Source organism: Typopeltis vanoorti, chromosome 21 (assembly GCF_054136105.1).
Source record: "Typopeltis vanoorti isolate ZY-2024b chromosome 21, IOZ_Tvanoo_1.0, whole genome shotgun sequence".
NCBI classification, from domain to species: Eukaryota; Metazoa; Arthropoda; class Arachnida; order Uropygi; family Thelyphonidae; genus Typopeltis; species Typopeltis vanoorti.
In genome coordinates, this window is record NC_143569.1 from 54,103,614 (window position 1) to 54,245,404 (window position 141,791).

Consider the following 141,791-nt stretch of genomic DNA (forward strand, 5'->3'; position numbering starts at 1 on the left):
GGCATGCATATTGCGTATAGCATCTCTCGAACGCTCATCCCAACAATGAAGCCAACGAGTGAACAGTTTTGAATAGGCATACTACAATGTTTCAACGTTGAATATACATACACTAATTTACCGTGATGTTTACAATTATTTCTTCCATGTTTTACTGGTTATTTCTTTTTAATGTGCACCTGAAGAAGGCTGAAGAAAGCTGAAACTATTCGTGCTATTAAATTTTGTTTTCATTTTTCTCGGTTTCTGTTCATTCAATATTTTTAAAAAATGTATATCAACAGAGTAAATCACCCGTTGGTTGTACCACCTTACCCCAGTCAGAGTAGATAGAATTATCTAGCGAATTCTGAACTGCATATTTAATTTTAAACAAGAATTAAACTCTTAATTAGTTAAGAGTTTAACTAATTAACTCCGGGAAACATAAATATTATTAATGATAAAAATCTCAAGATCTTGAACTTCTTTTCATTTCTTTGTCATTGGCAGGCTGGATGTGTTCTGCTGTAACCGAGGTTGCGAAGTCCATCTACAAAAGGGAACCATTTCTTAATTTCGTGTACTTCTATTCCACTAAATTAGGTAAATATTTGCATTGTAAACAGATAAGGCAGTGATTACGATAATGTAATGTGAATGGTATCTGTCATTTTTCAATTTCAAATGTTATTAATATTTATGGAAAAGAGAATACATACATTTCTGAGTAGGTTGGATTTACTCACAAACGTTTACATTTTCAGACGACGACATCGCACTATGCGTTGTAGAAAACCTTCATAAAGAAGGCATTTCCCTCTTCGTGTGGGACGATTCTAGAAATTATGTATTTCAATTGGCAGATCCGTTTAAGGAAAAGAAGTTACATCAAGTGGAGAGATTTGTTGGTTTTTATGTTGTAGATCGTACAGAGAAAGCTCTAGAAGTCCTTCAAAAGGTAGGTCTGTATAGATTTGAAAATTATTATTATTATTATTATTATCATTATTATTATTATTATGTGACACCTCCTAGGAGTCCAAGGACTCATCGCAGGAGGACATTCTACTCCGTTACATGCATCTCATTGTCTCCTCCTACTACTATTACGTAATTCTCCAAATAGACACAAGGGCCAACGCCATCTACCGCTCATCCCCACCACCAACAGTATTTTTGACTATAAATTGCGTGTGTTCTCATGAATGATTTGCCTGTACATAAAAAGGAAAAATCCGACTTTCCGTGAGGAAAAACCCTTTTATCCCTATTGTGATGGGCTAAGTGACCTTCAGTTGAAAAAGTCCATATAAAGATTCTTTTCGCCACGATAAGAATCGAACGCAAATCATTTCCAATCAAAGCTCGCAATAGTCCGTTGTTCTTTCAATTACACCACGGAGACGCTAAAAAATCAATTCCAATCATTATTGTTTTAAGTGAATTATGAAAGTTTAAATACTCAATTATGAAGAAATTTTTAAAATGAAATATTTAAATCATAATTTACTTTTTAATCAAATTATTTTAAACATATTATTTTATAATTGAAATAATACATTAATAATAATAATACTTTTTAGCAGCTCCCATTTGAACATCATTAAAGCATCATCGATGTCAATCAAACCCAAAACTGTTTCCATTATTAAATTTATGAAAACAACTACCGCGTTATGGTTCAACTTCAGTATTGTGTTGTGTTGTGATGTCAACTTGGAAGTTGGAACTTCTTTCGGTGATTGATTGAGTCCTTGACTCTTCATTCCTTTATCTGAGTTCTTGATTGTAGGTGATAAGTTTAGTGTGGGTATTTTACCCGCTCTTTGTGAGCATTTTATAAAACTGCATCAAATGTTTTTCTTGCGGTGAAGGATTTCGGTTTTCTAAGTTTTAAACGACCTGAGGGTTTGTAGTCAGCTGCCTGTCGAATTAGCTGATTTGTGTGATTATCTGACTGTGAAGAATTTTTCTGCAATGATTATCATGTGGGTCAATTCATGTAGGGTCAATCAACTCTACATTTATATAATATCTATATAGGAATAATAAATTGGTCAATATTTAAGTTATTAAATAATCTATTTTAAAGAAAAAAGAATTTCACCGAATAACAAAGTATATTATATTTTACAAAAAACTATATTCATTATTAAACATTCTACCCAAACATAAGCAAATCAAGTTTCCGATTAGTTCACGTGAGAAGGATATAATTTTTTGGCAAGTATAATATACTTTATAACCCATCTGCAAAACTTTCTATTGAGAAACGTTATCGTGATTTTGATAAAAACAGAAAACTAAGAAGGTAATTACTTATCGGCGATATAATTTTCAAGAAATTAAGAATTTATCTTCCTTAACTTACTAAAACAACGTAGCATTAATTAGAATTCAAATCATTTAGAAATAAAATTAATGATGCGCACTTTTATTTTTTGCAGATAAATAATATATATATACACACACAAAAAGTTTATAAAGAATAAAAACCGAAATGAATATATTTTTATTTTCAGGCATTACCAAGATACAAATTTCAGAACCGATGGTATATATTTTCTGCCCATCAAGTTAATGACAATTATGTAAACAGTGTTTTTACTTCATCCTTGTCTGGCATTTACACAACTGCAATAATTAGCCCGAATAATAAAAATACTCATCCTAACACAGTAAGTAAAGTTTGATTTCATTTTACAAATATTCTGTACGGAAAAATGGAACTGTTAACATAATGACAATAGAGAGATGTTTTTACTGTAAGCCAGGACGGCATAAGATGCATCTTGATGTTTGCTATGTTCGGAGTAACGTCATAAAATACTGTAAAAGTGTAAATTGAGTGTGCATCGATATACTGCTAGCCTGGCGTCCACACTGTCGTGAATTTCTTGTGATACTTTTCTTTCCCTAAGCTTAATTCCCCTAATGATTTCAGTCTGATTTGAAATAAAAGCTTAACAATATGCAAATCGTATTAACAAGATTCAAAGCAGGCTTTCCGTATTATTTTCTAAAACCAAACTGACTGCTACATCAGATAGGTCCATCGATTGATATCTTACATTATAAAAAAAAAATAAATAAATCGCAGTCAACTAAGAATATGAGAATAGTGTCATTCTGGGAGCCTATTCTGAAATTTCAGCAGAAGAAAAAATACTCCGATAGGCACATATCTTTCCAGCTGCATTATGAAAGGAATGTATTGGAAGCACATGTGATGTGTTATCATTAATAAGATAATTTATCATGTTGAAATTAGAACACCCTTGCATCCAAAAAAAAAAAATTACAGAAACGTATATTTCGGTATTTTCAACTCGCAATAGTCAGCCGATGAACAAAAGATACTAAATAATATAACAGCCTTAACTTAGGTTCGTAGCTCCTTGCGTAAATCTTTTAATGCCTTGTATCTCCACTGAAAACAGGTAATGCTGTTTTATCCCTGATTTGTTTTGGAAATCGGGGCAATCGGGTCAGCTTTTCATCATTGCCGTAGATGAGTGCATTACCACGGAATGCTAGGCGAAGTTGTTGTCAAAAAAAATTTAAGAAACTGGCATATTTATTTGTACGTAGTTCTTATATGGCAGCGATTTGTGATCAAATTCAACTTATTTTCTTTAAAAAAAAAAAAAAAAAAAAAAAAAAAAAAAAAACCTTCTCATATTCTCACCCCACATACTCCAAATATTATTTTGTATGCCTAAAACGATTATTAGGAGTATGATATAATAATAATATTTAAATTATTACACATAATATTCTTAAGAAACAATATTTACATGTGTGTATTATTCAAATCCATTTAGTAACCATCAGTACAACAGGAAATTGCAATTTCTCTTACAGAATATTTATTATCTTAAGTCTGAAATTCTTTCTTTAATATTTGTTGCTATAAATTAATATAATTTTTGTTAAAAATACCGAGCTATTTAAACCTGTTATTTTTATCCCATATCCCACGTAAGCAAATTTGACTTTTTTGTCTTTTTGCTTACTTGGGAAATGGAGTAAAAAAACCGGTTTAAAATAGCTCGGTATCTTTAACATATATTATACAAAGGTAAAAAACTTTCTACAAAAATATAATATTTGTTTTTCTTCTATTTCAGACAAACGCAAAATTTTCAGTGAGAACTTATAGCAGAGCCTTGTTTCCAACATCATCTAAAGCAATAAAGGGAATGTTGTTTCACACAAGCACGTTTCACAATCTCCCGTTATGGGAAATTCCTGCTTGTCGGAATCTAAATGGGAGTACACTGACAGGATCGGCAATATCAGTAATGCATTCGTAATCTGTAGAAATAGATTTCTTTATGTCTCTTCCCTAACATAAAGTGTTACATACCATGGGTGGGCTAAAGATATTTTTCTATTTTTATCAATTGTGTACTTTTTTGTGTTTATTTTTTAAATTTATTTTTACATAGAAAACTTTGCTCTAAAGACCAAACAAGGAACATTTTCAAGTCTCTTGAGAACTCCAATAAGAAAGATGATGGTATCACATCGGGAAATGAAATTCATGTCCTACCTAAGATTTCATCTCAAACCTAAACTATAAATACAGATTTAGGTGAAAGACGATTCTGTATAGTACAGATTTTGATCTGATTGGTTATCGTGATTATACAGATTGAAATCCGTATTATATTAGTAGGTTCCTAATTACTTCCTATGTTCGACGATTGTGTGTATATATATATATATATATATATATTAGGATAACCAAGTTATTTTATAAACTTGGTTATTTTAACTCCTAATCCCAAGTATGCAAACAATTAAGTTTGCACCTGAAACAGAGTTCAAGTCTAAAGATGGTACAACACCAGAGCAACTAATTGTAAAGTGGTATGATGCTGCTGTCATTATTCGAAACAACGAGACCACAGCTCTGTTTAGATATGTAGGATGAGTATAACGCGATTATTATTATCTCAATCCATTGTTCCAATGATGTATTTTGAAGATAGTAGCATCATAAGGATATCAGATTTTTTGCTCGTTATACAGATTATGTACACTTGATTGTAGTGCATCAAATCGTGAATGTGCTTGCTGGTTGTACTCTGAGGTTCTAGATAACTGCGATTGTGATGTTCTAACTCTTGCGGAACTTATTTCCAAACAATCCAGTTCAAAACAATTAATTTTTAAACAACGTATGCTTGGAAAAGTATTACATCGGAACCTTACACACAATCAATCGCTAAATGCGCTGGTGTAGAACTCTGAAATGCAATGGAGTTTTATGTAAATAGGATGTATGTACCACCAGTTTGTGCCGTAAATAAGTTGAAATTCTTCAACGTATACTAAAGCAATTATAACTGCCAAAGGCAAAGTAATACTCATTTTAATTCATTAAAAAAAAGATTTTTTGTTAACATCTGCGCATCTAGTATAGTATGTATAACACTTGTACCATAAATAGGAAACAATAACACCAAACTGTTAATCCATGCAGAATTCGTAATAAAAAAATAGAAAACAAATAACAGTTCAACACTACAATATTCATAGAATTAAAAGTAAACAATGTAGATAAATACACAAAGAAATATCCTGAAGAAATTGTATGGACACATACATATCATCAGTTTCATCGCAGTTCCTGGTAGCTGAGGTAATGTGGATGGAAAATAATTAAAATTAAATCTCTATTAAATAAATAAATATATATATATATATGTTAAAAATACCAAGCAATTTTAAACCTGGTTTTACTCCATTTCCCAAGTAAGCAAACCGACAAACAAGTCAAGTTTGCGCCTGCAAGTGATGCAAGTCTAGCTGATCCTACAGGTAGTGCAAGACCAAGGCCAAGACCAAGACCGTGGTAAAGGTGGCATAAGCTCTGATAACTAATCTTAATATTTACCCTTAATGCCAAAACACATCTCTAAGAAGGGGATGTATGATGTTTTGTATACTGGGTAATGCCCCTTGCCTTTAATACAAAACATCATACATCCCCTTCTTGGAGATGTGTTTTGGCATTAAGGGTAAATATTAAGATTAGTGATCAGAGCTTATGCCACCTTTACCACGAGTTGCTTTGGGCTTGCACTACCTGTAGGATCAGCTACACTTGCGTCACTTGCAGGCGCAAACTTGACTTGTTTGTCTGTTTGCTTACTTGGGAAATGGAGTAAAACCAGGTTTTAAATTGCTTGTATTTTTAACATTTATTATACCCAAGGTAAAATAAAGAGCAAGGCATTCCCCCATTCCCCCATAAAAAACAAGGGTATTCCCCCCACACAAGCACTCATCTGCCCTGTAGCGTGAAGCGTGATACGTCGCTCATTGACAAAACCTTCCAAGCCTCACATCTACCTGTACACGTTCTTTGCACCACCGAAGATCACGGTACATATGGGTTCGAGTCGCATGTGACTTGAATATTGCGGTCCTACCAAAGAAATCCATGTTGTGAACTTCAGTATCGAATGTGTTTGTTGAGATTCTATTTCCAATCGATGCCTGGAATTTGGCATTCAGCTTGTCTCCGTCTAATTGCGGGTTTTACCGTGTAATTCTTCGTTTCAGTCTACAGTCACGTTGGCGAGTGTGGTGGTTTCTTCGCTGCAGGTAGTTCTTGCAGTTGACTCGCTGCGCTTCCATCTCGCTGTGCTATCATTGATTGTTGAGCTGGTATGGTGCAATTTGTGAACAATTTGCCAAACAGATAGCCCAGCAAAATGACATCCTATCAAAACGCCTATTTCAAACTCCGTCAGTTTCCTACTCGCTGTCATTTCGCTCTGACTTGGAAGCATCATATTCCTACAATTTATACCGGCTACAAACACGTTTCTTGTTACATGACATGATGTACTTTGCCCATGGGGAAGTCGATAACTTCTTTCCAAGCAGTGTATATCGACATTTCTTGTAAAAATACAAATAAAAAAAAATTGTCCATTCCTGAGCAAAATTACACAGCTAGCAACCCTGCTATGGTGGAATTAGTTTGGGCATGTTTTCTTGGATCTTCTCAGGTTTTCTTGACAACAGTTAACGCACACTGGTACCTCTAATAAATTGTTCACTTATTATTTACTGCATGTGTGCGTGTGTGTTACTTTAACTTCTTACAATTTTTAATTTTCGCTCTACAAAGGGGCCCTTTCTCAGACTGAGGAACAGCACCGGTGATTGGGAAATAGTTGGAGGAATGCAAGGGATGTTCTACAGAACCATCTCAGAAAAACTGAATTTTAAGTAAGTTTGAGCTTGAAATATAGTTTAATTTGAATACACTTAATTTGAAAATTAGTATCTGTTTTTAATTAGCATATGCACTGATACACCATTTTAATTTTAGGTTACGGAAACAAATAATTTTACTTATTCAAGCCAGGTAAAAGTTAAAAAATAGTTACAGAGCTTTTATTATATAACATCGTAGGTGATGAAAAGAATTATTTTCTTTATTTATTTTTTAATTATAATGAATAATATCTGCATAATTGACTCCTGTTCTGAATGCATTTTAACTGAAGACGTAATACACCAAGTACTGATGGAATAGTTGCCAAAGTGATCAAATAGCTGTATACAGAAGCACATATATTGATGAATTTATTATAGGAAAATGTCCAGATGCCTTCAGAATTGAAAGAATCGCGTACCATAGTAATGTATAATTATAAAAGAAAATTCGTAGTGTTCGCAGAAATAAATTTTTATCTAATATGATACTAACCAGAAGACTGCCGTATGCTGAAGACAATACAGATGAATATCAAACAAGATTAATAATTTTATTCAAAATATTTTAAATAAAGAGCCAATAGGCTTCATTTCGGCGATGTAAACATTATTTAAATTAATGGGATATTAAATCTCACATTGTTTTAAAACCGAATAAGAAACTCAAAGAGTTTCATGCCGAATATAGTATAGTATAGTAACTATAAAAGTATCGGCGACTACTATTTGTACTACGTACTTGGACTACGTGCTTTAGCTTACGCTAGTAGTCGCCGATACTTTTATAGTTACTATACTATACTATATTCGGCATGAAACTCTTTGAGTTTCTTATTCGGTTTTAAAACAATGTGGGATTTAATATCTCCTTAATTTAAATAAGGATCAATAATGTCTGTAATAGTAAACATTTAATTAATTTTATTCTTTATAAACTATCTATTAATATTCGTCATTAAAATAATTTAGTTTTTTTTATTTACATTTTATTTACTTCATTGACAACTTAAAAATTAACAATGGGCGTATTTGTTTCAATTTGTCTAAATCAAAACTAAGTGTACGATAATAGGACGTCACCAAAAGAAATGCAAAATGAAAGATGGTTCAATCGTTCAAACCAATAAACAGAACATAAAAACTTCGGTTTCTTATAGAAAAGATAATATTCTTCATGCAAGCTATTGAAACTGCAAAATAGATTATGTTGTATTATTTACGTTTTTTTTTCCTTTTCAGGTCTTTTTCTGAAGGTCTCAAATAGTGTTGAGTAGTTACGTACTCAAATTCAGAGAGTTAATGTAGCGTATACTCTACGACATGCTACTTAGACCAATGGTTCTGTGTAAGTAACTACACAGATGAACAATGATCTAAGTAGCTTTGTATAGGGCAGCTGTCGGCAACCTTTTTTGGAGTGAAGAGCCATTTTTAAAATTATATCTGTTAAAACCAAAAAAAAATAGGGAGCCGCACTGAGCGATGAGCAACCAATGGTCCGTGGGCCATTGGTTGTTCATAAATGTTTTGTACGGGATTAAGCATGTACGAATATGGTGAAAGTAATTTTAATTGGCCTGAATAATTAAAACAAATATTTGACAAATCAGTGAGTTTATGAATTCTTGAATTATCCATGATAATCCAAGACGAATGTAAAGAAGGATTATCGCGTATGATTTCAAAGAGTTCAAACATGAAAGTATTAAATTTTTTAGTATCGCATGTACTATTTGCAATTGTGAAATATCCTTGAGTTAATCTAAAATGTCCTACTTTATTGCAAATGCTATATTTAGGGTTTTTAGTTTCTAACTTAATAAATTACATTCATTTTGCTTTATTCAAAAATAGATTGTTTAATAACGAAAAGAGCTGCAATTATTCATTCAAAGAGTATGCGGCTCGTGAGCCGCAGGTTGCTGACCGCTGTTGTAGGGCAACGTTTCCCAAATTTTTCCTACGACAGAAAATTCCACAAATCCTGAAATTTTAACGGAACACCTTGGTTAGAGTCGAGTAATATCGGTATCGTATTCAATATAAAGCTATGCGCACATTCTCGCCGAAGCAGGCTGTATCGCATCGCAAAAATACGACAGCGCACACTACAGGCGTGCCGGGCCACATTGCTTCGCATTGACCTTTCTTGTGACCGCACGTTTCCTAGAATAGATACCTCCGTACGTCACTCGCTCTCGGAGGTGTCGACAACTGCCGGTGGATGAGTGAAGGCCGCTGGCCTTAATAGCACAATCCACAAGCAAAATGAGGACCGTCTGATTTTCAAATATGTTTGAACTTGTCGCAGCATTTAAAACCATTCCAGGCTGATATTCATTTTGAAAATTTTTGCAGAACACTTATTCACTTTCCGTGGAACACAGTTTGGGAAACCCTGGTGTATGGTATATTACTGACGTGATATATATGAACATTTACAACCAGCATTCTAAATTATTTCCTTGCTTTCATGTTTTCATTCAAAGGTCATCATTATCATCATCATCATCAACAACAACCATTGATCCAATGCCCATAGGTGTCTGCTGCCATCTTGATATGATTCTTCCAATGCATTCTATTTTGTGCAAGATGACTCAGTTTGTGTATAGAGTTTCCGCACCATTTGACGATGTCATCGCCTCATTCTCTGTTTGGTCTTCCTCTTTTGTTCTTTCCATCAATTATTCCAAACAGCAATGTTTTTAGTTTTCTCTCATCATTCATTCAACATATATGGTCAAATAAATGTAGTTTCCTTTTGATTATTTTCTGGATCAGGTTTTCTTTTGGTTGTATTCGTCTATAGATTTCCTCATTGTTCACTTTCTATATCCAGCTTATTCTCAAGATCTTTCTATAGCACTTCCTCTCAAATGCCAATATCCCCCTTTCAGATTCTCTTAGTAGCACCCAGGCCTCACATCCATAGTGCATGCTGCTGAAGATGCAGGTTTCTAAAATGCGCAGTTTAGTTTGCATCTTTATAGCTCGGCTCATCCATATTATGTCCATGGCTTTTAAAATAGTTGTTGCCCTGGTTATTCTAATTTTTATTTCTTTTTTGGGGTCCAAATCATGCGTCATGTGGCATCCAAGATATGTGAAGTGTTCCACATTTTCCAGTTGAAATCTGCCTATCATAACTCTGTTCAGTAACTCCTGTTGTGCGAATATCTATTTTAGTTTAACAACATTCGGTTGTTTTAGTTTTTTCAAAGTTGACATTTAGTCCATATTTTTTTCCTTCTGGTATAGTGTTTGCAATATCTGTTCCAGCCTTGCTGCGTCTTCTTCAATCAGGACGATGTCATCTGAAAAGCGGAGGTAGTTTATTCTCTTGCCATTTATTGAAATGCCTCCACCTTCTTCTTTAATCTTATCTTTCTTCCAAGATGTGTAATAGAGATGATTGGGGACACTGGGCCCCTTGTCGTGTGCCTTGACTAGTGGGAAACCAATCTCCAGTCTCACCTGCTATTCTGATTTTTGCTTGTGCTTAGCTGTTTATATCTTTCAGCAGGCCGATCAATTTATTGTCCACACCATAGGATTCCAATACAGCCCATGTTATATTTTGGTCAATATTATCAAATGCTTTTTGTAAGTCCAGGAAACAGCAATATATCGTTTTGTTCTTTCTTCTAGATTTCTCTGATATTAGTCTTAGTACGAGTATTTTACTCTACTTCGATCTTTTCGAAATTCGGCTTGATCATCAGAAAGATGTGCCTCCATATGCTCCTTCAGGCGATCTGTTAGTATTTTCATCAGCACTTTGCCAAGATGACTAATTAACGCAATAGTTCTGTAATTGGTGCATTCTAAAGCACTGCCTTTCTTATGAAGAACAACCAAGACCGATTTTTTCCACTCTTCGGGGGCATATCCTGATCCCCATATTTCATTACATAGCTGATGTATTTCTTTTATAACTGATTCTCCTCCATATTTTAGCATCTTGCCTATTATGTTGTCATTTCCAGGACTCTTGTTGTTCTTGATATGTTTTATAACCTTATTCACCTCCTCTTCCAAGAGTTCATTTTTAAAGATCTCTGCTGGTTGAGAGATTGCTTATAGTTCTTTGATTACTTCTGTTACAGTATTATTTAGTTGATTTTTATATAGTTCGCTGCAATATCTTGTCCATCTATGTATTAAAGTATTGATGGACAAGACTTTACCATTTTCATCTTTGATTGATACTGATCTTGTTTGCCACTTCCTATTGACATTTCTGTAGATCTGTAGTCTGTAGTCTGTAGTCTGTAAGTCTGTAGATCTCTCTACTTTTGTGTTCTCCATAGTACTGTTCCATGTCTTTGCACTGGTCCTCCAACCATTTAGTTTCATCATATCTGGCAGCTTTCCGTACTTATTGCATTTTTGATGGTATAACTCACCTGCTGCCTCTGATTTATCTATTTTAAGTTTCAGTTCTCTTTTCTTTTGTACCAATTTTAGGGTTTCTTGAGTTATCCATTTCTTGTTGATATTTTTTCTTTCAGAAATTACTTCCACTACTGCTTTTTTAGCACTGTAGTCAGTCGTTCTGCTCTTGTATTTATATTTTGTTTTTCACTTGCGGTCTTAAGCTTAGTTTCCAATATGTTCTGATATGCTGTTCTTAGCCTGTCTTCAATTAGTTTTGAGATATTTCTAGCTTTTTGGAACTTTCCTTTGAACTTATGTTTCGGTTTTAGTCTTATATTCGCAATCACTAAACAGTGATCCGAATCAAGATCATCTCCTTGGAATGATCTGCACTGTTGAACTGAGGTTCTCCATTTCTGGACTATTAATATTAGGTCGATCATATTCCTGTCTTTGCCATCGAAGGAGCACCACGTCCATTTACGACAATTATTTTATTGGAATTTGGTATTGCAAATCGTCAGGTTCTTATTCATGGCAAATTCCAGAAGCATCTCTCCGCGTTCATTTCTTTCTCCATATCCAAATTTTCCCATAACCTTTTCCCATCTTGTGTTATTTTTGTCAATCTTTGCATTCCAGTCTCCTCCAATGATGAGTATATCCTGCTTCGGCACCTCATCAATTACTAGTTGTAGATCCCTTTAAATTTTTCTCAATGTTTTCTTCTGCACTCTCTGCAGTGGGTGCATATATTTGAATGGTTGTGATATTAAATGGTTGGGTACTGAATCTTGCAACCATTATTTTTTCACTAATTGGTTTGTATCCTATCATAGGTACAAGATCAAAATACCAAAGGACGGAAGTGTGAAGGAAATTGCACAGATGGTAGATACACAGGTATTTAATCTAATATATATATATATATATATATATATATATATGCTCTCTATATATAAAGATAAGCCGAAATTTCAAACATTTTATGTCAAGATTTTTGTCCGGCTTACCAACCCGGAACTCGGTGGGTGCTCTGCCCCCCTGGCACCGTAGGCGCCAGGGGGGGTAGAGCACCCTACTATATATATATATATTTGGAAGGACCGAGTGGGGGGGATGATGTCACTTCTATGTTGTAAAGTGCACTATGATGCAGTCGCCCACTCAGCTAGGAGATGATTCCGAGGATTCTAGTCTTGGTGAAAAAGATCTAAAGTGTTGTTATGCTTGTGGTGGTGATGCTCATGTTGGTTCCACATTTATTTGAAGAATATAAGGAGATGGTCAGCGGGCTCTCTTTGAAAACTCTTGTACTTTCAAGACAGATGCTGTATATTGCCGCTTTCGCAGTGATGAAGATGTAGTTACAGATCGAATACTTATTTGACTCTGCATGGACGAGACTGAAATACTCCTCTTCTGTATGAAAATGACCACAGGAAACGACAAGGCCTGTCGTTTCCCGAGACAAACATATTAACTGTGTGTTGACTGTGCGTTCTAAGTAGACATGACGGACTGTTCCTGATCTGTAGAAGAACAGACATCTATCTGAAACATCCAGTTTAAATTTTCGTAAGATAGCTGTAGTGGGTCACATTGTCACATTGTGTCACATTCTGCACTGAATATCTGCGTGAGGTTTAGGGGGCGCTTGCTATAGTAGCTCCAAATGAAATAGTGTTTGGTGGTATAATACATAATTTTCCAGTGAAGCGCTTTGGTTCGTCTGTTGTACTACAGTGCTGTAGATTTTGTTTATATTGCAGGTTGTAAGTTTCTCCCATGCACTGTTGATTATTATCAAAAAGATAGGCATCGGATCTACTGCGTCACAGGCATGAAAATTCATGCTGAGTCGAAAAAGTCATTCTGCATGAAAATTCATGCAGCATTTCATGCTGCGTCGCAGCATGAAAAGCAGATTTCACAGTGTGTATCTGCTCAGCCTGATTCCCGTATTCCAAGTTTGTGAGTTTTGGAGGTGAGGATCGGAGAAAAAATGTCACCGACAACCCTCACGTGTCGCCAGTTCCATAGAGGAAAAAATCTCTTTCTGAGTAATGGGATTCCTTACCATTGTGTTTTGGAAAATGAGTTCCATGAGGATTTCAGAAAGAGATGCTGTCTTCTCTGTGTGCTGCAGGTTTAACTTTTTCCATCTTCGAAAGGCATCTTTGTAGAAATTTGTTATATTCACTGGCATGTGCATTGTTGCCATTCTTAAATTTGTGAAGAAAGAGAGACCTCTAGTGGCAGAAGTGAAACTATAATCTGTAGGATATTGAGGAGAAAGGATAACAACGTTCCGCGAGTTTGGAACGTTGTTATACTGTTGTCAATGGAGGACAAGTTTTGTCCTCCTTCTTTGAGAAAAGTACATAGCTTGGAGTAGGAAAGCCAGTTTGTTTTGTTCCATATGGTAGATAGATGGTTGATTGTATTTGTTTGATAGATTGCACTGGTGGCGGAGAATCTCTGGTGTTTACCAAAGAACACTAGTGGCTACTTGGATAACATCGATTGCTCTCCCTCTTGTGGTCACAGAGGCTCGTATTGCTGTTCACTTTTCTAGTACTTGCTTGAAACATTTAAATAGTGTTTCCCGGTTCCTATCCAGGTACGCGGGCCTGTTTCATAGGAAAATCCCCCAGGTATTTGTTTCCCTCTGTGGACCCGGGACTAGACATTGGGGGAATCGGTTCAGTTTTGCCATTTGTCACACCACATTCCTTTGGTTTTATGTGCATTCTGTTTGGCTCCTGAGGCTGCGTGGTATTGTTAGTATGCTGTCTGCATGTTATAGAAATCCTCTTCTTTGGGGGATACTCGTATTCTGTAGAGGATAGGACCAAGCCGTTCCCAGAAGGACTGGTAATATTCAGTGGTAAGTCCGTCTTACCAGGAGATTTACTTTTAGGTAAGGAGATGCAGGAAGTTGTCAAATCGTGTATCAGGATGGGGAGTTCTGTCTTATACCGCATTATACCGCTAGTGAGAGACTTTTCACATCAGAATAATATCAGTGACATCCATTGATGTCGAGTTAGCTTGGTGTAATTTTTTGCACAATATTTTTGCAAGGTATGTGAAAGGATTTCTCATGATTTTCTATGATGTGTTCCACTGTGACTACGAGCTGACTGATATCTTCGGGCACCTTTCTCCACATGAAAAGTTCTCCTGGAAGGCCAAAGGTGCTACCAGAACCGTATACTAGGCACGACTCGATAGGTACTATGCATCCATGCACACAATACCTTTCGTAAGGAGGGTTACATACCATCCATCTCATGCATTAAATCATGATTCCAACCTTCTGAGCATTTGCATTCCTGGACACACCTGGACACAAAGGAGGAGTGTATTGGATAACAACCTACTACAGGACACAAACTATCTCAAAACTTCCAAAAACTATATCGCAACTGTCATCAGAGACATGTCTACTTCCCAATCAATTTCCTAGTTGTGGTCACTCTTTAAGGCCAATGTCAGGGTATTTATCTGAAAGTATAGCCATCAGAAGAATTTGAATATACAATCAGTCCTAAAAAATCTGCAACAACAGCAATTTCATCATCCGGAATCTGAGGAATACCAGTTCCTAGAAGTCACCACAAGCAAACAATTGGAGCACTTTGTTACAGGAGCACTAATAAGAGCACGACGCAGACACATTAACTACGCAGATGCACCTAAGAAATATTTCTTTTCACTGGTAAAACGCCAACAGGAGTGCACCACCACCATTTTTCGAATGATGACATAACTATTGGTTATTGAAATGTAGCAGGAAGTGGAAGGGATACAGTTTAAAAATTCCTTTATCTCATTGTTCCTAAATGCTCACGATGGTAAAAATTTACGATACCACAAGTAATCGTATGTGTATGTTAGGTCTGGTCTTTTAAGTATGTAAATTAATGTTTAAACTATTTAATATTCATAAAATGTTGGCATTCTTTTATTATTCTTCTATGAAATATTCTTCCAGAAAGCTGACATGACAATAAGGTTTATGGCTCACGCAATCGGAAGGGCCCGATTTGCAGATCCTCTCCATCAAATCGATAATGTCAAAGTAGCGTTTGTCACAAAAGCACCAGATTACGACATAAATCCTTTCATTATTTTTTCTACGTTTACTGTTCAGGTAAGAATATATTTCGTTCTTCTTCTCATCCTGCAGTTTATTTTAAAGCGACTTTGACACCCTTTAAAGTTAAAGTGTATTAACTTTGATGTGAAATAAGTAGTTCATTTTTAATCTTAATAAGGGGTCAGATATAAAAAAATCTACAAAGAAAAATAATGAAATATTTAAAAATTAAATACTTTTCACAAAAGAAATAAATGGCATGACTGTACTGTAAAATATAGACAGAGTTACAATTTGTAAAACAAGATTTTGTTTTGGGGAACAAATTATTTTACATAATAAGAAAAATTGAATTGTACAAAACAAGAAAAAAAATATTTTAATTTTACTATCTCCAATAAATCCATTCCATTATTTATATATTCACATTTTATTTCTTCTTTATTAAGATTACTTAGTTATATCAAAGTCAAACTTTAATCTTGTATCTATTCTTCATCTCAGATTCCTAAAATTTCTAATACAAATTTTGCACCCTTTTTATTCAAATATCTTTAGCGATAAGCTTCATTTTAATCTCTGCTAAGATCTAAATCATATTTCTTGTAACGAATAAATCTATCCCAAGAAATTTTGAGTTCATTTGCTCCTTTCCCATATTTCTGCGATGCTTATTTTAGTTCTGTAATCCTTGACGGATTGTGGTGTTTGTTTCTGCAAGTGTTTGTAAGAATTGTTTAATCTTCTTATAGCTTCTGCTATTTCATCATTCCAACTTTTCAATCCTTTATTTGTTTTTGTTTATTTTCCTTGACCTTCTTAGGAGAATCCCCGCTATTGTTTATTGTTATTATTTGCTGTGAAATGAGTTGTTTATTTACCAAAATTAAGAGTCAAAAGGCTTTAGTTCGGCGATGCAAAATTATAAAAATCAAGTGAATATTAAATCCAGCATAATTTCAAAGCCGAATGTAGAAACTAGGAAATTTTCGTAGGAAATTTGTCCAGAGAACTTACGGGAATACACTCGCTGGCGCGGACCATTTGGAAAACATGATTGCTTGCCCAAGTGTCCACATATTCGCCTTTTATTGGTCCATTACGATAAGGGTTCACAGACCTTACAGCTGTTTCGAACTGGTTGGTTCGCGAATGTGTGTTTGTGTGTAAGGAGAAAATAATGTAAATTAAACCTATATCACAACAATTGGACAGAAAATTAAAATTAAAATTAAAATTAAACTGAGAGTGTGTGTTATCTTTCTCTTAGAAATTTTCCAGACGATTATTAATATAATTAGATTCAGAGGTATTCGGAAATCATTTACAGTTCTAGACATCACGTAACATTAATCCTTGGTTCATACTGGAAGAGTGAACAAATGACTTTGGTAAATCTTTGATACGTGTCAGTGGCTTACCCAGAGGTTGGTGGCAAAGGGCCCTACCACCCCCCAAAGAAAAAGGGAAAATTTTCCCAAAATCTCTTCCTAATTAAAATTATTTATTTCTTTTTATTTACGTTGTGTCGTGTCTTGAATTTCTATACTACTTATGAATTAGAGGTCACATAAGGTGGGAATATTCTATTACCACTCAGAAATCACTAAGCGAACGAAGTAGTGCTCGGGCGGACCGAGCTCTACTTCGTTTTCCCGAGCACAGCCAGTGGAGATCACCGGTATTATGTATTGGCGATCATTGCAGATGTTCAGCCATAAGTCGTATGCGATGCGTAGTGTGTATTCTCAATCGTCTATTGAACTCGCTTCTCCCAAAAAAAAAATAAATCCTGAGTGCACCTGTGATACGAGTACATTGGGGGACATATTTTACTTCTAATTTGGCATCATGGTTGTATCCTATTTCATATTATATTACTTGGAAATTGGACCTGATTTTTGTTTCTTATAAATAACATTGCCAAGACCAACTCTAATATTTTTGGAAAGGGTTGCAGTCATTTGGAATATATATAAAAAGCCCTCAAATGTTCTTGATAGTTTCGCAGACGACTCTGATGTTGTGTTCCTTTAGTAAGGCTGCAATCACAGTAGATATTTTGCTAATCTGTCGAACAAAACACGTTTTTGCGTTGAATGTTATTTAGAATTAGTTTTTTATTTTATTTTATTTTTTTTTGTGAATAGTACTTAGGAATAACTGAAATTCTTCTATAATTTTATTATCTTCTTTTAAGAGAGTGATCTTAAGGGAGTGAATAATATGGAACCGTAGTGAAGGGATCTTGATCAGATTAGAAAAATTAACATTAATATTTTTAATTAATATTCTAATATTAATTAGAAAAAATATGTCTTCCTCTTATAATTCGTGCCTTACTTCATCCCATAATTATTCATTATATTGTTCTCGATGCCTTTCGGATTATTAACATCCTGTCTTGTTTATATGTATGTCCCTGCCCTGAAGAAACTAGCAGCGTTCAGTAAATGAAACCAATTGCTTAGATTATTATCAAGAAGGTTCAATGAATATTACAAAAAGTTCCCTGTTTCTAGATATATATTCTCTTTCCATTTTTAATGCCACAATATATTAAATCAAACTTTTAAATGAATATATCAAAACCCTTAATCAAAGCTTCATTTATTTACAGCTATGGGCGTCCATCGGTATCACCGTAATAATTGTAATAATATGTTTGTTTTGGATTCATTATGCATGCCAAAAAATGAGGCGGCAACACACAATCCACTGGTCTATAATGACATGGACGGTATTTGGAAATTTGCTAGGAAAAGGTAAGCAGTGATCTCTGGTTCTTGATATATGTTTTTCTCTTTCTCTCTCTCTCTCTCTCTCTCTCTCTCTCTTTTTATTTTGGATGAATATTACTTCAAGTCAACGAGAACTTGAACCATGACCGTTATAATCTACTGCAGATAGTTCAAGGATTAGTTAACCCTAAAACCTTGATTTAAAACCAATATGAAAAATTTTCAGAGCCACTTTGCACCTCCAAAGCATGAGATCTCACACTAAGCGATGAAATACCTTTTCCACCTAAAAAAAAAAAAACATATTTTAACGATCATCTATTTCTCTATTTCTCTCTGGAATTCGAATCAGAGACTCTTTGTTGGAGCTATTCACATTTATGTTTGAATAATAAGAATCAAAAATTAGTTATTAGTAGCAAAAAAATATAAATATAATTTATATGACATATGGCATGTCATATATCGTGAAAGATGTTTGGGACTCCCTCGACGAGTCTTTGCCTCCATTGCGATCTCTTATAATAATAAGAGACATACCAACTCCACCTCGTGGAGTTGGTATGTCCGATTGCGAAATAAAAGTTGTCGTACTATTTTGACTGACGTGTGTGCGGAAATAAAGTTAAAAAACAAACAAATAAGAATATAGATCGTACTGCATGATTTCAATTCCTATCTCTCCTTAATGCCCTTGCCAACCTGATTTTACGGTTTTATTATTATAATGGCACTGCAATTTTCATATTAACTTGAAACGTGAAACTGCTGGCAAATTTTCCAGATCGCGTCTCACCATTTGATCGCAAAATTTTTTTCTGAGAGTTGGATGGCCGCTCCATACACACATTCTTCTTATTATTATTTATACTGAAATATTTTCATAAAAATAGTATTATATTTATTACGTTCCTTTTTATAATATCTAACACAATATTTTTAAAATATATTTTCTGTATAGATGCAAATTCGAAGTTACTTTGTCATTCACCCTTTCGAGTAGCTTATGCTGTCTGGAATATTTGTGCATTCATAATAGCTGCTTCTTACTGTGGTAATCTACTCTCGTTTTTGACAGTAGTGGGAAAGGAAGGTCAAATTGATACCATCAAAAAATTAGCTACGGCTTTGAAAACCAACAAAATAGCTTGCGGCACCTATCCAAACAAACCTTTAATGGATTTTCTAAGGGTAAGATTTTATTGTGATTTATTTTTTAATGATTATTTCATTCATGAAAGGTTGCTCAATAGTAGATTGTTACTGCAGATTGGAACAAAGGCGAGGATAGAAAATAGGCGTTCGTTGAGAGAATATTGGAAGATTTGAAGATTGAAGACTCTTTAGAGAAGTACATAAGAGGGAAAACTTCCAAATGGCAGTGGTTAAAAATGAAAGAAAAAAATGTTTTGAGAGTTTTCAGATGAACTGTAATGGGGGGATGTTCATAAGTTTCTATCTAAGTTATAAAATATTTAAAATAGAGCGAAGAATTTTCCATGCGAATTAATAGTAGTTATGGAGATGTTTTAAGAAAATGCAAGTAGGAGAACCTGAACATCTATGAAAAAGAAAAGTGGGTGAATTGGAGAGATTATTCAATGATAAACGTAACTGCTCTCTTCCCACGTACTTACTAAATGATTTTAGGAAACTATTAGAGGCGCATTTTTAAATGTGAGGACAGTTTTCACAGGATGGATGTATTTATTGTCTGTATAGAATGAGTAGCTGAATGAGTAAATGAGTACATTTCCTCTGTTAACACAAAGAGAAATTCGAAGCAGGAATACACCAAACAAGAAAAATCTCATATTGTCTAGAGTCTTCAATGTTTTAGAAAGTAGGACTGGAAGAAAGGGTTCTGTTCGGGAGAAACATAAAACGATATTATATTATCATTCAAATGAGCAACGCTTACAGAACCCCATTAAAAAATAGTTGGGGGGGTCAGCATTTAAAATAGTTGAATTTCTAGAACGTTTGTTGGTATATAAGGTGAAAGGTTGCAAATACGAAAGCGGATCGTTGACTCAAGTGGCGGCGTACATTCTCGTGGACGTCTAATAGTTGAGAGAATTAAAGTTAGTGTAAAAAGCAAGTGTTATTAGTTATCTGAATTCAAGGTTAGTTAGATGAGAAAGTTATATCGCTGTTGTTTGTAGCGGGTTGAATACGGTCTAATTTCCAGATTGTAGGACAGATGCCACTGTAATAGGAGAGAATGCAAACTACACCAAGGAATCCATTCTAGTTCAAAAAAGAATAATATTCTTTGAAGAATATTATTCTGATCTCTTTGTCTGGAGAGAATTCAAAAGAGAAATTAATGTCTCTTCAATATTTTTGAAGAACCAGATAAAAGTGAAGTCAAAGGATGATGTTTTCATTCTTTACCCCAATGCGAAAGAGTTGGCGGAGACGTGGAGAGGTTGAAGCCAATACCATTATTATGAGACCAGAAATCAATCATCACTTTCATCACTGAATCAGAAATCATCACTGGAAATGTGCATCATTTGGATATGATGCAGATTTCCTTACTTTGCTAATATCAACTTTTTTTTTTCAATATCAGTTTTAGATGCTCTTATATTTTACTTTCAGTCACTATCTGAAAGCAAAACGTCTTGTTCAGAAAAAGTCACTATCAGACTTTTTGATAACAAAAACTCAGATAGTGACTCCAATGAAAACATATTCTCATCCTGTTTCTTCCGTTGTATATCCTAAGATAGAATTTAAACTGTAATGGGTAATAAATATCTCCATACCAATATGAATTGCTTGAGTAATAATTTCAATGTAATTTTTGGATCATAAGAAAGAAAAAAAATTGTTTCTAAAAGTAAAAGATTATCATTCATCTTAATCTTAAAAAACAATACGTGGAAGAGATTAACTATTTACTGAGAATGTCAATGCTCGAAAGGGGTCTGAATTCTTTAGAGCAGCTTTCTCCAATTGTGGGCCTGGTGGGCAAGGAACGTTGTGGTTTTGTTCGTGGAAAATTTTATTAAAATTTAATTAGTAAATAAATATTTCGTTTTAGTTTGTAAATTCTTAGCCTGTAAATTAATACGATATATTAAAACCTTATTAATTGAAAATTTTATTCATATAATTCTTACTTCGCATTAAAATACTTTACAAGTATCTCCCATTTTACAATAATTCACAATATATCCTATTGTGAATTATCCTAACCTAATTTTCCACGAAACAACTAAGGTTGTGTATTAACGTTGTGACAACTATTCCGAGATTTTGCCTCAGGGTTTTTCCAATTTTATTAATAAGTCAGTTCAGGCTTCCAGTAAGCAGGGTGGTGAAGGAAAATTTTCTACGTTGTTGTCCCGGCTTTACTTTTCGTGGTGTCCATAGTTTTCATTGCTATATGAAGATATTCCAGAGCACATAAAATATAGCATATCATATTAATACGACATACAAGAGAATATATCAGCAATAATTCTAATCTAATCTAAAAGTATTGATAGTTATTTACAAGCTGGAGAACTTATCAAAAATGAAGGAGATCTGGTGTTATAATTTACTCTTAAAAAACCACCAATTAGCATCTTGAAATGAACATGGTCGTCAGATATCTGTTCATTTTTCGGATTTGTTCAGTGGCATACGAGAACCATAGCTCAGTCCGTATAGACGAAGCCCTTTGGTCGGAAAGACCTGGGTTCGATTCCCGTCGATGACGTGAGGAATCTTTGTCTGGTCACTTTCGACTAAAGGTGAGTTAGCCGGTCTCATATGGTGGAAGAGGGTTTTTTCACCCGGCTTTACCTTAGAACAGGAAAAGCGGCCCCGTGAGCACACGCGGATTACAGTCATGAATACTTACGACAATATGTGGAAAAGATAGGGTCCTCACCACATGTAGTTACATCCGTAGTTAACCATTAGTCACATTATGGTAGTCAACCACCATGATGAAGCAACAATGGAAGTAAAATAACCTTCGATGGGCAGTCGATAGTGTGTGTGTGTGGTTGTGTGTGTGTGTGTGTGTGTGTGTGTGTGTCACCAACAATTCATAAAGTTCACGGCAGAAAGTAGCTGAATGCCCGTATGTGTACTGATATTCATGATGGATTAACACTTAAATTATGGAGTTTTTCGTGTGCTTTGTTAAAAGGATTGGTTCGTTACACAGTTCCTTCTGCCTATTCTTATTAAAATAACTGATAGGTTAGAGTAATAATTAATTATTAATTAATTATATTGATATTCAAGTTTTAACACTGCTTTCTTTCAGAATTCAGCGGATGAATCCCAATACGCCATTGGACATTACATGGAATCTCATAGTTCGCAAATGGTAAAAGATTTGGACGAAGGCATAAAGAGGGTTCAATCTGAGAAATATGCGCTTATTCACGCTAAAGAACTGATTCATTTCAAAACGCTGGAGAATGGCAAAGAAAAATTTGTGATCAGCAAAGATTATTTTTTTCCCATATTTATCAGCTTCTTTATTCATCATTCTCATCCCTGTATAGAAGAATTCAATCATATGTAAGTTGATACAGACAGAAATGTAGAGACGATAATTAATTTAATCTGAAAAAAATGTGATATCTTTTACACTAATAATGCATATGTAAATGTTTTTTTATCCTGTAGGATTTTGAAAATACATGAAACTGGACTGTATATTAAGTGGGGACACGAAGAGGACTTCAAGGCAGAACAGACTGCAGCTACGAAAACAACGTATGCCAAGTCAACAAAAGTACTTAAAGTGAAACACCTTCGAGCTCCCTTAATTCTACTAATGTTGGGATATTTGTCTTCAATTCTGTGTTTCGTTGGGGAAATTGCGAATAACAAACTGCGCAAAAGTTTAAAAAGACATAGAAGATTAAATTTTGATCCATACTTGAAATAAACGTAATAGTTGCCAATCATTATTGATTGTGGAGTGTTCCACATCGACTACTTTTGAGTATGCCTGATATGTCGTTTCCAAATTGCATGCCATGCACAGTTTTACAATCATAAGATAATTTTACAGCTTAAAACGCCATGGTTTAAGATGTCACAAAACTAAAAATATAAATAAAATAAATAAGTAAAATAAATGCATTCTGAGTTTCGAAGTTAGTTTTATATATCATTTATCAACAAAACTCACGAAAAAAATATCAAAATCATTTAATTTTACATTCTATTTAAACCCATTGCTAAATAATTTCAACAGTTTCAAATATTAATTGGTTCATGTTTTGTTCAACTGTTGCAAAAGTATGTGCAACAATGGAAATTTAAGTTCATTTTATACTGTATAAGGAGAATAAACATTTATAAATAAAATAAATGCAATAAAAGTATAAAAATATAAGTGGAGATTAATAGATGTACAAAAAAAAAAAAGAACGAGGGAATAAAGTTAATCCACAATAAACAAAATAAATAGAAAATTAAGAGGGTATAGACATGAGAATGACATTCAAATTCTTGCTTCCCATCCCGAGCCCGTCCACTAATCAATAACTTTCCCGACTTAGTTGCTGGGTGTAGTCTCAATGTAGGCCTTCATTGTTCGCTTGATTCTGGCCATTCCTCTCTTACTTCCAATGCAAAACCACATGGAATTCTTTACAATGAAATGAATAATGAGCAAAGTAGAAAATGTTTTATGTGATGTTTATTTAAAAAATTGGCAAGTTTGATTTTTTCCTGTTCGCTTAAGAACTATTCTTTGCATTAGACCACGAAATATTACAATTATTTGAAGAAACAATTCTTAATTATATGGTAAATTCTTTTTTCCTTCGTTGAGAGATTATATTTTTTTAGATTCAGATAATGAAATGCTTTGGATTAAATGCACTTCGATATCCTCACTAATTTTAGTGAAGCAAGAATGCTTTTCATATTCCCCGTTATCTGTAAAGAAAATGTATGGATAGCGTAATATAGGGCCATAAGCTCTGATCATGGAGGAGGTTAACAGCAATAGCCCAGCCTCAGTTAAAACTTCATTGGCTACAGCACTGCCATCCATTGCCCTCCCTGGGTATGCATTTTAGTCGCTTCGTACGACATGCATGGGCTACAGTGAGGCTATTCTTATCCTGGCCATATACTGGTAATATCTCCATATATCTGGCATCGAACATTTATACATACCTTTTAATTAAAAATATTTGGTTAATTTATGAAATATTTAAAATAATTAAATCCTTAATTTAAAGAAATTATTTTATTTTATTTTTAATTATTTATTGTATATTTTTGTAAAGTAAATATACGTGATAATGCTTCTTTTAATTGACAGTAAATATTTGTGTATAAGTCTGTCTCGGAATACAGTTGTTGTCATACAATCAAACAACACAGGGACAACAAGAATTCTTCAATAATTATTTTCTTCAATATAAAGCAAAGATTGACCAGTTGTCATTACATGATATTATAAAAGCATTAATAAATTCAAGAACTTTTAAAAATAACAGCATGTAAATTAAAGTTTAAAGAATTCCTGTTATTAATTGCACAAAAAAATTACTCATATATTTGCATTTTATTTCTTTACCAAAGCATTTCATGGTAATTTTTTTTCTCTCTCAATAAAGAATTATAATATATAAAATTAATTCATTCAATCAAATGCATAACCTTAATTTTTAGGCATGATAACGCATGCTATTATATTAATTAAATAACTTTAATTAATACTTCCATTTCGGTTATGTTACATTACCATCTTCAGGGAACATAAAAATTAATGAAATGTGCACGCAGGCAGTAACACCGAACAGATATGGCCGAAGACAACAACTGAAGTCAGTCCTAGAGTCCTAAAGGGTGCCACCTAGTGGGCCAAATTGGGACTAGGACTTCAGTTGTTGTCTTCAGCCATATCTGTTCAGTGTTACTGCCTGCGTGCACATTTCATTAATTTTTATGTTCCCTGAAGATGGTTTCTTGAGCTGAGGAAACAGCCAGAAATCGCACGGTGCAAGATCAGGACTGTATTGAGGGTGTGGTAGGATATGTGTTGTTCTTCTGGAAAACGTCCACTACACAAATAGCAATATGTGGCCTTGCATTATCGTGGTGCATTAAGTAGCCATTCTTCAACAATGGACGCTTCCTTTTGACGTGCTTGATGATAATCGCTGCTGTGTTGATCATTGTCTCTGTGATGGACGTTGAAGGTCTTCCCTCAAGTTCAAGATCTTCCACATTTTGCCTTCCTTCTTTAAAAGTTTCATGCCAGAGAAAAACACTTGCCCTCGGCATTGCTTCATCGTGGAAAGCTTCGCGTATCATGTTAAAAGTGTCTGATGCCGATTTTTGCAAACGCACACAAAATTTCATCGCATAACGCTGTTCCCAGGACGCTTCCATTTCGAAGACTGGTCGCACCTCGTAGGCGCGCCGATGAGCAGTTGCATTTAGTCACGTGACACTCTGGCACATCAGCCCGTATACGCCATCTATCAACCTCTTTTGTTAATACAGACAGCAACGTTTCTTTATTCCACAGAAATTAATATTCTGAAGAGTGGTTTTGCCACAGTAAAATTAGTCTTATTACTTATTGAACAGCCCACGTATATATATACATTTTTTTTCAATGCGAGAATTAAGAACATTATGAAAAATTTCAGAAAAAACATGTTTTTCACTTTTTAGGATCAAGGAAAGGTAAAGAGATAAACGCATCAATGGATGAAATGAGAATACACAAATGAAATTTAAAGATTTACAGTTTAATTTTTACACTTCCTGAACATATTTTTCTCTGCTGGTTTTTGAATCGAAATCTCTGTTGTTCCCAAGTAATTTTGATATTACGGTTTTAAAATTGATATATTCTTATTTTTTTCCGGTTTGATCACCGCTGCATCTACCGTTCGCTTCAGTCAAATGGTCATTCGTAGAGAAAAGGTACATATTCGTGTTTAATTTCTCTTACAAGAGATATAGAGAACTCTTGTCTCTTGTAAGCGACTCATCGCATGTTAACTGTTGTTGTTCTTGATATTTCTTTTTATCGGGAAGAATATTTGTCATGTCTTATAAATGAACAGCCTGAGGAACTGACTTCGATGACAAATACTATAATTTTGTTGCAAACACCGTTTAAAGTTCATCTAGCTGAGCTAAGCCAACAGACACCATGGTGTGAAGAACAAACAGCATGGCTCGTTATATGGCACGATGAACCTATCCCATGGAGGTGTCCGTTAACTTCTTTCCAAGCAATGTATATAAATGAGTGCAGATATATTGGCTACATTGTCACCTGGTAGTTGCAAATCGTTTTAGTCAACGGCAAAATAGAGAAAATGCCAGTCGAGTACCTGAAAATTCATGTGAGGTTTAGCGAGATCTAATCTTGTGAAATGAGATCAATGCATATTCTAAATTAAACAAGCAAACCGCCATAATGATGAAATTTCGTGCAGGTCTTAGGCGTTCAAAATAGACACACGCGCGCGCGCAGGAACACACACACACACACGCACAAAAATAAATAAATAAAAATTAATAATGTGTGGTCTTTCTGATGAAAATCAATAAATTTAATCTTCTTTTAGCCAATACAGTTAATTCAGTAGCATTTACCTTTCGCAGTTACTGAATTTCTAAACGTGCAAACCATTACCCGATGCATTTATGCAATTTCACGTTACCAGAAGCAGCTTGCAGCGTTCGTTTTACTGTGTTTTACGGTATGCAACACGCCTGTAACAGTAAGCCTGTACAGGTTTACTGATATTGTGGATCGCATGGACCACACATTGTGGCACTTCAACAATATCAGGTAAGAAAACACTACTTCACTTACTTTTTATTTATTTTGTAGCTTTTAAATGTTCATTTATTTGAAACTTCAGCAAAGCAAACGTGTTCATATGTAAACTTATTGGTGAAATGATTGATGGAAACATTTTGAAAGTTTTCGACACAAAACTGATTTAGAAATTTTGTTTGTGGAAATATCCTCCAGCTTAATATTAACGAAACACGAAGCACTTAGTGAGTATTCGGTCTGCCATATAAGCGGTACTCGTTTTACTTCTAATAGAAACTTCAAGAGAAAGGGATGTTAAAATAGTGTTGTTATTTATTTGAGACTGAAGCAAAACAGTTGGAAGTTTATACAACTAGAGCGACGAGGATTTTAGTATGCGTGTTATTTGCAAATATTCCTCTAGTCTGGATTTCTATTTTCCATTCAGAAAAATCCATTCCGTCAAAACAGATTTATTTTTAGCAAATTGACAGACAAATTGAATCTCATATGTGCTATAAATTTGACTAAATACACCTCAAAAAGTCCTTAGTGTTCTCATCTAGAGCGCATATTTTTCATGTTCTTTATTCAGAAAGGCCTGAGTTCAAATCTGTTTAGGACCTAAAGAACCTCTTAAGGGTTTCATTACATCTGAAAGTGGGTCAGCCAGTTCTCATACGGAAGTGGAAAGTTTTGCCTTCCCGGGAACTTAACTCAGTTTTTCATCTCGCAGCACAGACAAGCTTACCAAAGCAGCACTTAAGATTAATAGACGTAATACACGGCCTTATTGTCTTCGTTGCTTCGACTGTAATTAAAAACGCATAGACCTCATTCTTAGTCTTTCTCCTTCAGTCATTAGAAATGGGGACAGTGGTTTACGGCATTTACGACTAGGGACTTCATATCTGATGCATATATTATTCGTAGGCGTTAGTCGTTTTATGTTCTTGATCATTGTTTTCTATATTTTTGTTGTTGACAAAACGTAGGAATAGCAGCAAGAAATGGTATAATCGAATCAGTACTGTGTATTCTACTGTGAAATGTAAAATAATTTCTGGTATTTGATTTTGTTCACTCTCAAAATCAGAGCAACAGAAAGTGGTAGTGCTTTTGCAATCTGGGATGAAAGTGGAGACTTTCACTTTTGAAATTCTTCTTGCAATTTTACTGTTCACAACTTCATCCATTTGACAACTGGTGTACTTTATAGTTAATCATTCTGCACACCTTGAAGAATTTCCTTTATGGCATTCTATTACATTAGAAGATATTAAATATTTTGTTATTGAGGCCTCTTGTTGAGTTAAGAAAAAGAAAAGCGAAATGCTAAGTGGATTAATGATAGTTAAGTATAGTAAGTTTCTCTCTGATGAGATAAATGTATTTAGCCAAAAAACTTCCAACAGAGTTTGAGTCCACTTCTTCAAATTCTCTGATATAAACATTCTGAGTCAGAAGAAATTCGTTTGTCAATAATTTACAGATGATTAACCGTGCCATTAAGTAAAATGAACCAACTTCATTTCTAAGAGACAATTTAACAAAATAAATAATATTCTTCAAACACAGAGGAAATAGCGCGCATTACTATCCCTTATGTACAAGGCATCAGTGAACGTATAGCAAAAGTTTTAAAACCACTGAATATTTTTGTTGCCTTTCGACCGTTTAGAAAAATCTCCACCTTTCTCACTTCTCCTAAGGACAAGCTTCCACATCTTAATCATCCAGGTGTCTACTAGATTCCGTGCTCTTGTGGATTATCTTATTTCGGACAAACGGGAAGATCTGCTTCTATTCGGCTAGAAGAACACCAATCTTATATTGAATACTTTAAACCTGAAAAGTCTGGACTTTCTGAACATGCCATCTTCACTAGACACAGAGTTCATTGGAGAAAGACAAGAGTTCTTCACAAAAGTCAGTTTCACATTGAACGCCTTTATAAAGAAACATGGAAACTCTACTTCATTCTCGTAACTTAAACAGATCCGACGGCTTAGGTCTATCCCCTTTATGGGAGATAGAACTTTACAAATCAGCTAATATTTTCTAACTTTTTATTGTATTAATTTTTTTTTCTTTTTTTTTTTTTAGGAAAGTTATTGACCTTTTTAGTTATCTTACACCAGCTACTTAGGTAGCGCTTTTTGGAATTGCCAGTTAGTGTTTAATTTTGAGCTTAATGTACTGAAGATGCCTGAGACACACACAGGCGAAAATTATACTATTAAATAATCTTTCTACGTGAGTTTTTTCCGTTATTTATTTTGTATCGATATGTCTACTCACGGTATACCTCTTTTAAAACTTAAGAGGCAATTTATAGTCCAATATTTCCGCAGTTGGTTAAAATCTATCAAAACAATCACAAAAATGAAGTGCATTTAAAATAAACGTGAAAAGTGTTTTGTTTCATCATTAGCTATTGTTCAGAAAGGTGATAGTGCTGTTCATTTCAACATTACTTACATGATTAAAGTGTCCTCTTTCCATGTTGTATTTGCAATAATGATGATGTATTTCTGAAAATCTCAAGAAGGTTCTCAAAAATGCAGTTATATTTTCTTTGTGATCAATATTTCAACAGTTGTTTACGCTTTCGGACAAAAAAAAATCCTACTACGTGTGACGAAAAACTACGTAATTTATTAAAAGGTTTCGTATCAATGGTTACAAGAAGAATTTTCAACATCGAATTGATGCTGAAAATACTTCTATTTAAATAGTCAACTATTTAAATATTTATACTATTTAAATATTTCCTGTTCTAATCTATACTTCTCCCGTTAATCATCGTGAGAATTAAACACATTTTTATTTTATTTAAATTTGAAATTTTAAATATATTTTCATTTTTAATTCTGTAAATGATGAATTCTACTTCATCTTTAAACGTGTACCTTTTACTATCCATTTTAGAATGCAGGAATTTGGAAATGCATCAGTTGATCAAAAGAATTTACCGAGAAAATCCTAATCGGAACGAAAATTTTTTCCTAATGTACTCTAAGAAAACAGGTAAATTACTTTTACTTCATATTAAAGAAATTTAAAATTATAATTATACTTTTCCATTGCATAATATTAGACATTTATTCGTAGAGTACTGCAAATGTATTTTATGCATTGGATAGTAAGTCCTCCTAATCTGTTTGGTAACAGTTTGGATTCCAATATTTCATTGAGACGTGCATGAGTTGACTTTAACTTTATTTCGCAAATTTATTTAAACATAACCATCTCTACAGTGGTACATTTGCCGAATCATCCGTTTGTTGAAGAACCTCATATTCGTCTGTCGTGGTTTCATCATCGTACAACGGAGGGATGTATCCTGGTTACTTCACTATCATGAAGATACAGAAGCAATCGATGCTATGTTTTGACTCAATGGTGGATAGCCTAAGAAGGGAAAACCAAGACAGTTCATTTGTGAAGTATTTTCTGCTTACCTGCAGAAAAATGTGTTTCACATCACCAAGAACTCTTTGAATCCGCGAATCCAAGTACTATAGACAGACTGAAAATTAATGCTAAAGCTTGGGATCTGTTCAAGTACCACAAAGTATGACTTTGTCAGAAGACGGCGAGTTTAATTCATCTTAAGATCGGTAGAAGGTTTCCTTTTTTTTTTTTCATAAACTCAACCACTGCAACCAGTAGCAACAGCACTGATACAGTCTCCTGATATTGGGCTATAATTAATTTTGCTGCTGTAATTCAAAAGTGTGTAGTGGCCGTTATTAGTTTTGAATTTATAACAGTATATCGATCTCATTATGATGCCACATTTAAAATAGTGTTAGTGTTCTTTAGTCATTATATTCGTTAATTAGTTAATTATTTTCTCATTAACTAAATATGACGTTATTTTCTAGATGCTTCACAGTTAATATACGGGATTAAAACTCGACGACCAATAAATGAAAACATTTCTTTGAGAATTTTTCACGATATAGAAGGAATTGCGCATATTAACGTGATAAATAACCCTTTGAATCTGGAATACTCAGTTTTGAAAGAAAGGAAGTTCATTGTGTTTTATAAGGCTGATGCTGTTTTAAATGTCCTTGACACTCTTCAGAGGGTAAGTTTCGCACCAAATAAAATCAATTAAGGTGTGTGTGTGTGTGTGTGTGTGTGTGTGTGTGTGTGTGTGTGTGTGTGTGTGTGGTAATAAAGATAAATATATTCTCTTAGTATTATTCCTGACCAGTAATCTTTGATGCATATTTCTATTCAGGTTCACCCAAGAGGAAAATTTAGAAACAAGTGGTATATATTCCTTGATACTTCAATAAACACCTCGTATGTCTCCGATGTTTTTTCCACTTCTCTACCTGGTGTATCTGAAGTTATATTTTTCAGTCGCTGTGTAAAAAATGATCTAAAAGAAAAAAACGTGAGTACACTCTGTCATATGCAAGAACGCTAATTTATGATTAATAAGAGTAAATTTAAATATTTATTTAGAGTTTATTAAAACAGGAAGTTAATGTCAGGCCTATGCAGTTCTGTACAACTGGATAGCAAGCTTAATATTTAGCATGCTTACGGAAATAGATATAGTTGAGTTTTAATGAACAAGTCTGGTTGGTATTGTTAAATATTGGTATACACTGAAGTGTCTTGAATTAGGGATAGGAGACGCTATGCAAATTCTGCACCTCAACTCCTGCATTTCGGCGCATGCGTGGCCAAAACTATGCTTTAGCATATCTATCAACGTTGGCTTCCTCGAACATTCTTCCTGAGAAGCGTGGGATTTTGATGCATTTGACAGAGAGCAGATAGTAGCTGTGCGACGGATGGGTCCCTCGATCTCCGAAATTGTCAACCAACTTGAACAGATTGTCAACCAACTCCCAGAACACTCTTGAAACTGTCGTACGACAGTTTCAAGAGTGTTCTGGGAGTATGAAAATTCCGGCATAAAAACAAGCACTTGTACAAAATGCAAAGTGCAACCAGCTTGAATGATCTTGGACTTCGTTGTCTTACTTGCATCGAACGGATAGATAGGGGGCACACATTATCTAAAATCGAATATCCCACCTGAACGAGAGTTCCAACCTAAAAGTCAATGAAGGACTATGAACGTTCACTTCAACGTCTCGGCTTCAGAAGTCGCGGACCTACGAGTGTTCTACTAGTAACGTCACGACACCGGACTAAACGCCTTGTCAGGGCTAAAGAATATCATAATTGCGCGACTGAAAATTAGCACCGAGTAGGCCTTGAGTGATGAATCGCGATTTAAACTTCATAGTGCAGATGGGACGCTGAGGATATGGCTCCAACTCCATGAAGCCATGAATCCTGCATGTGAGCTTAGAACTGTGCAAGCTAGTGGTGGCTCAATGATGGCCTGAGGTGTCTTTGGACGTATTTCGGATCTTTAGTAAGTATACAACGATTCTCAACGCATTTCGATATGAAGCTCGTGACCGACCATTTACATCTATTTATGTCCTTCATGCATCTCAGTGGAGATTTCGTCTGCCAGCACAAGACAATTGCTCATCTCAGAGGTCCGAGGAAGCTACTGCTTGGTTCAAAGAGCATTCTGTTACTTTGAAATAATGAAGTGGCCAACTAGAATCCCTGATTTAAATCCCATCGAAAAGTTTTGGGATACTGTCGAGCAGAGTTTTCGGGCCGTTGTACCATCTTAGCGAATTGTGGACAGCTCTGGAGGAAGCATGGGTCACGATACCTGTGAAACATTTTCGCAAGCTTGTGGGGTCCTCGCTATAGGTAAGGCTACCTAACAGACGATTCATCGATTCACCTGGAGAATCTAAATTAACTGGCATCAAATTCTTACGAATAAATAATTCTTCTTGTTTGGCTATTTTTGTATTATAAATTAAGAATATACTATAATTTATTACTTATGTAAATATGTAAGACTGTTTTCCTTGCGAAACCAATGCTTAATATTTTCGAGAATTATCTGGAAAATGACCAATATTTCTATTTCAGAATGATGACAAATACGAAGTTTATCACTTCATTAAACCCTACTTTGGACAGCCCACATCCCCTGTTATAATGCACAACGAAGTGGAAAACATTGCCAAACCTAACTTTACAGATATCCATAAATGTAAAGACCTGCATAATGTGATTATAAAAACCGCAGTTTCAAAAGTAAGTAACCATTTTGATTCAATTTTTCTTTTATATAATATTAATTACAATTTTACAATTTTTCCGTTTGTTTTCCTCTCGTTATAGTATCTTCTGATTATAAGACAACATTATATTATAATGTTCTTACAGTCAGCATTATAATGCAATATTGTAGCACTGCTGGCAAATACAACACACAGCAAGAAAAGAAATTCACCACATGAAATTAAAAATAAATTCATGTGGCGACACCTACTGGCAAAGCATTAAGCTACATCCTTATCGACTTTCACTCATATTAGCCAGCCATTGACCATTATATATTCTGTTACTGAAGTGAAGGCATGCTGTTTGTTAATAAGATGAATTGGAAGAAAAAAATAATGAAAAAAAAATAATAATAATAATAATAATAATAATAATGATAATAATAATAATAATAATAATAATAATAATAATAATAATAATAATAATAATAATAATAATAATAAAAATATATATATATATATATATATATATATATGTGTGTGTGTGTGTGTGTGTAACAGCAATGAGGATTAGGGAGAAAGGTAACCTTTCCTCATACTTTTTGTTATGCTTTTACAGAAATTTTGGATAGGAAAAACATATCTTATGGGTTTCCTTTCTGTAACTATCAGATTCTATTATATATATATATTTAATATTTATTCATATGTGCAAATAACAATCGGTTTAGGATATACATCTTAAGATTTTTGTTTTTCTTTTTTATTTTAAAGAAAGTATCTCCAATATTAAAGCCAGATGTGCACACGAAGAGAGAACTTGATCAATTTTCGAGGTACATTTTTACAACACTGTCCCACAAAATGAACTATAGGTAAGTAATTTTAAATATCACAAACATATACTGGGACTTATTACCACATGTCAGAAAAAATATGAGTAGTGTTTTCTATTGATAATATTTCCAAAGGACAAGTATCCGATTACGGATCACATGGTATAAGCCAAGTCAAGAGGACTTAAGCCCAGTCTACATTAGCAACTCTATGTCCACATCATGAAAACAACAGATTATAAATGAATAAAATAAAGAAATATTGTGTTCAACAAGAAAGGGTATTTGTTACTACTTATGCCGCTAAGTCGTAAAAATTGATAGATGACGTCTTCTTCATAAAGGAAGTAAGCAGCAAAAATAAAAAATTCCATGAGATATAGTACGCCCACAGATACGAGACTCATCGACACTTCTGGGCCTGTCAACAAAAGGAGAATCCATTCCGATCAATCCGTATTGTGGGATGAGTTGTTTATTATTACACGTCGGAAAATTTAACTTCTCTTTTATGATCGTTGTAGTTTTAAAGTGGTAACTATTTTGCTTGTATAACAGTTAGAAAATATTATCTATGAAGCACGCGATTTCACTTGTTGTTGACCCATTCGTTCAGCACCTTCTTTCTTTCTCCCCTTCAACATGAATTGACTCCTCTTGGCAGTCTTCCAACTGCTCTTGCTTCTGTGGTCGGACTATATCATTGTGTATTTACATTAGGCATTTTTGTTGCTCTATGGTTTATTCATCACGAGTATAATACCATAAAGCAATTATAAGTGTCGTAGATATACAGAGTACTAACATCAGTCCAAATTGGCAAGAGATCCATGAGTACCAGATTTATATCTTTAGTTTATTTCATAAAATCTGTAGAATGTTTGATATAACCGTTTTTCTCGCCAATGAGCGGGGCTAACAGTTTCGATAAATGGCCAACGACAGTATGTCGGGAACCTTCTGGAGTCACGATTGGGAGCAGCCGCACTTATGCCATGGGAACTTGGGAAAAAAAATAAACCGAGCTCCATAAATCCTTGGAATGAAATCGTTCATTTCTTTGCACTAGTTGCAGTAGCCATTGATTGTGTTGTATGTATGTATATGTGTGTGTGGGAGAAGAGTGTTTGTGCCGTGCTCGTTGAATATCAACTATGACAAGATTCTTTTTTGTTCCTAGTTTTTTCTTGAAAATTAAAAAAAAAATTGTTTTCTGTGCAGTGTTTGAACAGTAGGACGGTGTGCAAAGGATCATATCTGGCTCCGCGTGATATGATCCATAGTAGGATGATAAAGTAGCTTTCATCCCACTATGCAAGATTTCAAGATTCTTATATCCTCCTAAACGATCCCATCCACTTAATCATACCTACTTAATGCAATAAAAATCAAGGTCCTCTAACATTGTCTGTTTATCGTTCATCAACAGTTTTAAAGGCACAGAGGTAGGATGTGATGCCCGTTGTGTTTTGGAATTTCGTTATCCAGATAAGCATGTATTCCATCACGCGTACATTGTTAGATGGTTTCGGACTGTTGATTCACATTGTGGCATTGTTATAGAAAAGGGCTTTCGTCATTTCACTGATATCTAATAAAATCTTCAGAAGTTACAAAAAGGTGGACGATTTACTAAAGAAATATGAAAGTAGTCATGTTTTATTTTAGAATTTTGCGATCTATATAACAGAATTCGCAAGACTTGTTCCTATTTCTCAATCGTCCTAATCGAAAATTTTTATTTATGTTTTTCACTATGTCTCTCCTTCTTTCTAGTTTCATCACGTGACAATTTAGGAATCTCTATTCAATAAAAATGGCAATGCTAAGTTTAAAGAAGGCTGACTCCCCATGATTTCCAAAAAATATTTAAATTTAAAGAATGCCGCTTATCCTTTTGCGAAATAAATAGCCCTAGAGGATTTATTATACTGCTTAATTTATATTTTGAATTCTGTTTATGTGCAGGTATGTTGAAGAGCTAGCAGATGATCAGGAATACGGAAGGTTGTTCAATGGAAGTTTCACTGGAATTATAGGAAAAGTTTTCAACCAGGTGACATTTGTAGATTAATTTCTTCTTTTTTTAGTAATTATCTGCATGAATTCAACTTAGTTCTGTTATAGAATTAACATCAATATATTAATTAAAATATAAATATAAATTATAAGGAAAATTCCATGGAATTAGTTTCATCATCCGGTGTCAGATCACCGCTACGCTTATTAGAGGCCTCAAGTGCCATGCAGAAGTTCCCGACTGTGCGCAAAAGTAAAATATAAAATATAAAATCAAATTAAATCAAATTAATAATCTCCTTAGGCCAATAATGAGTTATAGAATAGGGATATAATCTTTCGTGCTTGGTTCACGTATAATATATATATATATGTATAATAAATGTGTTTATTATACCCAAGGTAAAATACTTTCTACATTTATATCTCCTCCTGAGATTTTTATTTAATAAGGTTAAAACACCTTATGGTAACTTGTTCTGGTAAAATAGTTATAAGCTGTGTATTACAAAAATCTTGGTATTTCTAGCCTGGATTTCACTGATGAGCCCTCAGTAAAGGTCGAAACCGGTCTAGGTAGTGGCCCCCTTGCCTTTAATACAAAGCATCATACATCTCCTCCAGGACTCCAGGAGATGTACTTTGCATTAAGGGTAAATATTAAGATTGGTGATCAGAGCTTATTCTACTTTTACCATGAGTTGCCTTGGTCTTGCACTGCGTGCAGGGTCAGCAAGACTTGCAACCCTTGCAAGCGCAAACTTGACTTGTTTGTCTGTTTGCTTACTTGGGATATGGAGTAAAACCAGGTTTAAAATAGCTTGGTATCCTTAACATATATATATATATATATATACACACTGATTGGAAAGACGTCAAAGGACACTATATTGTGAGGAACAAACAGACATGGCGAGGAATAAGACCCTACGGTCACGTTTGATGAGTGTGATGGGTTGTCCATTGCGGTTAGCACTTGCCGTTAACTCCTTGCGCTTCCTCTCAATATGTAAACACTGAATTTTTTGCCTGGAATGGCAAATTTTTCAACAATTTGCAGAAAAGATAGGCTTGCAACAAGACATCCTCTCACAATTCGTCTTTCCAATCCGTCAGTTCCTTTTTCGCAGTCATATAACACGAACAGAGTTGCACTGTGTTGTGATCATCAGATTCCCGCAATTTACACTGGCTACAAACACGTGACTTGTTACATGGCACGATGCACATTTGCACTTTGGCTGTAGTGGTGTCTGATGACTTCGATACAGTGTCTGATACAGTGTGTGTGTGTGTGTGTGTGTGTGTGTGTGTGGTCACTGTAGTACTTCCTCCGAAGGAATTACTAAAATTTTTAATTAATAAAAATTACTGTTTTTCTAACAGCAATCTGCTTTGAATGCAATACAATTTAGGCACTGCTTTATTATTTCCAAATACTGTATTGCGTACATAAAAGCAAATTACCACCCTACGGTAAATTATGAAGACAGAAGAGGAATGGCATGATTATAGTTGCTTAGACATCCCATTGTGTCCACATTACAGAATTGTGAGCACACAATCTTTCTGATTGGCTGTTACCCAAAGGTCTAATATTCCTCTGGAATCATATGTGCTTCGACACAATTAGAAACATGAAATTAATTGTGGCTCTCATTACAAAAATTGGAAATACAGTATAAATATATCCTAGAAAACGTCAATTTGATGCTGTAAACTCTCCTGCATTCCTTGCCTCTCGGCTACCGATGGATTCCCATATCCTGTGTTTGTCATGGATGGGTGAATACTATATCGAGGTTTGTGATACTCATTTCGATAAATATTTCATGAACTGATATTACAATTTTCATGAACCTAACAAAATTACGACTCATTTATTAAATGTATACCTGTTCTGTATTTAATAATGACCAGGGTTTTTTACGATTGTTATCATAGGAAAGCGACCTCACCATTACTACCATGTCTCTCAGCTACACAAGAGCATTGGCTGCAGACATACTCCATCCTTACGCAATATCTAACACAGTGTTCATCACAAGAATTAAAGAGGCGGTGTTGAAACCAACAGTATACTTTCTACCATTCAAAAAAGAAGTAAGTTTGCACTGAAACGATCAATTGTTATAATTAGCTTGTGTATGGATGAGGCTCTTGTTATGTATTTCTCTGTACTGTGATTCTATGATATCGTTAATCCTTCAAGCTTTGAGAATGGACACGGCGAATTTTGAAAACAAGGAAATTGCTAGTCATGCCATATAACGCAATACAAGTAATACATGTAATACAAGTAAAAATTATCTAATCGAATACAGTCCTTAGCAGATTACGTAGCATATCCACTCTATCTAATTAGCTATGCTTTTGTCATGTATCTTGAATGAAGTTCTTTAGGTAGTAGATGATATTTTCATCCCTGTCTGAGACCATCATTCTGCGTAGTAGAGGTCTGAAGTGACTCGAATAAAAGACATGCTTTTCTCTAGAGCCCTGATTAGCTAAACATCCTCACATATGTTTCAATTATATAGCTGTTTATTTAAGTTTGATATAAACTTCAAAAAATACACTAATCCCATCATATAATATGTATTAAAAACAACATAATTTTGAAATGGTGTCTTGTTTTCTGATTTCGTAAGTTACTTAATTTAAAAATAAATTAAGTTAAAACTTTTAATTAGTTTGGAAAAAATGCATGGAAGAAGAAGAAAAACAAACAATGCACCTTATTGACGTCTGTCAATATGGTGCATTGTTTGTCATGGTTAGCAGTATTCATACGAATAATGATATATTTATAAATTCCTATTTTATTTTTAATAGTCACTTAGAATTCTTTTTTGTTGTTGTTTTCATAAGGCCGTTGTTTAGAATGATGCTAATATATTTCTATATAACCAACATGAGTAAATCCATGGAACAAAGAGTATTGCAAAAATTACTTTTGCATTGCCTTAAAATATATGAAAGTTTTGTAATGAGTGTTTTAATAAAACTTTATTTATCGACAAAATTAAAAAAAAAAAATTATTATTATTGTACTTACTTGGATATTTACAGTTATGGTTATCCCTCGGAGCATTTGTGGCAGTCATCATTGCATATTCATATATTCTCCTAATTTTGTCGAATAAGTTATACGGAGGTCCAACAGTTAATTTAACGAATATCATCTGGGTTATATACGCTGGATTTCTTACTAAAGGTAGGCAAATTTAAAACTGTTATAAAGAATATAATTACACACTGTGGATGGTTCCATTTATAGTGAAGAATTACATATATCATATTATAAAACCAATCACGGTTATTGTCATGCTTAATCATGTAAATGCTTATTAATGAAAGAATGCACCATGATATTCTGCAAATACCATAATGCAGACGACTGCGGTGGTTCACATATCTAACAAAATTTACTTTAAGGAATTTAACATATCAATATTTTATACACTCATGTTCACAGTATTCAACATCACACTGTAAGCATGTTTTTTTTTTTTTTTGGTAATTAAATTTGAATGCTTATTTGAATAGGAATAATAACATAATAATTGTCACAAATAATGAAGATTGTAATGTAACATTTTTATTTTTGATTAATATTTGGCTCTTTTTACTAAAAGATGTGGCATAATTAGAAAATGACAACAAAGTTAACAAAATTATGCAGTGGACAGCGATATTGCCACTGGAAAAACAGATACTGGTATCAAAATTTAGTTCAATTACACAGTTTTACTAACATTCAAAGCCATAAATTCACTTTTTTCTGTTTAGTACTTAGTGTCTGGGAAGGGACTAAGGGACTGGGAAGAACAAACTTCTGTTTGTTCTTCCCAGTCCCTTTTCGTCCAGACGATGCACGGCGATTTTTGAAGTAGAGCAGCTTTGGAACTCGATCTTCTTAAGGTGTAGGCAATGACTTTCTTCCTATCTCCTTCTTCCTTTCAGCAGATCCTGTTGCCTTCATTTTCGACAGAAGCAGTACCACAGGACTCCAGGATATCCTTTTAGCTATTTCGTGAGAGGAAATAGCCTTCTATATTCTAAGCTTGAATCACACCTTTTCTACGCGGTGTTAACTAGCCATGGCCATCTCAGTACGAAAATTAGAAAAATAGCTCTTTCTGTATATTTATAGCATAAACAATTCTGACACAATAGCAGCAACTACTACATTATACAGAAACCCATGGGAATGATAGATGATGCAATATAACAAAATATCTAATGATAAATCAATGAAAATGACCATTATAATTTCTAAAAACTATTTATGTAAGGTGATGCGGTTTCTATGAAGATAAATGTATAAATTACTCACAGTGAATATTGAATGTTATTATTTTCAATTTTTGCTATAAAAATAGCGAAAGCATATTTGGAATTTTAAAAACAGCTACGCCATTATTTGAAATTTTTTTACAATGTTATATGTTTTGATTTGTAAAGGAAATGTGTTTATTTCAGGAATACATAAGAAATACCTAGTTTCCACAGCTTTCCAAGTATTCTTTGCGTTCTGGAGCATATCGGTTATTGTAATTACGTCTGCCTACTGTGGTAATTTGTTATCATTCATGACTGTTGTAAGTCCAGAAAGGCCAATAGAAACAATCGCAGAATTATCAAATGCTATACTTGATAAAACAATTGCGTTAACCATGAGAAAGAATACGGCAGTCTATGAATTTATCAAGGTAAGCTTCTAACAAATTAAAAATATTTGAAATATTTTTAATTTATTTTAATTAACGAATGACTAATTCATCTCAGTTGATATTGTTTATATTAATTTCAATTTTAAAATGATATTTTCTCAATAAAAATTCAAATAATCATAAATTCATTCAAACAGATTATTTTATTTTTTAGAATATTATAAAGCACGAAAATTATAATGCAACCGATTTAAACACTTTTTTTTCTTCTACTTGTCCAAGTTATAAATTATTAAAAGTATTTTTCGTTCACTTGTATTCCAAAGAAGAAATTGATTCTGCAGTCAATAAACTTACTGATCAAATCAACACAGCCATAGCATCTATCAGCTAAAATTCAATTGCTTTTAAGCCTAAACGACTACCAGATGACATAATGAACTTAATCAGGGAAAAAAAAATAAAACAAGAAAAAGATACCACAACACCAGAGCACCCCAAGACAAAACATATCTCAACAAAATGAACAGTGCAGTGAGAGATGCACTTAAAGCTCACAGAAACAAACTAGGGGGAAGACAAATTAGCCTCCATAACCTAGTGATCAAACCGTCTGGAAGTTCCTGAGAAACATCAAAAACAAAAACAAATCTCTTCCTCCTCTCAAATCTGACCTGAGCATTGTTTACACAGATGCAGAAAAAGCCGAAACTATAGTTAAAAATTTAGAAAAACAGTGTAGCCCTTCATACGATAACCTGAACTTCAATCATATTTATAAAATTCACCGCCACGTCAGACACGTGTTAAAACGGCCTGATACCTGTACCAGCCAACTCACACATACTTCTCCTGCTGAAATGTATGACATTATAAAGAACTTTTTCTAAAAAAAAAAAGCTGCAGGACCTGACGGCATCTCCAACAAAGTTATTAAACTGCAACCCCGAAAGACCATCGTACATCTTACAACAATAATAAATGCGATGTTCAGGTTTACGTACTTTCCTTCTGCATGGAAGTTGACAGACGTAGTTCCTATATACAAGCCTGGCAAGGATCCTCAGCAGCCTCAAAGTTATCGTCCCATAAGTCTGATGTCTAATTTGGGCAAAATAGCAGAAAAAGCTATCCTTTCCAGAATTCAACTTTCAGTAAAAAAATTAAACATCCTTCCTTCAGAACAGTTTGGTTTTCGCCAGTTTCACAGTACCACCCAACAAATTCATAGACTAATCGAATTCATTACCACAAGTTACAATTGGCACCAATACACTGGAGCAGTTTATCTTGACTTCGAAAAAGCGTTCGACAAATTATGGCACCTTGGACTACTATACAAGTTGATTTTAGCTGGCATTCCATTAGATCTAATCCATATTATAAAGTCATTTCTTAGGCAGACGAATGCAAGTCAAACTAAATAATATATTATCTACCCAGAGACGAATCTTGGCAGGAGTGCCTCAAGGGTCCCTACTGGCACCGATACTTTCACGATTTACATGGCAGACATTCCGCATAATCCAATCTCATCTATCATTGCCGTATACGCAGACGACACAGCTATACTAACCAGATCTATTAAACCGTACCTTGTCACCAAGAAACTGCAAGAAAACCTGCAGAGATTAGAGCACTAGTTTTCGGAATGGAGATTGCAAGTAAACCCTCGGAAGAGTATCGCCATGCTCTTCACTAAAAACTCAATATCTCCCAAATATGACATCTTCCTATTTAATATCAAGATTCCCTGGAAAGCAGAAGCCAAATATTTGGGTGTAGTACTGTACAGAAAGCTAACCTTCAATCCACATATAAAAGCCTCATGTACAAAGGCATCAAAAATCATTGTACAGCTTTACCCTCTTATCAATAGGAATAGCAAGCTGGATACCAAAATAAAACTGCTCCTTTATCAGTTGATGATTCGACCCATTATTATTTATGCATCTCCAGCCTGGAGCCACACCTCAAGTACAAATATCCTCAAACTACAGAGAGCGCAAAACAAATGTCTGCGCATGATCTTGAACGCAGCATGGTATATCAGAAATGTTCAACTCCACCGGATTACAAATATCCCCTACATCTACTCTTTCCTGCAGTCTTCAGCAGTAAAGTTCTTCTCAGCATCCTCTTCACATCCAAATGAATTAGTGAAACAAGCAGAAATTATGATGAAACAGACTTCTCCAAATATAGGAGACCCAAGGTCATCCTACTTCCAAATGAAGATCTTAGCTCATAAACTTAGCTCATAAACTTTTCCCTACACAGCAACCTTATCAGATAGCAGGGATTATAAAAGCATTTTGCTTCACCCTTATAGTCAGAAACGTCTTGCGTTTCTTCTTGCGTTCACTTGTAATTTTGTTTTCTGGTTTAAAATACTGACAGCATTTTTAATAAAGCAGGCAAAAACAAACGGCTATTCAGAAAGTGTTCGTCTTTTTAATAGCATTTACGTCATTCACCAGCATATGATAAATGATTAAAACTTGCAGATAAATTGCTTTTTTTGCTAAGAATTTTTCGTATTTGCAGAATAGCGAAGGCGATTCCCTTCAAGTGATTCGCAAGAATATGGAAGAACACAAACTCTCCATAGTTAAAAAATATCCAGAAGGCATAGATCAAGTTCTAAATAAAGCCGTTGCGTACATCGAGGATGAGAGATTTGCTGAATTTTACATGTTGCCGCACGGAATAGAAACATTTTCCATATCGAAAGACATATTTTATTCTAGCTGTAAAGGATTTTATATTTATCACTCCCATCCTTGCAGAGAGACTTTAAGTGTTATGTAAGTTGGCTAATTTTATTGCTGTTTTATGGACTTGATTGTTTCATATATAAACATATTTCTATGCAGTTTGAAAACAGATACAGTATTCGCAAATATTTCTATGCATAATGATAGTCATATGAAGAATTTGGGTTGTTTTCAGGATAATGAAAATGCTTGAAGCGGGGCTTGACATCAAGTGGAAAAAAGATGAACTATTTTCAGCAGAACTCAAAAATTCCATTATTCCAAATCAAAATTCGCAGCTAAAAAGTTTGGGACTTCGTCATCTGAAGGGTTGCTTTTTGATTCTGATTTTGGGACATTTACTCTCTTTTATTTGTCTTCTTAGTGAAATATTCTATAAGTTAATGAAAATGAAAATCTGTAAACTACATTTAAATAAATCACATTTTCATTGTTGTTACTTTGTATGCAGAAAAGCTGTTGCTCACTTTCTATACTGCTTAATATTCTCTGCATCACTGTGGATAAACATTGCGCACAGCGATCATAAATGTTATGCTTTACCGTGATCCTATCGGCTAATTTCTTATACTAGATGTGAATGTTAATAAATAGGTTACAATAATTTCTCCTTTTTGTTCTATTCTTCTAAATTCTTCTATTATTCTTCACTGATCCATCTTGTTAGCAAATGTTAATCATACATCAAAAAAATTATACTTTCTTCAATGTTTAAAAAAATTAAAATATTTGATCAATTTTAGGACTTCCCGTTGGACTTCGCGAAGGATCACTTATATGTTTATTCATTTTTTTAATTCAGTGAATCACTTACTTACTTATATTCTATGTTAGTCGTAAGTATATCGTTTTATATGCAACCATATGTCTCCAGCATAAGATTATATACTATTTAACGTCCTAAATTACTTCATAACTGTTTGAAAAATTGCTTAGAAAGGTGTAGTATTTTGATGCAAGAAAGTAGATATTTGTGACTCAAATGTCGATTTTAACCCCACAACTCAGACTTTAACACCACAGCTATTTATGTATGGATTCATTTTATTCACTAATAATATGGGACCTTCATAAATATTCTAGAATTTTCAAACTAAATAGTATAACTTAAACATTCATGCATCATCCATTGAGTTAAAAAACAGTCTTATGGAGTGAGTGAAATTTCTCAAATTTCCAAAAACATTACCAGCGACACGTACCTTAATGATAGATTCAAATTTCGAATGTATATTACATTACATGGATTTGAAACATATATAATGTATATTAAAAAATAAGTTTAAGTTCTTAAAACAACTGAGAGATGGACTGAGTCCTTGACTCTTTATCCCGTCATCTGAATGAAGAAAATCTGTGTGGATGGGGTGTTATTGAGCTAAACGCTCTAGTCATGGTTGGGTAACGGCAATAGCCGAGTCTCAGTTAAAACTTCATTGGCTACAGCATTGCTATTTGTTACCCTGGAAGTCCTAAAAAGGACTCTCTCTAATTTCCTAAAACATAAGGTTAAAGTATTAGGATGGCTTTATTGTAATATTGTGATACTTAAAATTTAAGGGTATACTATATTTTAGTATAAATGTGCATTAATAAATAAGTTAAATTAAACTTTAAAATTAAGTTTTAAATATTATTTCTAATAAAAATTCTAAAACATTTTAAGAATCATATAAAAATAGCATAAACAACAATTTTTATACAAATATTCAAGGAAATATAGTGAGTAATTTAAAATATATATCACTAATATATATGTTCAGAAAACCAACCCATGTGCATACGTACTTGCCTCTTCCCACCACTACAAACTACAAAAATCAAGAATCTTTTTGAGCACTAGGCATGAGAGCTTGCTACTTTATTAATGATGAAGAAATTAGCCAAGCAGCTCAAATTTCTAACAAACGCCTTTCTAAAAACTGGCTATGATAAACATTCTGCCATTTCTACACTTATTCCAATGAATTATCAACGCACCCCCTATAAATGAAGATATTAAAGGTTTTATCCATCTTCCTCTACTGGCTCTGTTGCAATAAAACTAACATAAATACATCCATTACTTAAGGGGTGTAGAATTAAAGAATGTTCGCTTCTGTCATCGCAATACAATTGCTTCTTCCAACCGTTAAGACTAAAAAATATCTCTGAAATATCCAGGATTTTATCGCATGTTGTATAACTGAAATACATCACACTAAAGACGAACAGAGAAAACTATCTATCTCTATTATTAGAGAAAACTATCGACCTCTAAATGACCTCTATTATTAGGAGAGTGAAAGCGATAAAGACAATAATCGTGATGATTTTCGACTACTACTACAACTATAGTTCGCCTACAGTATAGAGATCTGTCCTTAAAGATCATTCCATATCGATAAAGATCATTCCATAAGGTGGAGAAAGCCACTGCTAGAGAAATCACGCTGCCACGCTGCCAAGAAGAGTCCATTCATGTTGAAGGGGAGTAAGAAATAAGGCGATGTATGAATTGGTCACCAACACACGAATTTACGTGTTTTATAGGTAAAATTTTCCAACTGTTATACAAGCAAAATGGTTACCACTTTAAAACTACAATGATCATAAAAGAGAAGTTAATTTTCCGACGGGTAGTAATAAACAACTTATCCCACTAGACGGATTGATTATCCTATAATGGAAATGGATTCTTCTTCTTTTCACATGCGCAGAAGTGTCGAAGGATCTCGCATTTGTGGGCGTACTATACTACTACTACTACTGCTACTAACACGGTGCGCCAAAAGCTGCATAAAATCACACGCTTAACTTCTATTGCAGTAAACCTGGAGGTGGGAGCGCGCAATTCGGTTTTACTTGAGACGCTTCCAAGAACTGGGATTTCTCTAGCAGTGGCTTTCTCCACCTTATGAAATGATCTTTATCCAAGGCATTTCAGTTCCATTTTTGTTTCAAAAAACTGAAAAAAAAAAAAAAAAAAGAATAATAGAAATAGTTCATTGAGTTCATTCCAGTTCTATTTTTTATTCTGGAACACGAATGAATTAATATAATTTTATAATTTTTTTAAAATAATTAAAATTAAAATTTTTGAAGTGTAATATTAAATGTAATATCATTTCAGTTAAAAATGCAATAAATTCATCAGTCATCCCCATTTAATTAAGCAAATAATCATGATAAAGCAATACTTGAAAGTTTAAACAGTACCACCGAACCGGCCTTCACTTGTATGTATGTCAATAATATACGTTTAATAGTTTAAATTACATGGATGGGAAGTGTCTATTCAAGATAGAAATAATATGAATATGAAGTTTATGTTTTTAATGTATTTTATTCATTTGGCTGTTTGGGTGATTTTAAATAACAAGTGAGTTAATTGAGAAATTTTCCCTCCAAAATATAATAAGCGATTTGGGAGTGATTTTCTCTTCATTGATAGGATGCCCATGGTGAACATGCAAGCCAATCAACGAAAATAAGGTATATTCCTCCCCGAGATAGAAATTCTCTTCCTCTATTCGCTGAACGATAGTATTTTAGCTAAAATTTCAAATAGAATTCGAGAATTAGTTGGTAGAAACTTTGTAGAAAAAATAATACATATGATTTATTATTTCATTGCCAAGCCGAAATTTTTGATCAAGAGCAGTAAGGAATTGCGCAAAATCAATAAATTTTATACTACGGTAACACGTGATTCAAAACGAAATTCGTACTCTCCTAAGTTTTCTGTAAGATTCAAAATATTAAGGTTTAAAATTCACTTTTCATTTCCTTGCTTCAATATAAAGTAATTAAGAGAATTTATTGTATTTTCTATAATTTAAACGTATATCTATAAAAGCGATGTATGCCATATAATTAGGAAAAATTTCCCATTTAAACGCTAGGATTCCAATGCGTCCAAAACTTTTCGGATGCCATGAATTTGGAGAATTCAAATAAAGGTTTAAATCATTTCAATCTCTTTAAACCCTTTGACTACTAATTTATTTATATTTTAGTAAATCATTACACATGAAATTTATGGAATGTTTCTGATGTTTTACCAACTATATTTTAAAAGTTAAAAATATTAAATCCTTCGAATAATTATAAAGCCTGAGAATATTTTTTTATTTTGTGTTTCTAGAAAAGAACGTCATTGAATTTTCATAATCTTAAGAAATTAATTAATTAGTTATTTGATTAGCCACTACTTTAATATTTTATATAATAAATACAAAAAAAAAAACAGTGTACAATAAGTTAAAGTAATATATCATTTTATTTGCAGTAATAATTTAATATTTTAAATAAAATCATTAAACTAGGCAATCTTACAAAATAACAAGACAATCCAGTGAACACACACACACACACACACAATTAACTAACTAAAAAAAAAAAAAAAAGCGATGTGGATTAATGTTTAGCCATACTAGACAAATTAAAGCAGTGTGAAGCTGCCTATCGCTATGAGACCTGAGAGTGGAAGAGATGCCGTGTGATATTTAATAATAAACATCAAAGACGTCAAAGTAGACTCTGAGAATCAGGTCGAAATTAAAAGCAAACCGAGATAACGACAGAGTTTCGTGCCATCAGACGAAAAACGCATAATTGTGTTTATTCCTGGGAAAAAATCAATATTGAATTTTCTTACATGAACGAACAACAGTTCCTTCGCTAGCACTTATTTTTTTTACTGAATTTCAACATAAGGAAAACATAGTGAAATATCACTTTTTACATTCGATGGAAGGAGTTTCAGATGCAGTTTACGATGAATTATGATGTAGGAATGTATTGTTGTTACATATTGCCCGGTGCATACAATTGCATCACTTCGACAGTAAGAGTACGTAAATTCTCCATATATCTTTAGGCAAGTTCTTGCTGGTAAATCTTAAATCATTACAAAAGCAAAACAAATATATTTGTAGGCAAGTATATTAGTGGACTGAGTTATCGAAATATTTTATCGATTTGCACATAAAACTGTTGAATTTTCTTTGTGAAAATATGGCGCATTAATTTTTGTATTCTATATTTCTGTGTTCATTTCTTTTTTTTTCGTTTTTTTTTTTTTTAAGAAGAAACATTGGAAATAAAACAGTTCTCAAGGCAGAGTAACCCTAAAAGTATTAAATATTTGTTTTTATAAATGTATGAATTGCAGTAATGATGACGTTTGGTTTGTAAAGAGTTGAGTTTATATAGCAAGTAAAGGTATGGAATTCAATACATAATGTTCTAGTAGCAGGTGTAATCCCTACGCCTATGGACCCTCTGAATTCTGCATGAGAAATACACTGATGTCCAGCAGGTATCCATAACCTTAATCACTTTCATTTTTTTTTTTTACAAGCGGTTTATGGGGATCTGTCTAACTTGACATTTTCTCGTATTTCTCATGATTTAGCTCCCTCTTTTAATGAAGTCAGTCAGATTTGATATCGCACTCTAATTTATCTGAATTCTATCGTTTCTGAAATCTATTAATATACTGAGAATCAGGTCTAAATTAAAAGCAAACCGAAATAACGACAGAGTTTCATGCCGTCAGATGAAAAACGCATAATAGTGTTTATTCCTGGAAGAAAATCAATAAATTTAATTTTCCAAGAACCAAGTGTATGGGAAAAGTTCCCTATATATATTTTTGACTGTAGATCCGTGTGTGTGTGTGTGTGTGTGCGTGTTCACGGATCCGGTTTGTCTGTTTTGAGGGATGAAAAACCCGCGTTTCTGGGTGAAAAAAAAACCTACCTCCGTATGAGACGGCTTACTTACCTTTAGTCGAAAGAGATCAAATAAAGATTCCTCACGTCATGGACGAGAATTGAACTCATAAAAACATTTTATTTCATACTTTTTATTAACATTAACATGCTAGAAGAAATTTTTAATTTGAAAGTTTTTTGTATTTTCCACACGTAGCAAAGGTATGATAAATATTTTAATATAGTTTTAGAATGCCGATAGATGGCGTGGTGATCAATACTTGATCGTGATTCATGCTTCCGAATTGGATACTAAGGTTTAATTGGCGCTGCAATAGCTTAATCTCTATTCTTCTTCTTTGTTTAACATACTGTTTTTCTTTTTCCGTTTACATTATAATTGTTGATAAAACAAATAAAACTTCAAAATTATCATCGCTATATTCTCCAACATCGTCACTGCCTCTTCCTGAGTAACATGCTTTGAAACGGTTACATTCAATCTGCAAAAAGAAAACATCAATAAAAATTTACATTTCAAGACTTGTTTCTTTTTTTCAATAACACTGACTGAATAAATATTTTTAATATTTTTATACTATAATGTTAGTCTACAACTATATATTCTGCATTCCATACTTATGTTAGTAAAGTTGTAATCTCAGATTTTCGAGAAAAAATAAATAAATTCAAGAACTCTCCCATCTACCATGACCCATAAAATTTTCCCTGTGTGTATATACGATTCCCTTTACTACCTTATGTTTTTATCACATTTCCTCTCTTCTTTATATTTTTTCAATATTATTTCCAAAATTCAAATTCAGTAATGATTATTTTTATACTTAAGTTTCATTTTCTCCATGAGGGTTTTGAAGAACAAACCTCTTACACCACCAGTTATTTCCAGATATTCGCTTTCGTTACTGACTTTTATAAGACCTAATCTATATGAGGAAAATATAATACCAAAACACAAAATTGATTATATGATCCTATTTATTATTAGTGCTTTAAAATATTCCGGAGAAGGAAAAGGAAATTATTCATATATTAACTATCATTTTCACTCATAATTAGAAATATAAATGAATGTCATGGTATATATAAGTACACTGCAACTTTATCTCTATTTGTGATTTGTAATAATTACTCCAAAGAAATTAATTGCACAAGCATATTTATCGCTTTCGAATCATTGATTGAATTGAGTTCATAATTGCTTGTGAAAAATGGATTATCATATTATGATATGAACTATTTAAAGGAGTATCGTAATTCTTTAAAATTATTATTATTATTATTATCCGGGCATCGCGGGAGACCCAATCTATCCACACAATCTATCACACTTCTTCTTGAATCCATTAACAGACAAAGCACTCAAAACTGACTCTGGCAATCCATTCCACTCATTCACAACTCTACAAGCAAAAAACCTAGCCCTTACACCCCTACTACACCTTCATTAATCCTTCTTGCCCCTAGGTGTACAATTTAATACTATTTCCTCTATGACCTTTAACTATATCTAATGCAGTACTAACATCCTTACCCTAGAGTGTTTTATGCCATGGCAATGATTTAAGTTTCTTCCTAGGCTTGTCATAATCACCTTCCTTGTATTTCTACATATACCCCTTCTTAAAAGAATATTCTTCATGTTGTATAATCCCCCAGGTCAAGAGCTCATGGTGACTTCCACCAATTGTAAGCAATGTTGTCACCTTGATTATGGATAGCTCCTCTGATCCTATGACTAGGTCCAATACCCTCCCACCCCTAATCTCTCCATCCAGTACGCTCCATCACATGCTGCCTTAAATAATTATCTCTTAGCAGGTGTATAAATTCTATTTTTCTGTCATGTGATCTTTCTTCCTTCCAGTTCTATATCTCCATACGTGAAGTCCCTCATAATAATCACTCCACCTGTACTCATTGTACTAATTTGGTGATGCATGTCTTCCATATCATCCGTGGAACTCCCTTACCTAGAGCAACAACCAATATTATATTTTGTCTGAGAGGCCTTAATCTCACACCAGATTGTTTCAAATGAATAGCCACCCTCCCACCTGTCTCCTATTCTTTTTGGTTGCAATTCACCTGCTATTATCAGCAGTACTCCTTCCCCCCTACTATCTTCTCTATCTTCCCTGAAAATACTAAACCCTTCACATTCAATCCCTGTATCTATATCATCTGCTATTAGTCTAGTCTCACTAATGCTTAGAACATTTGGCCAGGTTACACTAACGAATGCCAAAAACTTCCCCTTCTTGTTCCTGATACTTCTGACATATATAGAAACTACAGCATTCCTTTATTCCCTCACCAACCTTTACTTTCTGAATTGACTACCCTATCCAATATTTTTGCTTGAGATACTATATTCCACATAACTTACTTGCTTACCTCCAAGTACTCCCCCTAACCATTGAGTCTCCGTACATAATTTTCTTCTTAAATTGTTTTTCTTGTTTGTTCGGTAGCTCTTTATTATTCCTTCGGACCACCTGCTTCTTTCTCTTTTCAGCCCTGCCAATCTCTTGCCACTTCTGGAGTTTTTCAATTTTGCGCTTTGTCCTGTGAAGGAAAACATTTAAGCGCGTGATTCCTTTATTTCCATTTCCTTCTCCTCTATTTACACGGTCACAAGTTCGACATTAATAACATCATTTTTCCATCTTACCGTCGTAACTTTAGCACATTTAAGAGAAGCAATCCTGATGACGATTTTCTGATAACTCTTACAAAGCTAAGGTCTTAAGTCATACTACGTCATACCTTGCCATGTAGCTGAGTTTGCCACTGCTTTGCGATAATCTAGGAAGCTGAGGTTTCTATAATTTCGAACATAATGAAATAAAAATATATTATGATTTAAAACAGAAGAGACAAGTTATATTCATTAATCATTAAACTTAAATTCAATTAGTTAAATTCGTTATAATGTCATATTCACTTTCGCAATTGGTGTCCCAGCAATAATGGCGCCGTTCTCATATTGACATTTGTGTTTGCTGAGCAAAGACATACCACGCAAGCTTCTTGTAGTGAAGGTTTTATTTGTTTTCTTAGAAGAAAGGAAAATCGGCTTTCTATAGACTTGAATTTCGTAACTGTTCCCATTCTGAAAATAAAAAACGAAATAATTATTATTCGGATAAATATTATTTATTTGTGTGAAATAAATTGTGTGATAATGTGAAAATTATTGTTGTTGTTGTTGTTGTTTGAATTCAACTCGTAATTATTTTATTATGTAACTCATTTCATGAATTAATTTTATTTAATGAATTAAATTAAATAACCTCATTGCCGTTTCAATCGTATATCAGAAAGTTAAACTCATCATAAGTGAAATCTCGTTATGTGCGTAATCAAATTACTCAAGTACGAGGCTTGTTTGAAAAGTTTGGTAAATTTCCAATAGATGGCGATACAATTCGTTGATTCATACCAGTTTGGGCACGTATCATCTCTTTCAACCCCGTGGAAAAATTTTAGCCACGTGCTGTGCGTAGTTCTTGTTTGGCAGACATTTAAAATGACAGTGTTCGCATTTTTCATAAAAATGGAGAAAAACGAGTTTCGTGCATAAAACACTTTTATTTGAAGAAGTGGACGGCTGCGCAGATCAAATCCGAGTTAGATGCAGTTCATGGGGACTCTTCACCAGCATTAAAGACTATTCAATTTTGAATAAATAACTTTAAACGTGGTTGTAAATCAATTGAAGATGAAGCGCGCTCCGGACTCCGTACTGAGGTCACTACGAAGGAAATAATTGACAAAATCCATGATATCATTATGGTAGACCGTCGAGTGAAAGTGCGTGAGATTGCTGATATTGTAAGCATCGCAACTAAACGAGTGTATAATATCCTGCACGAAAAATTACACATGAAAAGCTGTGTGCGCGATGGTTGCCGCGGCTGTTGACTGTCGATCAAAAACGCATTTCAACGCAGTGCTTGGAGATGTTTCATCGCAATTCGCAGGATTTTTTGCGCCGATTCGTGACTGCAGACGAAACTTGGATCCACCACTACACATCTGAGTCCATGGCAGCAGTCAAAACAGTGGACAATGCCCGGTGAAAGAGCACCGAAAAACGCGAGAACCGTTTTGTCAGGTGGAAAGGTGATGGCCACTGTTTTTTGGGATTCCCAAGGAATCACAAAAACATGATAATTTGGAAAAGGGTAAGACAATAACAGGAGACTATCATGCGTCATTGGTGCACCGTTTAAAAGAAGAACTGAGTGAAAAGCGGCCACGATTGGTCTCGTGGGGACCAAGTCCCGTGTGACTTCTTGTTCCCAAACTTAAAATTTTCGCTCGATGGGAAAAAACTGTCTTCGAAGGAGGATGTCATCAAGGCTGTCAATTACTGTTTTGCACAATTTGACAAATTCTACTTTTTAGATGGGATGAAAAAATTGGAAACTCGTTGGACCAAATGTGTAGACCTCGATGGAGACCATGTTGAGAAATAAAGGTGAATTAAAAAAAAATTAAAAAAATATGTTTAACTTATTTTTTTACCAAACGTTTCAAACAACCCTCGTATATAGCTAAATGCTCAATATGTAAAATAAGCGAGAATATTATGGATCCAGTGATATTTTATAGCCAAATATAGAAAAAATATTAAGAATAGTTTTGAAGATTTGTTGTTATGGTGTAGAGAGTATTTTTGTTCTCTGGGTTTCTGTCTGGTTTCTGGTGAGAACCAACAGTTCGAAACAGCCATTATTGAGTGACTCAGCATATGTCACTCAATGAAATTAAGGTGGTATGAGTTGCTGCAACCATATGAATAGTCTCCAGTGAAACGTAATTTATGCACTAATAAAAAGTGTACAGTATAGCACCTGGGAAGAGGTCGTGTCTCATACATAGCGCAAACCAAGACAACTTCGATGCCAAAGGTTTTATTCTCATAAGCTTCTTGTTAAAGTTTTGAAAATTTTCTTAAGATTCTTTCTATATCTGTCTATAAAATATGGTTGTAAATATAATATTTTTATTTTATTATAAAATTAACAGTCTTTAATAGAGAAATAAGTAATAAATTAACGAAAAATATTCATTAATTTATTCCTACTAAAGTTTTTGCATATTTAAAAAAGAAATAAATGCTACTAATGTGAATGCTTTTGGAGGCGGGACAACTGATGGCAACGGATGGCAATGCTGTAGCCAATGAATTTTAACTGAGGCTTGGTTGTTGCTGTTACCCTGGAACGCAGAGATTCGAGAGTTTTAGTTCGCTCTGTTAAGGTTTTGTCTTAAGGGAGCAATTTGAGTCTCCAGGGAAAGTGTTTTCCGGCACAGCCCTGTGAGGGGCTTTGTCAGTGAATGCTTTTCTTCGGAATATGAGCGGTTCTGCTCGGTGGTGGTGGTGGGAGAAGGCCATCCCTGAGTAGAACCAACGCTGAGATGGACGGTCTTTCGGCTATTATTGAGTGGTCTAGGGATCGTCCTGATTTTTAGAGTTTGCTTTACTTAAACATCGCCAATGAATTTTAACTGAGGCTCATCGTTACACAGCCATGACTTGAGCTTTTAGCTCAATAACACCCCCATCCGCACAGATTTTCTTCAATCAGATGAAGGGGTGAAGTGTCAAAGAGTCAGTCCATCTTCCCCCCCCCCCAAAAAAAAGCTTTGGGAGTGAATCTTAATAAACTGCTACCATTGAAATTTGCGCTTGGAGATTCTGAAAGATATGGCCAGGGATAGATCTGAATGAAGAATTTATGTTCAGAGAATCACCAGGAGTCGAAATCGACTCGATGGAACATAACAACAACAAACTATTCAAGTTAACGTTACATTTCAGATATCTGAAAAGGCGTCAATTATTCCTCACATGATTGTTGCCAGCAAATGCTTCTTTCTATGTAGTAATAATAAACACCTAAATAAATAGCGAAACCATTGTCATCGACACTCAGCATATGTCACTCAATGAAATTAAGGTGGTACATGTGTTGCTGCAATCATATGAATAGTCTCCAATATTGCTATGTAGGATTTTTGTAGGATTACTCCTAACGTGACAGAATGATTGGTTGTGGACCAACTAAGCCTGGTTCTATTAAGATGGTAGAAGAGATTAAAAATTGTATACGGTTGACATTATAATCATTAAATTGGATACAATCAACAGAAAACTTTGAGGAATCTGTACATTGGCCAGATTCTGCAGTTTGGTGTGCAATATCGCCAAAGGCAATCTTTATTGATTTCTGGGAAAGAGGGGGAAGATTTCAATGACTGTTAAGTTTTCATTGAACAAATATTTTAGTGACTTTATTCCATGACTGATTCGCTAAAGCACAGTTTTGTCAAACCAGGGTGAGTGTTCCCATAAGCAGCAATACTCTAGCCTATTTCAAAAGACTGTGTATTTAAAACCAGCTGAATCATGGAGAGCCTCTGCATCTCAATCGGTATAAGCGAACCCAGGTCTGGCGTCGAATCCTCTGTAAGACGCTAAGAATCTTTTTCTGGGCTTTTCAACTGAAATTGAGTTACTCTGTCTCATGCGGAGGTAGAAAGGTTTCCTAAACGAAATTTTGATTTTTCATCCCGCAAACCGGCCAGGCGAACACACGTAATTTACATTCCATGTTTTCTCGTCGGTTTGCCTCATTGTGCCTGTTAGTACCACTGATGAAGATGAATCATAGACATAAGTGTTTTATAGAAAGCTGCAGTTCATGAAAACGCTAGAAGTTCTGTGTTTATATGTACGAAGTAAACGTCCGATTAACAGTTACATTATAAAAATTATTTCAATAATTGCGGGTGTGTGATGGACCAAGGACAGACCATTATCGCCATCTGTAATGTGATTTCATCTATACCGTTTTCATATTAGCTGTACTTTCTTAAACGGACTAGTCCATGGAATTTTAAATAATATACAAATAAGCAAAAATACTAAAAAAAAAACTTACCTGCTTTAATATATCAGATGGAGGACTAATAATTGTAGCCTGGAAAATTCCATCTAAAGATGAAGAGAATTCTACTTTTATGTATGAATCATTTACTGCTTCGTTGGAAAATATAAACCATGTATTTCGGAATTTCATTCTGGGCTGAGCCTAGAAAAGTTAATACATATGTAATGGCTAATATTTTTGTTTATGCACGAAATCGTTAATTAAAAGAAATATTCAGCCGAACTCGAAAAAAGTCTTCCTCACATGTTTCTATAGCTTAAATCTGCACTAGCGAAAAATACTTGAGGAATGAAGAGAACGGTAGTTCTATTATACGGGGATGGTGCAAAAACCTATGCGTCTTACTACCGATCTATTATTATCTCTAGAGTGGTGGTGAAGATTTTAAGAGCTGAAAAGAACTCGCAAACTGAAATAGGGTGGAAGACAAGTCATGCTTTGCTTAAAAAAACAGCATGGGGTGTTAAACGGAGGTCATATCTGAACAAGTTTCTCAGATATAATATCCATTACTCTGTTGTATAAAGGGAATAGATACACTGTACTATTGTTGGATTCTGCAACGGCATTTAATGGGATACCACATGAAAGGCTATTGTATAAACCGTATAATGGAATATGAACTCTTCAATTTGATTGGATAAGTGGGTTGAATCTGCCTGATTTAAGGTGACCGGTGGTGTACCCAGGTATCAGTCCTTGATCGTTGTTCAGTTTATACATTAATGATACTGGGAAGTATCCGACAGGAGATGTTCTACTGGTTGTTGATGAATGCAAAATAGGCAGAGTAATCATGAATGCTACTGATATGCAGGATGATTTAAAGGATTTTAAATCATCCTATATTAAATAATTAAATGCATTTACAGGATGATTTAAATAGGCTGGAACTGTGTTCAAATGGTAATAACTCTCAATTTAATATTGCTAAGTGTAAGGTTAACAAGAGGGTATTTCGTGATCCTGCATACCCTCGCTTCTATGTGACTTTGAAATCATCGATAACCATGGACTTCGCTTTCGGTGACGCTGTGGGTGGAGACTGGGTTTTTCTCTGATTCCAAAAAAAGTTTGTTATTCTTTAAAGAGTTCCGCCTACTACCTATGGGAATTAGAAGATTTATTTAATATTAATAATATAATATTTTAATATTTAATACAATCGTAGCTATAAATGAATTAAACCGACAATTCAAACAAATAAGAATCTATCAAATGAACGTAGTAGTTGTAGTAGTAGTGTAATGTTATAAACATTTAATATTGATTAGTAACATATTCGAAAAGAAGAGACCGTTATAGAAATAAATCAGGACAAGTGCGTCTTACTTTCTTCATTGAATGCGTTCTTTTGCCTCGTGTTCACCTGTGGAGATAAATTATTATCATTGTTACATCGCTTCTCCATCTCTGTTCCCAAAGAAATTAATTTTATTATTATTATTATTCCTCGTTTGATGAGAACACAGTAATTAGTATGATTAATGTCGCGATCGACATTGTTGTTGAGGTGTGCAGACGTATAATCCAGATGGAGTTAACGGGAATGATAAAGTGAAATTAGGAAACGAACAAGAAAACAAATGCCATATCAGTTGAGAAAGTTCAAAACCCACAGCTCAATACTAAGTTATATTGTGACTATTTTATTTTTTATTGTGATTCAATGGGATATCCCAAGTAATAAATAAAATTAACCGTAAAACCCACATTATTTCAGACATTAAATATGAGTGTTAGGGTAATGGACCACGAGATGCCGGCACTTGTTAAGCCGTCTCTCTCCACTACGTGCAGCTTAATTAGTGATAGCTTTGTGCCAGCAATCTCTGATTGGGTACCAGTGAAGATTGAACTGCCCACTCAGTCTCCAACAGTTAAATAGCGCTAAATGGCCTCGCTTAACCCACGTATACGGGAATAAAAAGGCATTACCTGATTTTTTTTTATTTTATTATTTTAATATTGTAACTTTTATTAAATTTTAAGATTTTCAACATTTCCAAAGTAAAATTAAACATTATTTAAATAATTTCTAAAATCAAGCAAACCTAAAATAATCTCACATAATTATTACTGATTAGATTCTTATGAAAAAAAAAAAAATTAATTAACCGGGAAAAATGGCGGCTCGCATTGTAGTCTCGCATGATGGTTGTTGTTGCGAAGAATGTTTTTTGATTTCAGTGGTGATTAGTGAGTTTTAGATATTGTGAATCTGCTTTGTTTGCGGAATACGAGGTAAGACTTTGACTTTTGATACAATTTTCTGGCCGTAGCCTGTTCTCTTCGCCATTGTAAATATTTTATACCTATTCAAGAATGGAGAATGTAAACGATATCAAAGACGCCATTCAACAGTTAAACAAAGATATGTCACTTGACATTCTCAAATTCCTCCTAAAGAAATTTGAAACAGATTATCCTGGTTGCTTGAATCTCTTCGCTCAAGTAAATGACACTTAAGATGATGATTTGGACATTGAAGAGGACATTACACCTGTTCCACCTTCAAAGACTCCCCGACAGTTCGATTGTTCTCATGAAGAACATTCTAATAAAAGACGCAGAACATCGGAAGGTGGATTGGAAGTTGATGTAACAACTCAACAAAATCAGATCACCCAAGATAGAAAAGAAAAGGTCCCTCCAGTCATCCTTCGAGATAAAGACAAATGGATCTCAGTCTCAAGATCCCTAGGAGAACAAAATATCAATTTTTCCTGGGCAAGAAATACTGAAGAGGGTGTAAAGATTCACCCTACCACAGTCACTGATTATCGCTTGATGACGAAAATGCTTGACAACTCTAAATTGCCCTCCCACACATTTGCGCTAGCTAGCGAGAAGAACTTAAAAGTAGTTCTAAGAGGAGTGGCTGAGGGTATCACAACTGATGAGATAACAGCTGACCTCATCAATCAAGGATTGACTCCAACCAAAGTCAGTAGAATGTTGAGGTTAGATAAAACACCAATGCCACTGGTGTTGGTCGAAATCTTCAACACAAAAAAAAACATCTATGAAGTTACGGACATTTGTAAGCTTAAAATTACAACCGAACCTCTAAGGAAGAAGGCATCGGCAGGGCAGTGCCACAGATCCAAACCCAGATCCATACCTGCTTGCTGTGCCAACTGTAGAGGACCACATCCCTCTTATTACAAGGGTTGCCTTTTCCATCCAAAAAACCGTGGATCAACAAGAACTAACCACGCTCCTACAAGCAATGACACAATATACAACAAAGCAGTTCGCCCTCCAGATCATAATACCTCACACTCGACAACCCAGGAAGGCACTCGACCCTCATCCATGTCCAAATCGTATGCGGAAGCAGTAAGAACCCATACGTTTTCATCACAAGAGCGAACAAGCTCTAATCTCACATCAGCTTTAACCTCGTCACTTGTAACAATGCTGCATGAATTCAGCAAAGCAAGCACCTCACCATCCTTCAGAAAAAGATAGATTCTACCTAGAAACTCAATCCATATTAACAGCTCTCCATAATGTTTAAATAATTTAAACCAAATTCTCTCATGATAAGAGCATGGAATGCCAATGGCTTAACAAATAAAATTCTCCAACTGCAAGAATTTGCAAAAAGATACAATTTAGACATAATCTTGATCAGTGAATCCCACCTCAGATCATCAAACAATCCAAAACTAAGAGGCTATATTTTATACAGGACAGACAGAGTTAACTCTAGAGGAGGAGGCACAGCTATTTTTATCAAAAATTATTTAAGCCACAATGCACTGACTAACCCCCAAACTCTAAACCTTGAGGTGACGGGTGTGGAGGTGCACACTAATAACGCAGGCAAACTTAAAATCTACGCAGCGTACAACCCTCCCAGTATTCTACTATTGACAGTAGACTTAGACTCCATCCTCGGCTCCAGGGATTCCATAATTATAGCAGGAGACCTAAACTCAAAACACACGGCCTGGTTCAATTCGTCAATCAACTCCAAAGGCTGTACCTTATTCAACTATACGTTACTCAACTCATCAATAGTAGCTGGACCCACTGAGCCCACACACTACAGCCCATCAGGAAGTTCTGATGTATTAGACATAGTTATCCTCAGAAACATCAAATATCAATACCAGCTGGAGACAGTAGAAGAGCTTAACTCAGATCATAATCCCATCCTACTCAGGTTAGGACTTCAAGATCAGCTCTCTCCCCATCATTCTTTCATACCATGGGACAAGCTCTCTAAGGTTCTCCCAGTCCAAATCGGTCCGCCCCCTGTCATTCGTAAAAAAGAAGAAATAGCTCAAGCTGTAAACAATTTAACTAGGCAAATCAACTTAGCAATAGCATCAGTCACTCAAACCACTGTCTTCCACGCTCCTAACTGCATCCCAGAAGAGATAATGGACCTGATCAGTGCCAAAAATAAGGCTAGAAAGCGATATCACAATACTAAAGCAACTTTAAACACTTTGAACAGACAGGTTCGAGAAGCCCTCCAGATCCACAGGAACTCCAAATGGGAAACCAAACTCAAAGAAATCAACCCAGAAGATAACCCCATATGGACGTTTGTAAAATCTCTTCGTACCAAAAGACAACCACTTCCCCCTTTAAAGACCAATGTTGGAATTGCACACACAGATGAAGAAAAAGTAGAAGCCCTAATTGACAATCTGGAAAATCAATGCAGCCCATCTTATGCAAATTTAAATGTCAATCTTATTTACAAGGTTCATCGTAAATTAAGAAATGCACTAAGTCAGCCTAAGGATGATTCAGAAACCATCACCCCCACATCACCAACAGAAATAATAAATATCATTTCCCATCTGAAGAATAAAAAGGCCCCCGGCCTTGACGGCATTTCCAATAGAATAATAAAGCTACTCCCACGGAAAGCCATAATTCTTCTAGTTAATATTACCAATTCCATTTTACGATTCCAGTACTTTCCCACAGATTGGAAAATCGCGGACATTATACCTCTGAAAAAGCCTGGCAATAACCCACAACTTCCCCAAAGCTACAGGCCCATCAGTCTTCTTTCCTGTCTTGGCAAAGTAATAGAAAAGGTCATCCTATCAAGACTACAATCAGCAGTGGACCAACAGAAAATAATCCCAAATGAGCAATTTGGGTTTCGCAAAGCTCACAACACGGTGCAACAAATTCACTGACTAACAGAACATATCACTCATGGTTTTAACTGGCACCTTCACACTGCTGCTGTGATTTTGGATGTTGCCAAGGCCTTTGATAAGGTCTGGCATCAAGGTCTTATCTTCAAACTAATTGAAAACAATATCCCAATTAAACTAGTGAAACTCATATATTCATATATCAATGAAAGATACATGCAAGTAAAACTCAACGGAATTGTTTCTTCAAGGCGCAAAATTCTGGCGGGAGTACCTCAAGGTTCTCTTCCAGCCCCAATACTTTTCACAACTTACATGGCAGATATTCCTGTCAATCCAAGAACAACTACTACGGCCCTTTATGCAGACGACACCGCTATTCTAGCTAGATCACTCAGCCCTCGCCTAGCAATCACTAGACCACAAGGAAGTATCAATGAGCTAGCAAATTGGTTCACCAACTGGAGGATTCAAGTGAACCCCCTCAAAAGCTCAGCCATAATGTTTTCAAGAAGAAAAATCTGCAACAAAGAAGACATCCTGCTCTCTGGTCAAAAGATCCCATGGCAATCAGAGACCAAATATCTTGGGGTATTAATGGATAAGAAACTCCTTTTCAACAAACACATCAATCTCATTTGCTCCAAATCTTCCAAAGTCATAGCTCAGCTCTACCCATTGATCAACCGCAAGAGCAAATTGAACCTACATAATAAATTGCTTCTTTACCGGATGGTAATACGTCCAGTCATTACCTACGCCTCACCAGCATGGAGTCACACTTCAAGATCAAACATTTCAAAATTACAGAGAATCCAAAACAAATGCCTTAGGATGATCCTGGATGCACCGTGGTTTGTCAGAAATTCACAGATTCACCGAGAAACCGGCACTCCATACATCTCCTCCCTTCTTCGTGATCTTGCTGAAAAATTCTTCTTGAAGTCAAGTTCACATTCAAACCCACTAATAGTACAAGCTGTCAATTACAACGAGACTGATTACTACAAACACAAAAGACCAAAGGCTATTCTTCTCTCAACCGATCATAGCTAACACAACTGCCCTCAGAGGGCGAGCTTAATTGCTCACTAATCTCCCACTCCCAAACAACTCTCATTACAGATAAAGGGGGATATGAAAAGCACTAGTGCGTCACCCAACCTGTCAGTAATGTTATTGGTATTGGTATATTTAATTAACCTTTAAAATTGTAAAAGGTTTTACTTGAATCTTTGCGAAATCAAAACGCCTTCAAGAGGCTGACGCATTTCTCGAAATTGATAATTGAAAATATTTCTCTGAAATATTTATAATTTAGTTATTTTTAATTTAATATTAGAGTTAGGAAATATTCCCATTTGAAAATCTAGATTGACTATGACCATAATGAAAGTATTTCAGTTTAAATACTTTAAATTTAAACTGTATAAAAAAAACCAGTTTGAATAAGAACACATCTTCGATGCCAAATTAATCCACAAAGGCCATTTTTACTTTATATTTGCATAGTTGGCGATAATATATTCCATTACAGTGCCAGATTACCAAATAGGCAGAGTAGACATCGGCCTACGGGCCCCACCGTTTAGGGGCCCCGCTACAGCGAATCAAAATAATATTCATTTGATCTTGAAAGACAGTTACAATCATGCTTTCTTAAATTGTTTCCAAAAGATAGAAAAAATGAATCAACTCAAAGAAACGAAAATTTTACATTAATGTTCATTTTCGTTTCTATAATATATAATCTATAATGTTTTCATCTGCTCAACCATCATATTAAACATCAACTGCATGCATAGCGGAGCATCAACTGACGACTATCCACAGTCTTTATTCGCCAGCAAATGTATGAGTCCCCTTCATTTTTCGTATATATTACATTGTATTGTAAGTTATATACTTTGCTGGCATAGGAAATAATATTATAACACCGATTTTGTTACGTGACTAGTAGTATTTAAATTAGTTGCAATTACATTCCAATATTTACCCAAAACATATATATTTATTATGGTGGCTTTTATGGCGTTTGTCCGGTATCGGAGAATAGCGCAAGACCTCTCGAATCTATCTTGTTCAGGCACTTTTACTCATATTTGGCTGAGACTTAAGAATTCTTTCATTTTTTAGAACAAAGAGTAAATATTGTTTGTCGTCGCTCTTTTGTAGATGCAGAATGTTGGAGCCCGAAAAGAAGAGGTATTACCAAGGCGGCGCAGAAAAACGAAAAAAACAGCAAGAGAAAACGAATAAGCTGATGAATAAATAATAACAAAGAAAGACCGCCTTTACCAACTTAGCTATACTCGTAAGTCAACAGAGGATCAACCCGAGGCCTCTTCAAATATGTCTGCCAGCGAAGGGATGGAGGTAGACCTTCCCCCTGAACAGATTGCTGAGGATGAGGATACGGTTCAATTACTGGGTGCAGCTTCAACTGAGCCGGAAGTCCAGTTATATCATCAAAACAGAGATAATCTGGGACTAGAATATCAAAATTACATTGGATTATGGCGAAAGATTACCGATGAAGTGCAAGATTTTTGGTGTAATAGAGACCCCGTGGAATGTCAACAATTTGATGGTCATTTTTCGGCTTCAAACAGGCAGTATGAAAATCGTGAAAGAAATTTTTCCTTTTATATGATCTTTCGAATACATGTAAGTGGTGAAGAAATAAAAAGAGAATGGATCATGTACTGTTCCTCATGCGTCCTATTTAGTGAAACACATAAAGGCCGAACTCAATTTTCAGATGGATTTTCTGATTGGAAGAATGCCTTGCAGCGAATGAAATGCACGAGGACAGTGCAACGCATCGGGCATGTATACAGACACCGATCAGTAGACGACGCACACACGGTCGAATCTACAGCTGTTTGGAAATTCAGTCAACAAAGAACAAGAATAATGGATCAAAGTTCTGCAAATAGTAGTGTCAGTGATCAAATTCCTCTCATCAGGTGGATTAGCTATTCACGATGATACAGATATTCCTTGGTTCTCAACATAATGGCAATTCTTGGGAATTTTAGAGTTAATCGTAGAGTACGACCCTTTTTTAAGTTCACATTTAACCAAATATGGAAATCAAGGTGGAGGAAAACCTTCCTATTTGTCTTCCACAATTTTCGAAGAAGTAATCGAAATAATAGGAAATAAGGTTCCGAAAATTATTGTAAAGGAAATACAGGAAGCCACGTACTCTTCTCTTGGCTTCCTGTATTTCCTGTGAGATATGTCTAATTCAACACCGGACATATCCCACATTGACCAACTGACTGTAGTGCTTAGATATGTTGGAATGTCAGATGGTGAAGTGGTAGAACGTTTTCTCACATTCATCCTCACAGCAAGACACCCAGGAGAAGCGCTTGCCACCACTGTTTTGGCCTTCTTAAAAAAATGACATCAAAAACCTGAGAGGACAGCCTTATGACAATGCAGCAAACATGTCAGGGTGCTATAACGGTCTTCAAGCATATATTATCAAAAAAAAATTAAAAAAATCAACTTGTACGCTACATTCACTGCGCAGCAGACTCACTCAATTTGGTTGGAGTATGTGCTGTAGAAAGCTGCGTTGGAGCAATCTCATTCTTCGGGATTGTGCAATCAAATGTACAACTTTTTCTCGGCATCAACCTACCGTTGAGTTGAGCGGTTATGCTCGAAAATCTTGAGAACAAAGACGGCGAACATCAGCAAGGCTCTGCACTATATTTAAAACGAACGAGCGACTGGCACAAGGTGGTGTGCAAGGGCCGATGCGACCAAGGCTTTAGGTTACAGCAACTTCTAGAACGCTTTGCAGGTTATTGTCGAAGATGTAAATCAGAAGCCGGAGACAATTCACGAGGTCAAATGTCTTCTAAATGACCTGTCAAAGAAGGAAACTTCGCAGGCTTCTGGGCTGTAATCCTAGACAGGATCAACGGAATAAGCAAATCTCTACAAAAGGAAACAGTAGAATTTCAAACGGCCGTCAATCTTCTGAAATCACTGCTCGATTTCTAACATCACAAAGAGAAATTTGTTTGATGACTACGAGAGGAAGGTAAATCAGAAAATCGATGCGAAATACACTGATGAAAGTAGGCGTGTGCGCTTAAAAAAATTAGACATCACGACGATAATGAAGCGGAAGAAGTTGTACTTCAAGGAAGAGAAAAGTTCAAGATTGAAACTTACCTACCAATGAAGGATAAATTATGTGCAGAGCTTATCCGTCGTATGGAAGCACATAACAAAGTTCATTCTCTATTTGGGTTCCTCGTTGAGTTCCCATCACATATACCGAAATTAAAGAAGCAGCCCAAAGATTTAGTGAGAATTATCCTGAGGACATAGAATTGGAGTTTGGAGATGAAATGGTTCATTTCAAGTATTTCATATCACAGTTAGAAGATTTCAAAGCTGATGAAGCAGTTCCAACATCGCGATGGTACAAACTCATTTTTGAACATATGGTGGGATCAACATCCCCAAATGAATGACAGCGTTAAGAATTTATAGGCGTCTCACGATCTCGAACGCTACTGGTCAACGAGCCATTTCGAAGTTAAAACTGCCATCGATCTTCAATGACACAAGAAAGACTGAACTCACTATTATGGCCACTGAATACAACGTCTTGCAAAAAGTAATTTTCCAAGATATCCTGAAAGATTTCCAAACAAAAAAAAAAAAAAAATTGAGGAAAGGTGAATATTTAAAGTTTTGTTTGGTTATTAAAATTAAGAATTCCTTACTTTTTGTTTAATAATATTGTGTAATATTGTTTAATAATATTTAATAATTATTGTTTAATAACATAACATGTTTATTTGATTACTAACATTAATAATTGTTAATGTTTGTTTTGTCTAATAAAATGGGTTTATTAAAATCGTTTGTTGGTCAAATTAAAAACGTATTAGGGGATAATTTGCGAGGATGCCCTAGATTTCGAACTGTCTAGGGGCCTCCACAAGGTTTAATCCGGCACTGTTAGCTCAGAAAAATTATATATAACGCTTCAATTACGACTAATTTTGTATATTTATTAGTATTGCACATCAGAATGATAATAATATAAAAGTTTTAATTGGTGATAACAGATAATAAAAAGGAGACAGAACAGAAGTCAACTTTGGACCATAATCACTTCCTATTGCAAATTCTCTGTATACTCTTCTAACCTGAATCAATATGAAGATCTCACTGTCAATAATAATAAGAAGAAGAAGAAGAAGAAAGTCAATGTCGACACTGTGCTTCTGTGATTTTTCTTCTAGCACTATTTTCTTTCTGTTGATGCTTGTTATGTTAATTTTTGTCTATCATCGATTATTGTATATCAAAATGTTTCCATAGCTAACCCACATTTTATTGTTCCTTCCTCTGTTTCTCTGACCGAAATAAGCAGTACCGTCGACAGGGTGTAGCATAGAGGCAACCTGCCTCACGGCGCGGCTTTACAAAGGCTCTTGTTCAGCCCATATTGCGGTAGACGCCGTAATATGGGCTGAACTAGAGTACTTGTTGCAAACAGCAATAACCCAAGAAAGATTCTTTGGTCTAGCCACTATATATTGATAGAAGAAGACATAGCTTATAATTTAAATTCAGAAGAGCTTATAAACAGTTTAATTGTGCAATATCTCCGTAGAGCGAATATTTAATTAATATTATTATGTAATCGTTTTGCATTAATGTTTCTTTTGTAATAAAAACAAAATAGCAATTGGAGATTTTCTTATATTTTTGTCTTAGAATCCATCAAGGGCGATATTTAATTGTTTGCCTCAGGGCGCTATCTAATCTGTAGACAGCTTTGATAACAGGTGATATTAAGTTTCCGATTTGTCACACAGTTATGAATGTATTATAAATATTTATGTATGTAATTTTTTTTCTGAAAAAGATTGCAACCTACCGGCTTTAGTCTGTCTAAGGCATTCTCCACATTATCTGCATATACAGTACTGTATATACAGTACCACAAGGTTTTGCGGTTTATGTAGATTGATAAACCTAAATGGATCTTACACTTGGAATACGTACGGCTCTGTGTCTTCGAAAAGTTAGAGTGATATCCCAGCTCGGTGAAGTGTATTTACCACGCACTCTACTGTTGTAGAATCTGAAATAATTATAATTCAAAAAAAAAATAATAATAAATAATAAAGAAATAAAGAAATCGTGGGTAAAATATTTCAATTTTTTTTAAAAAAAGTTAAATATTTTTTCGTTAGAAATAAATAGAAAAATTTCAATTCCTTTCTTAATTTATAAATAAATTAGCAGAAAAATTCTGAAATTTCTGAAAAGAGTAAGATTAATAATAAGGAAAAAAACTAACACCTAATCAAAAAAGTAAAAACTATACAATTATCGTCAATATTCTGATTGGTCCAGAAAAAGAGAAGAAACATACTAGAGAATGTTTTTTTTTAAATTTACTTCAGCTGTGCTTTTTTTTCTCGACCAGAAAACGTATCTTTCCAGGGTGAACTGAATACAATTAATTACCTGTTCTCGAAGAAAACATACAAGCAAAGTGCTGTATAAAAGACGTTCTTCGTCTGTAGATTTGCTTCACTGTTTTCGCTACTGCGAAACACATCCGCTCTAAATAAAAAAAAAAAAAATCATGGTGTTATTCATTAAAAGTAAAATTGTGTTTCTGGGTTCGATTCTCTGTGTACAACAAAAAAATATGCAACTCTACCTGAAGAAAGAAATCACGTGTCTTCGAAACGATAAAAACCCTATTTCGACAGCAACTACAAAATTCCAAAAAAGAAGGCTTATCCAATTTATACTTATGGTCTCTCTCTCTCTCTCTCTCTCTCTCTCTCTCTCTATATATATATATATATATATATATATATATATATATATATATATATATATATATGCATGTAGAGAGTTTTTACCTTGAGTATAATATATGTTAAAAATACCAAGCTATTTTAAATATAAACCTGGTTTTTTACTACATTTCCCAATGACCTTATTAATAAGGTCAAAGCACCTTATGGTAACTTGGGTTGGTAAAATATTTATAAGCTCTGTATTACTTAAAACTTAGTATTTCTTAGCCTGGCTCCCAATGACGAGACCTCAATAAAGGTCGAAACCGGTCTGGGTAGTGGCCCCTTGCCTTTAATACAAAGCATCGTACATCTCCTCCAGGAGATGTGCTTTGCATTAAGGGTAAATATTAAGAATAGTGATCAGAGCTTATTCTACCTTTACCATGAGTTGCCCTGTTCTTGCACTACGTGCAAGGTCAGCTAGACTTGCAACACTCGCAGGCGCAAACTTCACTGACTTGTCTATTTGCTTACTTGGGAAATGGAGTAAAAAACTAGGTTTATATTTAAAATAGTTTGGTATCCTTAACATATATATAATCTTATTATCATTATTCCTTCCCTCCTCTTTCACTTTACAGTGTCGAGGATTTTTCGACATTTAGCCACTACCGTATCGAAGGTAAGGTGGTTTGCCTTATGCCTCCCGGTGTGTCCTATGTCTATAGATACATGTGTTCATGGGCCGGTTTGCCTGTTCTCGGGGACGAAAATCCCGAGTTTCCGGGTGAAAAATCCTCTACCTCGGTATGAGACCGGTTAACTCACCTTTCGTCGAAAGAGACCAGATAAAGGTTTCTGACGTCACTGATTGGAATCGAACTGAGTTCTTTCCGACCTGGGTTCCATATAATAATAATAATAATTGATACACAATCAAAACAAGATATCATATAAATAAAAATTTGACTGGTGATTCAGAACAATTCAAATTCTACCCAAGAATCTAGGAATAGTCCGTCAGGTAGCGTCGTAAAATATGGACTGTTCCAAGTAATGCTGTTTTTTGTGGGTCATATGGGGTCAATTCATTGATTTTTAATTGCTGTAAATAGTTGGCCAGCTTCTTTGAAGTTGCACCAAGTGCACCGATAACTATTAAGATGCCTTTGGTATGTTTAAGCCACAGTCAGCCAACTTCGATTGGTAGATCTCGATATTTAGTAATTTTTTCCAGTTCTTTGTTGTTGTTGATGTTGTTATCACTGGGTACTGCAATATCGATAATCCAACCTTGTCGATGTTCGATAATTGTGATGTCAGGTCTACTGCGTTCCAATCAGTTTATATTATAAATCCCAGAGAATGTTTGCTGTTTCGTTTTCCAATACAGTCTCCATTTTATGCTGCCACCAGTTATCAGAAGTAGGAAAGCCATATTTTTTTGCAATGCCAATGAACTATTTTGGCCACTTGATCACGGCTGTATTTATAGTCAGTTTCAGCTATTTTGCTGCAGGCACTGATTAGATGTTCTACAGTCTCATCTTTCTGAATCGCATAATCTGCATTTGCTGTTATTATTGATGTTGAAAAATTTTGATGTGATTGCATTAGTTTGTAATACCTGTTCTTGAGCTGCTAGAATAAATCCTTCTGTTTCTTTTTTAATGTATCCGTGTTGCACCCATTGGCATGTCTTGTTCACGTCAATTTTTTCGTCAGTATCTCGAAGAAATTGGCCATGCAAGGGTTTATTTTTCCAGCGCACATATCGGATATTTTGTTGTTCCTTTTTGTAATCGGATTTGTTTCCTGTTGCTTTTAGAAGGCCCTCTCGTGTAATTGCTTGAAGCATTGGCTCAGAGCTATTGTCGATGTAATTTCTTAAACCAATTTCTTCTTCCACAGTCTGTCTCACTTGCAGCAGACCCCGTCTACCTATTCTCCTCGGTAGGTACAACCGGTCAACATCACTTTGCGGATGTAGGGCATGATGCATAGTCATTAGTTTTCTAATTTTGCGATCTAGTTTTTCCAGGTCTTCTTTTGTCCAATTTATTATGCCAGCTGTATATCGGATCACTGGTGTAGACCAAGAATTCATTGCTCTAATTCTGTTTAATCCATTTAGTTTTGTTTTCAGAATATTTCTAACTCTTTTGATGTATTCTGATTCTGCCTGTTGTTTAACTTTCGAGTGGAGAATATCATTGGCTTCTAATATTCCTAGGTAATTATAGTGATCGTCAGCTGAAATTGTTTTTATATATTTCTGTTGATCAAAATTAAAATTGCTAGTGTCATTAAGTTTTCCTTGTTTAATAGATAAAATTGCGCGTTTATCTAAACCGAATTCCATTTTGATGTCCTGACTGAAAATACGAACTATGTTCAATAAAGAATCTATTTGCTGGACCGATTTTCCATATAGCTTCAAGTCATCATCCATATACAGCAGATGGGAAATTTTAATATTGCATTGAGGAATTTCATATCCAAGTTTTGTTTTCTTCAGATTCATAGACAAAGGCATCAAAGAAATGTTGAAGAGCAATAGTGACAAGGAATCACCTTGGAAAATTTCACGTTTAATGCTGATATCTCCATTTCCTTCACTATTAATGTTGTTTTCCATGCTTTCATAGCAGTAGACAGAAACGAACATATGTTTTTGCTAATTCCAAATATTTTTAGTGATTTTAGGATCCAGGAGTGTGGGAGGGATTCGAATGCTTTCTTGTAATCTCTCCATGCCATGTTTAAATTAGTTTTTCGTCTTTTTGAGTTTCTGAAAATCATTTTATTAATAAGGATCTGGTCTTTTGTTCTTCTAGATTTTTGAAAATTGCTTTTTGTTCAATCGGATAAATCTGATTATCTGATAAGTACTGGTATATGGAATTTGCTATGATTGCAGTGAACAGCTTAAGCATAATTGGTAGGCATGTTATTGGACGATAGTTACTTGGATCTGCATCCTTATCCTTACCTTTCATGAAGAGAAATGTGTGCCCAGATATCATCCAGCCTTCCACTGAGCCAGACTGCAACAAATAATTAAGTTGTTCTGCCATTCGATCATGCAGACTGGTTAGATGTTTTAAATAAAATCCATGTAGTTCGTATTTGTCAGGTGCACTCTAGATTTTTAATTTTCTAGCTTGAGAACTGATCATTTCTTTAGTGATAATAACATTTTGCATTTGTGTTTGTTTCATTTTTGATTCTATTTCATTAATCCATGAAGCATCTTTATTGTCTTCAATAGGATTATCCCAGACTGACTTCCAAAATTTGAGTGTTTCTTCTTTTTCGGGTGAATGATGGTTTGCATTTGTATTTCTCTTGAGAGACTGGAAAAACTGACGTTGGTTCTGTCAAAATTGCACATTTTGCACATATTGGTTTATTCTTGCTTCACATCTTTTAATTTTCTGTGCATTCGCTGTAATTCTTAGTTTTAGCTCTTCGGTAACTTCAGCAATTGTTTTGTTGGCCAAATTATGTGTTAATCAGTTTGTTTTTGATGTTATTATTTTTCAACCGTCCTTTAAAACTCTTTAAGTTGCTTAGATCATCTCGAAGCCTGTTGACCTTTCGTTCTAACCGAATTTTCCATGGTGCAGATTTTTTCATCCTCGGCTTTTGCTCTTTCGGTTTGCAACCAAGCTTCACTGAAATGATAAAGGCTGTGCTGTATAGGAGCTGATTTGTTTCCTGTATACTGTTGGTTGTGATAGTTTCAATTACAGCATTTGCGTCTAAGAGGAGCTGTTTTAGCTTAGATTGTTGTAAAGCTTTTAATGTTGGTAGTCTTATACGGTGGTTTACGGAGTTCATATGTTCCAATAATAATAATAACATAATTATTATTATTATTTTTTTTTTACCTATACAAATTACCTTTTGAATACAGAAACCTTATAAACTACAATAACCTGAAAATAACTCTAATGACATACTGTGAACAAGAAACACACACCCAAAATACCATACAAACTTAATGAAATACAATATATTCGTTCAGGCTTCCAGTTCAGCGATGCATCAATACATTCCAAGTTATTGTGTGTGTGTGTGTGTGTGTGTGTGTGTGTGTGTGTGTGTGTGTGTGTGTGTGTGTGTGTGTGTGTGTGTGTGTGTGTGTGTGTGGGTGGGTGGGTGGGTGGGTGGGTGGGTGGGTGTGGGTGTGGGTGTGGGTGGGTGTGGGTGTGTGCGCGCGCGCGCGCGTGCGAATTTCTCAATCATAGATTTTGTAGCTTCCCAACACAGCAAAAAAAAAAAAAAAAAACAATAAATAATGCCCAACTGGTGTCATCCTCAGATAAGCTTACATATAAGCTTAGAGGATGAAAGCAGAGAAATTAGTTCTCATCCAAGATGTATCATATGTAACCAAGTGCATGTAATGTACGTATCACATGTAAACCAAAGTAAGTAATGCATGTATTATATGTAAACAAATGTATGTAATGTAAGTATCATATGTAAACAAATGTATGTAATGTATATAATAACTGTAACATAAGTATGCAATATAGAGTGATTATATCCATTGATATTGTATATATAGAGTGTAAAATTGCAAAGAAACATCTGTAATAATCACCATTATGAATATTATAATAATATATGCTGTAAACAGTTATTGTTATTATTATTATTTAAAAAAAAAAACTTTATGTACGAGAAAGTATTTGTTATGCATAATTGTCTTCATATAATGCATGTAATTTATCTGAAAAATAATAAAATGTTAAAAAAAATTTTTTTTTTTAATTGGGATTGCTGAAAGCCGATGTTTTTGCTACACCTAGCCCGTGCCAAATGAAGAGACTGTTCGTCAAAAAATCGTGGTTATTTGTACAATAATGCTGAATAAAAGCCTTGCTAACCTCAGTCAGTTTCGACAATGTCCTTTGGTTGGAAAGACGTAGATTCGAATCCCGTCTAGTCGGTCACCAAGAAACTCGGCTTTCCTTCCCCCAACCTATCAGGAAAACACACTGCAGTTTATAGATTAAAATACATTATATCAATAGCTTTATATTGGTTTCATAAAATGGTGTCTTCCCCCCCCCCTCCTTATGTGCTTCACAGCCGTTGCATCATCATCAAACGTTATATAAATAAACGCCGAAAGTGAGCGGCAAAGCGCTCAACCGACGTTGTACAGTATATATATATATATATATATATATATATATTGCTTCTCAAAGAGAGCCCATTCGAATATTCTCTATAATGTAGCAATAGACAATTGATTTCTTTAGTCCTTTCTCATGTACGCTGCTGCCAGGTAACATGCTACCAGTTTCCTACAGAGATGTACAACTTGTATATCTCTGTAGGAAACTGTTCTCGGCTCTAGCATAGCGACATGTATCACTATGTTTGTTATCATACATGTGACTAGTGTGTCTCTAAAATGTTTGGTCAGTTCTTAGAATTAAATGGACGTCTGCATGTATCCGAGTGTCCCATCATTTAGAAATCCCTTATTTCTGTATTTAACTATTTATACATCCTTACTAAAAGTAAGGAAGTATAAATAGCTAAATTTAGCACTTCTGCTAAATTCGGCTTGATTCTGGCACAATGAATTCTCGAACGATGTTTAGAGATTAGTTGCAGAGTTGTTCAGGCTGATATCCCAATTAATGGTCCAGTTATAGATTTTGCGAAACATTTAGCTCTTGTGTTCTCGAGGGTACTGCTGTAGCGTGTGTAGTTAGCATTATTGCCAATGTTATTTTTATTATTTTTTGTTACCATTAAATTAACACACACACACACACACACACACACACACACACACACACACACACACACACACACACACACACACACACACACACACACACACACACACACACACACACACACACACACACACACACATTATTGAGATTGCAAATAAATGCAATCTCAATAAAGACAGAAATCAGAACTCAGAAAGAACAAAAAAAATTCATCGTCTGATTATCCATGACCTGTATGTAATGCGTTTACTATTGGAAATATCTCCACTTTTCATATTCCATTTTGGAATTTATTATTTATAATATTTTCCTAAGGACAAATATTATTTCCGAAATTATAGTAGCCAGTATCTACTTTCAGTCTTCGTAAGTTTCAGTAATATTCACATTTTATCTGAAATGGCAACTATAATGCAAACTTCCCTAACGTCGTTGTTATTCGAAAATTATCGAAAAATCAGTCAGACATTAATTATGGCTGAATAGAAATAAACCTGAATAAATTTATTCATTTGGTTCTAGTGCGTGTTAGCGAAATACGTAGAACATCGATTTATGCATTTCAAACAATGATAACAATAAATTATTTAACGTTTAGAACAGGGTTGCATTTACACTATCATATGCTTGTCACGAAAGATGGCTGCCCTTTTCATGAATTCACGTGAATAGTTCATAATTACTTTCACCAACAATAGAACTGGCAGATGAAATCCATGAATATAAATAAGGACAATTTCTGAAGCAATTGCGAATTCCTTTTACAGGATGATACTTCACTAACGGGAGATCGTTGTGCGATATTTAAATAGCTTAATAGCTACTGCTTAGGATCACATAAATAAATCTAAATCTAATTCCTATGATAGTATAATTTTTTAAATAGCTCTCAACAGGATATATCACACTGAGACTATTTCTGTTGAGATACAAGAAGGTGAGTTTGAGAAAATCGAAGAATCAATTATTACTGTAAGATGGAAGTACCGATTATTACTGTAAGATACAAGAATCGATATATTTACACCACTGTACACAACTCACCATCTCGCCAACCTAATCCTCCAACTACTAGTACCACCAACACACAACGCCATCTGTCGTCTACTGCCACCATCAATAGTATTTTTTTTTGTAAATGGCGTGTGTTCACATGGCCGGTTTGCCAGTATGCGGGATGAAAAACCCGAGTTCCCGAGAAGGAAAAAAAACTAATACATCGTATGAGATCGGCTAATACCCACGTTCGATTGAAAAAGATCATATCAAGATTCCACATTCCACGACGAGAATCGAACTCAGATCGTTTTCAATCAAAGAGCGTACGAAGGCCAACTTTATCTCACACCAGTCCTTATTTTAAACTATGCTGATGTTCTTTGCTGTGAAATTAGCTTTAATTTCTTTACACATCAAAATTATCCTCAGAAATAAATTTTAATATTTCGAAAATTCTCCAAAATTCAAAGATATGACGCGCATAAATCGTATCTAAAAATACACGTCGTTCGACAGAACTCTTATTTAAATATTTAAATCTAAGATAAGAAAACATATTTAAATCTAAGATAATGATACCCCATTTTAAGGTAAACGCCTATACAATCATAACAGTTGGAAAAAAGCTGACCAGTTACTGATAACTTTCTCTGGCATACAAAGTTGTTAAGTGATTGCAAAAGTAATGTCGTGCATAGCACAGATGATGACCTAAACTCCCTGGATCAATAAAATATTTACTGGGAGAAATAACAAAGGAAATTTAAGTTTTTGTTTGCATATATAGAGGATCAAAACGGTATTTTAATACCATAATTCAGTGTACTCAACACTGAATTTATTTATTGAATACAATAATTCATCGTACAGAACACAAGCATTAAACTAATTAGACACATTCATTCAAGCCATTGCAATAGATTAATAGTAAAGTAATTGAGGTCTCGTCAGTGGGAGTCAGGCTAAAAAATACTAAGTTTTCAGAATTGACAATTATGTCTTTAGGGGTGAAGCAAGATGCTTTTCATATTCCCCACTATCTGTCGTGGTTACAGTGAGGGTAACATTTATGAGCAGTTTGCTCGGCGTGAATGAGCATGGAGATTACGCATCGCTATAGGAAACTAATATAGCTTTTGGTCTTCTATATTTGAATATAACCGTTGCCTTGTATGCTGCAGCTTGCTGAACCAAATCACTGGGGTGTGTAGACTTCTTTAGGAAAAACTTGGATGCTAAGGATTGTAGAAAAGAGAAAATATAAGGAATATTTGTATCTCTATGAAGTTGATTGTTTTTAACATACCTCCGGGCGTTCAGAATCATTCTCAAGCACTTGTTCTGCACTCGTTGTAACTTGATAATGTTAGTGTTAGAGGTATTCCTCCAGGCTGGAGAGGCATAGGTGATTATTGGACGAATTGTCATCTGGTATAGTTGCAATTTGATTCCGTTGCTGAGCTTGCTATTTCTATTAATTAGCGGATAGATCTGAACTATGGCTTTAGATGCCTTTGCGCACGTAGACTTGATGTGTTGATTAAAAGATAATTTTTTTCTGTGTCCACGGAATTTTAGTACTGAATAATAAAGCATTTCCTTCCGGAGACATTGGCCATACTAAGTTTTAAGAAATACAGCTGTTATAAATATTTTACTAAAACAAGTTATCATAAGGTGCATTGACCGTATTAAATAAAAATCTCAGGATGAGAGATAGGTGCAAAAAGTTTTTTACCTTGGGTATAATATATGTTAAAGATACCAAACTATTTTAAATATAAATCTGGTTTTTTTACTCCATTTCCGAGTAAACAAACAGACAAGTAAGTCAAGTTTCCACCTGCAAGTGTTGCAAGTCTAGCTGACCCTGCACGTAATGCAAGTCAAGGCAACTCGTGGTAAAGGTAGATTAAGCTCTGATCACTATTGTTAATATTTACCCTTAATGCAAAGCACATCTTCCGGAGGAGAGTTATGATGCTATGTATTAAAGGCAAGGGGCCAATACCCAGACCGGTTTCGACCTTTATTGAGGTCTCATCAGTGGGAGCCAGACCTAAAAAATGCAAAACGTGAAGTAATACAGAGCTTATATATTTACCTAAACAACAAGTTACCATTAGGTGCTTTGAATTTACAACGGCGATCTAAAACGTTTAATTTCAGTTTAGGTGTAAATCCCCATATGACTTATTAAAATGCAGAAAAGTTCAAAAACTCTCGAAATTTATATTTTTTTGAAAATCTCTAAAAGTATAAAAATAAGTTTTTAAGAAATCCGGCTTATACAAATCCAATCCATCCTGTACTTTTTAACATTCATATCTATGATATTTCTTGAAAGAGTTAAGTCGGTTACCTTTAGTGAGCAAGCGCTATAAATCAAACCAATATTATTCGTACCTGAAGTCGTTAAGTTGTCGCATTCCATGGCCCACATTGCCCACAACAGAATCCAAAGACTGCTATACTTGAACAACATGACGCTATCTGTGATATGAGACCGTATGTTCTTATGATAAGTTGTGTTTGTCTCTCTATCTCTCTCTGTTTCGTTCTGTCTCTGTCTAAACAAATTATTATAAGTTAATGATCATGTTACATGCGCGTGAGAACGTTGCTATAGTAGCAGATTTATACAACAAAAGCATTATCTCTTTCATACTATATAAAAAAATGAGAAGTTATAGGATCATTTGTTGACTGGAAACATGAGGAGCATAAATCATGATGTTAATGTGTTTGTTATGCAAGATTTTAACGTGAATTCATAACTAGTACTTCAGCAGAGAAGAAGAGTCCGATCGAACAATCAGAATTCAGACTGTCCCCACTACACTCCCATCAGAAAAGTTGAACTATGCACCGGAAAAAACTCATATATGAGCAATTTAATATCAATTTGGAATTCAAATATGATTTTCTGGTGCGTAGAATTCTTCAATAGACAGAACTTTTAACGATAATTCAGAAAAAAAAAATATATGTAAATATTTTTATAATTTTCATTTTTGACTCTGCACTCTTCAGAAAAAGATGAAGCATAACGCACCACCGCCAGAAGGAAAAGCATTTTCGATTCTAGTAGCTAACTTTTAATTTTTTAAGTAATCGATCTCGGGCCGAAAAAGGAGTTGTTTTCTTCTGGAAACCCACAATTCCAGAAAATACACCATGCAATTTTTACCATTTTACTCAACAATCTCTAGTGTTAGGGACCACGAGATGGCATTAGTTGTCTGCTGTGCTCTCCTCCCCAGATGTTCATTAAAATTACTGATAGCCTTGGACAAGCGGGTTGCCGGAGGATGGAGATTAGCTCAAGTGTCCTCTTTTGGGATAGTATCAAGAATTTTATGGAGGTTTTCAATGCACCAACCTAATAATGAAGCTGCGGAAAATATATTTTTGATTTTTAGTAGACGAGCTGGTGAAGATGTAGTTAAGATTTTACTGCCAAGAAATTATTGGACTTCCTGTCACCTCAGTTCCTGAAGAGATTGTCAGGCGGTCTGTATATTACAAAAGGTAAGAGAAACTGAACTGAAATGGTTTTTACGAGAAAAGTCTAAATGGTGATTAGGTTTCTTGGTTTCTTTGTAACATTTGATAAATGATATAGCTATTGTATTTAAGGGGTTGGTTGTAAAAGATCTTTAATCTTGGCATATTTGAGCACTGCAAAGCTTGTTTTCAAGCAAGATGTCCTATGGATAGACGCCAACAGAGTAATGATAGATAACCTTTCTTTTGATGAGGCTATTCCACCCGTACTGTGATAGGCAAAATGTGATTTTTACGCTTTGGTTGGAAATACTTGGTTTGGATTCAATGAAAGATGTGGAGAACCTTTTCAATCATTTCCAACTAAATATCAATCCATTTCAGAAGATATGTGGTACCCTCCCCCATGAAAAATATACAATAATAATAAGTGTTGTCGTAAAAGTCAGTGATGACTTCTAGAATCATAAAACCGGTTAGAGTAGGTGAAAGAGCTTAGGAAACGTTCCTTTTCCCAAGTACGGTTTCCTTTCCTTTGGTTCCATGTGCAGAAACCATTGTAAGATGTCTATCACACGGTTTCTTGTTTACATTAGTGTAACTTTCTGGATGTTTTTATTCCTTGTTATAGCGGTATTTTGAGGAAAAACGGATTTTTCTACTCTTCTGTGTAGTATGCGTTTATTTTTGGTGGTTGGTTGGTTGGGAGGATAGTATTTTGAGTGTTTGTTTAATATTTTCAGGAGAAAGAGAGAGAGAGAATTTTATTATTTTCCTATTGGGAAATCAATTATTGAATTATTTTCTGTGTGTGTGTGTGTGTGTGTGTGTGTGTGTGTGTGTGTGTGTGTGTGTGTGTGTGTGTGTGTGTGTGTGTGTGTGTGTGTGTGTGTGTGTGTGTGTGTGTGTGTGTGTGTGTGTGTGTGTGTGTGTGTGTGTGTGTGTGTGTGTGTAATGTTCTTGTTACACAGAACGCTATTTCCTATCCTTTCCATTAACTAACCTTTGAAACTAATCAACAATACGCTTCCTTTGGTAACTATAAAGTGTACTTCATATGGCATCACGTTATTGATATAACATCATTTCGTTACGTAATTCTCCTTGTCATTAAGCAGTCATTTTTTTTGTTGTTGCTTTATGTGCATAATTTTCGTATCTTTTCTTGCTCAATGATGCAATAGCTTTTATTCATGTCGAAGTTTCTGAAACATAAAACTACATGTACTAGATAGAATGTAAACGAATGATTTATTAGCTTAAATTAATTATGTACAGCAAACATTTCTCTAGCATTATCAGAGGCAATTTAACACTGCACAAACAGTGAAGACAAACTAAATGACCCGGGTAACAAGAGCAATCACGTGCATGAACGGCGACAATGGTGCTCTCCACGAATGTGACTATCATTTTCATTTTAGTTTGTGTTCATGGAGTGTACAGTGTTAAATCTGCATCTGATAATGTTACCGAAACGTCGGTTGTAAATAATTAATTTAAACTAATAAATCACCCGTTTAAATTCCAGTCCACGTATTTTTATGTTCCAGAAACGTCGACACGAATAATTGCAACATCTACAGAATGCTGTATCCTTCAACACATTTATAATTTCCTACAGGATAAAATGAGTCTTCATCATATATTCTTCATTTATATATGTATTTCTTTTATGACGCATTCGAAAATAAACGTTATAATTGTTTATTAACGCATTAAACAGATTTTATTACTATTATTATTTTGATTAGCCTATAAAATCGTTTCAGAATAGTTGCAGATTCACAGTAGTATACAGGGTGTTCGGGATAAATTTGACATATTTATAATTAATTATATTTTTCCGTAAGTTACATGTATTAACACACGCTTCTCTTCATTTAAAAGTTTGGACCCTTCTTCATTCATATACAAGATGTCAGAAAGGATGGATAGCTGGAACCCACCTGAATCATGGAAGAGAATAACTTGTATCATGATGATTCGTGCCCGCCATCAAAATAAGGATATTACGACTGCTGCCCAATGCTCCCTGAATACAGTAAAAACAATCAGGCATGAACTAGAGACTTGCAATGGTGACTACGAGGATGTAGCAAGAAAAAAGATCCCTAGCAGACGATCTGATTGCGTTCGTACAGCAGAATTCCTCGCAAATCTGCAGGAACAGGTGTTGAAGAACCCTGGCATTGGAATTCGGGCTTTGTTCGTGGAGTTGCTAACTGTAGTCAAGCCCTGGATAACAAGGGTAGCCAATGGTAGGCCGTATGTATGGCAGCAGGATTCGGCTCCTTGCCACACCTCTGGGAAAAGTCAAAAATGGTTGTCTGAAAATTTCTACGACTTCACCAGTCCAAATGTTTGGCCTCCAAACTCCCCAGACCTTAACCCCATGGATTATTTTGTATGGGGCGCAGTTGAAAAAGACACCAATCGCACTTCCAGTAATACAAAAGCCCAGTTAATGGATAAAATTAAAACAGTTTTTGCGGCCCTTCCCAGGGAGACTGTAGCATCAGCTTGTTCGAGGTTCCGAAGCAGAATTGAAGCTGTGATCGATGCTAATGGTGGTTAATTTGAGTAAATCTTGTTGATAGTATTGTAATTAACTCTGCCTGTAATGTTTTTTTGTCAATTCATTAAATTTAATAGATACAAAGAAGATTTTCTTTTTCCTTACGAAACTGTCAAATTTATCCCGAACACCCTGTAGTTGTTAAATCTCTTTCAAGGAAATCACGTGCATACGTAGAAAGAGATCAACAATAACATTCCGATACAAGTTTCAATGCATCCATTTTGCAACATTCAGTAGAATTAACATTCTATCCTAATTTACGTTCACCCGTAGACCTACACTTTTTACCGTGTAGGCATTCGGAACCGTAATCTTACGGAATAGGTTGGTTACTTCTTATTCCTAGAGGTATCCTATGACTGGATCCGTGTGTGTTCACAGGGCCGGTTTTGGCTGCTTGCGGGATGAAAAAACCCAGATAAACTGGAGTGGAAAACCCTGCCTCCAACGCCCAAGATCGGCTAACTTGGCTATGGCAGCTCCTTGAGCTTCTTACGTCATCAACGGGAGTTGAATTTAGGACACTCCTTCCCCAAACACAGTTGCGAAGCGCTTAGCCACTAGGCTAACCGCGCGGACAAGAATTAATATATATACATTAATTTACAGTTCAATAAAAATATAATTTCAGGTGAAAATATTTCCTTTTATAATAATTATACAATAACAACAATAATAATAATTATTATTTCATTAATTTTTTATTCATTCTATTTATATACACAAATAAGTACATGAATATTCTTTAGTTATATTTCTTTTTTTTATTCATTTTTATATCTTTTTTTTTATTTCAAGGAAATCACGTGCATACGTAGAATATATATATATATATATATATATATATATATATATATATATATATATATATATATATAGCGTAAACATGTATTTTACTTTAATGAGATTGAAATATTACATACCATATTTCTCACGACTTCATATAATAATACATGGAAGCAACCTATGTTATCAAGCAAAATCAGGGATGAATATTATGTATAATGCTGAGTGCCTCATAAAGAAGATAATTAAGGTAGTATTTGGCATTCCTAAAGAATTAAAGCAACATATAGGAGAACAATATCCGTTTGCATGCACAACTAAAGAACCCCCCCCCACATCCTTCTGACAAAGAAAATCTAATCTCTACCATCATTGCCACACTCTACTTCACTAACTAGTTTCAGAACTATGAAGGATTTTATAACCATTATAATCATTTTATTCCCTCATTCTGACTTTTCTGTACGCGAATTCACTTTATCAGCATTGACTATATGTTTCATGCGAGTAAGGAAGCTTTTTCCAACTCAATATTCTGCTTTTCACTGCGAAAAAATGAAAAAAATTTAAAACAGGAAAATTATAGAATTATACCCTCCAACCGACAAAAAACATCTAGGTATAGTATGATCCGATTCATCGGTAAGAACACGAAAAGTACATTAAGTCATAAACCGTAACAGTCTAGATTTGTACAATATGTTATGATTCCCTCATTCTTTCCAACGAAAGAAAAATATGTACTATAGTAGAATGATTTTTTTTCCGCATGGATTAGAGAAGCATGTTTTCTTCGAGTGATATCAAACTGTTTTTATAGGAGGGTTCAAGATTAATCTTATAAGAATAGTAATTACAACTGCAACTTCATAAACTGAAGGAACTATGGAAGCTCGTCTCCATAGTACGCTTTTACAAGCAACCCTACGTAAAGAATGATTCGACCAGTAGTCTTTTGCAGTAAACAATCAGTCAGTTGATTGATTGTTTACTGCAAAAGGCTATTGGTCCGAATCACTCTTAAAATAGGCAGCTAGCAAATCAGTACTGACACTTACCAATGAACATTTACGATTACATACTCTAACTTACACGTATTGATTATTCTTTCGGGATTTGTAATGCTTAAAAAAACTCCGTTAAAAATATTCCCATCTATACGTGAGCTTGTCATGATTAATGCAGGATATTTTGAAGAGAAACTACTAATTTTAGTGGATATTTTAAAGGAGCCAGTTTGCTACAAATTATCTTGCTAACTTGGTAAGTTTGGCGGCAAAACTTACGAATCGTATTTGCAGTCATGTTGCCTTTTGTAACTGACAATATTGCCTTACATGGCCCACTGGTGACATTTGGCGGTCGTGTGAAGAAACCGACGATCACAACAACGTAACGTATCCAAACACGATCTACGATTCGTTTCTTCGGCGATGCTCATCTTATTTATTTTTAATATTCTCTTAATTATAACACAAATTTAATTTCGTGAATATGTTTTAACTGTCTGATTGCTTTTAACTGTAATGCCTTTTCTTAATTTTATACAATATCCCTAACCACTTTAATAAGTAGATTAATTATTATTATTATTATTATTGTTGTTGTTGTTGTTGTTGTTGTTCCGGGAAACTCCAAGGAGTCGACAGACTCATCGAGGGAGGCCCTAACATAATGTCAAGAACAACTTTTCGACATTGACACAGTATCTATCATATCTTGCCTTGAACTCATTCACGGTCGTAGCACCCACAACAGACTCTGGAAGCTTATTCCACTCATTCACCACTCTCCAAGTAAACAACCTAGCTCTAACACCCTTGTCAACCACGCTCTTTCCCAGCTTCCATGCATGGCCCCTAGTCCTCCCACCACCAGTCATATTTTCAAAAATATCTTCTGGATCAATATTATAGAAACCTTTCAGTAATTTGAATGTCTCAATCATATCACCCCTCCTTAGCCTATCGTCCATTCTCTGCAACCCACAAATCTTCAACCTATTCTCATAAGGTTCATTCCACAGACCTGCTATCATCTTGGTCACTCGTCTCTGGATCTTCTCCACTTCCTCCCCTTCACGAAGAAACCCTTGTGCCCATAACTGGGCACAGTGGTCCAGATGGTGTCTTATCAAGGCGATATACAGAGGAACAACAACTTGTTTGTCTCTGCATGTTGAAGTATTTTTCAGAAGCCAAGTGATTTGATGAGCTGATTTAGTCACTTTTGCAATGTGTCCCCTAAACTTCAATTCCCTATCCACCAACACTGCCAAATCCCTGACCTCTTCAATCTCCTGGAGTACGGTTCCACCAATGCGATATACTGCTGCTATTCTTTTCAAAGTGCATAACCTTACACTTTGCCACATTAAATTGACATCCATTTTTCCTAGCCCAGTCCTCCAAACTATCCAAATCATCCTTTAAAATTTTGACATCCTGTGCACTCATAACTGCTCTACCCAACTTTGCATCATCAGCAAATAAGTGAACACTTCCTCTCAAATCCTTTCCTATATCATTGATGAACAAATTGAAAAGCAGTGGTCCAAGAACAGAGCCTTGCGGCACACCACTAGTCACAAGACGTCTTTTAGACTCCACTCCTGAATAAACCGCTCTCTGGTATCTCTCCTTCAACCACCCTCCTATCCATCTCACCAACCCTATATCTATCCCCATCGGCTCCAGTTTACTGATTAGAATTCCATGTGGTATCCTGTCAAAGGCCGTGGCAAGGTCCAGTAGTATCACTGTAAACCCATTACCCCTATCCAGTTCAGCCTTCACTGTGTTATAAAACGTGAGCAAGTTACTGAGGCATGATTTACCCTTCACAAAATCATGTTGACCCCCATACAATATCCCATTTTCATCTATCCAATCCTGTATTCTTTTCTTGACTAATTTCTCTGTGACCTTGACAATGATTCTTGATATATGCTAATCGGTCGGTAATTTACAACAGCAGTCTTGGAACCACCTTTATGCAGTGGAATTATTTTCCCCTCTTTCCACCCGCTCGGGACTAACCCAGACCCGAGACTCAAATTAAACAAAATGGGCAAGGGTACTGACAATTCTTTAGCTTCTTCTCGTACGACACGTGCTGGTATACCATCTAATCCCACGGATGTATTGACATTGAGGTTATGCAATAGACTACTCACCTCCACTTCATTCACCACACTTCCCGTATAATCTACTGGTTTCTTCGTTTCTGCAATGTCACCACCTGGTTGATATATACTTGCAAAGTGCTCACTCAGTAACTCAACTATATCACCTGATTCAGTTACCTCCCTACCATCGTCTTTCTTTAAAATCATTCTGCCATGTACATCTTCCTTTTACTTGCTACATATCTAAAAAACTGTTTAGGATTCTCTTTAGCCTGCGTGGCCAATGTTCTTTCGTAATCCTTTTTTGCTTTTCTTACCACACTCGTTACCCTTCTGGCCTGCGCTTTATACCGTTCATGTGCCTGTCGGTCACCTTTCTCCTTAAATTCCCTCCATAGTTGTTTCTTTTTTTGCGGCTCACGTTTAATGGTGTTATTCATCCATTTAAACCCTACTTGATTTATTATTCGGACTCTAGGTATACAGTCAGCCATTGCTTCATGCAAACACTTCTTAACTGCCTCCCATGCACTATCAACTTCTAGTCCTTGCAGTTGTACATGCCATGGCACTGAACCAATCAAACTCCTAAGCGTGTCATACTTTCCAGCCCGATTATTCCACATGTACCCTGTCTTAATTGAAAATTCTACACATTTAACCACCTCCCAAGTCAAGACCCTATGATCACTCTCATCGATTGGTGGCAATGTGGTCATATTTGTTACAGCCAAATCCTCAGATGTAATTACTAGGTTAAGGACTCTCTGACCCCTAGTATTTTCCATTACATGTTGTCGCAGATAGTTATCCCTTGATAACCGCATAAAATCCAATTCCTTCCTCCCGTGTGTCCTCTCCTCACTCCAATCAATGCGACCATAGTTGAAATCTCCCATAATAATCACCCTCCTTCCACCCATTTCTTCTATTTGCTTGTGCATACTGTCACCACCATCTTTTCCATCACCTGGTCTATAGCAGCACCCAATTGTATATTTAGTTCTGCTTGCCACAATCTCACACCAAATGGCCTTAAATGTGCTCTTTTTCTCTATCCTCCAATTCAACTTCTATTCTCCTTGGCTGTAGCTCATCAGCTATCATCAACAATGCTCCTCCCCAAATTTTTTTCTCCCTGTCATTCCTGAACACACTATATCCATCACATTCAATCCCACTAGCTATATCATCTACAGTCAGCCATGATTCACTAATACCAATAACCTGTGGTCTGGAAGTGCCAACCATGGCCAAAAACTCTTCCTTCTTGTTCCTAATACTCCTAGCATTAGTGTACATGAATTTAATACCCCCATTATCTCCAACCCTACCTCCAACCCTGCCTTATATTAACTATCCCACTCTGATTTGTTGTCCTTATTCGCTCGGGCATATTATATTTATTCATACATTCAACTGCCTCCCTAAGGACTGTATATCTACCTTCCCCCCTTAATAAATCTAGTTTCCCTGAATTTGTACATCCACTACATTCAGCAACACTTTCTCAAGTCTCCTTACACCGTAACCATTCAAATGCAAGCCATCCATCTTATATAGATCCTTTCGCCCATCGAACTCACTCCACACATCCGCAAATTCCACACCACTCGTCATACATAACCCACGCATAAAGTCATTCGCAATTATGGCCCTCCTTTTAAACATTTCACTGTCATACCGTGGCAAAAGACTAATCATTCTAATTCTCTCACTCTTTTCTTTTGCTACCTCAAACAATTCATTCAGGTCTTCTATCATTTCCATTTTATCTCCTTTCAAATCATTCGTACCTGCCACAACAATCATTTCTTTCACCCTTTCCTTTTGCTCTCTAATAGACTCAGTTACATCCTTTATGGTCGCACTAGGCTGGTACGATTTTGTCAAATCCTTTACTAACACCTCGTACTAACGCGTCTCCAAACAGTACCCTCTCCTTCATGTTGTTCATGTTCACACTCAGACGCCTATTTTTCCTGTCATATTTTTTATTATTGGCTGGTTCAATCAGTCGACTTTTGTTCATACTCTCTAGCTGCTGTTTTCCCCTTTGTATCGCACTATTCAACAACGCGATTTCACTCATTGCATCTATCTCATCTTTTTTATTCTCTGTAAAACCATTAATACTATCATTCACACTTTCTACATTCACACTCTCACAATTCTCTGGTACAACCTCGCCGTTTCTTGTCATATCACTATTTTCTTCATTCTGAAGTTTGACAAAAATATCACACTCACGATCCGAAATACACTTTAATTCCTCATTCTCCCTACATTTTCTGCACACATTCACTCCTTTATTATCATCTAACCACACTCTGACCGCACTCCGCAAAGCGTACGTTTCGCAGATAGTACACTGAATCATCTCCTTTACATTACGGTTCTTGAAAGAAGATGGCGAACCATCATTACTGACAGTCATTTTTCTTCGTGCTGAAGCCATACCTACTAGTAACGTATTTTATCAAATTATAAATTATAAACACCAAAAACACACAAACAGACGCACTAAGATACGCAAGGCAAACAAAACTACGCAATATTAAAGTAAATTTACTTCATAAATTTTATTCTTTTGTTTCTATGAGTGCTTTTGAAGAACACAGTCACTCATTTGTTTATACAGTGTTAATTGAACTGTTAGCGAAAACGATAATTCTTTTGGTACTCATAAGAAAGAAAGTCCAAAGAGTTTTATTATCTGTTTATTTTACAAGCTTCTTTAGGATTTCCACAAAGAAACATAGGAATGATAAGATGCATCCTGAAATAATTAAGATAAAAGCGCCGAAAAGATGCTTCATTTGAAGAACTGTGTTTTCTGAAGTGGGTTTCGACTTTAATTGTGACGGTAATTCTTTAAGGAACAATTCAAGATTTCTCCACTTGATATCCAGTCCTGCTTCGATAATTTTCAGTACTCTAGAAAGAAAATTTTAAAAAAAATCATTTTTAATGTAATAGTAACCAGAAAATGCATACACAGGATACGTCATGAAATATGTCCCTTGAAAGACATACTCTTGATACTCTCATACCCCTTCGGAGTATGAGATTATATATTATAATCATTATAATTTCATTATGTAATTTATTGTTATTTTAAAGGTTATTTTATTTGTTTGATGTTATCATTTTATTAATATATTCTGCCAATATATTTTCAGCTAAAATGCTCCTATGGATTCTCTGACTGCCATATTACTTTTTGGGGCACACTGTGTAATAGGACAAAGAACAAACAGTCGAATAGCAAACCAATTGTAATTGACTACTGTGCAATTGTAATACAACCTCAGGCTTCATTTTTATATAAAGTAATTGATGTATTTATATAATTATCCTGAACTCTAGAATAAATAACTTGCAAAGATTTCTTTTAAAGTTTAATGGTATATGTTTTACATAAATTATAATAAAAGTAAAAAAGATAATCAATTCCTGTAGTCATCATTATAAAGTGCTTGATTAAATATCAGAAGTTCGCCTTTCAGATAACAATGATAAGCATTATTTGGTAATACTCACGTGATACTTAGACCTTCTATAATGCTGGATGTACATTCGTCCAGAAAGGGAATAAAACTCTTCCTTTCCTATATAGAAATATTCTCTCCCTTGATCAACAGCCAGTATTGTAATTAAATCATTGATATAAACAAGAGCATATTTGTCTCTTAACACTCTACTCACGCCCTCTTGAGTAGAGTTTACCAGAGAACTTTCGTGATGCACTATATGATTCCTAATAATATCCAATGCTTCGCTACCTCCAGCTTTCTACAAGAAAAATTAAAATATTTATTAAATTAAGAGTAGCATTTGAGAATGTAATCTTTCAAAATGTAAGAAGATAACAGCAATCTCATGCTTGGATTTTGTTATCTTGTTAAATGCCTTTTACCTTTTCAAGTGATGATAGTTTAGTAAGTAACCTATATAATTCCTTCGCTAAATATAATTTTCTATAAATTTAAATATTTGAATAATAATAAGTTCCTTAAGCCGTTCCTTCTTAAAATTTAAAATCATTTGATTTAAAAGAAATTTAATCTCGTAAATTAAATATAATTTCTTCCATACTAAATATGAGTTAGTATATCTCATACGGATGTAGAGCGATTTTCCTCCGGATTCCCAGGAAGAGAAAAAAACAAGGCTTTCCACGACCAGCACCAGTCATAGTTCGTCTTACAAGCAAGTCCACAACAGACAATCTCATAAAAGCCAGCAGACAGAAACACTAGTTGCCAAAGTCGAATCTTTAACACCATTCAACAAGAATCTGTTGCACCAAGCATGAAAAATAAAAACAGAAATATATTACCAATTTTTGTGGATCAGAGTTGCCAAGATAAACATGAGGAAGTCACAAACTTCAAAGCAGATACAAATTAAAAGCTCAGTATTTTCAATCAATATTGGAATCAAATTCCAGTATTTTCAACAACATAGATCTTGCCGCCAAACAAAAAGAGGGGTTCAAATACTAATATTTACCGAACATAAATTAAAATTAGCAAAAGAAACTGTTTATCAGTTTTAGCATGCTGGAACACTTTGCATTGAAATCGTTAATACCACAAATAGACAGCATCCCATAATACTAAATGCTATTTACAGGCCACCAAACTTAAACACGATAAAAATTTTACACGAACTCAATTGCTGGCTCTCACGCCAAGAAATATGCTCAACCGAATACCTAATGATAACCGGCGAGATAAACATAAATATTGCGAACGAAAACTACAACAATACTGTACAATACCTAGACACGATATCCATGTATAACCTAATACTAACCATAACATCATGTACTAGAGAAGAAATATTCGGAAATACTATCACTACTTCCTGCTTAGATCATATAAACATTCGGACTCTACCAAATAATTACACTCCAGCAGTCATAAAGTGCAAAGTAGCAGACCATTACCTCACGGCTCTAAACCAGTACACTAAGACATTATTCACGGAACGTGCCACATTTGAAAAGGAACACAAAACATAATATACGAAGAAATAGTCAACCACGAAATAAGAAAAATCGACTGGGAATACATGGCATGTGTTCAACAGAAACCGGATATAATAACATTAATTTCATACTGGAGGATATATATAAGAAAGCAGCAAAGAAAGTCAGAATTAGTAGAAAAACAAGCCAAAAATCCTTGGATAACGCAAAACTTAATCCTAGATATACACAAAAAGGACACTCTATAGAAACAATTAAAGCGATAGTCAAATAACGTAGCTTTAAAAATTGAATATAGGATAACAAAGATTCGCCTAACAACGCAGATAAGAAATGAAAAAAGAAACTACTACAGGGTCGAATTCGCCTCAACAAAAAAATAACATGAAACAAACCTGGCACATGATCACCCAGATGCTAGATTGTGCTTTCAATTCCGCCCCCTCCGAAGCCATAAAACACAGCGTCATGAAAGATACGAAACCTATCCAACAACTATCAAATGCCTTTAACCAATACTTTGCAGACTCCATCCAAGGACTGCACAGAAATATTCCCCCAATCATAAAACGTGATTGGGGGAATATTGGACTACAATAAAAAACAGATAATGGTTCCTAACCATAAAATAAGCAGACTTCTTGCATGTTTCTTGATATGCTTAGGTATAAGACCTAAGCATATCAAGAAAGATGCAACTAGCTTAAGTCCTATCCTAATAAATTAATAAATAAAATATTTAAAATCGGACAAATACCTGGTATATTGGAGAATGCCATAATAATATCCATATACAAACACGAAAAAAGAAATTAAATCAGTAATTACATACCCATAGCAACACTACACTACCAATTATCAGTCAAATTATAGAACGGATAGTAATAAAGAAACTCACAGCATATACAGATAACCTTCATATTATTTCCAAAACACAACACGGTTTTCAGAAATATAAGGAAACAACACTCTCTTGGAAGACTTGACGAACGTAATTAATACCACTTTAGATAAAAACAAAATTGCCATGATAGTGTTTATTGGTTTGATGAAAGAATTTGACACACTCACACATCAAACCTTATTAAAAAAGCTGAGACATGTTGAAACAGATTGGCCTCTGCACAGGTGGTTTATACACGACCTCTAAAAATAGAAAACATCCACACGTATCAGGTCAAACCGAATTAGAGAGCTACCAGAAAACCTGTCGCGTGCCAAAAGGAGCAGTTCTTTCCCCAACTCTATTCAACATTATAAAGAGCGCTGTGTAGGCATACGAACGGGTGCATGGTTGTATCGCTGGTCCCGTTTTTATAGTTTTAATATGGTTCTAACTCCTGCTTTTAATTTAAAAAGTGTCATAGAGTAACTCTACTTGTCACGCTGAAGACAGTGACATATAATTCATCGAAATCTGCCAAGTGGAATGCAAAATCTGAGTGTGCTAAAAATTGAAGCGTACACCGCGGTTGCTAACGAGTACAGAACAAAGGACGTCGCCATCTTTGTAGCCGTCCAAAGGAAGAAAGGTGAGTCATAAAGTGCAACAAGCGTCAGAAAGAATTACAGTCCGACTGATGTTATATAACCTGCAGAAAATGCCATAGGAATCTTCACTTTACATGTTCCGGACTTTCAGAAACAACTTGGCAACGCAAATCCAATGCCAAATGAGAAGAATGGAAGTGCCTAAACTGTAGAGAGAACAAAGAAACGCCACCACCCACGACGCAAATGATTACGCCGGAGGCAGAATCGGACGATGAACTGAACAGACAACAAAATACCGGTGACTCTTATAATTTGAGTTCTTTAAATTTATTACTAGAAAAAGATATAGAAAATATAAAAGCCAGCTTGGGAGATCTTGTCTAAGAACTATTTGATAAACAGAATAAAGAAATAACAAAAAAAAATTAGCGAATATGAAGAGTTTGTTCAATTTAATAATTCAAAAGTCGAAGAAGTCTTACAAACGGCAAAAGACATTAAAACCAGCATTAACGCATTAACTAACAGGCAGCACAAATTGATAAAAGACACATCGGAAAACTCCGTCAAGAATTTTATTCCCAGAAACTACAATAAAGTTTTAAACCAACAAAGTTTATTTGAGCTGGGGTGGAAATAGAACAAGCTGCGGATAAGCCAGAGTGTATTTTACATTCAAGATTGCTGACTGCCACGTCAATTTCTTCACGGGAAGAGAAAGTAGGTACTGAGTCTATGATAGTGTTCATTTTAGCCTTGAATGTTGCAAAATTAGTGTTGGATTGGCTGGGAATGAGCTCAGGCTCCCCTCCTAAACTTAAAAGTACTGGATTGTGATCTGAGCTAAGTTCGTCAACCACTTGAAGTTGGAATTGATGAGAAATGTTGTTAAATATAGCAATATCCAAAACATCAGGTCTGCCGATCACTCTGTAATGTGTTGGCTCGATCGGGCCTGCAATAACAATATTTCTCTTCAAGGCAAAATTGTAGAGGATCATTCCGTTGTTGTTAAAACTCTTGCTGTTCCATAAAGGATGCTTGGAATTCAGATCTCCTGCTACAATTATTGCTTCAGTGGTGTCTAGTAGCTGAGAGAGAGAGATCGGAGGAGAGAAGTGGTTTGCCAGGGGGGTTGTATACAGAATAAATCTTTAAGCTGCCTGCATTGTTGGTATGAATTTCTATGCCTGTCTCCTCGATCTTAGATGTATTAGTCTTCTTAATCTCGTTATAGTGGATGTTTCTTCTGACAAAGATGGCAATGCCTCCACCTCTAGCATTGCGTCTGTCATTTCTAAGTAACGAGTAGTTTCTGAGTTTGGGATTATCGCAGGGACGTAGGTGAGTCTCGTTAATGAGGAGAATATCAATTTGTAAATGATCTGTAAGTTCCTGTAGTTCCAAAATTTTGTTGTTGAGACCATTTGCATTCCAGAATATTATCTGCATAGAATTTGATGTTGAGGCCGGATTAGTCATTAATCATAGAGAAGATGACCTGAGTATTCCCAAGGAATTTGTTGGTGTCGGCCTGGCTTGGATTTGTTTTACTAAAGGCCGTTAACATCTCCCCTAGTGAGGCAGCAAGAATTGCTGAGGAGTTTTGACTGCTAGTTGCAGGGAGTACCTCGGTGTTACGTGAGGAAACCGCCGAAGCATAAGATTTATCTGGCGTAACTACCCGCGCTTTGATTTCAGGCGCAGATCTCGTGATACTTTTCTGAATGGATGAGACTGACTCCTGTCTAAACTTTTGGAGGTTGGATGGATGTAGAGAACAACCCTTGTAATTCGCAGGATGTGGGCCGCTGCAGTTCGCACATTTAGCAGGTATGGTCTTTGGCTTGATGCAAGTGTGCGAGGGATGGTTGCCACCGCATTTTACGCATTTGTAGTCTGCTCTGCATAGCATTTGCGCATGCCCATATTTTTGGCAGCGATGGCATTGACCAGCCGATGCCTTTCTTCTCAGTGGCTCAGTCCTCATCACCAAGTTGCAGACTATTCTGAGATCGTAGATTTCTCTCTGATCTTTACTGATCTCCACTAAGACCAGAGGCATGGGACGCTTATCTGCTTGATACATACGAGAAATCTTGATCGGCTCCAAGCCTTGTCATCTGAGGTCAGTAGCTATCTCTTCTGATGTTATGTTTTCTACCAATACTCTGATCACTACCTTAAGGTTTTTTCACTTTTTAGTTGGTAAGTATGGTATGGTAATATTTGTTCATCCATAAGCCTGGTGAGCTGGCGGTAGTCCGTTGTTCCTTCTGACTGTATACGGACTCCATCATTTATGTTTTTGGCTGATGAGAACTTGATGTTATTGTTCTTCATCATTTGTGCAAGTGACGACCATTTTTCCTTAGATCTCAGGATTACTGGTGGTATCCTCTCTTTGGGCTGTGTCAGTATATCTGTCTCTGTTCTTGCGCCAGATAACACTGATGTGTCCATTTGATATACTATTTCAGGCTCTGCTGCTGGTGAACTCTTCTTACGCTTTTTTCTGCTGACAACCTGATAGTCTGTAGAGTTATCTGAGTCCACTAGGCGCTGGTCATTAACCGGTGACATAATCTCTCTGGTGTTATCTTGAGAAGTGCTGGGGAGAGGGTCAGGGGATTGACAGTCCTCTGTATCCACCTCTTGTACTTGGTGGATTACCGCCTTACCTGGCCATTTCCTTTGTAGAACGCCTCCAATATGCTTAAAGACAGCCAAAAGCTGTTTGAAATCAAGCTCGTCGTATGGAGAGTCCATAGTGTGGCTTGAGAGAAACTAGCAGTTTCCCGGGTAATCCTGTAGACTGAGAGTCTACTAGCAAATCCCGTAGACAGTTTAGAATAAGCGTCTACCGGCAAAAAGTTAGTCTGTTATAGGAGACTGTCCTAAAAAACGAGAAAAAAAGGAGTTTCAGGAGCTTACTTGGACACAGTGCAGCGATCTTCCCCCCCTAAAAAAAATCATTCAACCACCACTGGTCCTCATTGCGGGTGGAGCCTGCCGGCCATTAGATCTCTGCATATTTCATACAGAGGGGGAGATAGTAGATCACGAACTGTGTTAGTTCCAGTGCAATGCGAGCTTCCCGAAAAACCCTATATAAAAATCAACTAGGCAGAGTCTAAAGTAATACATCCGATCACAGTGACAGCAAAAATCCGACTCCAGAATTCGACTACCTCTCAAATGTTAATCGTTAATCGTAATCTTGGTATTTCTAGCCTGGCTCCCACTGATGAGACCTGTTTTCAGCGGCCCCGAAAGAAAGCTCCATGTTCCAGTCTTCTTTTGGATTCCAGTTGCCAGTTACCAGATCCCGAGAGAGAGCTCCTATTCCAGTATTGTTTGGTAAGAACCCTTCTAGTTTATTAGTTTTTCTTTTGTTGGCTTTTATTTTTTGCGGCCTCGTTCCAATCGGTGCATGTCCGTTTTAGGTCATTTCCTTTCGGGGATTGAAATTTGCTATTCCGTTGATAAGGTATTTGCTTTTAAAGAATGTCGAAATTCTTGCCAAGAGTTCGTACCCTCGGGATCGAAATTGACCTAAACATCGACAAAGCGACGTTTGTGAGAGCTCTTCTCTACGTCGCTAAAGCAGAAAGCATTTACGGGCTTACCCCTTACGGTAGGGGGGGGGAGATTCCAAATAGTAACGAACAATGTAGAGACAAAGGAAACGCTCCTTAAAGGCATAGAATGTGAAGGAAGAAAATACCTACCCTTCCTAGTTGGGAGTATTTCAAAATCCGTAAAAATTGACAGGTTTCCACTCGAATATCTAGAGAAAGGGGAGGAAAGCATTAAAACCATTTTCCCAAAGTGGGGGATTGTCCGAAACGTATCAATCGGACAAGACACGGATATCCCAGAGTGGAAATCAGGGGAAGTGAGCATTTCAATTGAAATGAAAACAGAAATCCCCAACTTGATTTTTCTAGGCTCATCAAGAGTAATAATTAACTACCCAGGCGTAAGAAAACAATGTTTTCGGTGCACCGCTTTGGGCCACCTTAGCGCTCGAAAAACAACAAATGCCGCAACTGCTTATCAACAGAACACATAATGGATAAATGTGAGTCACCGTGCCGCAAATGTGGGAACTCTTCTCATAGAATAGACGTTTGTCCTAACAGGACACTTGCAGAAAGAGCAGGAGGCTCCATAACACCTGCGGCAGTAGCCATTCCAGTAATCAGTCCTAAAAACACATCACAGGACTCGCGAACTACCGGCCAAACAGTAAACGAACCACAAACAACGGAATCAGAAGACTTTCCAGCCCTCCAACCACCAGCTATCGCAACGACTACATTAGGAAATCAGGCAATAACTGGAAGGAACGCAGAAAGGAAAATTAGGAAGAAAAAGAAACGGAACACTAAGAAATCTTACACCATTGAATCGGAAGGCAACAATGACAGCACAGAAACAGAGGAAATGGAAATCAATACCAGTACAACAAAACGACCCATCCCGCCGGAAGAAGAAGGAGAAATGAAACGAAATAAACAGGACACTGAAAGCCAAATAGAAGCCTCAAGTTCAGATGAGGATGAGGAAGGAAATGGAATAATAACGCGAAACAACACACAAAATGAGGAAGAAACCTCATCAGAAGAAGAAGATAGAGAGCAAAGAAACAATCCAGAAACTAAGGAAGAAACAGACTTTGTTAAAAGCAATACCCCAAACGGCTCTGTCATTTTGAAGAACTTTAAAGGATCTCTTAAAACGGCAGGAAAACTATTTCAGATAATGACCACAAAAGGAGAGTCAACTTTTTTGTTCTTTAAGAGGAGCAATAGACTCATATGGAGAGAACTCTATGTAAAGGATATAACCAAAGTCGAGCCCCATCAATTGGATGGTCACCTGGACTTAACAGAGGAAGAAAAACAACACTTATGCGACAAATTGAAGTCGCTGATACGAGTAGATTTGGAAAAGAGATACCCATGGATAATGAAGGAATTTGAAAAAAGAACTTTACCAGTAGATGCAAACACCGGTTCTTCTCACCCCATTACAAAACCGGTAAAAGGAAAAGAACCCCTATATGAGAACTCGAATGTAACAAAACGAATCCTATTCTATCTTAAGGATAAACCCGAGATAAGAAACAAAGTCCACACAGCTCTACAGGAAAAAGGAGACGCTGCTTTGCAATGTGAATAGCAACCGAATAATAAAACTTCTCCCAAGAAAGGCCATAGTACATCTCGTCAACATAACTAACGCTATCCTCAGATACCATCATTTCCCCACAGCTTGGAAGATCACAAATATTGAAGAAGATCACATACCATTGAAGAAGCCGGGAAAGAACCCCCAACACCATGAAAACTACAGACCAATCAGCTTGTTACCCAGCCTCGGAAAAGTGACCGAGAAAGTGATACTCTCAAGGCTTCAAGCGGAAACAGACAAAATGGGAATTGTACCAAACGAGCAGTTCGGCTTCCACAAGGGCCACAGCACAGTCCAACAAATACACCGGCTAGTGGAGATCATCACACAAGGCTACAACTCGAAACAACACACAGCTGCCATCTTCATCGATGCAGCGAAGGCATTCGACAAAGTCTGGCATCAAGGCCTCTTGTACAAACTCATAAAATTTAACATGGCAGTTAAGTTAACGAAAATCATCCAATCGCCTAAAAGAAAGACATATGCAAATAAAAATCAATGAAACACTATCATCCAGACGAAAGGTATCGGCAGGCGTTCCTCAGGGATCACTTCTGGCACCTCTCCTGTTCTCAATCTTCATAGCGGACATCCCTCTGAACCCAAGAACAACAACCACAGCATTATACGCAGATGACACTGCAATTCTGGCAAGATCTAGGAGTCCAAATCTGGCAATTAGAAAACTACAAAGCAACATTCACATAACTGAAAAATGGCTGGCTGACTGGAGGATCCAAGTAAACCCTGAAAAAAGTTCAGCCGTTCTGTTTTCCAGAGAGTCCACAACATGGATGACATTCACCTCTTAGGAGTCAAGATCCCATGGCAGAATGACATCAAATATCTCGGAGTAACACTCGACAAAAAACTCAACTTCAACAATCACATAAAGTACACTGCCTCAAAGACATCAAAAGTAATCGCGCAGCTCTACCCTATGATCAACAGGAAAAGCAAACTGGACATACAAACGAAGCTTCTCATCTACAAGATGGTAATACGCCCGGTCATCACATACGCATCTCCTGCATGGAGTCATACTACGAATACAAACATCCAAAAACTACAGGGAATACAGAACAAATGCCTGAGGATGATCTTAGACGCCCCTTGGTTCATCAGAAACTCACAAATCCACAGAGAAATGAACATCCCTTACATCTCCCCCCTACTCATAGATCTTGCTGAGAAATTCTTCGCCACAACAAGCAACCATCCAAACCCGTTGATCAAGGAAGCCTCAGAATATAACGAAGAAGAAAGACACAAACACAAAAGGCCAAAGTACATCCTACGTCCAGCTAAACACAGCTAAACTCACAGCCATCAGGTGGAGAGCATAAAGCTCATTAAACAACCCATTCAAAACACTTCCGTAACAGACAAAGGGGAAAACGAAAAGCATATTTGCTTCACCCATCCAGTCAGTAATATTATGCATTATGCAGCGTTCCTCGACTTTGGCCCTTGCTAACATTTCGCTTTTTTTTTCTATCGATAGTAGTTAGGATTTCACATTGAACTGGCAAAGGAAAAAAATACCCCCTGGCACTTCTCTCCACAGACCTGGAAAAAACGTTCGACAGCGTCAACCACGTGTACTTGCAGGACACCCTCAATAAAATAGGCGTGGGCCGAGACTTCGGCGTACAATTAAAAACATGTACGCGGAGGCCTCGACCCAACTATCTATTAATGGGTTTCTGACAGAACCAATCCGTATAAAGAGAGGGGTTAGGCAAGGCTGCCCGCTAAGCCCCCTCCTCTTCTCCCTATCGTTAGAACCCCTGATCAGGAAAATTGAGAACACCCCCCGCAATTACCGGTATTCCACTGCCCCAAGTCTCCAGACAATGCAAAATAGTGGTATATGCAGATAATGTAGTGGCTACACTCAGAGATTCTGAGTCCATCTATATCTATCTTGACATACTGCAAAACTTCAGCATAGTCAGTGGTCTTCGCGTTAACGCACAAAAACCTAAAATCAAAAGTTTTGGAAATTTCCATAACACTGGACTTCCCTACGGTTTAACGCTGCATACGCAGCCCCTAACAATTCTAGGCGTTCCTTTTTCTGAGACCCCCTAGCATTACCAGTTCAAAAATTGCAGGAAACAAGCATGGAAAGGATAAGGTTGTTCAAACCAACCTTTTTCTCCTTTTATGGCAGAGCCACAGTAATAAGAACAATCATTACTCCAATGCTGATGCACACCGTCAACATCACAGGCATCACACTACTACAAGAAAATCAATTATCAAAAAAAGCTCATAGACTTTTTCTGGAATGATAAAAAACACGAGGTAAAAAAAGAATACCTACAACTAAAACATGAAGAAGGGGGTTACGCTCTGTCTGATCTCAAAAACTTGCTACATGCAAATACGTTCAAAACCGTACGGAAGGCCTTAAACTCCAACCACGCTTCCGGCCTCCTAATTAGATATTTTATAGGATTTTTTCTCCCCCTCTTTGGGATCACCGACTATGCTGGACCCCGCGCAAAGGTTGTGCCCCAGTAGTACCGCACACTAGTGAAATTACTCACAACACTCAGAGACAATGGAACAGAAATCCTCACACACAAACCAAAAGCAATATACTGGGATTTCTTCCAACTCTCCAGGTGTGATGCACCCAATCTCAGGATAAATAACGAAATTATTTTTAGAAACATTAAAAATAGCTGGGGACAGCCTTTTCATCGGGATCTAGCCTGGCGAATAGCCTACCGGTGGCTCCCGGTGAAACTAATCAAATCCAGGTATGTACCCAGTCCGTGCGATCCCTTCTGCGATATCTGCCGGGCCGTGGAGACGGTGGAGCATTTTTTTTTACTTTTGTCCACCTGCTCAGCGCGTCTGGCAGAGACTCAACACAGCACTGCAAATCCCGATGTTGTCGCTGGAGGAGGTCGTATATCTACAATTTCCTCCACCGGTTAGCAAGACCCAAAAATTTACTATTTTCTTAATAAATGTATTGAAGTATCACATCTGGAAAGTACGGAAAAAATCCCAGGTACGCGACGCAGAGCTAATGTATGTAACAATAAAGAAAGGTTTTTCTTTCTATTTACTTCGTTTCTTAGCACAAGAAAGACATCTGCTAGGCGACTTTAAGTTTGTAAATAAATACTGTAAACCGCCCAAAATATGCTTCCTCATACAGGGACATATCAAACCCTGCATATTCCTGTAAATTTCACGACATGCCGTCTAGCTCCTCCTTGGCGAAAATATGTTTCTTGTCTGATTCACTACAAATCTTAGTTCACATGGTTTTTCACATTCCAAAGGAGGGGTAGATCTGAGAACCCGGGCTGCGAAGGCTTACAGCGAGGCGGTGCTGCTCCTTGTGAGCGGCATCTCCCGGGCCAGATTCTACCCGAACTCTGAGTCCCAATGGTACAAGGTCTGGTAGTTCGCCACAATGCTATTAATACTATTAAAAAACATTTTAATTTTAATCTATCCTGGACCTTAAGCCCTAAGCAATCTAACAACAACAAGTAACTTTAAAATTTGGAATAAGAGTAAGGTTATCACATTTATTAATCAAGAAACTTTATTTATTAATTAATAACAATTAAGAGCTAATAGTAATTTTCTAAATATCGCTCGAAAGCAGGGGTTGACAGACATCCTCCACAAACACCTGATAAGTTTTATTGATTCGGACAAACTTAAATGCGAACCTTAGGTTTTTTAAATTTTGATTTATGTATGGTAATTTTATTTTATATAACAAAATAAATAAAATAAAATAAAATAAAATAAAACAGGTGATAGGAGATTATGTGTATAGACTTCTTAGCCAAACCCACATTGTGGAACGGCTAAAACAGGTCGACTGAGGCCTCTTTTATCTCCTACTATCCTACTCTAACTTTCGTTCTTTCCCCTCACGCTGTCTGCTGATCCTCAGCATGCGTTTTACTCCAAAGGCCGATGATGAGGAACATGAACTCCTATTCGCACCTCAATAAAGGTCGAAACCGGTCTGGGTAGTGGCCCCTTGCCTTTAATACAAAACATCATACATCCCCTTCTTGGAGATGTGTTTTGGCATTAAGGGTAAATATTAAGATTAGTGATCAGATCTTATGCCACCTTTTCCACTAGTTGCCTCGGTCTTGCACTACCAGTAGGATCAGCTAGACTTGCGTCACTTGCAAGTGCAAACTTGACTTGTCTGTTTGTTTCCTTACTTGGGAAATGGAGTAAAACCAGGTTTAAAATTGCTTGGTATTTTTAAGATTTATTATACCCAAGGTAAAATACTTTCTACATATAATATATATATATATATATATATATATTATATGCAGTATATATATGTATATGTATATATATAGTATATTATATGTATTATATACATATAATATACTATATATATACATAAAGTAGGCAGCTAGCAAATCAGTACTGACACATACCAATGAGCATTTACAATTACATACTCTAACATACACGTATTAATTATTCTTACAGGATTTGTCATGCTTAAAAAAACTCCGTTAAAAATATTCCCATCTATACGTGAGCTTGTCATGATTAATGAAGCAGGATATTTTGAAGAGAAACTACTAATTTCAGTGGATATTTTAAAGGAGCCAGTTTGCTACAAATTATCTTGCAAACTTGGTAAGGTTTTCGCCAAAACTTACGAATCGTATTTGCAGTCATGGTGCCTTTTGTAACTGACAATATTGCCTAACATGGCCCACTGGTGACATCTGGCGATCATGTGAAGTAACCGACGATCACATCATTTTCTTAACGTATTCAAACCATCTCCTACGATTCGTTTCTTGGCGATACCATCATCTTATTTTTTTTTTTAAATACTCTCGTAATTATAACAAAATGCAATCTCTTGAATATGTTTTTGCGGTGTGATCACTTTTAATTGTAATGCGTTTTCTTAATTTAATCCAATATAACTTAACCACTTAACTTAACTATTATCCTTTTGTTTATGAGATATTTTGAAGAATACAGCCGCCACTCATTTATACGGTGGTGATCGAAACTACTAGCTAACATTTAAATTGCTGTTAATTCTTTTGGTACTCATAACGAAGAAAGTCCAAAGAGTTTTTGTGTGTTTATTTTACACCCTTCTTTAGGATTTCCATAAAGAAGCATAGGAGTGATAAGATGCATCCAGAAATAATTACGACAAAAGCGCCGAAAAGATGCTTCATTTGAAGAACTGTCTTTTCCGAAGCGGGTTCCGACTTTAATTGCGACGGTAATTCTTTAAGGAACAATTCAAGATTTCTCCACTTGATATCCAGTCCTGCTTCGATGATTTTCAGAATCCTAGAAGGAAAATTTAAAAAAAAATCATTTTTAATGTAATAGTAACCAGAAAATGCATATACAGGATAAGTCATGCAGAATGTCCCTTCAACTTCACAATCTCATACTCCCTCAGATATTTCCATTCCCACTCAACCTCCCCCACCTATATAATAAGAAACTACCTTTTAACAACAAATCTACTTTATGTACAGGGTAGTTTAAAGTTTAGTGTTATATGTTTTACAATAATTTATAATAAAAGTTAAAAAAATAATCAATTCCTGTACTCGTCATTATAATTCACTTGATTAAATATCAGAAGTTCGCCTTTCAGATAACAATGGTAAGCATTATTTCGTAATATTCACGTGATACTCAGAGCTTCTCTACATGGATGGGAATGCTGGATGTACATTCCTCCAGAAAGGGAATAAAACTCTTCCTTTCCTATATAGAAATTTTGTCTTCCGTGATCAACAGCCAGTATTGTAATTAAACCATCGCTATAAAGAAAAGCATATTTGTCTCTTAGCACTCTACGCACGCCCTCTTGCATTGAGTTTACCAGAGAACTTTCGTGATGCACTATGTGATTCCTAATAATATCCAATGCTTCGCTACCTCCAGCTTTCTACAAGAAAAATTAAAATATTTCTTAAATTAAGAGTAGTATTTGAGAATGTAATCTTTCAAAATGTAGAAGATAACAACAATTTCATGCCTGGATTTGATATTCTTCTTAAACGCCTTCTGCCTTTTCAAATAATAATGGTTTAGAAAGTAACCTATATAATTCTTTCGCTACAAATTATTTTCTAAAAACTGAAATATTTGTAGAATAATAACTTCCTTGAGCCGTTCCTTGTTGAAATTTCAAATAATTTGATTTAAAAGAAATTTAAACTCATAAATTAAATATAATTTATTCCCTACTAAAGATGAATTAGTTCACTCATATAGATGTAAAGAGATTTTCCTCTGGAAATTCTGGTTTTTTCATCCTTGAACACAAATAGTCCAGAACCTACTGGCGGTTTATAGACAAAATTACATTACGACCAATTGCAATATTGTTTGATAAGGCAATGCTGTATTTTATCATATGTGTCTCACTATTATTTTCTTAAGAAATCATTTTAAAGGAATCAGCGGTGCCATCAATACATTATCAATCAAATTCGGGACCGGTTTTCCTATTTTGAAAGATGAAAAACCCGATTTCACTATAAAAACTTCCACCACCGTATGAGATAGGTTAACTCACCATTTTATTGATAAAGGTTCCTTTCCTCATACACGGGATTTGAACTCGGTGTTTTTCCAACCAAGGGATTCGTCTATACCAACTGAGTCTCCAAGCATTTTCTATTCCGTGTAAACATATTTTGAAGTAGCTGTAAAGTGGAAGTTGCAAAATATGTCATGCAGTTTGGGTTATATAAAAGTAAACCCTAGCTGTATATTATTATTATTATTATTTTATTCACATAACTGATGCACAGTCAAAACAAGATTTAAATAACATTATTTAAACAAAAAATTGACAGGTCATACAGAACAATTCAGATTCTACCCAAGAATCTAGGAATGGTCCGTCAGGTAGCGTCGTAAAATATGGAGTGTTCCAAGTAATGCTGTTTTTTGTAGGTCATATGGGATCACTTCATTGATTTTAAATTGCTGTAAATAATGTGATAGCTTATTTGAAGTTCCACCAAGTGCGCCGATAACTATTAGATGACTTTGGTGTGTTTAAGCAACAGTCGGCCAATTTCGATTGCCAGATCTCGATATTTAGTCATTTTTTCCAGTTCTTTGTTGATAATGTTTTTTTCTCTGAGTACTGCGATATAAATAATCTAAACCTGTCTATTTTCGATAACTGTGATGTAAGGTCTGTTGTGTTCATAATGCCGATCAGTTTGTATTCGAAACTCCCAGAGAATTTTTGCTGTTTCATTTTCAATACAGTCTCTATTTTATGTTGCCACCAGTTATCAGTAGGAAAGGCATATTTTTTGCAACATGCCAATGAATTATTTTGGCCACTTAATCATGGCGGTATTTATAGTCAGTTTGAGTCTGAGTTATTTTGCTGCAGGCACTGACTGGTGCTCTACAGTCTCATCTTTCTGATCTGCATTTCTGCTTAATCCGCATAATCTGCATTTGGTGTTATTATTGATGTTCAAAATTTTTGCTTTGATTGCATTAGTTTGTAATGCCTGTTCATGAGCTGCTAGAATAAATCCTTCTGTTTCTTTTTTAATGTATCCGTATTTTAGCAATTGCCACAACTTGTTCACGTCAATTTTCTCCTCAGTATCTCGAAGAAATTGGCCACGAAGGGTTTATTTTTCCAGCACACACATATTGGTTATTTTGGTGTTCCTTTTTGTAATCGGATTTGTTTCCTGTTGCTTTTAGAACGCCCTCTTTGTAATTGCTTGAAGCATTGGTTCAGAGCTATTGGCGATGTAACTTCTTAAAATAATTCCTTCTTCTTCTTCCACAGTCTGTCTACTTGCAGCAGTCCCCGTCCCCCTATTCTCCTCAGTAGGTACAACTGGTCCAGATCACTTCGTGGATGTAATGCATGATGCATAGTCATTAGTTTTTCTTCTAGTTTTGCGGTCCAGTTTGTCTAGGTCTTCTTTTGTCCAATCTATTATGCCAGCTGTGTATTGGATCACTGTTACTGCCCAAGAATTCATTGCACTAATTGTGTTTAGTTTTGTTTTCAGAATATTTCTAACTCTTTTGATGTATTCCGATGCTGCCTGTTGTTTAACTTTCGAGTAGAGGATATAATTGGCTTCTAATATTTCTAGGTATTTATTATTATTATTATCATTATTATTATTTCGTATGCCTACACAGGGCGCGCTGTGTAGGCATACGAACAGTTGTATTGTCGTATCGCTGTCCCGTTTTTATAGTTTTAATGTGGTTCTAACTCCTGTTTTTAATTTAAAAGTGTCATAAACTAACTATACTTGTCACGCTGAAGACAGTGACATATAATTCATCGAAATCGGCCAGTGGAATCCAAAATTTGAGTGTGCTAAAAATTGAAGCGTACACCGTGGTTGCTAACGAGTATAGAACAAATGACGTCGCCATCTTTGCAGCTGTCCAAAGGAAGAAAGGTGAGTCATGAAGTGCAACAAGTGCAAGGAATTACCGTCCGACGGAAGTCATACAAACTGCAGGAAATGCCATAGGAATCTTCACTTTACATGTTCCGGATTTTCAGAAACAACTTGGCAACCTAAATCCAAGGCCAAACGAGAAGAATGGAAGTGCCTAAACAGTAGAGAGAACAAAGAAACGCCGCCACCCACGGCACAACGGATTACACCGGAGGCAACATCGGACGATGAACTGTACAGACAACAAAATACGGATGAGTCTTATAATTCGAATTCCGTAAATTTATTGCTAGAAATAGGTTTAGAAAATATAAAAGCCAGCTTGGTAGATCTTGTCCAAAAACTATTTAATAAACAGAATAAAGAAATAACAAAAAAAAATTAGCGAATATGAAGAGTTTGTTAAATTTAATAATTCAAAAGTCGAAGAAGTCTTACAAATTGTAAAAACATTAAAACCAGCATTAACGCATTAACTGACAGGCAGCACAAATTGATAAAAGACACATCGGAACTCCCTCAAGAATTTAATTACCAGAAACTACAATACGAAGTTTTAAACCAACAACAATATTAAGAAGACCTTGGCATAAATGGTCTTCCAGAAACCGAATCCACAGAAAATCTCAGAGACGTAGTTTTAAAGTTAGGCCATGCAATTGACATCCCCCCAGAGAATAATGATATTCAACCCATAAATCGGTTTCCCAGGAAGAACAGAAAACGAGGCTCGCCACGACCTACACCAGTCATAGTTCGTCTGACAAGCAAAGCTACAAGAGACAATCTCATAAAAGCCAGCAGACTGAAAAACCAGTAGATAAGGATTTAAGTGCATCGCAAAGCAATACGCCAATCTTTCTATCTGGGTATTTAACACCTTTCAATCAGAATCTTTTGTACCAAGCAAGAAAAGAAAAAACAGAAAAAAAAGTATCATTTTTATGGATCAAAGACGGCAAAATATTCCTGAGAAAGTCACAGACTTCAAAGTATATACAAATAACAAGCTCTGAAGATATAGACAGTTTACCAGAGTGAAACAAAAGACTCCAACTTACTTCAATAAGAAGAACTCAACACAACAAAAATGAATGTGAACCATCAGATAGATGTAATTACACCAGAATACATCATTAATTGTACTTTAGAATCGCTTGATGCATGCAAACAAAACACAGTACAAGCGAGAGGTCTCTCAATCTTGCATATTAACATCAGAAGCATCCGAAAACATTGGTTATTGTTACAGGCTTATCTGAGGAATTACACTGATATTACTGATATTGGTTCTTATAGAAGTATCCATAACCAATGACGAAGCGACTGCTTTCCAAATTCCAGGCTTCCAACAACATAGATCATGCCTCCAAACAAAAAGAGGGGGTGGAATATTAATATTTATCAAACAAAAATTAATAGCAAAAGAAACGGCCAATCAGTTTGAGCATGCTGAAACCCTTTGCCTCCAAATCACTAATACCACTAAAACAAAGCATCCCATAATAATAAATGCTATTTACAGGCCACCAAACCAAAACATAATAAAATTCTTGAACGAACTCAATTGCTGGCTTTCAAGCCAAGAAACATGCTCAACCGAACACCTAATGATAATTGGCGACATAAACATAAATATTGCAAACGAAAACCAGAACAACACTGTACAATAGCTAGACACACTATCAATGTATAATCTAATACCAACAATAACATCAGGTACTAGAGAAGAAATATTCGGAAATACTATCACTGCCTCCTGTCTAGATCATGTAAACGTCCGAGACCACCAAATAGTTACACTGCATCAGTCATAAAGTGCAAAGTAGCAGACCATTACTTCACCGCTCTAAACCTGCACACCAAGACAATATCCATGCAATGTCCCACAGAGGAAAAGCGACAGAACACAATAATAGATGAAGAAATAGTCAACCACGAAATAAGAAAAACAGACTGGGAACACCTAGCATCAGATTCAGCAGATATCTTATACAACAACATTAAACTCACACTGAAGGAAATATATAAGAAAGCTACAAAGAAAATCTGAATTCGTTCAAAAACAACACACAATCCTTGGATAACACAACTTAATCCCAGAAATACACAGGAAGGACGCTTTATGGAAAGAATTAAAGCGATATCTAAATAACACAGCTTTAAAAACTGAATATAAGATAACAAGGAATCCCTTACAACACAAATCGGAAATGCAAAAAGAAGCTACTACAGAGAACAACTAACCTCTGCACAAAACAACATGAAACAAACCTGGTATCTGATCAATGAGATGCTAGATTTTGTTCCCAACACCACCGCCTCCGAAACCATAAAACACAGCTTCATGAAAGACGCAAAACCTATCCAACAACTAGCAAATGACTTTAACCAATACTTTGCAGACTCCATTCAAGAACTACACAGAAATATTCCCCCAATCACAAAACGAAACCCTCCACTTGGACCACAATCAAAACAGGGATTATGGTTCCCAACCATAAGAGAAGCAGAATTTCTCTCTGCAATAAATCAAATCAAACCAAACAAAGGCCCAGGAATAGATGGTTTCAGACCTAAAGATATAAAGCAACATGCAACTAGTTTATGTCCTATCCTACTAAAACTAATAAATAAAATATTTAAAACAGGACAGATACCAAGTATGCTAAAGACAGCCATAATCACACTCATATACAAACAGGGAGAAAGAAATTTAATCAGCAATTACAAACCCATAGCGACATTACCAATTATCAATCAAATTATGGAGCGGATCATACTGAAGAAACTCACAGCATACACTGAGATCTTTCATATTATTCCCAAAACACAATATGGTTTCCAGAAAAATAAGGGAACAACATCTCTCCTGGAAGACTACGGACGTAATTAATACCGCCTTGGACAAAAACAAAATTGCCATGGTAGTCTTTATTGAGCTAACTAAAGCATTCGATACACTTACACATCAAACCTTGTTAGAAAAGCTGAGGCATGTTGGAATAGACGGGCCTCTTCACAGGTGGTTTACAAACTACCTTCAAAATAGAAAGCATTTCACACGTATCGGGTCAAACCGAAGCAGAGAGCTACCAGTAACCTGTGGAGTACCACATGGAGCTGTACTCTCCCCAACTCTATTCAACATTTACACTCACGATATTAATCAGCTACCACTCAAAGTTAAGATATTCCAATACACAGACGATACAGAAATAATATCCATCCATAATAACGCAAGCATAGCCCAAAGAAATATGCAACATGACATAAATCTGATCATAGACTGGCTCACGAAAAACTCCATACACCTAAACTCAGAAAAGACTAAATTAATGATATTCAGAAATCCACTGACTCGACCAGTTGATAACAAATATATAACCATCCAACATCCACTTTCCAACATAAAAAACACACAGAACAGCAGAACCACTACAATCACTCAGGTTGAAACAATACGATACCTTGGAATTTACTTCGATGCAGATACGAACTGGAATAGCCATATAAAACATCTACACAACAAACTCCGAACAATAAGCGGCAAACTCTACAGGTTAATAGAATAGTTCCCACACGCCTAAAAACACTAATATACAAAGCACTATGTCACAATATACTAAGATACGCTATAACAACGTATGTTCTGTGTGCACCCTACAAATTAAATAGATTAATGTCGCTACAGTACAAAATGACAAAACTGATCTTTTGGGAACAAAAAGAAAATCACGACCTTATAAACATTGCAATGTCAGAACAAACAATACTGACATGAAAACATTTATGTCACTATGCAGCTTTGCTAAAACGTTATTTCCAGCTACAGGACAGTCAGAAATACTTACCGTATAACAAGACCTCAGACTACTAATTATATCACATATAAATACAATAATCACTACGGAAAGGCCACGCGAAACTTCTACATCCCAGACATGATAAACAAATTACCTTTTGAATACAGAAACTTAAAACTACAGCCTGTAACGAGCTCTAAGGATATACTATGAACAAGAAACACGCACCCAAAATACCATACAAATTTAATGAAACACAATATATTCGGTCAGGCTTCCAGTTCAGCGATGCTTCAATGCATTCCAAGTTATTGCGCGTGCGTGCGTCTGTGTATGTGTGAGTGCGCGCGCGCGAATTTCTCAATCACAGATTTCGCAGCTTCCCAACACAGCAAAAAAAAAAAAAAACAATTCATAATAACCAACTGGTGTCATCCTCAGATAAGCTTACACATAAGCTTCGAGGATGAAAGCGGAGAAATTAGTTCTCATCCAAGATGTATCATATGTAACCAAATGCATGTAATGTTCGTATCACATGAAAACCAATGTATGTAACGTATGTATTATATGTAAACCAATGTACGTAATGTAAGTAACACACGTAAACAAATGTAAGTAATGTATCATATGTAATCAAATGTATGTAATGTATATAATAGCTGTTATGCAATGTATTAAAAAATTATTATTATTATTATATTTTATAATATTATCTTCAACACATGTAAACAAATGTAAACAAAAGTAACACATGTAAACAATGTAAGTAATGTATCATATGTAATCAAATGTAAGTAATGTATCATATGTAATCAAATGTATGTAATGTATATAATAGCTGTTATGCAATGTATTAAAAAATTATTATTATTATTATATTTTATAATATTATCTTCTTCTACTTCTTTTTTTCTTCTGCTGCAGCTTGTCCCACTTAAGTGGGGTCACTCTGGATGATGAGTCTCCTCCACATCCTCTCGTCTTGGGATTTCACCACATCCAAGTTCTTCATCCTGAAGTCCCCTTCTACCAGCTCCCTCCATCTCGTATTTGGCCGCCAACGTTTCCTCCTTCCTTGCAAATCCATCTGCATGACCCTTCTTCCCACATATTCGTCCTCTCTCATCACATGACCAAACCATATCAACCTTGCCTCCTGTATCTTCGCTCCTAAGTTCGTAACTTTCACTGTTCCCCTAACATAGTCATTTCTCAGACGATCCTTTCTGGTCACACCGCACATCCACCTAAGCATTCTTATCTCTGCTACTTCCATCCTGATCATGTTATTTTTCCTCACGGCCACAGTTTCCATAGCATACGTCATAGCAGGCCTCACTACTGTCATATAGATTTTTCCTTTCAGATTGATCGGCACCCTCTTATCGTATAACACTCCAGCCATCTCCCTCCAGTTCCTTCAACCCACTTGTATCCTGCATTCCACTTCCTTCTCAGCCCCTCCATCTTCTTCCACTGTTGAACCTAAGTATCTAAAATCCCTCACCTTCCTGATGATATTTCCTTCCAGCTCCAGATCTGTGTCCTGGCCGCCGCCCACAGTGCAAAACATATACACCGTCTTACTTCTGCTCAGTCTCATACCCTCTCTTCCAGTACTTTCCTCTAACTTTCCAGTTTAGCTGCCACTTCTTCTCATGATTCTGCAAACAGCAAGATGTCATCTCCATACAACATTGTCCAAGGCGCATCTTCTCTCACCACCGCCGTCACCACCTCCATCACAATGTTAAACAGAAACGGACTTGATGCTGACCCTTGATGTATGCCAACTGTTACTTGAAAACTTTCTGTCTGTCCCAGACAGGTCCGAACACTTTGTTTTCACATTTCTGTACATCTCCCGCACCAACCTGACATATTTTGCCGGAATCTTCTTCTCCCTCAGACACCTCCAAACTTTGCCTTGGCACTCTATCGTATTCTTTCTCCAGATCAATAAATGCCAGATGTAGCTCCCGTTGTTTCTCTCGAAACGTTTCCATCATCTGCCATACCAAAGATATCATCTGTAGTTGATCTACTAGGCATGAAGTCAAATTGTTCTTTGCAATCTTCCATCAAGAACCCTTTCTAGGATTTTCATTGTGTGGGACATAATATTATAATGTACAGTATACAGTATAATAATATTATATACATATTATTATATATTTCACATTATTGTATACATATTATAAATTATATACAACAATATTAAACTCACACTTGAGGAATATATAGGAAAACTGCAAAGAAAGTCAGAATTCGCTCAAAAACAAGCCAAACTCCTTGGATAGCGCATAAATTAATCTTAGATATTCACAGAAAGGACTCTCTATGGAAACAATTAAAGTGAAATCCAAATAACGCAGCTTTAAAAACCAAATATAAGTTTACAAGGAATCGCCTTACAACGCAGATAAGGAATAAAAAAAAAAAAGAAACTACTACAGAGACATTTAACCTATGCACCAAACAACATGAAACAAACTTTGCATCTGATCAAAGAGGTGCTAGATTGTGCCTCACAAAACCACCACCTCTGAAACCATAAAACACACCTTCATGAATGACGCAAAATCTGTCGAAAACCTAGCAAATAACTTAAACCAATAACTTAAAACAAAAACTGTGTAGTTCTTGTATGTAGACTCCATACAAGAACTACACAGAAATATTCCCCCAATCACAAAAGGTGATCCTCCACTTGGACCACAATCAAAACACACATTACGGTTTCGAACCATAAAAGAAGCAGATCTTCTCTCTGCAATACATCAAATCAAACCAAACCTAACAAAGGTCCAGGAATTGATGGTAAGACCTAAGGATATCAAGCAGCACGCAACTATCTTATGCCCTATCCTACTAAAATTGATAAATAATATATTTAAAACAGGATAGATACCAAGAATGTTAAAGACTGTAATAATCACGCCCATATACAAACATGGAAAAATAACTTTAATCAGCAATTACAGACACATAGCAACACTACCAATTATCAATCATATAATGGAGTGAATCGTATTAAGGAAACCCGCAACATATACAGAGAAATTTCATATTATCTCCAAAACACAATACGGTTTTCAGAAAAATAAGGGAACAACATCTCTCCTGGAAGACTTTACGGACGAAATTAATATCGCCTGAGATAAAAACAAAATTGCCATGGCAGTATTTATTGATTTGACTAAAGCATTTGACACACTCAAAGCATTTGACACACTCACACATCAAACCTTATTAGAAAAGCTGAGACACGGTGGAATAGATAGGCCTCTGCACAGGTGGTTTACAAACTACTTTCAAAATAGAAAGCATATCACACGTATCGGGTCAAACCCAAGTAGAGAGCTACCAGTAACCTGAGGAGTACCACAGGAAGGTGTTCTCTCCCCAACTCTCTTCAACATTTATATGCACGATATTGACCATCTACCTCTCAAAGGCAAGATCTTCCAATACGCAAATGATATAGCTTTTATATCCACCCATAATAATGCAAACATAGCCCAAACAAATATGCAGCACGAAAGAAATTTTATCTTTGACTAGTTCATAGAGCTAAACTCAGATAAGACAAAATTAATTATATTCAGAAATCTACTGACTCGACCAGTTAATAATATACTGTATATATATATATATATATATATATATATATTTAACCATCCAACATCCAATCTCCAACATCAAAAACACACAGAACAGTTAAACCGCTACCGTCACTCAGGTTAATACAATACGATACCTCGGAATTTACTTCGATGCAGATATGATCTGGAATAGCCACGTAAACCATCTACTGGGTGGCCATAAAATAACTTTCCCTCTTTGGAGGCATCTGTAGCTAAAACCAATAAACGTAATGAGACCAAATTTTATATTTAGATATTGAGACTTTTTAAGGTATGGGGAAATGATTTCCGCGAAAAAAAAAGATTTAGTACCAAAAGTAGCCGATCGGGGAAATTTTGACGCTGGCAGAGCCGTAAACAAGCGGATGATTACATTAAAGTCAGATAAAATCGAATAATAACATTTCAACGGTGTAAGTAACAGCCGCGTCACTCATTTCAGCTGGATATGTGGCGAGTTACAAAGATAATAACAAGAATAATAATTAAACTAAAAGAACAACTTGAGAGAGACACGGAAATTAATGTAGTGATTGAATCACAGGAAATAATGTTTTATTCATCAGAATTAGGGTCTCCTGGACCACGCACACTATTTTCAATGTGCTGACCTTTCTTGTGTACAACAAAATGCATCTGGTGGGCGACACGCTCTACAACTGAGCGTAAGGAGTCGAATTTGATGTTCATAACAGCTCGTTTTATGTTCTCTTTCAAGACATGCAAGTTGGAAACGCCACCAACATACACAACGGATTTCAAATACCTCGAAAGCCAAAAGTCACATACAGGAATATCTGGGGGATCGAGGCGGCTATGTCGTAGGAAAGAACTGAGACAGTCATTCGAATTACTGCCTGAATGTTCCCAATCCCTTTTTAAGTGGAGTTGGTGGATCTGCTGTCACGTACGCACACTAAAATTTGCATAATCCTTTTTACCTGCGTTTACTGCAAATATTTGACTACTTTCGGCTCCGCCAGGGCCAAAATTTACTCTATCGGCGACTTTTGGTATTATTTTTTTTTCTTCGCGGAAATCATCTCCCTATGCCTTCAAAAGTCTCAATATAAAATTTGGGTTCATTCCGTTTATTGGTTTTAGCTACACATGTCTCCAAAGAGGGAAAGTTATTTTATGGCCACCCTGTACAAAACAAACTCCGAATAATAACTGGAAAACTCTACAGACTAAAAGACATAGTTCCCACACGACTAAAAACACTCATATACAAAGCACTATGCTAAAATATACTAAGATACTCTATAACAACGTATGCTTTCTGTGCACCCTACAAATTAAATAGATTAATGTCATTACAGCACAAAATGATAAAACTGATCTTTTGGGAACAAACAAACAATATCGACTTTATATACATTGCAATGTAAGAACACTATGTTAAAACATTATTTCGATGCCAACCACAGGACAACGAGAAATACAAACGTATAACAAGACCTCGGACAACTAATTATATCACACATAAATACAATAATCACTACCGAAAGGCCACGCGAAACTTCTACATCCCAGATGTGCTAAATAAACTACCTTTTGAATACAGGAACCTTACAAACTGCAATAGCCTGAAACGATTCTTAGACATACACCCCCCCCTGTCCAAAAAGAAACCGAACTTTTCAAAAATAGAAGAAACTAGTAGCCACCTGTTGTATATTTTATTGTCGAAAACGCCAACCTTCATTAGTGTTGTGTCAACTGTTTATGACATTTGTTTCATTAGGAGACGAAAAAAAAATAGCAATGCTAAAAAGTGAATGAATCCATTCAGCCCCTACTGATAGCAAAAAAGAAACTGTAAATATAATTTGTAAATTAAACTGAACTGCAGATTGAAATATAAATTACAAAATGCAGAAAAGAATTATGTGTATATTGATATAAAATTATTCTACAACCAATATTGTTAATATGAAAAATATCTGTCTCTTAACACATTAAATGAATCATTGTAAGTATATGGGAAAAAATTAAAATACATTGTTAGAATTATTATTTATCCACATTTAAATAAGATATTCACATATCATTTAGTACTGAATATTTATAGTGATATTTTTGTAGTGATAGCATATTTGTAAATAATCTGTATATGTGAAGATGATAATAAACCTTTTCAAAAAATTCTTATTTCTTATACATTTAGATCATTTAAATGAAATACACAGTGGTAATAATAATATCCGTCCTATACTCATCATATTCATCTAACAAAACATAGTATTATTATTAAATTTTTATTTAAAGAACGCACAAACTCACCTCAAAATAGGTGTGTGTTGCCGTCTTCTTCACTGTTCCGCATAGGATATTCCCTTTCTTTACAGCTTTTGCTAATTCTTGAATGGTTTCTATAGGTCGATCGCGTACGTCAACCGTCATGAAGGACAGTAGAAAATTGCAATAAACTGATATAATCACAAACTGCGACAACAACCAGAATATAAAGAATATTTTGTAAGCTCTGTACTGGAGAATTTTATCATTCCTACCTGTAAAATACGTTGATCACCTTTAGTGCTGTTTTCTCACTATAACTTTGTTGTCAGTTAAACATAAGTATGATAATATGCACATCATTTTGTTATTCTTACCCTGGTTAAGCATGCTTGCTATTACGATCCACATGGCTTCCCATGTGTTGATCCGCGGACCACGATGAATTTGGAATGATGCCCACGCAATAGCATATATGCAGCAAGAAATGAAGATTGCTGATATTCCAAATAGGAGCCACAACTGAGGGGAGAAAATGCCAATTTTAACTAAGGTTTTCTTTAAAAAAAATATTCGCTTTTGGCTTTTAATAACACACACACACGCACGCACGCACGCACACACACAAAGAGAGACGGTTACGACATTATAAACAAACTACAATACTAAATGATTAAACTACGGCCTAAATTTCAATAATTAAACAAAACCACGATATAAAATATGACGAGAAAAAGCGAATTAAATTAACCACCGACTAAGAACCTTAACGGCAAGTGAACTGACAAACATGCACTGGTGTCTACACAGCAGGACGCTTAAAGGTTATGTATGATTGGTGTCCTACTGCAACCTTTGACTACGTAAAGTTCATTAAATAAAACATTTTAAGCATTTTGTGTCGATTAATGAAATGTCAGAATGGAACCTAACGTATTGACATATATTCCAGTTATAAATTATATGAAGAGCCAAAGGCTTCAATTCGGTGACATAAACTTATTTAAGTTAAGGGATATTACATCCCATATCGTTTCATAGCCGAATAGGAAACTCAAAGAGTTTCATGCCGAATACAGTAAACATATAAAGTTCGGCGAGTCCAAGTGTAAGCAAATACCTGGATAGTGTTACAATTGACCCTTTAGGGAGTGCAACACTCAGGCAACTCATGGTAAGGGTGGAGCAAGGTCCGATCACTATTCTTGATATTTCCCCATAATGTGAACCCCAGTTCTGTTTACTACAAACTTGGTATTTCTAGGTCTACCTACTCACTGATGAGACCTCAAGAAAGGTTGAAACCGGTCTGGGTAGTGACCTTCTCTCACTCATAATGTAGAACAGTAATACAGCTCCTAGGAGCTAGGTTTCACATTATGGGGAAATATCAAGAATAGTGATCGGAGCTTGCTCCACCATTACCATGAGTTGCCTCAGTGTTGCACTCCCTAAAGGGTCAATTGTAACACTATCCAGGTATTTGCTTCCGCTTGGACTCGCCGAACTTTATATATTTACTATATTCGACATGAAACTCTTTGAGTTTCCTATTCGGCTATGAAACAATATGGGATGTAATATCCCTTAACTTAAATAAGTTCCAGTTATATTTTTGCTTCAATTTGCCCTACGTAAACCGAGTCATACTTATACATAAGTATACGATATATGATTAGGAATACACCCACAGTTTACTTAAACGTCGATATCATATATAAGTTTACATTTAATTACTAATTGTTGAGTACCATTTTGCATTTGTCTTACAAAGCTGGCAAAAATAAATCGATTTTAATTGATTTATCGAAGATATCCGAAACAATGATCACTAATGCTATCGAAACTTATAGAAATCATTTACCAGTTAGTATCAAGAATTTTAGTTAAATATCTAGTATGGTTTTTTTAATCAAATTACTAAATCAGCTTATTGAGTAATAGCTATATATGATTATTACTGATCTGATAACTCGATTTTAATTTGAAATGGGATATAACAAAATTCTAATAATTAATATAAGAAACCAAAGAAAAGGACGTCACTGAAATCTTAATTCAAGTAATATTTAATTATATTTAACTTAAAAATAACATGACGTTTAATTTGACTACAGTATTTTATTTTATTCTATTTAATTTTTTATCCAATGGAACATGTCTTTAGAGACATGCGGTTATACATTCAGAAATAATATTTCTAAAATCTAAGAATATACATTAATAATACATTTAAAAAAAACTTACATTAGAAGTAAAGGGATAACCCAACACCTCTGGTTTCAGCTCAGCTTTTGGTGCTCTAGTAACGAATACCATTTTTAAACTGTAATACGGGTGAATGAAATCTGCAGCTAAATTCCGCTGAAAATTGTTAGTTAACGGAGAGGCCGAAATATCTGCTATCTAAAAATATAAGGAAAAAGTTTACTATTTTCCCAAGCGAAGTTTTGGTAATACATCAATTCCATTTAACATCGGGAACAAATTAAGAAATAAAATATCGTGCAAGGAATATTAATCATTACTGTATATGAAAAATATCACACAAGAAATAATTATACTCATAATTATTTCTCAGATAGGAGAATAGTTATTATTATTTTAAAGTATTAACAATTATTTTGTCATTGTATAATTAGTTTCGTGTATTTAATCTGATTGGATTGTTGCCATGCAACTACGAGTCACACTGTTCCAATGACAACGGTAGGTTCTTGCATATCAAATACTAAACTGTTCATTTCAGTCCAAATTTCTATTAAAAAGTTCAATTTAACACTTTAATAGACTTGTCAATTATATTTTATTAAATTATATTACCTGACATAATTAATTATTCTAATTTAGATTGTATAAATTGGATTATATTGTGTATAATTCAAAATGTATTGTGAATTATATTCAAACATTCATCTAAAATGAAGTGTAGCCTAAATTTTAATGGAGTTATTCAGAACTCCTATACTTAGTTTAGCTTCATTAATTTCCAAATATAATTTCTTTAAAGAATACAAATATTCATTTCAGTGCCATCTATCCGTAATGCCATCAACTTAAGGCTTAAAGAAACATTTGACTGACAGTAGCATAAAAGATTTTAGATACAGATTTTTCAATACTATTCTAGAGTACTGCTACCAAACGTGTGGTGTTATGTGTTAGGTTCCATTGTTTTTACAAATTTCCATTATCATCATGTCCTTTGAATGTGTAGGTCTCCATTCAAATACAAATTCCGGCTGAAGTATTCGCCGTTATTAATAATGATAAACGGTAATAAGTGTTATAAAGTATTAAATAAATATTAATAATTGAATAAATAAATGATAAATTATAAACAAACTAATAATAAATATGCCAGGTAAATCAATAAATAAATTTTTGAAGTTATATATTGAATATACATTATATTTAACCTGTCTTCTGACTCCCATATTGATTTTCTGCTTCAAGAACTGCGAAATGCAAAGTTTGATGTCCTCGCTAACTGTAAAACCCGAAGAAGCTCTGAATCAACAATAAAATGGAACAATGGCACCAAATTTTCTTGGGAGCCTCAGATAACACTACAGGGGCTGGAGGAGTTGGCTTCATCATAAATGAAAAGCCAACTAAAATATTATTTCTTGTACAATCCATTCTGAACGACTAGGAACACTTATATTAAAAATTGGAGAATCCATAACAATAAAAATAATAGTAGCCTAAGCACCCACCTGAACAGCTGACAAAGAAGAAATAGAAAATTTCTATGAACACCTTCGAGAAGCATTACTGAAAAAAACAACTTACACAATAGTGTGTGGAGATTTCAACGCAAAGATTGGTACAGGATTTATTGAAGAAAAATACATTGGACCGTGGGGGAAAGAGGAAAGAAATGAACGAGGTGAACTCCTGGCGGAATTTGTAGAAGCAGAAAGGCTGTACATTATGAGTAGTTTCTTTAAAAAGAGAACTGGAAAAAGATGGACTTGGCAATCTCCAAATGGAGAGACAATAAATGAAATTAATTTCATCTTAACAGATTGCATAAAAATAATAAAAAATGTCGAGGTTATTGGGAAAACTTACTGCGACATTCATTCAGACCACCGTCCAATAAGAGCCAATGGTCAAAATACATAAAAAAAAAAATGAAGAACGCATACGAGCACAGTCCAACCATAAAAAAAACGCTCAAAACAGATAAATCCAGAAGAATTTAGAAAAAAGGTGGAAGAAACTAACTGGAAATTAAAAAATGACATCGAAGAAGATTTAACAAACTTTAACAATAAATTAATGAACTGCAAAGAAAGAATCTCGTATGAACTTCCTCCTAAGACCAGTGAACGCTTATCAGCAATAACAATAGTACTATTGAAGAAAAGAAGAATACTGAAAAATACAGGAAAAAATCGTCTAGAATATAAAATTATTTGTAAACAACTGAGGCAGAATATCAAAGACGTCTATAACATATATAGAACAACAAACCTGGCAGAAGCAGCTAGGCTCTGCAGTAGCCTAAAAAAAGTAGAAAAAGAAATAAATCTAAAGCAACTACTACCGTCAGCTTCATAGACAATCAAGGAAACAGACACACAAACACAGGTGAAATGGAAAAAATAGTAAAATTATTTTATGAGAACCTTTACTCATCTAAACAAGTGATCAGAGCTCCAGTACCGGATGAAAATTTGGAAAATCTGGAAATATCATCTGTCCTACCTGAAGAAATAAAAATGGCCATCCACCATATGAAAAATTACCGATCACCAGGAATTGCGGTATAAAATCTGATGAAATAAAAATGGGTGGACAAATACTCTTTAAAGCTTTAGCAGAAAGGTTTACCCATTATATACAATTAAGGAAAGTACCAATTGAATCGAAAATATCAAAGACCATAATTCTGCATAAAAAAGGTAATAAAGAAGACATCAGTCACTACAGACCTATCTGTCTATTAGCACACACATAATAATTATTCCCCAGAATCATGCTAAACCGAATACAGACCTCCATCAATGAAAATAGCTGCAAAGAACAGGCTGGTTTCAAAAAAGGCTTTTCAACAATAGATCACATTCAAACTATTACTCAGCTAACAGAAAGATGTACAGAATACCAGATCCCACTTTGTCTTCTTTTTATAGATTTTAAAAAGGTATTTGACACTGTTGAGCATAACGCAGTATTCCAAGCTTTAATACAACAAGGCGTAGAAAAAACGTACATCAAACTCATAAAAGATATCTGCAAAGAAGGCACAACAAATATCACCCTTTTCAATCACTCGATTAAAATTAACTTAAGTAGAGGAGTACGTCAGGTTGATGTCTTATCACCTAATCTCTTCACATCTACTCTGGACAGCATCATCCGAAAAATTGACATGAAAGATGGAATAAACATTTATGGTGAAATATTAAATATCCTATTATTCGCCGATGATGTGGTATTAATATCTCACTCACCCAAACTCTTAGAATCAATGCTAAATAACATAAACGAAAACTGTCAAAAAATTGGATTGGAAATGCACCCTGACAAAACAAGATGGATAAAAAACAAATACTGTAAAGATCACACAATCACTCTAGAATCTCACACCATCGAGAAAGTTGAAGAATACATCGACCTCGGCCAGTCTATAAAAATGAATAATGATATCTCAAATGAAATAGCAAGGAGAAAAAGAGCTGCTTGGATAGCCTTCAACAAAATAAAATCAACAATTACCGAACAAAACATTAGATATAGACACAAGAGCCCATCATTTCAATAGTCACATCTTACCAGCATTAACTTATGGCAGTGAAACATGGAACACAACTTTAAAAGAAGAACAAAGCTTAATAACAACTCAACGTGCAATAGAAAGAAGAATAAGCAATATAAACAAAATAGACCACGTAAGACATACAGAAATCAGGAAGAAGTCTGGACTCACAGATATAATAAAAACAATCTACAACAGCAAACTAAGATGGGCAGGACATCTCGCCAGAATGAGACACAACAGATGGACAGTCAGAATTACAAACTGGCATCCGAGAGATACCAAAAGAAAACCTGGAATACTAGCCTTAAGGTGGAAAGACCCAATGATTAAGAAAGTTGGAAGAAAATGGAGAAGAAAGGCCCAAGACAGGAATAGCTGGACTCTTTACGACCTGTAGTCATGGAGAAATCCTGACTGAAACCACGGGTCCATCAAGGTAATCAAGGTAATATGTTGAATAAGTTAACAACTGAATTAAAACAAATTGTTATCTTGACATGTCTAATTCATACTGATTAAAAATCCCATACGCCCTGGCGCCTTAACAAGTTTGAGCTGCCTGGGGTAAAAACTTTCGCGCATTAATCATATTGGATTGAGCAATAATTAAATAAGACATATAATTAATAATATATTATTTAATACATATATGGATCGGCACCCCTGAGCTATAGTCCATTTAACCCACAGGATAAGGAGGCTCTGTCCATATGTGATTATGAAATTCGTTAGTGAATTTAATTTAAATAACTGTAATAAACTCTGACCTGTTTGTAGACCATTCCTAAGATACCAGTATAGCTTCCGTTAAACCTCCGACCATATTCGTTGTCTGGAGATTTCTTCAGTACAAGCCTTATTAAACAGAGGAATAATAAAAAGATGCAAGTTTTTCTACACATTTGAGAAACTTAAAAAACTTGATTATGTCACAAATATATACAGTACACTGAAGAAGCTTAAATAACTTAAATACTCTCACTTAATAAGTGTACTATATATTAAATACTTTTAACAGACTAACTGCTTTATTCAGTTGTTCTTAAGAGTAGTCGTAGAATTCTTAAATACCTATACAGAGAAGACTAGGTATTTCTGAATACTCTACTCAAGATTTCGTATTTTTTAAAGTTTCTATTTTGCACTTACTTGAAATTGAGTGTCTACGCCATCGTTTTGAAAAAGTGTCCTGCTAATCCTCCCCTGATAATCAAATTTCCCTTTTTGTCTTCAACCATGTTAAAAAATGGATTCTTGAAATTCAAAAGAATGTTATATTAACATGATTTTCGGTATAAGATTTATTATATTCTCTAAACAAAAAAATATAGTATTCCTTATAATGATTACTGGTTGGCCAAGATGAAAAAATATTTGCAGAAAATACGATTCACCAACAGTATAGGGAGCCCACAATTTAAGCGTAGTGGAGTATTTTACACCTACAAAAGTCACGTGGGAAATATGCATCAGGTATGATATATCAAGGCAAAGCATTCTTTGGTTGTTTGCTACCCTCGATGTCATGAATGAGCTGCTATCTCTGGTCGGTTTCAGTAACGAATTGAAAATATTTATTTTATTAAGCATACATCTAAAACTGCAGTTATTCATTCTATTTTAACATGACATGCGATCATTATTTTCATTTATAGCATCATTATTTAAATGCAATTTCTATATTTTTAAGATATTATTGTAATAAGATAAATGTATTAATATACTTTTATACTTAACATTTCGTTTCTGAAGGTCAATATTAAAAATGGTTGTTTATTTTAGCTTGCAAGGAGGGAGGTTTTCTGTGATCAGAAATGAGCGTAACTTAAGATTTGGAATGATGTGGTATTAATCCACTTGAAGAAGTTCATTTTATGAGACTGACGATTGCGTTTCTATCTGTTGTTCAAATTTGAAAACAATTTTATCAAATTTATTAAAATAAATTCTACTCACTAGTTATAAAAAAAAAAAAATTCTAAAATCATTGTCATTTTCATTCAGTGTGCTTTTATTCTGAAAATTAGCAGATCTAATTCAACGTTAAAAGCTAAAATTCAACTGTAGTTGAATTTTAAATATTTTTAAATTTAGTATATTTTTTACATAATCTGGAAACCCTGCTGTAGAGACCAAAAAAAAGACACTTTTAAGCCATTTTAAGCCTTCAATAAGCAGTGCGCTTGTCTGCCGATGATATTCAAGTATGAAATGAATAAGCCAAAAGCGGGATTCGAATCATCAGACAAATGGTTGAAGATCGGATAATATCCCACTGCGGATATAGATATTTATGATTGTCTTTAGGTGGGAGAACATTTATTTTTCCAGTATGAGACCATCCCATACTTATTGGAGAATAGAGACTTTGTAAAAAAAATTAAAAAATTAAAAAATAATAGAACAATAGAAATTCTTTAACCATTCCTAGAGTACATTCCGATACGAATGTACTCTAGGTTTACAATCCTTCGTAAGTATATATAATGGGAACTGCGATGTTTTCTACTCATTATGCTGTTTAATTTTTGATGCTTAGTTAAAACTTGATGTTTGAACCGTATGAACGTTCAGAAAAAGCCATTCTTAGTTCTAATCTAGTTGCCGAACAGCACTTTTTCTAACCCTTTCTTCGACCGATACCCGTAGCGGTCGATCTCTGGCACGGGGAAGACTCTTTCCCGAATGAATAATATATTGATTAAACCAAAAGGGTCCAACTACCCTTCCTTGGAACACATCACTGCTCAACTTAAATCTGGCAGATGCACATTCTCATATATCACTTTCTGATGACAGTCCTTCAGCCACCCACTTTTCCAAGCCAACAGTTCGATATTTCAATCCCATATTCTCTAGCTTATGCAACAATTTTTCATGTGGTATTCCATCAAAGCCTTAACAAAGTCCAATAGTATCATAGCATATCCATTCCCTTTATTCAACTCAGCCGTAACATTATTATAAAATAGTAGAAAATTGCTCAGACATGCTTCTCTTAGTAAATCCCATGGTGTTTCTTGCAAAGTATATCGTGTTTCTCCACCTATTTCTGCATTTGTATGTTCTTACTAACTCCTCTAAAAAACTTTAAATTTACTCCAGAAATGCTGATAGGTCAATAGTTATACAATTCTTTGCACCGCCCATACGCAATGGAATTATCATACATTCTTGCTATTCCTGTGAGATCGTTCCTTATCCCACTCAAATTATGCAAATATGTCAAGGGCCTAGCCAGTTTTCGGCTGACCATTTCTTTAGAATACGTGCTGATATACCGTTAATCCCAATTGCCGAATTCATATTCAATTTATACAACACTCTAATACCTCATTTTCATGCATCTCTATAGGGAATAAAAAAAAGTGCTAGCGGATTTTTTTTAGATATTTAATAGTGTTTTCACATATCTGAGCGGTAGATATCATATTAGATACTATAACTTAGTATCCTCCAAAACTTGTTAATATCCCCTAAAAATAAAAATAGATAAATAATATAAATTAAAATTCCTCAGTTTCTCCTTAACTATCTCGAGAAGTGATTTTCTGTTCCCAAAATTCTTCCGAGGATAATACGTAACAAAAATTCCTTAAAAATATTAATATAAATTCCAAAAAATATCATCATAGTTTAGAATACTGTTGTGTTGGAAATATTTAATCCAGTAGCAAGTAGAACTTCCTGATATCTCTTTTAAGAATTCTTTCTCAGGGAACCTAATAAATGTTTATCTACACTTTTTCAAAAATACCAAACATCAGTTGCATATCAAGAAAACTCAGAACGAAAGGTGAATTTCGTGGCGGTAGTAGGGGGGTACGTCATAGTTTTGTTGGTAGAGGAATCAAAAACTTATAGCAGACATATTTGGAATCATTTCCTTGACCGGTATCAACTATTATCATGATGTTTCTAGATGCCTATACAGAACTTGTTTTCATCTTCATGTCATGTCTGGAAATATGCCTTTTTAAATGATGGAATGCAAAGGCGATTTTCTTCAGAAACACTTTGATTCATATTTACATCCATTTCAATATAGATTTAACTAAGATATACGATTGAAAAAAGAAACTTATGTTCTCGGTGTTAGCCACTAAATCTTGCGCTTGGCAAGATTTAGCTCGGAAGGCTGTGTTATGAAGCGACGAATCGTGCTACACCCCCCTAAAGAGAAGATGGACGGGAATAAGTATAGCGGATGCCTAGAGAAATTCAACTATGAAATTCTGAGATGGCGGTGGTGTGATGGTATGATCCTGTTTATCCTAATTTATCCACGGACCTCTGTTTGTGGTGACACAACATTAAACTGCGAGAGATATTTGAATATTCTGGACAATGCAATGTTTCCAACTTTGCAGCATTTCTGCAAAAATTACCATTTTTGCTTTCAGCGAATTAATACACCGTGTCATAAGTCTGCTTCTATAATTGCGTGGTTTGTGAACACGAACGTTCCAACAGTTGACTGGCCTCCACAGAATCTTGATCTCAACCCTATTGGACATCTATGGGATGACTGGAGCAGGTGAAGAGACATCTGCCTCACAACAGTCTCCATTACATGCCTTCAGGCACAATGTATGCCCCATAAGATTGCTATAGTCATCTCAGAGAAATGAGTTCGGTCCTTCATCTTGTTAAGGTGAGCGCAATGGCTGTTTTTGATTCACGCTATAGTGTCCGTTGACTTCTTTCAAAGCAGTGTATATTAAATTTCACTCTTCTTAGATTTTTGCGTTTCCTTTATATTTCTGTATGTATTTCACGGCGATATGTCAACATAGGGAGAATGCATTGGTGTAACTCATTTTCAGGCATAGCAGTAGTTGAATTTTTTGTGGAATATTAAAAGATTTCCCATTGATAATGCAATTATTCTGTATTAAGCAATCAGTATTACATCGATAATAAACTAACCTTAGAAGATATACAGGAACGTGTTTTGCCGACATGTTTTCAATCGTTTTCATAAATAAACAGTCATTTAGGGTTTTTTTTATTTGCTAGAGAAAAAATAACTCTAGAGTTTTACACATATCTCACAAAATCAGCCTTAGAACTCACATTGATAGAGAGTAACACAACTGTGTTGGTTTGAGTTCACATGAAGGCTGTGTAAATCAGTTATTTATGTTAAATATTTTTAATGTTCGAGTCTTTTATACGTCGTAAGAAACTGTTGTCCTTGAGATATAAAGTGCATTAATTTTTAAGTTAATTGTGTTTTTTTAAGAAAAAAAAAGTTTTTTCGTTTCTTACCTTTTTAGCAGATATGATTGCCTGCACACCTCCTAAGTTTCGACAACTTGGTGGGTCTTTCGCATGACTTTCGATCAAAGATTTTGTGCTATATACGTTTGAATCTAAAAGTGATGCGGATCCAAAATAAGGTCTTCTGTATTGATGCACTTCGTATTGGAAAGAATTCTGGAATAAAACGATTTATAATTTTTCGAATATAAAGTGACATTCTGGTAACCGCTTTAGGTTAATGTTTATTCTTTTTCTATTTTACTTATTTTACACTCGAGATCCGAAATTTTAGGTTTTCTGAGAACTCACTGGCAATTTAAGCTTGTTTAGTAAATATTGTATTTATCGGATCAAGTGACTGCCATTAATGAGAGTTGAAAGACGTTTGGAGGCAACGAACGTTAGTTCAACAGTATTCTGTTTTGATGCTTTGGCTATCAATTATCTGCAATCCATGATATCAAAATATCTTCATGTTAGGTAGCAATACGAAAAATTTGCATGTTCAGAAAACTTGCTTAAGATCATGGCTCTTGGAAACGATTTTTTTGACGTGTTTCTTCGAAAGATGATCTAAATTTTCCATAAATTTTAATGAAGATTAAAGTCGGATGGAATTTATTTCATTTCCAATTTAATTATGAAATTCGTATATGACAACTGTTTATATTCAATTAAGAATAAATTTTCAAGAATAATAAATTGCATTTATTCTTATTTAAAAAAATAAAAATAATAAAATAAAACACCTATTTTTAGGATTCAAAATGATCTCGTGATCAATCCGAAATATTCTAGAAAAAATTATATCAAAAGTTAATTCATATGAATTTTACTGGGGACGGTTTCTTTTGTTGGAATTTCGAATGTTTATTTTATTTTCTTTCCTTTTTTAAAATATATATACAGGGTGTTCGGGATAAATTTGACAGTTTCGTAAGGAAAAAGAAAATCTTCTTTGTATCTATTAAATTTAATGAATTGACAAAAAAACATTACAGGCAGAGTTAATTACAATACTATCAACAAGATTTACTCAAAATAACCACCATTAGCATCGATCACAGCTTCAATTCTGCTTCGGAACCTCGAACAAGCTGATGCTACAGTCTCCCTGGGAAGGGCCGCAAAAACTGTTTTAATTTTATCCATTAACTGGGCTTTTGTATTACTGGAAGTGCGATTGGTGTCTTTTTCAACTGCGCCCCATACAAAATAATCCATGGGGTTAAGGTCTGGGGAGTTTGGAGGCCAAACATTTGGACTGGTGAAGTCGTAGAAATTTTCAGACAACCATTTTTGACTTTTCCCAGAGGTGTGGCAAGGGGCCGAATCCTGCTGCCATACATACGGCCTACCATTGGCTACCCTTGTTATCCAGGGCTTGACTACAGTTAGCAACTCCACGAACAAAGCCCGAATTCCAATGCCAGGGTTCATGCAGATTTGCGAGGAATTCTGCTGTACGAACGCAATCAGATCGTCTGCTAGGGATCTTTCTTCTTGCTACATCCTCGTAGTCACCATTGCAAGTCTCTAGTTCATGTCTGATTGTTTTTACTGTATTCAGGGAGCATTGGGCAGCAGTCGTAATATCCTTATTTTGATGGCGGGCACGAATCATCATGATACAAGTTATTCTCTTCCATGATTCAGGTGGGTTCCAGCTATCCATCCTTTCTGACATCTTGTATATGAATGAAGAAGGGTCCAAACTTTTAAATGAAGAGAAGTGTGTGTTAATACATGTAACTTACGGAAAAATATAATTAATTATAAATATGTCAAATTTATCCCGAACACCCTGTATGTATATAATATAAAGAGTAACTGACAGATCTGAATCTTTTCTGAATATAGAAAAATTACGAGGGAAATACTAAAACTGAGATTTTATCGTTAAAACCTTTTCTTACGAACATATTTTATATTAAACCATTTAAAGTACAAAGATAGATGATTCGATGGAGAAATTCCAAAAGAGTTTTCCGAGAAACCGTAATATATTCAAGATATTCCTGCTTAACATAGGCAATACGTGAATGTTGTGTAATGTATAAAATTTGCTTTCAGAAGCACAGTTTTTTTTTTCCATCATCCTTCTAGCCTTCGTAGCTCAGTTGATGTATACTGGCCTTTTGGTTGAAAACACCAGGGTTAACATCTTGTTTAGGCCACAGGAATCTTTTTCAGGTGTTTTATAATCAAATGGTCAGTTAGCTGGTCTCCCTGTAGTGGAGAGTTATTCTTCTGTGAAGATGGTTAGCATTGCAACAATAAACAGCTCCTACTAGCAAATTATCAGCGCGTACCTGCAAATATTTTTCCACACGACATAGATCTCTGTCATTTTGTATGAAAGCAAGAAAAAATATTCCATCTGCAGCATCTGGTGTGGAATTTTTTGACTAAAGCATATTAATATACCTTGATACGAACTATAATAATCACAAGATTCTAGAGAATTTATAAACGTTTATATCAGAATTGAATTAACGACTGTATACGAAGGTGATCTGAAAAGTTCTAGGCCTAACAATATAAAAACGAATTTATTATTTCAATTTTATTTTTATTTTTCAACATAATCTCCCTTCAAACTAATACATTTATTCCTCGGATGATCCAGCGCCATTATCCTGTCCCTGTAGTGGTTCTCAGTAAGATCTGCAACATACCCCAAAACACAGCTGCAATCACCTCTTGATTCAAAGAAAGATGCTGAACAACGAGGAAGAGTTTTAGTTTTGGGAAGAGATAGAAGTCAGAGGGAGCCAAATATGCGGAATAGGGTGGATGTTCCAACAATTCACAGTGCAGATCCCTTAATTATCCCACTGCCAAACCGACTTTGTGGGCAGGTGCATTGTCTTGATGAAAGATGTTTTTTTACTTCTGCACACCGAGTCTTTTCTCGAGAATGTTTTCGTCTAGTGTGGTTAAAAGATCGGGATAATATTTCCCAGTTATTGTTTTACCCTTTTCAATATGATAAATAAAAAAATGCCTTTAGTATCCCAAAACACCGATGCCATGACCTTCTCTGCTGATGGAACCGACATTGTCTTCTTTGACGCTGAACAACCGGCTTCTGTTCACTGTTTTGACTGCTGTTTGGATTCTGGTGTTTAATGGTGATAAATCGTAATAAATCTACACACAGAGTCGTAATAAATACCACAGTAATAAATCGACTCAAAAAATCAGTTTTATTCTGTTAAAACGCTCCAAGCACTGTTCAGAGACTTTCATGCGAGTGAGTTTTCAATCTGCTGTGAGGAAGCACGGCGCCTATCTTGAGCAAAGCTTTTTCATTTGCAATTCTTCCTACAAAATATATACGACATCTTCTTTTGAAATGTCTATAGTCTCAGCAATTTCACGCAATTTGACTCGCTGGTTATCCAATATCATACCGTACACTTGATCAATGATTTCTGATGTTGTCATATTTTTTGACGTCCTTCACGTGGATCATCTTCAATGCTGGTACGGCCACGTTTAAACTGGGCAGCCCATTTCTTCATTGTTGAAAACGAAGGAGAAGAATGCTCATAAACGTTTATGAACTTCGAATTAATTTCTATTGGCGTTAAACCTTTTAAAAAGAATTTTATAACCGCACGATACTCAATTTTATCCATTTCAAGGGATACGACCAACACTTTTGCTTCAGACAGCTGTATAAAGCAAACTACTTGATGGAATAACGTGCAATTTCACATGAAAGCTTACGATAAATCTACCAGCTTAGAGAAAAATCTTGCCGATAGTGTTCCCATCTATGGTCGAGACATAGAACCTTTTAGACCACCCTCATACTTCACAACCTGAATAAAATTGCTCTAACTTATTATTCTTTAAAATCAATAAATGTATACCATACATTGGGCAACTTGACGTGGCTAAACTTTGAACTAATGAAAACTGCGTAAAAAACTCCTGGTAGTGATTTGAAAAATACTTGAGTTACAGATGAATCATTTATCGGATGATCTACAAATATGAACCATCTATAAGTGAACTTTGCCCTAGGATGGATCTGAAAGAGAAATATGAAGACATTACATAAAATTGCACAGAGCACAATGCTTACAAATATCTGCTTTTAAGTAATTCATAGCAATAACAGCTTTGCATGCATACAAACCTTTTGTAAACTGTTTAAACCATGACTAGCATTCCCAGTATTGTTAATTATGTTCGATATAATATCAATACGAACTCCAAAATTTGTAAAGGGATCATTTAGGAGGTTAAGATATTTTATGCCTTTATCTTCTTCGAATACTTTCATTGAAAATTCTCTTGAGGCATTGCATCGACGCATTTCGGGCCAACCAACTAAAATTGGAATACGAAACATAATCTTTCAGCGTAACATATAAAATACTAAAAACATAGTGATATTTTTAATAATATGATTTTTCAAAAAGGAAATTTCAAGAAACTTAGTAGTGATTAAAGTCATTTAATGTTATTTATTACCAGAGTGGAGTTTTTTATTCACCGACAATTTATTCTGTATTGCAATCTTACAGATGATGATTACATCTGTGATATTCTTGACAATTTTTGCCCTTCTGCACGTGACAACTATTCAAATATCACATGGTATTAATACACTTGTGAAATGTTTAGAATCACGTGAAACCTGCTTGTATCATCACTGGTGTAAGCTGACTTTAAATCATTTTAACGATAACGCTATGTCTCCTTAAATGTAGTGTTTACAATAGAACGTAAAAAATAATAGAAACGTTCACGAATATTTTTTCTTTTTTTCTTGCTCAGCAGGTTAGTTACATCTCCAGTACCTTCAAGGATAGCAATATGAATCATCATCGTTCAAATGATTCTGGACGATGGTCAGGTATTCCAGAAGAAGGTGGAAAATTTGCTCTACGAGCTACAAGAAGAGCTAAGGAAGTCGCCCGGAGGATATCTAAATCAGAACAGACCGCTATCTCGCCATACAGCAACGGAACCACAGTAGTCTTACGAAAGCCAATTGTGTCTTGAGGCCACTGCAGCAACAGAAGAAAGTACAAATAAATATCAAGCTGTTTTCGTAGAATTAATAGAGATAATCTGGGATTCATTGAACCATTTTGTCTTTTTTTTTTGTTTGTTTGTTTGAGATGAAGTTAAAATTCTGGCAGTAATCAATCCTTCATTTCGGCTATTTAACACGTGCAGAGGTAAGATTTAATTTTCAGAAGGCTCGTGAATAAATTTTTAAATTACAAATTTAGACCGTTTTATAAGCATTTTTATACAACTTCAAACTGCTTCGATGTAAGAAAAGCAAAAGCAAACCTACTACAAATTGGTACGGAATTATGACGATATGACTCCCACGTTATACTATCATATATAGGAGGGGGATTTGATTATCACAACTTTTCACCCTCCCCTTGTAAATGCTCCTAAATGGATCGGATAATATCAATTGGATTACTTCCACCTTCGTAGCCAACTATTATGAACGTATGTGTTAACGACAAGATATTTTCTTTGTTTTGCAAGAGGAGGCAGTCAGTATTTTGAGTTAAAAAACGATGCATCGTATTGACTGACAATTGTACCTTCAGTTTTTGAACTTAAGTCCTTATAAAGGTCCGTCAACAAGACTGAATCCTTGTCTTTCCAGTTAACTGGACTCTTCATCATTGACTGGGCATTGTGCGTATTTCGAATGGCATTTATTATTATTTTGTAAAAGGTCTATGCGTATTTCGAAAAATAGTAATAATTTCGATAGAGTTAATCTGAAGCAAATTTAATATCTTACCTGACACATTCGATGTGTATAAATAAATCAAGTCATTTTTAAATTCTTCATTTTCACAGTTGATTTGATGGGCAATGTCTTCTATGGCACGAATTTTCCAATCTATGAGATTAAAGCATTAAATAATTTCTGTTAAGAAAATTGACATGGATGAAGAAATGTCCGAACATGGAGAAATGAAAACACCTACTAATTAAATGGATTGATTACGTAAATCATTGCAATAAACACTTTAACTCAATCGATTTCGGCAATGCCATTTGACTGGAAAGACTTGGTTTTGACTCACGTCTAGGACATGATAAATTGCTGTTTTTCAGTTTTCTCTGATTTGTGAGTTCGCGATTTTCATTAGTATTGTTACATCTTCATTATTTCTTAAAGTTATCACCTCAGTGGTTCAAAAATGTTTCACATTTTTTTAACTGCTGCACACGTTTCTGCTGTATAAGTCAGTATTGGTCTGATTACGATGTTGTCGATTCTTATTTTTGTTTCTTTACGTATGTCATTTGTTTTTCAGCTGAAGCTGTTGAGACTTCCAGATATTTTCCTTGCTTTCATTACTTGTTGTTTTACTTCATTTACAGCTCTATTCAAACTCCAATAAACTTGGAATTCGCTGCTCTAATCAGACCTTCTGAATAATGCAATGCAGTCACCTTAAAACTTTTACGCCTCCATATTTTAGCATTTCTTGTCGAGAATCATCTACTCCAGATGCCGTTCTACTTCTCTGGTTTTTGATGGCATTTAATACCTGAAGTATGGACAGGATTCCTTTCTGGTTTCTACCATGGTGTTCCTTTATGATTTCTACTAAGGTGTTGCATATTATTATGAATATAACTGCTCTCATAAAATTATAAATGTTAACATTCTTTAATGATTTCATATTGATATCACCATCGATTTTACATTTTGTTTATCATACAGAAAATAACATTTTAACGGATACATTCGTCGTCGTCCGGTAGCATCCTCTAGCAAGAGGGTTGCAGCAGATGAGCAGCTCTTCTCCATTTTTCTCTGTCTGTCGCTTCCATCGTTCTTAAACCAGTCCATTCCACGATGTCATTAAACCACTCTCTAGTTGGTCTTCCACGTCTTCTCTTCCCCTCAACTTTCCCTTGTAATATAGTTCTTGTCAGGTGTCCGAAGAACCTCTCAGAGGATGTCCTGCAAAATATAGTCTTTCTTTGCATAATATTCTTTAACAGTGTTCTTTCCATCCCAACTCGTCTTAAAACTTCTTGATTTGATATTCTTTCTGTATAGCTAATCTTTTCCATCTTTCTATAACACCATATTTCCAATGGATTAATTCTTTCCATATCTTTCTTTCTTAGTGTCCATGATTCACTTCCATAACTTGCAATACTCCAAACTGTTGCTTTAACTATTCCAATTCTAACGCCTATTTTAGTTTTCTTGTTTATTAAAATTTCCTTCATTTCCATAAATGCCGATTTAGCTTTGCCTATTCTATTTCTAATGTCCAACTCTGAAGTTCCATTCTCTGAGAACCAGCTACCTAAATATTGAAATCTTTCCACATCTTCATAAAGGATACATTAGAGATAATAATAACCTACATACATAGTGCGACTGCAATGATCCACAAATGTCATTGTTGCTGTAGTAGTTATTTTGAATTGGTATGCTTCTGTGTGCTTGTATCTAATAAAATACAATATAACGGTGACCCATTTTTTAACTGCAAGAGATGTGCCTGATTCTGTCCGGTTTAAAATAAAATGAAATACTATCCGATAGAGCCCTTATGAAGAGACTGAAAGTGATAATGCCGATCTGGATCTGGAGGATGATGCAACATCACCAGACACAACTATTTAATCTTCGTTGGTGTGGTGGTTTTCTTCGGCAATTTTTTCCTTAGGTTATATTGTTCGCATAAATACAGATCGATTATTATTACTTTTTATCATGAGGAATTCACTTAGTATTTACCGTTATCAAAGAAACATCTTCTCCATCAGTGCATTTCCATGAAATAAAGCCTAGTGCTATATTCACTCATCAACAATAAACACGTTGAGAAAATCTCAATGCTTGTTAATGTAACATGAAGAAATCATGTCACATTAACATGCTGGATCTCATCCCTACACATTTCATCTATGAAAATACTATTCAGATTTGCTTAAACGTTGTAGAACCTCTTTCATATAGTGCTTCTCAAGGTGCTACTTCAGTGTCTTGTCAAAAGGCTTACAACGATGGATAACTCAATTTAAGGACTCTCTGGACAACTATCGAATTTGCATATATGTACCTAATACAAGTATAAATAATCCTCTGGATATAATCTCTTTTACAAATCTGTTCGCATACGTGTGATGGTAGTGAATATCTTTGTAGTTACAAGTGTTGCTCACAACATTAAAATAAAATCTCAGAAACCTAAACAAAATAGATTAAATTTTTTTTCATAAAAATTGTAAAATGTTAATTTTATTAAGCAAAGGCATATTTTTGATGTCATGCATTACAGTAATTGATCAAAATCATTATTTGTTAAGAACTTAAAGTTTTTGAACTGCATTTGTAGATCGAGACAGGAATTGAATGGTTTAATTCTAAACAATAAAATTCCTTCAGTCAGTGCACAAAAATGCGTCAAAACTAAATAAGGCCATTAATTTAACCCTATGAGATATATATAATCACAAAAATTGCATTCTACTTATTTAAACTTCTAAAGCGATTACCTGGACATTCAAGTCCCACCGAATACATTTTCATAAAGATTAGGCCAAGTGGCAAGAGAATTAACTGACAGTTCGTTATCATCGCGTTCTTCAGTTGATAGGAATGCCTCATGAGACAAATGACTTCTGTAAAATGCTGACACGAACAGAGCAGTTTTTTTGGGCTTTGTGTAGCTATGGAAGCTTCCATGCGTGATTCTTTTTCAGGGGTAGGGGTTAGACAGTCGGATGATTTATAAATATTGCACATGCTAGTAGAGACACTGGACCAATGCATTTTGCGAAATCATTTCTCTCGATGTTTTCATATTATTATCATAATAATAATAATAATAATTATTATTATTATTATTATTATTATTATTATTATTATTATTATTATTATTGTCATTTTTATTATTATTAAGAGAGATCTCCAGGGAGTCAGAGACTCATCGATGGAGCCACATACCACACATACGAACCCTCATACATATTCTTGAATACATATTCGTGTTTGCACTCATAACATCCAAAGGCAATCCATTCCAATCATGCACCACCCTCTGAGAGAAAAATCTAGCCCTCATAACCTTCTTGGCGGACTTCATTCTCAGATTCCAAGAAAACTCTCTCGTCCTTTCTCCATCCAACCATAAATCGATAAATTCCATCAATTGAAATCCTGTATGAGAGGGCATCTCAAAGATTTCGCAGCTTTAACACGTCTGCATCGGGCGTGATGGTATACTGTGTTCATTAAGATCTCCTTGAGGATGCTGTTACCACAGATTGAAACATTTTGTATTATTTTAACAATAAATTCCACAAAATACCTATTGAATCCAGTCCTTTTTTGGCCTTTTTAATAAAGGAGTTTAAAAGAAGCAGAGTTACTATTGTGTATCCGATTTCGAAGTCGAATTTAACAATAAAAATATTCGGATTTCAAGCAAAATTATGGAAACTCCAGTGCACATTTCGTGTCTGATCTAAAATGCCAAGTTTCCGTTAAACCTGTCTAGCTGAAAGAGATTAACGGACAGAACCAGTCTGCACAAATATACAGGGTTAATTTGATGCTTTGCATTTTATAAAATTCCCTTAAATATTAGTAAATTAAGTTAGGAATGCAACATCATTTTCTAATTTCTCCAAAAATATTCAAATTTATCCCTTGTCGGGGATTACGACTCATGTTAGGAAACACTGCTTTATCGTATCATTTTTTTTCGAGTATGAAGTTACCAATACATATTATCGTCTATAGAGATATTGTTAATTATAAATATAGTTTAAAATATACCAAACAAATAAAGAATTTCCCTTAATTATTGTCCTGAAACAGGTTCTTCCCCTCTTCAACACAATTATGGACATAATTGAAGCACATGACGCGATAAATGGCATGCCTACACCAAGGTGAAGTACACCACGAAACGATTTGTCTTAGTTTGTGGTAAACGCTTTAGTCTAGTTTCCACTTCGGATGCTTGGTCATGAAGTGTAGTGAAAACCACTTCATCTGCTGTATAAAAACATCTGTTTTGTGTGATTTTTAGTGGTTATTTCTTTATAAAAACAATATCGGGCAAAGACTGATCCTTATAGTGTGTGGAAAAGAAAGAGACCAATGAATTAGTAATGAAAGTGAAAAAAAACACGTGCACGCCCTCGCGCGTGCACGCACACGCACACACCATGGTAACCATAATGCAATACAGTCATTCCTCCACTTACGATGGGTGCGTTACGATGATATTATCGTAATTCGGGGAGTGACCGTTCACCAGTTAGGCGTACAATATGTCAGGGAGAAATCAGAGAAAGTTTTGCTGACATATTCCTGACATTGGTTGAATTTTTCAGTAATTTGTGCGGTATGTTTTTCAGATAGTTCTCTAACAAATATTAGTAAACAGTCTATCATAAAACCTATGAAAATAGATGATAGGTTTTATGGTCTATTTTCTAATAATAAACTCAAAGTAAGTTCAACTGAGTTTCCGTTATTGTACTCCTTGTTTTTCATTTTCTCTACTGTCGATTGCTGCGTTAGCTGTTTGCAGCCTGATATTTTTTGTCTTTGGCTGTTAAGCGCCGCCTTGTACAGTGTACGCACTTCCACTCTTCGCGTTTCGCATTCGACTTTCGCTGCCAAGCGGCCTCGGACAATTCCGAACAGAGAAAATACACACTTCTTCACAGTTCCTGTATGTCGTGTGGTTTTCGTCACTAATTATGTCTTCCTGGCATTTATAGCACTTCATCTTTCAGGTTTTGGCGATCCTGGTGTGATTGCTAAAATATCCTATCACGTGGTTGATCACTGCATGGTTCAAGCTTTCAACGGATACTTACTCTTTGTACATCAATATATTCGTCTTGACGAACGAAAGTCATTGCTACACTTAAAATTCTAACCACTAGTAAAAACTCTCTACTTAACAACTTAAAATATGGTAGCATCGAAACAGCGTACTTGCTGTTATTATTATTATTATTATTATTAATTCTATTTAACATATCCACACACGACATAAGCCATCTTCCCAAAAACGTAAAATCTTCCAGTACACAGACGACACGGCCATAGTATCAATTCGCAACAACGCAAATATCGCTTACACAAGTATGCAACACGACATCAATCAAATCACTAACTGGTTAACCGAAAACAGCATATATATAAACCCTGGAAAAACAAAGCTAAATATTCAAAAACCCCCAAACCCTGCCCATAGAAACTAAATATCTCAGTATCCGATATTCATATTCCTATAAACAAAGCACAGAACCTAAAACCACAACCCTCACACAGGTGAAAACTACACGCTAACTTTGACTTCACTTCGATGCTGATCAAAGTTGGAATAGCCATATGAACTACCTACACACCAAGCTTAGGATAATAGCAAACAATCTATACCGATTAACAGACATTGCCCCGACACACACAAAAATACTAATTTATAAAGCATTATGTGAAGACATTTTAAGATACGCAATCACTTCATATGAATTATGCGCAGACTACAGACTTAACTGGTTACAATTGTTGCAAGATAAAATGGTAAAACTAATATTCTGGGAACAACCCACACTTATGAAGGCATCACGGACACAACACAAAATATTTAAGGTGAAATACTTATGCCACTACACAGTCATGTTAAAACATTACTACAGCCCAATATATAGAGTAACCAGAAAAACATACCAGATAACAAGACCATAGTCAACAAACTACGTAACACATAAGTACAATCACTACGGCAAAGCCACCTGAAACTTCTACGTAACTGATATCATAAACAAACTGCCGTTCAACGACAGAAATCTTGGGACATACAGAGAGCTGAAAGAGGCGCTATATAAATATTATAGCGAGAATTAAAATTAGTGAAATTCCTCTTTCTCTCTCTCTCTCTCTCTCTCTCTCTCTCTCTCTCACTCTCTCTATGTTACGAACACGCACGCACGCACGCACGCACACACGCACACACACACACACACACACACACACACACACACACACACACACACACACACACACACACACACACACACACACAAATTGAGATTGCAAATAAATGCAATCTCAATAAAGACAGAAATCAGAACACACAGAAAGAACAAAAAAATTCATCATCTGTTTATCCATGAACTGTATGTAATCCGTTTACTTAGAAATATCTCCACTTTTTCACATTCCGTTTTGGAATTTATTATTTATAATATTTTCCTAAGGACAAATATTATTTCCGAAATTGTAGTAGCCAGTATCTACTTTCAGTCTTCGTTTCAGTAACATTCACATTTTATCTGAAAGGGCAACTATAATACAAACTTCCCTAACGTCATTGTTATTCGAAAATTATATGTTATATTTTTCCATATAAAAGCAATAAAACACTGCTGCGTCTGCTTTGCTTGATTTTTCGGAAAAATCATTCAGACATGAATTATGGCTGAATAGAAATAAACCTGAATAAATTTATCCATCTGGTTCTAGTGCGTGTTAGCGAAATACCTAGAAGATCGATTTATGCATTTCAAACAATGATAACAATAAATTATTTAACGTTTAGAACAGTCTTGCATTTACACTATTATATGCGTGTCACGAAAGATGGCTGCCCTTTTCATGAATTTACGTGAATAGTTCATAATTACTTTCACCAACAATAGAACTTTACAGGATGATACGTCACTAACGGGAGATCGTTGTGCGATATTTAAATGACTTAATAGCTACTGCTTAGGAACACATAAATAAACCTAAATCTAATTCATATGATAGTATAATTTTTAAATAGCTCTCAAAAGGATATATCACAGTGAGACTATCTATGTTGAGATACAAGAAGGTGAGTTTGAGAAAATCGAAGAATTGATTATTACTGTAAGATGGAAGAATCGATATATTTACACCACTATACACAACTCACCTTCTCCCCAACCTAATCCTCCAACTACTAGTACCACCAACACACAACGCCATCTGTCGTCTACTGCCACCATCAATAGTATTTTTTCCTGTAAATGGCGTGTGTTCACATGGCCGGTTTGCCAGTATGCGGGATGAAAAACCCGAGTTTCCGGGAAGGGAAAAAAACTAATACATCGTATGAGATCGGCTAATACTCACGTTCGATTTAAAAATATCATATCAAGATTCCTCATTCCACGACGAGAATCGAACTCAGATCGTTTTCAATCAAAGAGCGTACAAAGGCCAACTTTGTACGCTCACACCAGTCCTTATTTCAAACTATTCTGATGTTCTTTGTTGTGAAATTAGCTTTAATTTCTTTACACATAAAAATTGTCCTCAGAAATAAATTTTAATATTTCATAATTTAGAAAATTCACCAAAATTCAAATATATGACGCTCATAAATCGTATCTAACAATACACGTCGTTCGACAGAACTCTTATGCAACCTATAAAATTAAAGAATTAACTAGAAAACATATTTAAATCTCAGATAATGATACCCCATTTTAAGGTATATTCGTCCATACAATCATAACAGTTGGAATAAAGCTGACCAGTTACTGATAGCTTTCTCTTCCATACCAAGTTGTTAAGTGATTGCAAAAGTAATTTTGTGCATAGCACAGATGATGATCGAAACTCCCTGGATCAATAAAATATTTACTGGGAGAAATAACAAAGGAAATTTAAGTTTTTGTTTGCATATATAGAGGATCAAAACGGCATTTTAATACCATAATTCAGTGTACTCAACACTGAGTTTGTTTATTGAATACAATAATTCATCGTACAGAACACAAGAATTAAACTAATTAGACACATTCATTCAAGCCATTGCAATAGATTAATAGTAAAGTAATTGAGGTCTCGTCAGTGGGAGGGGTGTCAGGCTAAGAAATACTAAGTTTTCAGAATTGACAATTATGTCTTTAAGGGTGAAGCAAGATGTTTTTCATATTCCCCCACTATCTGTTGTGGTTACAGTGAGGGTAAAATTTATGAACAGATTGCTCGTCCTGAATGAGCATGGAGATTACACATCGCTATAGGAAACTAATATACCTTTTGGTCTTCTATATTTGAATATATCCGTTACCTCGTATGCTGCAGCTTGCTCAACCAAATCGTTTTGGTGTGTGTGAACGTCTTTAGGAAAAACTTGGATGCTAAGGATTGTAGAAAAAAGAAAATATAAGGAATATTTGTATCTCTATGATGCTGATTGTTTCTAACATACCACGGGGCTTTCAGAATCATTCTCAAGCACTTGTTCTGCACTCGTTGTATCTTGATATCGTTAGTATTAGAGGTGTGGCTCCATACTTGAGCCACACCTTTGCGCCGTACACTTGATGTGTCGATTAAAATATAGCTTTTTGTCGAGAATTACACTCAGGTAATTTATTTCTGTGTGCAAGGGAATTTTAGTATTGAATAGTAACGCATCTCCTGCAGGATATATGTAAAAGGTTTTTTACCTTGGGTATAATATATGTTAAAGACACCAAGCTATTTTAAATATAAACCTGGTTATTCTACCTTTACCACGAGTTGCCTTCACTTGCACTACGTGCAGAATCAGCTGAAATTGCAACACTTGCAGGCGCAAATTTGACTGACTTGTCTGTTTGCTTACTTCGGAAATGGAGTAAAAAAAAAAACAGGTTTATATTTAAAGTAGCTTGGTATCTTTAACATATATTATATCCAAGGTAAGAAACTTTTTACATAGATACCAAGCAATTTTATAAGCTAGGTTTTTAATCCTTTTTCCCAAGTAAGCAAACAGACAAGTAAGTCAAGTTTGCGGTTGCAAGTCGTGCAACACTAGGCAACTCTTTGTAAAAGTGGAGTAAGCTCTGATCACTTTCCTTAGAATTTTCCTTAATGCAAAGCAGATTTCCTTGCGGAGATGTATGATGCTATGCATTAAAGTAATGGTCACTACCCAGACCGATTTTTATCTTTATTGAGGTCTCATAAGTGGGAGCCAGACCTAAAAAATGCCAAGCGTGAAGTAATACCGAGCTTATATATTTACCTAAACAACAAGTTACCATAAGGTGCTTTGAATTTACAACGGCGATATAAAAAGTTCAATTTCAGTTAAGGTGTAAATCCTGATATGACTTATTAAAATGCAGAAAAGTTCAAAAATTCTCGACATTTATATTTTTTTGAAAATCTCTAAAAGTATAAAAATAAGCTTTTAAGAAATCCGGCTTATACAAATCCAATCCATTGTGTACTTTTCAACATTCATATCTATAATATTTCTTAAATTGTTCATTCGGTTACCTTTAGTGAGCAATCTCTATAAATCACACCAATATTATTCGTACCTGAAGTCGTTAAGTTGTCGCATTCCGTGGCCCACATTGCCCACAACAGAATCCAAAGACGGCTGTACTTGAAGAACATGACGCTATCTATGATATGAGACCGTATGTTCGTATGATAAGTCGTGTTTGTCTCTCTATCTCTCTGTTTCGTTATGTCTCTGTCGAAACAAGTTATTATAAGTTAATGATCATATTACATGCGCTTGAGAACGTTGCTATAGTAGCAGATTTATACAACAAAAGCATTATCTCTTTCATACTATATAAAAAAATGAGCAAGTTATAGGATCATTTGTTGTTGATTAGAAACATGAGGAGCATAAATCATGATGTTAATGTGTTCGTTATGCAAGCTTTTAACGTCAATTCATAACTAGTACTTCAGCAGAGGAGAAGAGTCCGATCGAACAATCAGAATTCAGTCTGTTTCCACTACACTCCCATCAGAAAAGTTGAACTATGCACCGGAAAAAACTCATATACAAGCAATTTAATAACAGT

At 35.2% G+C, this 141,791-nt stretch overlaps 1 protein-coding gene across 1 annotated transcript; it reads right to left on the reverse strand.

Annotated features, from left to right (window-relative positions):
• Positions 1 to 49,747: 49,747 nt before the first annotated feature.
• On the reverse strand, positions 49,748 to 115,220 carry LOC150094857 (glutamate receptor ionotropic, delta-1-like). The gene is made up of 5 exons (XM_090411681.1): positions 114,950 to 115,220; positions 102,424 to 102,686; positions 87,777 to 87,984; positions 56,336 to 56,485; positions 49,748 to 49,861 (listed from the first exon to the last, which is right to left on the reverse strand). The coding sequence occupies exons 1-5, from the start codon at positions 115,067 to 115,069 to the stop codon at positions 49,748 to 49,750; spliced, it is 855 nt and encodes a 284-aa protein (XP_090267807.1). The 5' UTR covers positions 115,070 to 115,220.
• Between the last annotated feature and the right edge of the window lie 26,571 nt (positions 115,221 to 141,791).

Excerpts from the sequence above, each read along its gene's own strand:
- LOC150094857 (XM_090411681.1), bottom strand. The coding sequence starts at position 115,069 with ATGACGGTTGACGTACGCGATCGACCTATAGAAACCATTCAAGAATTA. Across the intron at positions 102,687-114,949 it reads CAACACACACCTATTTTGAG|AAAGCTGGAGGTAGCGAAGC; the intron begins GTGAGTTTGTGC and ends TTTTTCTTGTAG. Across the intron at positions 87,985-102,423 it reads AGAGAAGCTCTGAGTATCAC|AGTACTGAAAATTATCGAAG; the intron begins GTGAATATTACG and ends TTTTCTTTCTAG.